The sequence below is a fragment of the Scyliorhinus canicula genome, chromosome 15 (genome assembly GCF_902713615.1).
Source record: "Scyliorhinus canicula chromosome 15, sScyCan1.1, whole genome shotgun sequence".
In the NCBI taxonomy this organism is placed as follows: domain Eukaryota; kingdom Metazoa; phylum Chordata; class Chondrichthyes; order Carcharhiniformes; family Scyliorhinidae; genus Scyliorhinus; species Scyliorhinus canicula.
Window position 1 is genome coordinate 112,707,938 of NC_052160.1, and position 118,162 is coordinate 112,826,099.

The following is a 118,162-nucleotide window of genomic DNA, read 5'->3' on the forward strand; positions in this document are numbered from 1 at the left end:
AGCTTCACCAATCTCTGTGAAGAGACCATATTGAAATAAACTCCTCCCCCCCCCCACTACTGCCGTCAGTGCTTTCCACATGGCGGCTGAAACACCACCCGTGCCATTCAGCTCCACATATCCCCGAATGGCAGCCCCCACCCGCTCACCAAACTCCGCATCTGCCAACAGCACCACATCCAACCTCCACTGCGGACCCTGCCCCCCCCCCCACCCCCCCCCCCCCCCCCCCCCCCCACCCCCGATTCATCTGCAAGTCCATCCAGTGCGGTAAATGGTCCAAAACCACAATTGCTGAGTACTCCAAACCGACCACCCTCACCAACAACGCCCTGTCCAACACAAAATAGTCGATTCAGGAGTGCACCCTATGCACATGGGAAAGAAATGCAAATTGCTTCGCCCTCGCCCTCCCAAAACTCCATGGATCCACTCCCTCCATTCGCTCAATAAACCCTCTCAATTCCCTTGCTACAGTCAACACCCTCCCCGATCGTGGGCTCGATCGATGCAACTTCGGCTCCAGAACCGTGTTAAAATCATCTCCCCCTCCATTACCAACCGTTAATCAATTATCAATTGCAAGTCCAACACCGGGATCTTCCCCAACACCCGCCTAATAAACTTGACATTGTCCCAGTTTGGGACATGAACATTCACCAACACCACTGGCATGCTGTCCAATTTCCCACTCACCATAACAGACCTACTCCCGGAGTCCGCCACTATGCTCCCCATTTCAAAAGCTACCCGTTTATTTATCAAGACCGCCACCTCCCTCATCTTCAAATCCAGCCACAAAAGGAAGCCCTGCCATACGCATCCTTTCCTGAGCCTAGTCTGACCCCCGATCTTCAGGTGCGTTTCCTCTAAACATGCCACATCTGCCTTTAAACTCCTCAAATGCGTGAGTTTAAACAGTCTTGACGGTCCATTCAACCCTCTCACACCTTGTCTCCCTCCCCTCCCTCCTCTGGTCAACCATAGCCCCTCCTGATCCAGCCTCCAGCCTGCGTCCTTCACCCCTCAGGTCCACCCTCGATGTTCAGCGTCATCAATCACCCCTAATACCACATTTCAAAACCCCCCTTTCAGCAGCCCCCCTCTACAAAACAACAATCCCAACTCTGTCAACACTCTAACCACCTGCTCCCCCCCCCCCCCCCCCACCCCGCTGCGCTTCCATGAACTAACCTGCCCAGCTAAACTGGCAGCCCCCTGCCCATGGCACCTAGCATCCTACGCCCCACTGATTCCCCTTCCCCACCCCTCGCACCATTACTCTCCTGCCGCAAACAACAACATCAACATTCAAACATTCAAAGACTGAAAGAGACAAGAGCAACCCCCACCCCACAGAAAAATAAAGGACAATGGGCCCCAGCGAGAAAAAAAACCCACCTCCTCCAAAGTTCAATGCTGTCCTTCTCCTGCCAGTCTATTGTCTCTCACAAACTCCATCCCTTCCTCCGGCGTCCCAAAATAGTATTCTTGACCATTGTAGGTGACCCAGAGGCGAACTGGGTATAGCATCCCAAACTTCACCCCCTTCTTAAAGAGGGCAGCCTTCAATTTGTTAAAGCCCACTCTCCTCTTGGCCAGCTCCACACCCACATCCTGGTATATTCGAAGTTCGCTGCCCTCCCAGGTACACCGCCTCGTCTGCTTGGCCCACTTCTGGATCCACTCCTTGTCCAGAAACTGGTGCAACTGCACCGCCATCACCCTCAGTGGCTTGTTGCCCCACGGTTTCCTCATCAACGCCCTGTGTGCCCGGTCCACCTTCAGCGGCCGTTCGAAGACCGTCTCTCCCAGCAGTGTCTCTAACATCTTGGCCATATTCAAGCCTGCATCTGGTCTCTCAATACCCACTGGCAACCCCGCGATCTTCATGTTCTGTCTCCAGGAGCCGTTCTCCAGATCCTCCACCTTCTCCTGAAGATGCTTCTCGCATCGCCCCACCTCGGCCGCCAATGAAGCAAGCTGCTCTTCATGCACCTCAACCATCCCCTCCACCTTCTGCATTGCCTGACTTTGTGACTCCAACCTCATCTCCATGTGGTCAATTCCCGCCTTAATCGGATCCACCGTCCTCGCTCGGTCTTCCAGAAACTCCTTCCTCTGCTGGGTGAACTTCTCATTCAAGAAGTCCACCAGCTGTTCCATAGACCACTGAGATGGCCTTGCAGGTCCCTTCCCCTCCGCCATCTTCCCCTGTATCGCAGGAAAAGTTTCTCGCTCCAACTGTTCCTTTCGCCTAAAACCACTTCTGGTCCACGATTCCATCCATTGGTGGAGCAATCTCTTCCTCCACCACTCCGGCACCTTTTTCTGTTAATCAGGGAAAAGTACCAAAAACTGTGCCACCAACGGGAGCTACCAAACTATCAAATGTGCAACCACTCACGCCATGTCTGCCACCGGAAGTCCCCAGTGTAGTGCCCTTGTCAATGTTTAGTTGTTCTCAATTTCCCCTTTGTTCCTCCAGGATCCGACTCTGGCTGAGGCAGATATCCACAGACACTAACTGACTTAGTTGTTGACTGCCCCTTTAAGGTGGGCTTTGTAATTGTTATGTTTGGAAATTAGGTCCAGAATTGGGATCGAAGATGGAGTGGGCAATTTAGGGGTTAACAGACTAAGGGTAAACCTACTTGCACTGAGTCAGAGGTATGTGCCCACACTTGGCCTGAGTTACATTGTCCCATTCCGTCTTAAACTCGTTACTGGAGATAGACAGTATGCCCCAGTTCAGCCGGGAGGATTCATTCAAAATCCATTGTCCTCTGCGACACTCTGATCTGGCCAGCTATGAGTCCATTCCAGAGTCTGATGGCTTCTTTTGTCCATAAATTGGAGGTTAATTGCACATTCATAGCATGGCACTGAACTTTTGTGTAAACGGGAGGGGGCAATCAAAAACCCAGATGGGGCAGCATGGTGGTACAGTGGGTTAGCCCTGCTGCCTCACGGAGCTGAGGTTTTGTCATAATATACACCAGTATATCATGGTGCAGACACACACTGATGAACACACACAGGGACCAATCAACATGTACAAACACCGCAGCCAATCACCAGTTAGAATACACACACTATAAAAGCAGAGGGCACCACGGTTCCCGCTCATTCTGGCTGCTGCCTCTGAGTGTAACAAGAACTCATCCAGCCCAGCACAGACTTACAACACATGCTGAGAGAATCAACTGGTTCGGACAAGGCTTAGGTCTCTAGTTTAAGTTAGCATCATTTAGACCACAGTCATTGTGTGTTAGTTAGTTAGAAATAGTTAATAAAATTGAGTTGAACCTTCATCAGTGTTGGAAGTGTCTGTTCATCTCTCAAGTCTGCACTAGCCAACACTTCAGGTCCCAGGTTCGATCCCGGCTCTGGGTCACTGTCCATGTGGAGTTTGCACATTCTCCCCGTGTTTGCATGGGTTTCGGCCCCACAACCCAAAGATGTGCAAGCTAGGTGGATTGGCCACGCTAAATTGCCCCTTAATTGGAAAAAATGCATCGGGTACTCTAAATTTATTTTTAAAAAGCCCAGATAGTGATAATGAGTTCACGTCTGAACACCCTAGGACAGAATCATTGTTTAAGGGGCTGGGCAGAGCTCAGGGAGAGCAAAGAATCCTGTTCGAACAGGTGGGGGCAGAAGGATTTGGAAAGCAAGAGAGAGAAGTCAGGAAAAGCTGCCACCAAAACAGGCTTTCAGAAAGGGGCCTGGAAGAGCTTTACTACCAGCAGGAATATGTTCTGTAAAATTGCAGCGGAGGCAGTGGCACAGTGACTGGACTAGCAAACCAGAAACCTAGAGTAATGTTCTGGGGACCCAGGTTCAAATCCCAACACAGCAGATGGTGAAATTTGAATTCAATGAAAAACAAAATCTGGATTTTTTTTGGGCAACATGGTAGCACAAGTGGATAGCACTGTGACTTCACAGCGCCAGGGTGCCAGGTTTGATTCCCTGCTGGGTCACTGTTTGTGCGGAGTCTGCAAGTTCTCCCCATGTCTGTGTGGGTTTCCTCCGCGTGCTCTGGTTTCCTCCCACAGTCCAAAGGCATGCAGCTTAGGTGGATTGGCCATGATAAATTGCCCTTAGTGACCAAAAGGATTAGGAGGGGTTCTTGGGTTAACGGGATAGGGTGGAAGTAAGGGCTTAAGTGGGTCAGTGCAGACTCGATGGGTCGGATGGCTTCCTTCTTCACTGTATGTTCTATGTGCTAAATGCAAGTATTAAGTTTACCTGGCTGTTTACGTGGAGCATAGATCTGTATGTCATGTTGTGTGCTGTTTAATGGGAAATTGTGTATTGGGGTTAAAAGATACATGTAATCTGTTTGGGTTAGATTTGAAGTTTAAGGGCAGCACGGTGGATCAGTGGTTAGCACTGCTGCCTCACGGCACCTAGGTTCCCGGTTCGATCCCGGCTCTGGGTCACTATCCGTGTGGAGTTTGCACATTCTCCCTGTGTTTGCGTGGGTTTTTTCCCTCACAACCCAAAAATGTACAGGGTAGGTGAATTGGCCACGCTAAAGTGCCCCTTAATTGGAAAAAATGAGCTGGGTACTCTAAATTGATTTTAAAAAGGTTTGAAGTTTAAAAGCTTAAATATTGTTTTTGTTTTGTTTTAATACTTTTATTTGTAGAAATACCCAAGCCCTATTTTTTATGCAATTACACCTGGAGTGAAATGATCTTTCTGCACAATCTTAAAAAGTTCAGTTTACTCTGGTCCGGTATCTTAGCCACTGCTGGGATCTGACCAGGTGTCCGCAACAAATAAATAATTTCAACAATTCTGGCAGTTGCATTTTAAAAATAAAGTGCCATTATTTGCCAAAAACTACGTTCCACTGCAGTGCGCTTGTTGATTGCCTTTGTTGGTTTTATGTCTCGCTTTTTGAGTGTTTTTGTTTATTTCTATGCAGCCCCTATGTTCTATCTGTGGGTTAACAGCAGCAGTCTGTAAACCACAATTTTGCAGATACGTATCTTGCTCAATGTACTTTTTCTCTCTCTCTCCCTCCCTCTCTCTCTCTCTCTCACTACTTATTTTGAAGGAAGAAGAAGATGACTTGAGAAAAGGTGATATGCTTAAAATGACACCCATGTTTATCTAGCTATCTGCACCTGGTCACCTCCGAGGAGAACTGCCTTCACTTGGCAGGCAATCAAGGAATTGTGTAATCTCTACAAGCCAGAGTTTCCGGCAAGAATTATGAGCAGGGTGGCTCTTCCGTTTTTATACTGTATTTGGCTCTTGGATGAGGTCCTGAGTGGAGAAAGGCACAGTCCATAAAATGGGTAATGTGTGACCTTTCGGAGCCTTCACATGCCAAAGCCTTTGATTATTCGCTGTGATAATACCACATAATGACTTTGTCTTCAAATGCACAAGCAAACCGTGCAAAAGAGGTGACAGACTTTCCTTCTATTTTTACTGCACTCCTGAATCTTGTTCCGATGCTAGAAGATGCTGATGAAAATGAGCAATTAGTTAACATTAATAAGTATTTAGGATATTGCAGCTATATTTCAAATATTTGGATGAGAACTGGCTTTACAATGTGCCCCATGAAGTTGTAGAAGTGTGTTGCAGCCTGCACAATGTTGCTGTGGACAGCACTCTTAGTAATAGCTTGAAGGAGAAAACAGCAGTACGTCTGAAAAAGCAGCGACAACCACAGATTGCAGATTAGCCCCCCAAAAGAGGGGGCTGGGCTCAGAAGGGTCTCACTGCTTGGTGCCTCTGCTGTGCTCTGCAATTGACCACAATTTTCACTTGAATACGTTTAAAGTGGGGAACTGTTGATCACCTTATTTTTGCAATGACCACAATTCAGTTTGGGAGGAAAAGTATGTTTGTTTTCAGGATAATGAAAGGTGACAAGTTGAATGATCAAAAATGGATGATTCAGTCAACATATTATGTTTCAGTAAAACGAATGTACTTCAGCGTATGTAGCTTATGAATGTAATTGACTTTAAGAGAGCATGTCCCATCGACCAAAACATTTTCCTCAGGCATTCATGTTCTTCTTCTATTGAACCAAATTAAAGTTTGGTTTTACCAAAGATTCTGCCTTGCTTTTTCTTCTATTTTTTTTCAGCCAAGATCGTACTTGAGCATCAATCTAGATTTCACAACACAAAAGTTATTGCACGTTATAAAAAACAACATAGTGAGTGATGCATTTGGAGAGTGTATAAGGCTTGTTGGAAAATATGAAAAGCATTAGCAAATTTGTTGAATAATCTGAGAAAAATGTCTCACACATTTGACTTCAGTTTCTGTTGCCACAGCATTGATTTGGTTTGACCTTGTGAATTGGCAAAGATCATGGTGTATTATTATTACGACCAAGTTAGGAGGGGTAAAATGACTCCTCTTTTTGTCCCAGTCCTGAGTTAGTTGTAACACCAAGTTTGAATTTAAAAAGGGAGGTGATATTGCCAATTCAATATATGTACTTAACTGTGCATAGCTCAGCGTTAAAAACAAGCTAGCCAGGTCCCTTACATTAACAAGTAAAGAGTTAGTTTTATTAGGTAAAGATGCAGTAGATATGAACAAAATGTTTTAAAATGTAAAAATATTTTATCCGACTTCCTATGAATGAAAAAAACATGCATGATAGAAATATAGCATGACAGAGTATCAGATCTTAAAACTTGGCCAAGTAAAAACTATAGTTGAATAGAAAATAATAATGATTCTCCAGATGCTTGTTTATAGCTGAAGGGTCACTGCTGGTAAAGGGGTTTCTCACCAGAGCAGTCACTCTGCAGTATGGGCTGATTGATTCTCTTTTCTCGTGGAGATGGTGGTGTTCAGTTGGAATTCTCTTTTTAAGAATGCCTAGTTGCACCAATGAAATCTTCTGATGAGTTTTCAAACCATAAATAGCTCAGCTTATATGGAAGAGGTTTCAGACGAAAGATTGGGGGCCCCCATGGATGTGTGTGAGACATCATCATAACAATTATCCATTCTAATCCTTCTCAATCTGTTGGCTTCCCACGGCTGTTGCCCCTTCTATCCCTAGGGTGGTCTACCTATATATTTTACAATCAAGATCTCGATCGTGTAACCTCTGAGATTTCCGTAAATGGTGTGTCTCCAAAAACTGCTTGTGACCTTTGACAATGCAACCTAGTAGCTGCTGTAAGCTCGTGTCCTGAACTTAAGTGACCACTTAAGGGCCTCAATTGGGGTGAAGATGGTCTTCCTGTCCAAGGCCCTGTCTGCCCCAGTGCAAAATCGCAACAGGGAACGCAGAAGGAATCTCATCCATGCAGTTTCACACTCCCTGCTCCCTACCTCAATGTTCATGTGTGAGTGGTTGTGCATGCATGAGTAGGTATATGTGTAAAACTCACTATCATAAAAATGATCCATTCTAACACTTCTGAATCTGACAGCTTCCCAAGGCATGGTTGACCATGCCCTCTTCATCAAAATGTCTCTTTTTCTTCCTGCTACTGTACATTTTACCTCAGCTACCCCTCAAGGATCTATTCTTAGCCTCCTTCTTTTCTTCATTTACCTTCTCCCTTTTAGTTCCACATCGATAGAAATCGAAGCAGCTTCTAGATGCATGCTGTCAACATCATGTCTACCTCGCCGCACTTTCTTGTGACCTTTATTTTCAGGCTGCTGAATGGGAAGACGGTGGCATAATGGTAATGTCACTGGACTAGTAATCCAGCATCCCAGACTAATGCTCTGGTGACATGAGTTCCAACCCCACCACGGCAGCTGGTGGAATTTAAATTCAATTAATAAATCAAGAATTAAAAACTAATCTCAGTAATGGTTACCATGAAATATCACTGATTGTTATTAAAACCCATCTGGTTTACTAATTCTCTTTCGGGAAGGAAATCTGCCATCTTTGCCTGGTCTGGTCTACATGTGACTCCAGACCCACAACAATGTGGTTGACTCTTAAATACATCTGAAGTTACATAGCAAGCCACTCATTTTAAGGGTAATTAGGGTGGGCATAAATATGTCATTGCCAGCGGGACACCCACATTCTATGAAAGAATAAAGAAAAAATGTATTCAGTCTTGATGAGCCACAACATCCTCTAATGTGGACACCAATGTCTTTGCCCTGTCTCAAAAACTCTTTTCTTTGTCACCAAGTCATTTCCCACTCAGGTTGAAAAAAAATCCTCATTATCTCATTTAATCCCGAGCAATACTTCTGATGCCATATTCTGGCAATTACAAAACACACCTCATTCAACTTCATAATATAACTTGCCTCCACCCCTGCATTAGCTCATCTACTTAAGCTCGTCTGTGCCTTTGTCATCTCCAGTCTTGTGGACAAGGGAGGAGAAATAAACTGAAACCCCCAATTCCCTTACCATTACTTCCCGTAATCAATGTTGTTTTGGAGGGACAGATTGGTGTTTGGTTCTTAGACATCAGAGTGTGTGTGATCAATTTAGAAAAAGCAGCAGCAAGCTTTTGTGCGTTTAAATAATAAGGGCTGGTTATTTATACATTGATCCCAAAAATCTAGATACCACATCAATCACTCTCACGCACACAAGAAAGCAGTTAAACAAAATAATACACTTTTACAAGTTGTAAACAAAAGAATAGTTCATGGTTCAAGTGTCTAGCCTGTTGCAGGAAAAAAGCCTTTGCAGATCTGGTGAATAAGTCTTTTCAACTCTTGTAGTTTAGATGAATTCAGATAGCTGGAGTTGGATATCAGGAATTTTGTAGGATCCCCTAAAAGGGCTTTAACGTCACCCTCGGGGGTGATTAATGGTGGTGGGGGGGGGGAGTCCGAGTGTGGGCGTGTCCTGTGCGGGGCTCAGTCTGGATGTTTAAAGTATTTATGCTGAAGTTAGAAGTGGTTTTATTTTTTTCAAACTCTTTCAGTGTAGCTATTGATGTAACATAGATGACAAGAAAGACAGTGTGCGATAAAGAGGCATGTTCCTCTTTGTGCCAAGAAGGTGACAAAAGGGCATGGCATTCTTGCACATAGTCACCAGGGAGACAAATCAATGGAAACAGCCAGAGGCCTGAGGTATGGCATCAGGTCAGGAGGTTGAAGCAGTGCTACAAGCACCAGGTAGGAGTAGGAGAAGGTTGCCAACCAGCTTTACCGCTCTGGAAAAGGTGTACCACCATTGGAGAGCATGCCTCAACACGATGGAGAACCAGTGCCAAAGGCACTTGAGGTTAAACCAAAAAGTGGTGAGTGACAAATCTCATGAACCACATTCTATCGACACCCATCCCCTGCCAATGATAGTAAAGATGGCTGTGGCTCTAAATTTTTATGCACCTGGTTCCTTCCAGGGTTCGGCAGGAGACCCATCAGGAATGTCTGTCAGCAGGGCATCAAGTCAATAATTGATGCCCTGGCTAAGAACTCCACTGATGTTATCTGCAAGAGTATCTGAAAACTCCAGATGATAACTTGACACACTGTTCTTAGTGGTGCATTTTTGTTTGGAATAGTATGAGCAACCATGTACAACCCAGTGAGGAACAAGTCCTGTCTTTGTGTAAACAATGAATAATGAATATTTATTAAAGTAAAAGAAAAAACACAAAATCGGACGACTCTGCCATTCATTTCAAGTGGTAGCAGCCATTTGTCCTCATCAACTGCATTTATTTTAAATGGAGCATAAGTTTGCATTGTGTTTCGTTTTGGAGAATTTTTTGATGTCTCCACAAATTCTTCTTCTTTGTTATTATGCCAACAAACAATGATATTTCATCACTGCTGACTGATCTGGGGTTGAGCTAAGAGTAACAATTCTGAGCAAAGTGATTTTTTTCCCTTTGCATCTGGAACAAAACTTGCCAAATGCTGGACATTGCCTTAATTTGTGCATTTGACCACACCTTTTACACAGAAATACTTCATCCTGATCTTTATCTGTTTGTTGGTGTGCGACGAGCTGCAAGAACTTTCCTGCCTTTCCTCAGACGTTTCCTGCCATTTTGGAAAAAGGGCAAGTGGAGTGTTTTCCTCCAAGAAGATGCCGCCATTGCTGAGAAACATTTCAGAATGCTGTACTGCTAGCTTGTGAGCCTGACAAATCTTGGTGTTCCAAAGACAGCTCCAATTCCCTCAGCAATCCTTCCTTCAGTTTATTTACATTCACACCAAACACAATTTGGTCCCAAATCATGAAAGTTTCCACTGCAGAAAAATTACAGGTTTTAGCTTTTTAGCTTCAAATCAATGATGAAATTATCTATGGACATCTGTAAACTTGATTGAAACACTTAGCGTTCATAACTTTCATTCTTTCTGGGGCTGCAATGTGCATAAAATCTTCTAATTACTTTGTTAACATTTTTACTATCTTTATCGTTTGCAAATTTAAATGTATTAAACACAGCAATTGCTTTGGGCCCTGCCGCTGTTAGGAGCTTCGCTAGCTTCGGCAAAATCTGATTGTTCTTCTAAATTTGCTGCAGTAAGAAACAGATAAAATTGTTGTTTAAATACACGCCAGTTGCTGTCCACATTACCATGAAATCTGAGACTCATTTGTGGATTCAAGGAATCCATTCTTGCAGTCTGCAAAATCTTAAACTCTCTGTGGACCTCGTGGGAGGCTTGTTTTTTTTCTCATTGTTTAAGACGATCCTGCCTGGTACGATGTGATGTTCATGCCGGGTGGCCTGATTTATATTACAAGAACACTTGTATCTAAAGGTATAAATGATTTATTAACATTAATTGTCGGTAAACTATATACAAAACAACAGATGATTAACAGTAATATCAAGCACAAGCAAACTCTGTCCAGTTTTCTCCAGCCAGTCTGAGGGGTCCCCTGTCTCCAACATTCACTTATGTACTAGTGAGACTCCCAGTGGTCAGTCGGTAATTACAACACAACCATGATATCACTACATTGATGTGTTGCATGCTGCACACATCATGCAGCAAAGTGGGTTACAACTCAAAGACAACAATGCCACATATCTGTATCTGATGATCTATTTAATGTTCTGGAGGACCTTGAGATGATTGCTATCACTAAGGAGGTAGTGATGGGCAAGCTAATGAGCTAAAGGTAGACAAGTCTCTTGGCCCTGATGGAATGCACCCCAGAGTGCTAAAAGAGATGGCTAGGGAAATTGCAAATGCACTAGTGATAATTTACCAAAATTCACTAGACTCTGGGGTGGTCCCAAAGGATTGGAAATTGGCAAACGTGACACCACTGTTTACAAGAGGAGGTAGGCAGAAAGCGGGTAATTATAGGCCAGTGAGCTTAACTTTGGTAGTAGGGAAGATGCTGGAATCTATCATCAAGGAAGAAATAGCGAGGCATCTGGATGGAAATTGTCCCATTGGGCAGACTTAGCATGGGTTCACGTAGCATGCCTAACTAATTTAGTGGAATTTTTTGAGGACATTGCCAGTGCGGTAGATAATGGGGAGCCAATGGATGTGGTATATCTGGATTTCGAGAAAGACTTTGACAAGGTGCCACACAAAAGGTTGCTGCATAAGATAAAGATGCATGGCATTAAGGGTAAAGTAGTAGCATGGATAGAGGATTGGTTAATTAATAGAAAGCAAAGAGTGGGGATTAATGGGTGTTTCTCTGGTTGGCAATCAGTAGCTAGTGGTGTCCCTCAGGGATCAATGTTGGGCCCACAATTGTTCACAACTTACATAGATGATTTGGAGTTGGGGACCAAGTGTAATGTGTCCAAGTTTGCAGACGACACTAAGATGAGTGGTAAAGCAAAAAGTGCAGAGGATACCGAATGTCTGCAGAGGGATTTGGATTGGTTAAGTGAATGGGCTAGGGTCTCTGGCAGATGAAATACAATGTTGACAAATGTGAGGTTATCCATTTTGGTAGGAATAACAGCAAAAGGGATTATTATTTAAATGATAAAATATTAAAACATGCTGCTGTGGAGAGAGACTTGGGTGTGCTAGTGCATGAGTCGCAAAAAGTTGATTTACAGGTGCAACAGGTGATTAAGAAGGCAAATTTAATTTTGTCCTTCATTGCTAGAGGGATGGAGTTCAAGACTAGGGAGTTTATGCTGCAATTGTATAAAGTGTTAGTGAGGCCACACCTGGAGTATTGTGTTCAGTTTTGGTTTCCTGACCTGAGAAAGGATGTACTGGGCTGGAGAGTGTGCAAAGAAGATTTACTAGGTTAATCTCAGAGCTGAAGTGGTTGGATTATGAGGAGAGGTTCAGTAGACTGGGACTGTACTTGTTGGAATTTAGAAGGATAAGGGGGGATCTTATAGAAACATAAAATTATGAAGGGAATAGATAGGGTAGATGCAGGCAGGTTGTTTCCACTGGCGGGTGAAAGCAGAACTAGGGGGCATAGCCTCAAAATAAGGGGAAGTAGATTTAGGACTGAGTTTAGGAAGAAATTCTTCATCCAAAAGGTTGTGAATCTATGGAATTCCTTGCCCAGTGAAGCAGTTGAGGCTCCTTCATTGAATGTTTTTAAGATAGAGATAGATAGTTTTTTGAAGAATAAAGGGATTAAGGGTTACATAGAACATAGAACATTACAGCGCAGTACGGGCCCTTTGGCCCTCGATGTTGCGCCAACCTGTGAAACCATCTGAAGCCTATCTGACCTACACTATTCCATTTTCATCCATATGTCTATCCAGTGACCACTTAAATGCCCTTAAAGTTGACGAGTCTACTACTGTTGCAAGCAGGGCGTTCCACACCCCTACTACTCTCTGAGTAAAGAAACTGCCTCTGACATCTGTCCTATATCTACTACCCCTCAATTTAAAGCTATGTCCCCTCGTGTTGGTCATCACCATCCGAGGAAAGAGACTCTCACTGTCCACTCTATCTAACCCTCTGACTATCTTATATGTCTCTATTAAGTCACCTCTCACCCTTCTCCTCTCTAACGAAAACAACCTCAAGTCCCTGAGCCTTTCCTCGTAAGACCTTTCCTCCATACCAGGCAACATCCTAGTAAATCTCCTCTGAACCCTTTCCAAAGCTTCCACATTCTTCCTATAATGTGGTGACCAGAACTGCACGCAGTACTCCAGGAGCGGCCGCACCAGAGTTATGTACAGCTGCAGCATGACTTTGTGGCTCCGAAACTCAATCCCCCTACTGATAAAGGCTAGCACACCATATGCCTTCTTAACAGCCCTATTAACCTGGGTGGCAACTTTCAGGGATTTATGTACCTGGATGCCGAGACCTCTCTGTTCATCTACACTACCAAGAATCTTGCCATTAGCCCAGTACTCTGCCCTCCTGTTACTCCTTCCAAAGTGAACCACCTCACACTTTTCCGCATTAAACTCCATCTTCCAACTCTCAGCCCAGCTCTGCAGGGTATCTATGTCCCTCTGTATCCTATAACATCCTTCAGCACTATCTACAACTCCACCGACCTTCGTGTCATCTGCAAATTTACTAACCCATCCTTCTACACCCTCTTCCAGGTCATTTATAAAAATGACAAACAGCAGTGGCCCCAAAACAGATCCTTGCGGTACACCACTAGTAACTGATCAACCACAACCCTCTGCCTTCTTTCAGCTAGCCAATTACTGATCCAAACCGCTAAATCACCTTCAATCCCATACTTCCTTATTTTCTGCAATAGCCTACCTTGTGGAACCTTATCAAACGCCTTTACTGAAATCCATATACACCACATCAACCGCTTTACCCTCATCCACCTGTTTGGTCACCTTCTCAAAAAACTCAATAAGGTTTGTGAGGCATGACCTACCCTTCACAAAACCGTGTTGACTATCGCTAATCAACTTGTTCTTTTCAAGATGATTATAAACCCTATCTCTTATAACCTTTTCCAACATTTTACCCACAACCGAAGTAAGGCTCACATGTCTATAATTACCAGGGTTGTCTCTACTCCCCTTCTTGAACAAGGGTACAACATTTGCTATCCTCCACTCTTCTGGCACTATTCCTGTTGACAAAGATGACATAAAGATCAAGGACAAAGGCTCTGCAATCTCCTCCCTGGCTTCCCAGAGAATCCTAGGATAAATCCCATCTGGCCCAGGGGACTTATCTATTTTTACACTTTCCAAAATTGCTAACACCTCCTCCTTGTGAACCTCAATTCAATCTAGCCTGGTCGACTGAACCTGAGTATTCTCCTCGACAACATTGTCTTTCTCCAGTGTAAACACTGACGAAAAATATCCATTTAACGCTTCCCCTATCTCCTCTGATTCCACACACAACTTTCCACTACTATCCTTGATTGGCCCTAATCTTACTCTAGTCATTCTTTTGTTCCTGATATACCTATAGAAAGCCTTAGGGTTTTCCTTGATCCTATCCGCCAACGACTTTTCGTGTCCTCTCCTCGCTCTTCTTAACTCTCCCTTTAGGTCCTTCCTGGCTAACTTGTAACTCTCAAGTGCCCTAACTGAGCCTTCATGTATAATCCTAACATAAGCCTTCTTCTTCCTCTTGACAAGTGCTTCAACTTCCTTAGTAAACCACGGTTCCCTTGCTCGACAACTTCCTCCCTGCCTGACGGGTGCATACTTATCAAGGACACGCAGTAGCTGTTCCTTGAAAAAGCTCCACATTTCGATTGTACCCATCCCCTGCAGTTTCCTTCCCCATCCTATACATTCTAAATCTTGCCGAATAGCACCATAATTGCATTTCCCCCAGCTATAATTCTTGCCTTGCGGTATATACCTATCCCTGCCCATTGCTAAAGTAAACATAACCGAATTGTGATCACTATCACCAAAGTGCTCACTTACATCTAAATCTAATACCTGGCCGGGTTCATTACCCAGTACCAAATACAATGTGGCCTCGCTCCTTGTTGGCCTGTCTACATACTGTGTCAGAAAACCCTCCTGCACACACTGCACAAAAACTGACCCATCTATTGTACTCGAACTATAGTATTTCCAGTCAATATTGGAAAGTTAAAGTCCCCCATAATACTTTCCTTGATTAACAATGCCACACCCCCCCTCTTTTACCATCTTCTCTGTTCTTACAGAAACATCTAAATCCTGAAACCTGCAACAACCATTCCTGTCCCTGCTTTACCCATGTCTCCGAAATCGCCACAACATCGAGATCCCAGGTACCAACCCATGCTGCAAGCTCACCCACCTTATTCCTGGCGTTGAAGTAGACACACTTCAAACCAGCGTCTTGCTTGCCAGTGCCCTCTTTCGAACTTTTAACCCTATCCCTGACCTCACTACTCTCAACATACTGTACACTGGGACTACAATTTAGGTTCCCATCCCCTTGCTGAATTAGTTTAAACCCCCCCCCCCCCCCCCCCCCCCCCCCGAAGAGCACTAGCAAATCTCCCCCCGAGGATCTTGGTACCCCTCTGGTTCAGGTGAAGACCATCCTGTTTGTAGAGGTCCCACCTACCCCAGAATGAGCCCCAATTATCCAGGAAACCTAAACCCTCCCTCCTGCACCATCCCTGTAGCCAGGTGTTCAACTCCTCTCTCTCCTTATTTCTCACTTTGCTAGCACGTGTTACGGGTAACAACCCAGAGATATCAACTCTGTTTGTTCTAGCTCTCAGCTTCCACCCTAGCTCCCTGAATTTCTGTCTCAAATCCCCATCTATCTTCCTACCTATGTCGTTGGTACCTATGTGGACCACGACCTGGGGGCTGCTCCCCCTCCCCCTTAAGGATCCCAAAAACACGATCAGAGACATCACGAACCCTGGCACCTGGGAGGCAACAAACCAACCGTGAGTCTCTTTCGTTCCCACAGAACCTCCTGTCTGTTCCCCTAACTATGGAGTCCCCAATGACAAGTGCTCTGTTCCTCTTCTCCCTTCCCTTCTGAGCAACAGGGACAGACTCTGTGCCAGAGACCTGTGCCCCATTGCTTACCCCTGGTAAGTCGTCCCCCGCAGTATCCAAAACGGTATACTTGTTATAGAGGGGAACAACCACAGGGGATCCCTGCACTGCCTGCCGGTTCCCTCTCCCTCCCCTGACGGTAACCCATCTACCTTATTTTATATGAGGTGTGAATACCTCCCTATAACTCCTCTCAATAACCCCCTCCGCCTCCCGAATGATCCAAAGTTCATCCAGCTCCAGCTCCAGGTCCCTAAGGCGGTTCTCGAGGAGCTGGAGTTGGGTGCACTTCCTGCAGATGTAGTCAGCAGGGACACTCGAGGTGACCCTTTCCTCCCACATTCTGCAGGAGGCTTTATCCCTATAATTCTGTCCTAGCCTCCATTCCCACTGAACTAACTTCCCAACTACTGAAAACTAAAAACAAAAAAACAAAAAACTTGTGAGTTTAGCAATCCGACGGACAGAACTTTTTTTTTTGGTTAGAGGAGGAGGATGGGTGGGAGACACTATGTAAGTAGTGTTGTGGGTAAAGCTGTCACTCGAGAACAGCCCCTTCACAAACCACCTTCAACTTACGCTGACCGTACTGCATGTATGCAAATCTCCCTGGAACAGCCAATCAGAAGCTCTGCTCTGCTGCCCTCTGCTGGATGCTTGCTTTCACTCGACCTCCTCGGGTCACTTGCGCAGGTACACCTTCAACTTACGCTGACCGCACTGCACGTATGCAAATCTCCCCGGAACAGCCAATCAGAAGCTCTGCTCTGCTGCCCTCTGCTGGATGCTTGCCTTCACTCAACCTCCTCGGGTCACTTGCGCAGGTACACCTTCAACTTACGCTGACCGCACTGCACGTATGCAAATCTCCCCAGAACAGTCAATCAGAAGCTCTGCTCTGCTGCCCTCTGCTGGATGCTTGCCTTCACTCAACCTCCTCGGGTCACTTGCGCAGGTACACCTTCAACTTACGCTGACCGCACTGCACGTATGTAAATCTCCCCGGAACAGCCAATCAGAAGCTGGTGTTTGGGCCGGAAAGTGGAGCTGAGTCCACAAAAGATCAGCCATGGTCTCATTGAATGGCGGAGCAGGCTCAAGGGGCCCGATGGCCTACTCCTGCTCCTAGTTCTTATGTTCTTATGTTCTCCGCTAATTGACTCCCAAGGCTCCACTCTCCTTTCCACTGGAACGTCATCGTGACTTTCCTCCCTCCCCTGAAGGGACTGTGCACAGATGTCTCTGACTTTGATACCCATTTCATACTGATGCGCTGCCCTTCAGCCATGCCACTGACGCTGCACGTATTTTAAATCCCTCCGAAGTGCTGGTATCTGAGTTGATGGAGTGTGGGCTAGCCTGATGACTCTGCCTCCTCGAGCATTTCTTCCTCTTCTTGATGCCCGATAAATGAAAACCCTGAAGGGGTGGAGGGTGTTGTGGGGGCTGGTGATGAGGGAGTAGACCTGAGACCTGAGTGAAACACAAAATAAGTTATTTATTTTATAGCCCTTTACATTATAAAAGCATGCTCCGATGCATGAGTTTGTCTTTACCATGTTCATGCTGCGCTTAGGATGTCATTAAACTCCTCTTTACACTATCTCATAGCACATTCCTTTGTGCTTGTGAACTGACACCATTGCCATCAAGTTCCAGGCAGCCAGATATCTGGATTGTTAATTTTCATCCCCCTTCATGCTTCAATGAATCTCAAGTAGCCAGCTTTGTACCTAACTGCAATGTTTATACCAATCTAGCTATGATTGACCAGTCATCAGCACATCAAAAGCAGTTAAGTTCTTCCTGCTGAGAAAAAGAGGATGTGAAAGCACTCAATTCCTAGATGTTTAGAAACATTATGGTTCAATAGGTTCAAAGCAAGCTACTTGAGATGCATTCAAGCGTGAAGGGAGATGAAAATAAACAATCCAAACACCTGTCTGTCTGGAATCTGTCAATTACAGGCTACTAAAAGCTATTTCTCTTTGAAGTTAATGGAAGTCTTGCAGATCTAAGGAACTGAGGAGTTCAAAGTCTTCTGATGTGGTTTTGTTTTTTTTATTAAGTTTTCTAGATATCTGCCTGAGGCAGCAAGTGAGGCACAGGTGGGTAAAAAAGCAGGGCTTTTTTTGCTGTTTCACCTGGATTTCTCTTTAGTTTCCAGGCAGGAATGATTGAATGGGGCCAGTGGGGTGGGGGGGGGGGGTCCCTGTGGGGTCCCTGTGGAGGGTTACCTGCCAGAGGGGCTGACTGCTATGAGGGGTTCCCTAGTATGTGGGGGTCTCTGTTGGGGAGTGGTGGGAGGGGAGGTTGGCAGGATTTGCATTGTGGGGGTAAAGGGTCTTCTGATAGATTTTGGGGGTACCTACCTTAAATATTTACCCCCTTAGCCTACTGCGAGGTCCACTGCGTCAGGACCATGCTGGCAAATATTTGCACCAATCCACGCCCGCGTGAATCCTGGCTCAGTGACCTGAAGCATTACAAAGGCATGGAGAATCCAGTGCCCAGCCCATTAATAGGATGCAAATGGATCATTTTAACCCATTTGCATCCTCCCGTTGGCGGGGGGCACGGACCTTGATGCCGCCGCCAGCAGGGGGCCAGAGCATCACAAATGGATCAACGCTGGGTGACGATCTCTTTTTCTCTCCCAAAAGGGATTCTCCACTACCAGAGGCAGTGGTGGAGAGTCCAGCCCACAGTATTTTCGCCTTCACTGTTTCATGTGGTAGCGAATTCCACAGGCTTACCACACTCTGGGTGACAACATTTCTCCTCAACTCAACCCTAAATAATTGACTCTTTATCCTTAGATTAGGACCTCTGGTTCTAAACACCCGCACCATTAGGAACATCCTTCCCGCATCTATTCTGGTCTAGTCCTGTTAAAATTTTATAGGTTTCTATGAAATTCTCCTGAACTCCAGTGAATATAATCCCTTTTTAAAAATAATTTAGAGTACCCAATTTTTTTTCCAATTAAGGGGCAATTTAGCGTAGCCAATCCACCTATCCTGCACATCTTTTGGGGGCGAAACCCACGCAGGCACAGGGAGAATGTGCAAACCCCACAGTGACCAAGGGCCAGGATTTGAACCCAGGTCCTCAGCGCTGTAGGCAACAATGCTAACCACTGTGCCACCGTGCTGCCCGCGAATATAATCCTAACCATTTCAATCTCCCCTTGTACGCCAGTACCACTATCACTGGTAAACCTTCTCTGCAGTCCCTCTATAGCAAGAACATCCTTCTTCAGATAAGGAGCAAAATAATATTCCAGGTGTGGTCTCACCAAGGCCCTGTATAATTGTCTAAACCTAAGGCGGCACGGTGGCACAGTGGTTAGCACTGCTGCCTTATGGCGCCAAAGTCCCGGGTTCGATCCCAGCACCCCGTCACTGTCCATGTGGATCTTTTTGTTTCGTGTGGAGTTTGCACATTCTCCCCGTGTCTGTGTGTGTCTCTACCTCACAACCCAAAGATGTGCAGGATAGGTGAGTTGGCCATGCTAAATTGCCCGATAAAAGGCAAACAACATTTTAATCGCAACCTAGCCTTAAGAAATTACAGGGAGTGTTCTTTTGATATGCTGAATCATTTCTTATTAACTTTTGCACAAGAAATTTGCATAAAAACATATTTTTTTCCCCTTCAAAGGGCTATGAAAACATACTGACATTTAATGAAGGTGCTACTATTTTGAGCATAATAAAACATAAGCAACAGAAACTATGAAGAAAAAAAATCACTTTATGCCCCAGACGCTTGCAGGGATAAAGGATACATCATGAGCACATAATAAGGCTCATAAATTAGATGTTCTTCTTGAGGAATGTACAACACAAGGAATGGTGATGACTCAGCTGTACAATTGGGAAATAGCTTGTAATTAGTTGTTGACGAAGCACAGTGCACAGCCAAACTGCTCTTTAAAATGTACAGGCATAACATTCCGAGTGCATTCTGTAGAGGCACTCCTATAGCTTTGACCAATTGCCTCATGGGGATTCTGTTTCGGGCTATTAGATGTGGCAAATGATTTGAATGACGTAGACATGGAAACCACAGCTCCGAAATAGGCAAATTGGCTCAACTAGTCCTTGGCAAAGTTGGTGCTCTATGCAAGTCTGCTTCATCTCACCCTAGCAGCATAACCTATTATTTTCTCCTCATGTTTATCTAACCTCCCTTTAAATATATATATTGATACCTTTATCTGTCTTTACAATGTAAAAATGGATTATCTGAATTATCATGCACCAGCTTAATTAGGCAGCACGGTAGCACATGTGGCTAGCACTGTGGCTTCACAGCGCCAGGGTCCCAGGTTTGATTCCCTGCTGGGTCACTGTCTGTGCGGAGTCTGCACGTTGTCTGCGTGGGTTTCCTCCGGGTGCTCCTATTTCCTCCCACAGTCCAATGACATGCAGGTTAGGTGGATTGGCCATGGTAAATTGCCCTTAGTGTCCAAAATGGTTAGGAGAGGTTATTGGTTTACGGGGATAGGGTGGAAGTGAGGGCTTAAGTGGGTCGGTGCAGACTCGATGGGCCGAATAGCCTCTTTCTGCACTGTATGATCTATGCATGACAAATTATATATAAGTATCCCTTTACTGAGCTACCAACTGGTTGAGTAGTCAGTTGCAAAATATTTACAGTAAAAATAGTGTACAAAGCTAACTAACATAGGTCTTTATATAATATACAGATACGCATTTCATTTCAGGTTGATGAAGGTATGTTTTCTTGGAAGAAGCAATTAAAATAAGCCATTTGACATTAAACTTGCCACATTTTGCTGATTATTGCATCATTGCTTTTCAGGAAGCTGTGATTTCTTGGGTTCCACCAATCGGACAAGAAAATAATGAAGCTTGCATACGCCAGGCAACCATTTTTTAAACGTGGTGAGTTTTAATGAAAGGCTTACCTGAAAATGTGAAGCTGAAGAAAAGGTGTGGCAGTTTAAGGCTGCATTTCTATTGTAGCTGCTGGCTATGGTCTGCAGCTTGCTCCTAGAATCTGTTTCTGCACCTCATTGTTATAAAATCTTAGTGCTTTATTCAGAGAAATATTAGAGTGCAATAGGTCGGGGGAGACAAAAATATTCAAATGGTGGCAAATAATTTGCTGTTACTCATTTGGTTCGCAATCTGTCACAGATGTGTTTTGGAATCGCTCTGCTCAAAATACATTGGAGTTTGTTATATAGGGACAAATTGGAATGGAAATGTATATTTTTCATGGAAGGCATTCTCTGTAGAATTATTTGAGAGCAACAAATTTGACAAGAAATAGGCCAAAAGTAGAGAAAAATAAAATAGACCAAAAAAGGGATGTTTGCAGTAAATAGAGTATGCACCATATTCCCACTTTTTTTTAATAGCAATTTGATTGCAATGTGTTGGAAATACTGCCATCCTGGGAAATTAATTGAAGTAAGAAGATCCATGACTACAATCTATTTATAAGAAGCTATTTGTATTCATTGGTAAACTGTAATATAACTAAATGAGTCTAAAATCATTAAACTATTTTTAAAAGGTTGAGATTGTTCAAATTAAATGCTATGATGTAACGGGATTTCTGAACGTGTGATGGGATGGATTGGGGTGTAAATACAATCCTCCACCTAACGATAGGCTTCAGCTTTAAGCTGAAACTGAGTCCCAATCTGAGCTGTGCACAGGTACTTAATGGTCGTGTGGCAGTGCGACCCTTTTCCCCTGGTGTCTTTTGCCATGTATATAGAACCTGTACATAGTTATTGTGTAAAATGTTATCAAGGACTTAAGGGGGAGGGATGTGGTAGCACGGCCCCTTTAAGAGGGGCGGCCTGGCAGACCATGTGACCATCTCGGGCCCGTGAAACCCGACCAATAGTGGGTTTGTGCGAGGCCCTGGGAGCAGGAGCCTGGATAGTGTGGACCCTGGAGCCGAAGAGACAAGATCCATCCTATTGCTTTGTGTGCCTGTATTGTTACCAACATTTGCCTTTCATCTATAAAACCCTTGTGACTGCTGGAAGCCTCTAGTGTGTTTCTCAAGCCACAACAGGAGGTTAGGCATATCTCCTGAGAGAGGAAAGTATTCACAACTGTACAGCCAGTAAGGACAGACTGGAAGAAGCTCATACCTCCAACTGCAGAAGGTGCCTGGATTGGCAGAACAAAGGGAGAGATTAGGGGCGTGATTGTCCGCTCCCGCGCGCCATCAGGAAGGCCGTCGTGAACTCGCCCGAGTTTCACGACGGCGTCGGAGGCCGTTCCTCACACCCTATTCACCCCCCCCCCAGGAGGGCTAGGAGCGGCGTTGTGAGAAACTCGGCCGCCGGGCCTTGACGCTTGCGTCAAAGCGGTGAGCCGAGAATGACGCGACCGCGGCGCCTAAGTGACGTCATGCGCAGGTTGGCCAGCTCCAACCCGCGCATGCGTGGTTGCCATCTTCCCCTCCGCCGCCCCGCAAGACGTGACGGCTTGATCTTGCGGGGCGGCGGAGGGGAAAGAGTGCGTCCCTTGGAGACGCCGGCCCCACGATCGGTGGGCACCGATCGAGGGCCAGTCCCCTCCCGAGCATGGCCGTGGTGCTCACTCCCCTCTCCGCCCCCCACAAGCCACAAATGAAGCTTTGGCACCATGTTCACGACGGCAACGACCAGGTGTGTTTGCCGCTGGCGTGAACAGGTCGGGAACGTCAGGCCGCTCGGCCCATCCGGGCCGGAGAATCGCCTGTCGGCGTGAAAAACGGCGAGCGGCGATTCTCAGAGCAGGGTGGTGGGGGAATCGCGGGGGTTGCCAGGGCGGCGTGTCGTGATTCTCCCGGCCCTCCTGCAATTCTCCCACCCGGCGTGGGGAGCGGAGAATCGCGCCCTAGATATCTTTATGGTAAAATAGATTTTCTGTGATCTGCCATGTAATGTCAGATAGTATTGACTAATGCTTAAAAAAATCTTCAGTGGGGGTGGCACGGTGACACAGTGGTTGGCACTCCTGCCTCACGGCACTGAGGACCCAGGTTCGATCCCGGCCCTGGGTCACTGTCCGTGTGGAGTTTGTACATTCTCCCCATGTCTGCATAGGTTTCACCCCCACAACCCAAAGACGTGCAGGGTAGGTGAATTGCCCACACTAAATTGCCCTTTAATTGGGAAAACAAAGTGGGTACTCTAAACCTATTTTTAAAAAAATCTTCAGCTAACTGAATCAATTTGGGAAACTATTTGCGAACCAATGCAAATAATTGCATTGGGGACATAGCACGAGGGGACATAGCCTTAAATTGAGGGGTAATAGATATAGGACAGAGGTCAGAGGTGGGTTTTTTACGCAAAGAGTGGTGGGGCCGTGGAATGCCCTACCTGCAACAGTAGTGAACTCGCCAACATTGAGGGCATTTAAAAATTTATTGGATAAGCATATGGATGATAAGGGCATAGTGTAGGTTAGATGGCCTTTAGTTTTTTTTCCATGTCGGTGCAACATCGAGGGCCGAAGGGCCTGTACTGCGCTGTATCGTTCTATATCTATATTTCTATATCTATAAATCTACTAGCCTGGATTTCTCCTCAGTTGCGTTGGTTTCTTTGGCATAATTCGAGTGAAATCTTCATAACTGGGACAAAAGATTGTGGAATTTTAAGTGCAAATTTGGTTTAGTTCAAATAGATTTTCTTCAATTTTTTGGACTTGTTTTAAAAATGTCACACTATAATAATAATCATCGCTTATTGTCACGAGTAGGCTTCAATGAAGTTACTGTGAAAAGCCCCTAGTCACTACATTCCGGCGCCTGTTCGGGGAGGCTGGTATGGGAATTGAACCTGCGCTGCTGTCATTGTTCTGTACCTACCCTGAACATCTTTTGGGGTGTGGGGGCGAAACCCACGCAAACACGTGATTTAGCCCACTGTGCTAAACCAGCCCCTAGAGGTAGGCCCTGTCCACCAAACTAACCATGGCATCATCACCATTGGGAGTTTTCATTCATTGACATGATTTGCAGGCCTTTTATTTGAAGCTCCAAAAATGACACTGGATCTTTTGGGAACACTGAGAAGCAAATTTTTAAAACTGTTGATATTTTTAAAATTCACGAAGAGGCTGACTACTATACTCCAATATAATAGCATATAATTACGCGCAGTGCTGGGTTCTTCCGATGTGGGAAAAAACCCAACATTATATATATAGTTAAAAACTTAATCCTTATTATTATTTTTTATTTTTAAAATGGACTCTTTCTCCAGATCAAAATAATTCTCTTCTCAGTTTCTGAAGTATCATACCTCCTTACGCCTAGGTAGCTACTAACCTTGGACAGTTCAGGCGAATTTCAAAGAGAGGTACAGAAATGTGATTTTCATTTGATCAGTCAACTTTGCTAGTGGAGTCAGTGGTTTAACTGAAATAATGGCTTCCCAAATGGCAGACCCTCAGCATTATCAGTCCTGAATAAAAAGCAGAACCCAGATGTTGGATAAACATCCCTTTTGAAGTTATGCTGGAGGAGAAAGTTCACATGACCAAGACTCTGGCCTTTCGACCACATGGTGGGGAGTCAGGAGAGGAGAATTGGCAGTTAGTTCCATGGTACTGAGTGGAATGTGGCTCATAGAAACCCCAGGTGCCATTAATAGGTTTGTGCTCTTATGAATTCGGGCTCGGGAATTGGGAAACCCAGGGGAAGTATTAGTTCCTTTAGCTGGAGCTCACGGATGTCCTGGAGCTGGGATTGCTCCATGATGCTCAAGAGGTTGAGGCTCTGAAAAATGCCCTGGAGTAGTTGACAGAAGCTGTGCTAGTTTGATGAGGCAGAAAGCCCAAAGGCAATGTCAGATCAGTGGAGCAGATGTACAGTTGACATCTCTATGAAGGGCAGTTGTTGGCAGCAGCATACCTCAAGAGCTGAAATTGTGCCTCTGTTTAGATGCTGGAATGTAATTTGGCCAACACAGAGGGGTGCAGTCTTGGTGGTATGTTCACAATGGCATAGTGGTAGCGACATTGGACTGTAATCCCAGAGGCCCAGGCTAATGTGCTGCGAACATGGGTTTGAATCACACCACAGCAGCTGGTGAAATTTAAATTCAATTAGGAAATATGGAACATAAAGCCCATCTCAGTAATGATGACCATGAAAATGTTACTGATTGTTATAAAAACCCATTTGGTTTGCTGATGTCCGTTAGCAAAGGAAATCTGCCGTACTTATCTGGTCTGGCCGACATGTGACTCCAGACCCACAGCAATGTGGTTGATTCTTAGCTGCCCTTTGCAATGGCCTAGTAAGCCAACGTTTAAGGACAATTAGGAATGGGCAACAATTGCTGGCACCCACATTGTATTAAAAACTCACTTGGTTTTGCAAATTACTCAATTTTTGAATACTGTAACTGTTACAAAATCTATCCAATGACACTGTCCATCTTGTAAAGTAGTGAGAAATATACTGAAGCCTTTAAATAAAAGACCGTATTGTCTGTCCTATGTCTTAGTATATCCAGTATATAGCTACATCCAAGTCCAGTCCTGCGTCAGCTGAAAACGAATTGTAAATAGTATCACTACAGTGCAGAAGGAGGCCATTCAGCCCATTGAGTCTGCACCAATCCTGCATCCAGCCGAGGCCCACCCCTCACTCTATCCCCATAACTCAGCAGCCCCACCGAACCTTTTTGGACAGTAAGGGACAGATTAGCATGTCTAATCCACCTAACCTGCACTTCTTTGGAATGTGGGAGGATACCGGAGCACCCGGAGGAAACCCACACAGACACGGGGAGAATGTGCAAACTCCACACAGTAACCAAAGGCCAGAATTGAAGTCGGGTTCCTGGCGCTGTAAGGCAGCAGTGCTAACCATTGAGCCGCCATGCCGCCCGTGAGTAGAATATTAACATCAAGCCAGAAGATTTTTCACATTTGGAGCACTAAATATGGACATAGCCAATCAGTCCATCACCAGTGTTGTCATAACTACCCCTCAAGCAGCATGTTTTTCTGCGGCGCACCATTCACTGATGGCGGGTTTTTCTCTTCCCGCCGCTTGATCATAGATCATAGAATTTACAGTGCAGAAGGAGGCCTTTCGGCCCATCGAGTCTGCACCGGCTCCTGGAAAGAGCACCTTACCCAAGGTCAACACCTCCACCCTATCCCTATAACCCATTAACCCCACCCAACACTAAGGGCAATTTTGGACACTAAGGGCAATTTATCTTGGCCAATCCACCTAACCTACACGTCTTTGGACTGTGGGAGAACGTGCAGACTCCGCACAGACAGTGACCCAAGCCGGAATCGAACCTGGGACCCTGGAGCTGTGAAGCAATTGTGCTATCCACAATGCTACCGTGCTGCCAATGGGATTTCCACAGAAGCCACCCTACTCTGGGAAACCCATGGGTGAGGATGTGCTGCCTGCGGGAAATGATAATGCCAAAGGCCGGAGAATTCTGGCCATAATCTACTCAGACACCTTTAGCTCAAGTCTGAAGAACTGCTGAACTGTCAGAATTGCACTTTTCATTGAAGATGCCATACCAAGGCCCCATTTGATGATTTAAGTGAATTGGAAACATTTTTCATTTCATTGGTGTTCATGAGCCATTTTGAATACATTGGATGCCAACATTTTCTACATGACCACAGTGACCATCTTTCAAGACAATTCATTGTTTATGAAGAGCCTTGAGATGTTCTGGGATCACCCCAGTGGGATTCTCCATTCCCACTACAGTGAATGCAAATTTGGCTGAGCGCCAAATTATCCGTCCTCGCTGGCAGTATTAACAAAGTGGACTCGCAACGGAAAACCCCAACCATTATTTAGGTAAATTCTGTTATTGCCTTTCCTCAGTTATACAGCTTTGACTCATTCTTGGGTTCCTCCATGACCGCAGAAAAATTCCTAGTTTCCTACCAAAAAATACAAAAACAGGAATTTTCCCACTGTTGTGTTGTCACTTTCTTAATTCTATTAGGATCCTAGACCAGATACCCAAATTTTGTTATGATCCAGTTAGAGACCAGTAACTTTTTGCTTCAAGGAGGCAAGATTTGCAATGCCGGTTATTTACTGAGAGAATAAAGCCAGACGATGCCACAGATTCAAACAAACAGAAGAAATGTTACTATACAAGAGTCAACAAAACAAACAGGCAATAATATTTAGCTTATACTCTAACATTTAAAATTAACATGAGGTGACCATGAATTAACAGGCAAACCATGGTTGAATATACCATAAACTGCACCTTAAATGGTATGTACAACCAAGGGAGGTCCCTCATTTTTTTCGGTAATCTACCCAGTAGCAGTGATCACCGTGAGAAAGAAATACATCTTTAAAACACCCCTTTCTCATGAGGAATTTTGCCTCCTCGCCTGCAAAGAATTACTTTGCCCAATAACTATAGTCATCGGGTTTGTAAATTTAAAAACAATTATTTTTTATTAATAACAATAACTACGTGTAAGCAGACAGAAAATACAACTGGTTAATTATTATATAGTTCCAACCCCTCCCCCCCCCCTTTAACTTGCCCCCATCCACTATACACACACAGACACACAAGACAGACAAACACGCAAACACAGAGGAGAAAGAGGGATGTAAAGAAAAATAATACGAAAAGTAAAAATGATAAAAGTTTCAGATGGACGTCTTCCAGTAAACCTTTCTTCAGTCTAGGCCTTCAGTTGGAGGTTTTTGCTTATTGTCTGCAATGGGTTTTACAGTATCATTCAAAACTTGTGTGCCAATTCAGAAGGCAGCAGGTAGGCAGCATTTCTGGTGAGAGAGAGACAGACAGACCGATTCTTCTCTCATCATCCAGGACCTGACTGATCCTTCCTGGGTCCTCTGAAAAACCTCCCACCCAGGTAGGACCCATTCATTAACCGTGGCCAGGCAGATTATGGTCTTTGGCTAATTCATTGGTCGCCAACCAACCAATCGAATCATATATCCTTCCTTGGTCTGCTGCAATGTCCAGTGAAGCCCAGCGCATACTGGAGGAAAAGCATCTCAGACGGCAGTCCCGCCCTTATGACAGCTGCCGTATTATCTGGCGCCATTTTTCAGGCGGGGACAGGGTTCACACCACGCCAATGGGGGCTGTTGCAGCGCCCCCCACCCCCCCCCCCCCCCTCCCCCCCCCCGGCAATTCTCTGGTCCCCGAAGGGCTGAGCGGCCGTCGGTTTCTGGCCAGTCCCACCGCCATGGATTAGACATGGTCTCACACGGTGGAACCTGGCTCCGTAAGTCGGCTGGTGCAGTCCCCGGGGGGGAGGGGGGGGGGGGGCATGGGAGGCGCGGGGGATCCGACCCCACGGTGGCCTGGCCTGCGATCGGGGCGGGCCTGTACCTTGGGGGCACTTCTTCCTTCTGCGCCAGCCATGGAAGACACGCACCTGCGTATGCGCCAGAGTACGCCAGCGGTTCTGCGCATGTGCAGGATCGCGCTGGCCCTCTGGCACATGCGCAGACTCGCGCAGTCACTTCGGTGCCAACTGACATGGCGCCAACCCCTCCAGTGGCATCCACCTAGCCCCCCGGAAGTGCGGAGAATTCCACTACTTCTGGTCGGCCTGACGCCGGAGTGGTTCGCACCATTTTTGACGGCGGCATCGGGCCAGTGCGCCGATTGCGGGGACTCCCGCTGCTCATCTTCTGATTACATTATAGCCTTCCGGACTTAACATTGAATTCAACAACCTCCCCCCACCCCACCCCATTTGGGCCATCTGTTCCTTCTTCCTAATTGCCCTTTGGTACACTGCTTACATCTGTTCTGCCATTAACACTTTCTAATATCATTATGTGCCACTATCAGCACCCTTATTAGCCTTGATCACCTGATTGACCAGCTATTGGACCATTACAGAGTCTGATGGCCTCTTTGTCTGTCAATCGGAGATTAGTTGCATATCAATACAGTAGCATGGCTCTGTTCTTTATATAAGAGTGAGAAATTAAGCAGCCAAGATAACGCTGGTGGGGTTCAAGTCTCGGCAGCCCAGGAGAGAGTCTTTGTTTTAGGGGCGGGGCAGAGCTCAGAAAGAGTGAGAAGGAATTCTGGTTTGAGTAGGTACTGAAAAATGATTTGGGCAGCCACCGAGTGAGGTCATGAAAGTTGCGAAAGCTTTGGAAATCAACCAGCGAGGTCATGAAAGTTGCCACCAAGGCAGTCTTTCGAAAAGGGTTCTGAATGAATGTCCTGACGGAAGAAAATTGCTTTGTAAATGCAGGTATTGCCTTTTTCTATCGACGTAAATGGCATGAGAGCTGCATGTTCTGTAAAGTACTGTTTAATGGGAACGACTATGTTAAGGTTAAGAAGCTACATATAATCTGTTAATATTAGAATTAAGTTTAAAAGTTTAAATATTATTTTATTTTATTTTCTTTTAATAAAGTTTGCTTATAAAACAACCAAGCGCTACTTTTTATATTATCACTCGAGGAATTAATCAATCTTTCCTCACCGTCTTAAAACTTTAAAAGTTATGAATCATAGAATCCCTACCATGCAGAGGGAAGTTAATCACCCCATCGAGTCTTCACTGACTATCTGAAAGAGCACCCCAAATAGGCCCATTCCCCCCACCTAATCCCCACAAACCCACCCAACCTGCACATCCCTGGACACTAAGGGACAATTTAGCATGGCCAGTCCAACTAACCTGCACATCTTTGGGCTGTAGGATAAAACCGGAGAACCTAGAGGACACACACACACTGCACACAATCAATCATCCAAGGCCAGAATTGAATCCAGGACCCTGGCATTATGAGGCAGCAATGCTAACTACTGTGCCACCGTGTCACCCTGTATCTGGTCCAGTCTCTAAACCACTGTTGAGAGCTGACCAGGTGTCCATAACATTGTACATGATTATAACATGAGAAATTGGAAATAATATTGGAAACAAGCTAATAAAACAACTTAATCTAACTTGTGAAAGGTGTTTTACAATTTTTTAAAACTCAAGTAGCATTTAACTTAAATCCGAAGTCGTTGGCCAAAATGGTCCGGCTATTTCCATTGGTGGTATTTTCCCGTCTCGCCGATGGCGATCCCTGTCGTGGGTTCCTGGCAATGAGACTGTGAACAACGTGAAACCCTGTTGATAGCAGCAAGACGAGAAAAACTCGCCCACTGTGTTGTACAGGTAAATCCACGTTTGGCAAACTATCATTACAATTAGCCATGAAATCACTGGGGTATTAGGACCGGGAATAAAATATAGATTTAACCTTTACCAGTTGGCTTAGTGGCTGTCACATCTGACCATGTTGGATTATGCCCTGGCTAATACCCAATTAAATTGACCAAATGAACTGCAGGATTGTATTCTGTTGTGGTTGAAGATATCAATTAGAAAGTCACAAATAACCAAAATGATGAAAGAATTGGCAGAAGTGAAGGTGTGGCAAAAGGTTTACTATACAATTGAGAAGTAATATAGTGTTTTCAATCAAAAAAGTGCTGAAGTTTGACATAAATCAATCAATTTATTATTGAAAACTACAAGTTTCACCTTTTCAATCACTACATGGTACAAGTTTTGAAGAGGCACAGTTCATATTGATAAACACAATAATTCTTGGCTAAGACATCTGGCCATCTTCTGCAGCATCTGCTATCTTTGTTCTTCTCAAGGATTCCTTGACCTTGACGAACTCTGGCACATTCTCCTCTTCTTCCAATTTTTGCTGTTCCTGTTCATACTTTTAAAGAAAAGTGAAACCATTTTTTATTAGAAATGTTATTTCATAAGCCCATAAAACTAAATTATGAAACACTTTAAAACAACATTAGTATGCATAAAAGGTGTGCATAAACTCAAGCTCATACAAATTTCTACTAACCACATCCTTACTGTTACCGAAATCCTGATTACTCCTGTACTTGTGGACCAGCAACGCATTGGTTTTAAAATTCTCATCCTTGTTTATAAACTCGTCCATGGCCTCGCCTTGCCTTGCCCTATCTCTGTAACCTGCACCAGCTGTATACTCCTCCAAGTATACGCTGCGCTCCTCCAATTCTGGCCTTTTACATAGAATTACGTAATCACTACAGTGCAGCAGGAGGCCATTCAGCCCATCGACTCTGCACCGACCCACTGAAAGAGCACATAGGCCCATGCCCCCACCCCATCCCCATAACCCGATAACCCCAAATAACCTTTTGGACACTAAGGGGCAATTCAGCACGACCAATGCACATCTTTGAACTGTGGGAGGAAACCGGAGCACCCAGAGGAAATCCACGCAGACACGGGGAGAAAGTGCATACTCCACACAGACAGTGACCCAAGGCTGGAATTGAACCAGTGTCCCTGGTGATGTGAGGCAGCATTGGCACAATGGCGATCATTGTTCCACCCTCATGTCCCTGATTCTTTTCGCTCTACACTGCTGTGGAATTACCTCCCTTAACCTCTCGACCTCTCTTTTCTCCTTTAAGTCACGCTTTAAACCCCGTTTTTTGACCATATAATTATCACCTGTCCTAACATGACTCCATGTGACTTGGTGTCAAATTAAGGACTCCTGTGATATGCCATGGGACATTTTATTATGTTAAAAGTCCTATATATATGAAAGCTGTTAGGGCGGCACGGGTCACAGTGGTTAGCACTGCTGCCTCACAGCACCAAGGACCCAGGTTTGATCCCGGCTCCGGGCCACTGTCCATGTGGCGTTTGCACCTTCTCCGCACATCTGCGTGGGCCTCACCCGCTCAGCCCAAAAAGATGTGCAGGATAGGTGGATTGGCCATACTAAATTGGCACTTAATTGGAAAGAAAATAATTGGGTACTCTAAATTCATTTTAAGAAAAGAAATAAATGAAAGTGTTGTGATATAATAAATATTGCTTGCTTCATTGGGCAGATTTTTCTATTAAAGATGTTAGGCAACTGCCAGAAACAGATGGTTATGGTCTCACCCAAACTGTTGTTTTCAGATGAGATGATTTACCTAACTTGCACCATACACTTGTTTGTGCAAATAAAAATCCACCACATTTCTAACCTAAAGCCAAAACATGTCATCAGCAGGCAGCACGGTGGCACAGTGGGTAGCACTGCTGCTTCATGGCGCAGTGATCCCAGGTTCGATCCCGGCTCTGTCCGTGTGGAGTTGCACATACTCCCTGTGTTTGTGTGGGTTTCGCTGCCACAACCCAAAGATGTGCAGATAGGTGGATTGGCCACGCTAAATTGCCCCTTAATTAGAAAAAAAATTGGGTACTCTAAATCTATTTTTTAAAATAAAAAAACAAATCATCACTTTTCTCAACTTGGTAATGATTTAGAAAAGTCCTCTAGAGTATGCATGATCAGATGGTCAAACGCTGCCCCCTCCTTCCCCTACCCCAGGAGTAAGGTGTAACTTGACTTGAAGCTCTATTTGCTGCATTGAAATGAAATAAATATGCAATCTTTGATAAAGATAGGAACAGTAGATATTTCTGCTGCTTGAGCATATTTGGCCATGCTATCAGATCCTCTATTAGATTTGTGCACAAAACGTGCACGTGGTACTCCAAGATTCCATTAATTTTCTACCTGTACACTAGCTGTGTTTTGTGCACATAAACGCCTAATAATCCCTTTGTTCCTTAACAGCTGCTAATTTCTCCCCATTAATAATATATTTGGATTTGTTTTTCTCAGCCCACTTCGACACATTAGATTCCATCTTCCATTGTTTTGTCCACTCATTTAATGTATTACGACATTTGACTCCGAGCTACAACACCAATTTGCATTTGTACAAGGCACAAACATGGAAAATATCTCACGATGCTTCCGAGGATCATTATCAAAGCAAATTTGATACGGCTGGAGACCAATATAAGAAAGTGATCAGAGGTCATCCACCTTGTGATTGACACAATGGGAGTGAGTGAGACCATAACATCATAAGAATTAGGAGCAGGAGCAGGTAATTCAGCCCCTCAAGCCTGCTCCGCCATTCAATATGATCATGGCTGATCTCCTCTTGGACTCAGTTCCACTTTCCTGCCCGTTCTCCAGAACCCTTCAACTAATCAAAAATATGCCAATTTCCTCCTTAAATCTACTCAATATCCCGGCATCTACCGGACTCTGGGGGAGTAAATTCCACAGATCCACCACCCTTTGAGACAAGTAATTTCTTCTTATCTTTTTTTTCAATCCGCTACGCCATATCCTAAAACTATGACTACTCGTTCTAGATTTCCCCACAAGAGGAAGCATCTGCTCTATGTCTACTTGTCAATACCTTCTATCATCTATATATCTCAATTAGATCGCCTCTTATCCTTCTAAATGTGAGTACAGGCCTAAACTGCTAAATCTCTATAAGACAAACCCCTCGAGCGGGATTCTCCATTTCAGAAACTAAGGACTGGATTCTCTGATTTTGAGGCTATGTCCAGAACATGGGCTAGATTCTCCGGTCGCCGACGCTGAAATCGCTTTCGGCGACAGGCTGGAGAATCCAAATTCCCAACAAAATCGGGGGCGGCACTGCTTTCATGATGCTCCGCCCCCTCCAAAGCAGCGTGAGGCCCGCCTCCTGATGCTGCACCCCCGACTGGCCGAGTTCCCGATGGCGTGGGTCTCTCATGGTCTCACCCGTCGGGAACTCAGTGTGGCGGCTGCGATCTCAGTCCAGCACCGCCACAGTCGGGGGGAAGGCTGAGTCGCGGGTAGGAGGGCATTATTCGGGGCTGGGGCACTGTGGTGGGGCGGTCCAGGGGCAACGAGCCAGTCGAAGTTGGGGACTATTTTGCGGGCCGGGTCCACAAGCGGCCTCCGCCATGAAGCACGGCGCTGCCGCTGCAGGCCGCCGCTGTGCGCATGCGCGACCACAGACCCGGCGATTCTCCAGGCTGTATCAGCAGTTAGAGCCGGGTGCTCTACGCTGCCTTCCGCTAGCCCCCAGCAAAATGGGGAATCGGTGGCCGTTTTGTGCCAGTTTTCCCCACCGTTCCCACGCCGAGGTGGGGACATAGTCTCCAAATTGGAGAATCCAGCTTCATTAGTCTAGTCTTACGAACAAAAAGTCGACGGCGCCTCCATACCGATGCTCCGCCCGGTGGGGGGCGAGCAGCCGCGCCACGTAAAGCCTCCCCAGCTTTACCTGCAGATATGGATAGAGAATTGCCGGGTACGTGGCCATGCATACGCCCAGCGACGGTCACACTGTACAACATGGCGCCGGCTGGCACAGACCCGGCTTGCCCCCCTTTAACCCCCCTCCCTCGCCACTCCGGACCACCCTCCACCAGTCCCCCCAGCCCCCGCCGAAGCCCCACCCCGGCCAGCAGAACGCCCCCTCCGGACTGTGGTGGCGCTGGTACAGACCGCAGCCGCCATGCGAGGTCCCCAAACACTGAGAGCACAGGCGACCAATGGAATCAGTGATGGAGCCATCAATTCACGAGACACATGCTTTAAGATATGAACAGTGGTTTTAATCTACTTACGACAGAGCCAGCCTGTTACCCGTTGAACTCTCAATGAACTCCAGGCTGGCTCTGGACATGGTTATTTATACAGCAGTCAAAGGGGAGGAGTCGTGGGCGGAGCCAAGGGTGGAGCCCTGTACAAACTCCTGAGCATTCCCAGAGCTACTCCCCCCTAGTGGTCGGATAATGCAACTGCGCTTACAATGGTATTGGTAAATACAGTGTGAATTACTACGTTACAGTCACCACAATCAGGAAGTCAGCCCATTGGGGGTGGAGCATCAGGGGAGGGCCTTCAGGCGATGTCCTGGTGCAATACAGCTCTAGCCAAGAACATAAGGCTGGATTCTCCGATTTGAAGACTAAATGCTGACGCTGGCGTGGGAACAGTGGCGATTTACTCCAGGAAAAATGGCGCAAAAGCTGCACCGATCCTCCGTCTTGTGGGGGGCTAGCAGCCACGCAGGCTAAAGCCCCTGGCTTTACCTATGGATATGTTCGGAGAATTGGCGGGTCCATGGCTGCGCATGCGCACGTCGACGGCCTGCAGCGGCCGCGCCGTGCAACATGGCACCTACCACGCCTGGACCCAGTCCGCCACATACTGTCCCCTGTCCCCCAGTAACCCCCCTCACATTCCTGGACCACCCCCTATCAGTGCCCCAGCTCCCCGCCGGTGGAATGCCCCCCCCCCCCCCCCCCCAACTGTGGTGGCGCTGGACTCAGTCTACAGCTACCACGCTGGATTCACGGAAAAAAAGGATAAGTGTTCCACGCCATCGGCATCTCAGCCCATCGGGGGCGGAGCATCAGGGGAGGGCCTCAGGTTACGTCCTGAGGTCAACCCGACGGTGTGCAGTGTACTCATCAAGTACGCTGTTTTCGAGGCGGGGGGAGCATCGCAAAAGCGACGCCACCCCTGATTTCGGTGCAAACGGGGATTCTCCGGCCGATCCCAAACAGAGAATCCCGCCCGTGTTTTTTTGACCTCCTTCGTTCCTGATCAAAGTTCGAATTGTTTATCGCAAAGCATACAGCTTCTGAGGATTTAGAGAAAGAGTGAGAAATAAAGAGAGAGGGGCAGACAGGAAAAAAAGGTGCAGATTGATTCAAATCTTAACGTTGTTATCAAACAAATATACCTCAGTTTTAACTGTGTTTTGGGAACCCTCCAATTCTGGAACAAACTATGGCAGCAATTTGGCCTGACCAAAATATCAGACAAAGCTCCCATCTGTAACAGCCATAGGTTCACACCAGCGCTGACTGACGCCACCTTCTAAAAGTGGGGACTGAATGGAGGGACACTGACAGTCAAGGACCCATACACGGACGGCAGGATCGCAACACTGGACGAACTGAAAGAGAAATTCCAGCTAGCCAGGGAGAACGAGCTAAGGTACCTGCAACTCAAAACCTTCCTACGAGAGGAGACAAGGATGTACCCACAACTGCCACGACAGACGTTACTGGAAGAGTTACTGAACACAAGCATCCAAGATAAAGTGAACTGTAGCGACATTTATGACCGACTGGTAGAAGCCCTTTCTGTACTGGACGCAACAAGAAAGTAATGGGAGGAAGACCTGGGGATTGAAATAGGGTGGGGACTCTGGAATGAAGCACTGCATAGGGTCAACTCCACCTCCACGTGCGCAAGGCTCAGCCTAACGCAACTTAAAGTGGTACATAGAGCCCACTTAACAAGAACCCGTTATGAGTAGGTTCTTCCCAGAAGTGGAGAATAGATGTGAACGGTGCCAAGGAGGCCCGGCCAACCACGGCCACATGTTTGGGTCTTGCCCAGACTTGCAGGGTACTGGACAGCCTTCTTCGAGGCAAAGTCCAAAGTGGTGGGGGTGAGGGTGGAGCCATGCCCGAAAGTGGCGGTCTTCGGGGTTTCAGACCAGTCAGATCTATTCCTGGGGAGGAGGGCAGACGCCCTTGCCTTTGCCTCCCTGATCGCCCGCCGTAGAATGCTGTTCAGCTGGCGGTCAGCAGCATCACCCAAAGCTGCAGACTGGCTGTCCGACCTCTCGGTTTCAAATTCCTAGTGGTGCACATCTCCAAAATTCTGTCCTGGTCCACCCACGTCGACACTACACCAAGAAAGCACAACAGCACCTATACTTCCTCGGGAAACTAAGGAAATTCAGCATGTCCACATTAACCCTCACCAACTTTTACAGATGCACCATAGAAAGCATCCTATCTGGCTGCATCACAGCCTGGTATGGCAACTGCTCGGTCCAGGACCGCAAGAAACTTCAGAGAGTCGTGAACACCGCCCAGTCCATCACATTAACCTGCCTCCCATCCATTGAGTCCATCTACACCTCCCGCTGCCTGGGGAAAGGAGGCAGCATAGTTGAAGACCCCTCCCACCTGGCTTACTCACTCTTACAACTTCTTCCATCGGGCAGGAGATACAAAAGTCTGAGAACAGACTCAAAAACAGCTTCTTCCCCGTTGTTACCAGATTCCAAAATGACCCTCTTATGGACTGACCTCATTAACACAACACCCTGTATGCTTCACCCGATGCCGGTGCTTATGTAGTTACATTGTATATCTTGTGTTGCCCTATTATGTATTTTCTTTTATTCCCTTTTCTTCCCATGTACTTAATGATCTGTGGAGTTGCTCGCAGAAAAATACTTTTCACTGTACCTCAGTACAAGTGACAATAAACAAATCAAATCCAAATCCAATCCAATCCAGAACCTCTCCAAATGGGGAAAATCGAATTTGCCATCCGAGGGTCAGAAGACGGCTTCCACAGAATGTGGGAGCCAACGGCAATGTGTCCAAGTTTGCAGCCGACACTAAGATGAGTGGTAAAGCAAAAAGTGCAGAGGATACCGGAAGTCTGCAGAGAGATTTGGATAGGTTAAGTGAATGGGCTAAGGTCTGGCAGATGGAATATAATGTTGACAAATGTGAGGTTATCCATTTTGGTAGGAATAACAGCAAAAGGGTTTATAATTTAAATGATAAAATAGCAAAACATGCTGCTGTGCAGAGAGACCTGGGTGTGCTAGTGCATGAGTCGCAAAAAGTTGGTTTACAGGTGCAACAGGTGATTAAGAAGGCGAATGGAATTTTGTCCTTCATTGCTAGAGGGATGGTGTTTAAGACTAGGGAGGTTATGCTGCAATTGTATAAGGTGTTAGTGAGGCCACACCTGGAGTATTGTGTTCAGTTTTGGTCTCCTTACCTGAGAAAGGACGTACTGGTGCTGGAGGGCGTGCAGAGGAGATTCACTAGGTTAATCCCAGAGCTGATGGGGTTTGATTACGAGGAGAGGTTCAGTAGACTGGGACTGTACTCATTGGAATTTAGAAGGATGAGGGGGGGAATCTTTTGGAAACATATAAAATTATGAAGGGAATAGATAGGATAGATGTGGGCAGGTTGTTTCCACTGGCAGGTGAAAGCAGAGCTAGGAGGCATAGCCTCAAAATAAGGGGAAGTAGATTTAGGACTGAGTTTAGGAGGAACTTCTTCACCCAAAGGGTTGTGAATCTATGGAATTCCTTGCCCAGTGAAGGAGTTGAGGCTCCATCATTAAATGTTTTTAATATAGATATAGATAGTTTTTTGAAGAATAAAGGGATTAAGGGTTATGGTGTTCGGGCCGGAAAGTGGAGCTGAGTCCACAAAAGATCAGCCATGATCTCATTGAATGGCGGAGCAGGCTCGAGGGGCCAGATGGCCTACTCCTCCTCCTAGTTCTTATGTTCTTATGTTAATTGTTCCAGGACCTGTTTGTGGCCAACGAACAAGCAGAAGAATAGCTATGTAGCCAAGAATCAGGGGAAAGTAGCCAAGGCATGAGAGAGAGGGACAGACCGGGGTGGGGACAGCTAAACCTAACAGGAAAGAAAGGCAAACCACAGGAGGGGGGGAGGGGGGATGAGGTCAGAAGGGGAAGGTGGGGGGGGGGGGAAGAGTGAAGAGACAGGGAACAATAGAGGAGAACCAGAGAGGTGGGGAGGGGGGGGGGGGGGAGAGAGAGGCAAGTGAATGATAGCCAGAAGGAGGGCAAGGGAAACGATAACAAACTTGGCATCTACAGGAACAGAGAGCAAGGAAAATCCAGGCGAAAGACGGGACGAACGGCTGAAGTGGAGGGGAACGCGAGACGACAACGGCAGTGAAATCCGTCCTGGAGGAACAAGTGACAACACCAACACCAGACCCATTCGCCAATCCCTGGGGGGGGGGGGGGGGGGGGGCGGCCTTAAGGGCGGTCAGAGGAGCGATTGGGCCGGACAGATTGGCAGGGCCTAGTTTCTTTGTGTGGGTCTGGGGTTCAGGTCCTCCATGGCGCCCGGCGAGGCCACTGGAGGCCGCCCCCGGCGCATGCACTGATTCGGAACCGGAAGTGCGGGAGCCCATATCCACAGCCAAAGCTGTGTAAAGCACTCTGGGTCCCTGCTAGCCCCCTGAATGTAAGTGAATTGGGTTGTATTTTTTCCAGGAAACCAGGGAGTGCAACGCTTGCGTTTTTCCGATGACGTGGGGACATAGCCCCATTTTTGGAGAATCCAGCCTCTGGTTTTTAATACTGTTCATTTATCTTAGACATTTTTATCCTGTGGTTTATAGCCTGAGTTACTCTCTGTGTTCCCTCTACCACCAATTACATCACCATAGGACTCCGAGGTCAGACAACGGCTTCCACAGAACATGGGAGCCATTCACCCAATTGTTCCGGGACCTATTTGTGGCCAACGAACATGCAGAAGAATAGCTAGGTAGCCAAGAATCAGCACATGAAATATGAGCACATGATTTACATATAAACCAGCACCAGTTTATGTTCAATGCTTGGGCAAGTAACAAATAATATTTAATTTTGTAGAACGCAAGACTCATTAATGGTAATAATCTTTGATGCAGAGCTCGATTGCAAAGCAGTCACTTGATAAGAGGCTTTTAAAATCTCACTTCATCTTTTACATTCCTTTCTGTAGCTAAAATAAAGCACTCTTGATACTCATTTACCACAGAACAAAACACTTTGCTTTATTGATAGTGTGTGGTTTGGTGTTTTAGTCATCGTATTTTGAGTAAACAGTTAACCAACAATACCTCCAACAAAATGCATTTGAGTTATTTAGTGCTTTTAATTGAGAAAATATCCCAAGGAAATCCAGACATGGATTCAGAGGTGAACTATAGAAGGTTACAGTTAAAGAAATGAGTGATACTGTGGAGGGATTTAAACAGATTTAAAGGAATGTAACCTTTAAAAGTTGAGCCTTTCATGTGGAATTGAAGCCAACAAAGGTTATCAAGGGTGCGGATTTCGGCAAGTAAGGCATGATTTAGGAGGGGGTGCATGCAGTAGAGTTTTGAAAAATGGAAGATGGTTGGTTGGACAGGAGAGCAATTCAAGTTATTATATCTGGACGTAACAAAGAAGTATGAAAATTTTAGGCTATTGTAAGGGTGCAGGCAGGTGGTGTTACAGTAGTGAAAGTGAACTGCATTAATGATCATGGAATATGGAATCAGAAACTCATTTCGATGGGAAATGGGATGCCAAGAATGCAAACAGTCTGGATCAGCCAGAGAGAATGGAGTTGGTGGAAAGGGTACAGAATTTATAAAAGGTGTTGGCTTCAGTCTTTTAGTTTTCTTTATGCTTTGCTGGAAGAAGTTACAGCCCATTGAAGAGTGGATAGTGTGCAAGCATCCTTAGGTAGCTGGGGGTCATTAGTGTTTATGTCTGTGTGGGTGTGTGTATGTGTGTGTAAGCCAGTTCATGCCTGCAGATGATTTTTATTCCAAAAGGCAGACTATAGATGAGAAAGAGGAGGTAGTTAAGAATGGAATTTTGATGATTCCTCAGAGGTGGTAAAGGGGTTGAGAAGAAAAGCTATTGTTATGAATGGAAAGAGGTCGATTTTGGACAGAATTGCCGATTTTCTGAATATCTATATCTGTGTGCATCATCACTAAAGCAGGAAAGAGATTTTTCACATACCTGCAATCTAAATTTAAATAGGTGATGAATTAGCCAACCGATTTTTTCCTTAACAGATTCGCTCAGTGACTTAAAAAACAAATATATTTGAAACTAAAGGGAGATGTATCTTTATTAGAGGTAAGAATTCTCAGCGGGTACTCGTAGGTTACATAGATTACATAGAGTACTCATAGGATTTACATAGAAATTTGTATCAAATCCTTCTTTTCTTTGAGAAAGCTCAGCAGAAAGTAGGATATATTTCCTGCTACAAAATTTAGGAGCACTTAAAAATATACGTAGAATTTTGAGGCAAATTCTGAGGTGCAGGAATTCCCCAAGGCAGTGACACTTGTTAATAAGGTTTGAAAGCCAGGGAGATTGATGACTACTTGGAGGAATGCAGCGAGAATCAAACCCATGGGACTACAGGAGATTTCACTGCACACAGAAGAAAAAGAAGATGCAGTAGCCATAGACGATTTGATAATCAAGGGACTAATAAGCAGATATTTCTGTAGTCAAATGGTACTTTGCCTCCCAGGCACCAGGGCGAAGGATATCAACAAAAGGGTGCAGGCTATTCTCTGAGGGAGTAACCAAGAAGTCAAGATCCCTATTGGAACTAATGACATTGCTGGAAAATGTATTGAGGCGCTTCAGCAAGAGTTTGAAGAGTTAAGAAAAGGATTTAAAAACAGGACCTCAAAAGTAGTCATCTCAGGATTTCTCCCAATGTCATGCACTAAGGAGAAATGCACGAATGAGTTAAAAGGGCTCAGACATTGTAAGCTATGACAGTGCAAATGGTTTATTGCCAAAATCTCAGCCATGACATTAAATCACAGCCTCTCATATCTGACACATTATTTCAATGCTAAAATTGATTGCTTCCTTGTCTTACTGTCATCAAAATGGCTCATTCCAGGATTAGTGCTGTGACATTTACAAAGATAATCTTCTTCACGGTATCATTAACAAAAAAAACAACTAAACCATGGGCGGTATTTAATGAAGGTGACGGGAGTCACACCCATCAGCTGAGGAGCCGGGGAGGAGGACTACATTGCCTCCTTTGGTGGATGATCACAGCATTAAATGTCGGTCAGAAGCAGCTTGATATAGAAATCCTGGGGCTGAGGGCCTGCCGGCTGGGAGCTGCCAGCCAGTCAGAGGCTTCATTGATCAACAACGCCAGAAGGTAGGCAGGGGCTTCTGCCAGCACTACACACACCTGGGGCCAAAGATCGCCATAGATCCAGGTACACGGGAGCAATGGTGGAAGAAGTGCATAGAGTGGGTTCATGGAGGAGGGACAGGGAGTGGGGTAGACAGCAAGGACAGAGGGCAACTCTCAACAGGTCCCTCATCAGGTACAGTGTCTATTTACAAGGAAAGCCCCTAAACACCTATAATAAAACACACCAGGGTTAATCTTTTCAGGCATTGCCAGTCCTCTGGCCGCTGTTGGATGAATACTAGTTGAAAAATGAAATGAAATGAAATGAATTGAAAATCGCTTATTGTCACAAGTTGGCTTCAATGAAGTTACTGTGAAAAGCCCCTAGTCGCCACATTCCGGCGCCTGTCCGGGGAGGCTGGTACGGGTAGTTGTGACGGACTGAACCCTTTAAGTGGACAGTTATTGCTCCCTTCGGGGCCTCAATTGGGGGTGGGCAGAAAGGCTGTTCTTGGGTCTTGCCACCACAAACTTAATTTGGGCAGTTGCGGAAAGTCAGTGGAGTCCCCACCTACAACCTTCCTGCCTGATGATATGCTCGCCTGGCAACACACCCACCACAGGGGAGGGCACTAAATTCTGCCTTTTGTAACTGGATTAGAATGAAATGCACGATCAGTTTTGTAGGCTGCAATATGAACACCACGTATTGAAGAGGAACTGTAGAAAAAAACAGGAATGTGTAATTTTCAAAAGGGAACCGTACCTCTGGTGTAAAACAAAAAAAATTGCATGGTTCATAGTTTATTTTGCAAATTTGCAAACATTGGAAAAACGATAAAAGGGAAAAGAGGTAGGGAAGCATGACTGTGGCTAAATCAGTGTTGGCAAGATGAGATGAATGGCTTCCTTCTGTGCTCTATTATTCTATAGAAGATAATTGGTTGCTCTCGTATGATGCAGTCTTTTTTGTTAACTGAAACAAACCTTATAGAGAAAAATAATTACAGTGAGATGTATTTTATTCTGGATTAAACATACTGAGAGTGCTGAACCACTTTACATAATTCTTTGTGAAGTTGTTTTCATTTCTAGCCACAGAATTTTATCCCAAATCCCCCACGTGCATTGCTTCTGTCTTCCAGATTGTAATCTGATAACATTTTAATGAGGCCCATTGTAAACCAAGCAGCTGAATAATTTTACATGCAATATAGGAGTGAATAGAATACAACTTTCAGGGAAATTTAATCTATTCCCTGTTGCATCTCGTAGCCCCAAAAACGTACACCCCGAAGGCCAAACCTCACCTTACATGTCAGTCTTCGTCAAATTGACTGGCTCGAACTGTAAAAGGGGAATTCTCTGCTTCCCTGATTGGTGGAAACTCCACATCTCTGCCAACTCCTTTCTTTTCCAACTTATCAGCAAGCCAAAAACATATCTGACCATTCTCCAGTTTGGTTAGGAACTGGATTCCTGAACTGCTGATCCAAAACCGCCATTGTTCTTCTGGAACCTTCGCCAACTGTTCAATGATACCAGCTCCCATGGGACTCAGCTGAATGAGGCCATCCCAACAACATACAAACTCATGTAGTCTGTAAAAATCACAACTCTGCCAACCACTTTGTCAAAAGCAGAATAACAGAGTGACAATTCCATTAATTCAGTATGGTCCATATGAGCTCTGAAATCTGTGGTGTTGTTCATGGGGAAAGTATGTGTCTTTGCACATGCACTGTGTATGTGCAACTTTCTCTCATATTTTGACTGCTTATGTCATACTGTCCAATTCTTCCACATTCTGTTGTATTTTTCTTTCCACTTTTGGCTCCCAGTTACTGCTGCCATGGTACAAAGTAATTTTCTTATCATTCCTGTATTGAGATGTCTCCAAGTATTGTCTTTCCCCCTCATCCATATGTCTTACAGATGTAATACCCTTTTATCAATCATGGTCAACATCTTTTTGTGCACCAGTTCACAAGTTTGATTTGATTTATTGTTACTTCACCGAAGTACAGTGAAAAGTATTTTTCTGCGGCCAGTGCATCATTCTTCTATTTTTCCCCTAATTTCTTTGACCCCTTTCTCCGTGCTTTCTATTGCCCTTCCCTTTTACAATTAGTCGGTGAGATCTACTGGCCGTGTTATGCCTGAAGAGCAGCGTGGCACGGCTGGTATATGCCGGTAGATCTCCCTTCTGGGATCTACCTGATTTGCCACGCTTCGCGAGATATAATGCGATCTCGTGAGACATCGTGATGTGAATCCCGCCTATTGAGGCGGGATCACTTACTGGCAAATCTCCACGTTAGAGTGAGACAGCTAGTCTCACTCTAATATGCATTCCCAAGATCTAACCAAGGCATGCTTCTTACCCCCTCACCTTGGAGACCTTGGGTGAGCGCCCTTCAGTACTGGTCTCCACAAATGGGGATCAGATGGAATAGCATGCGTGGGTGTCTCTCAGGGGATCAGAGGCCCCCAGGTGCTTGCCCGATCGGCAGGGTGGCACCCTGCCACTATCAGGGTGCTAAGCTGTCATTTTTATGTGCAATGAGGATCGGAACCAGAGGTGCCTTGTGTAGGTGCGCGGGATTGCAGAGGGTGTAGGGGGTGCCAAAGACCCCCTTATAGGGCTTGGGCGTTGTACCGGGTGGTCGGGAGATTGGGATGCCATTTAAAAATGGCGTCCCGTTCTCGCCCTGCACTGAGGAGTTTGGGCGAGCAGAGCTTGGCAGTACAGAAAACTGAACTAAATCTTCCTTGGCCGCGCATTCCCTGCTGAGTAACCTGACCTAGCCAAATGGTTGTTCAATAAAATGTGTTTCCCGACGCTCCAAGCGCCAGGAAACACTCGGCTAATCGCGCACTATGGCACTCTGTTCCCATTTGGATAGATCCTGCCCAGTGTATGCTTTTGACTTGAAATTAAGCTTTGGCTACCATATGTATGCATGAATCTTCTTTGTCCTCGATTTCATGCCTCCATTGACATAGCAGCAAAACATTCACATTAGCACATGAGTTACGGGCCTAATTAAACGTCAGTAATGTTCAACCGGATACATTTAGTCTTGAAAGGGTGCGGCAGGGTGTATGCAGTTGATTGAGAAAAGAAGCTGAGCAGCTGCACTTGGGCAGGAGTATAGAGGAGATGTTGAGTCAGGCAGACAGGGAACAAGCTTGGGCCTGGCCCGGTGGGAGAAAATTATCAAAGGAATGTAAAACCAAATTAAAACAAAGAATGTTTTTTTTTGTTTATTTAAATGAGGAAGTGGGGCTTACAGTGGCTACTTAGTTACATGGCATGGGGTCAATGAGCAGTGTTGAAGGCAAACAAAAAAACAAACAATTATACGGACGGAGAACTTTCAAAAGAGATATCTTATAGATCCATAATGTCAAGTTCAGGCATAACTAATTGGGAACCCAGATGTGTTTAATTGCATTAAATGAAAATAAGTCATAGACACACCTTCATTAAACATGTTGGGCTGGATGTTCGGGGAAGAGCTGAAGATCAAGTTTGGAAACTTCCTCCCCCATCAGACCTATCTCCTTTAAAATAGCCCAGAGGCCATATTTTCATGGGAAATCAAGGATGAGATGGAATTGGACCCTCTGCTGCTAGAGTAGTTCCAATATGGCAATGGAGGCAGGCAGATGACCAGGCTGAAAGGCTACGAACCCTTAATCCATTTACTGGCAATTTAGTGCAATTTAATGACGAATGTCAGGTCCTCAAACCCTCATTGTCCTTACCCCCTCCTAGTTCCCTATGCACCCTCCAGCCAAGCATTCATAATGAGCTCAGCTGTCATAACACGCCATTCCAGTGAGCATACAGTAGAGCCTATTGAAATTACAAAATAGATGTTTACATTTTTCCTAAGCTACATCAGCTGTCTGACAGCTACTAATGTTTTCTTTCCACATTTCATTGGCTCTAGATATTTAAATTACTTCAAGATTATTGCAATGGAGATCCCAAGCAGTGTTTTTTTTAATTTTGAATGCACAAGAGCACTTTCTGAATGGGAAAAGACTCTATTGCATCTCAACACTTACACAATGTTGATCCATGTAATTAATGGTCAGTTTACCTTTGCAGGACAGAGTCGCTTAATTAAACGCTAAAATGAAAACACATCTACCTTACAATACAGCGCCTAATATTGAAGCTGGAAACATGTTTTCTTTGTATTTCAAAACTGGTCAATGGAGGAATTCCAGGAGCAAGTGACTGTTTGGTTTTGGTTCCCCACTTGAGACTGGGTTTCCTCTGTGTTTCCTGCCTCCTCTGAGAGGCCATGAATCACGTATGCTTACCAAAAGAGTTCAGCTCCATAAAAATTGCAGAGGTATTGAACTACCACCCTCACAATGGAGTTGGCAAGTGGTGTGAGTGTTCTATATGGGCTGGCCTCCCACACCCTTATTGCACGTCGGTGAAAATAGCCAGAAACAGGAATGGGAGCAGGAATTGCTGCATTGGGTCCCACCCGCCATTTTAAAGAGTTGCTGAGTCAAGCCGAATTGGTGAAAATCCAGGTCATTATCTCAGTTGTTACATTTGCTTAATGAAGGAATGTGAGGGTACAGCTTTTGCTTTGAGCACAATCAGGAATGGGCCCTCGAATTTGTGCTCTTAGGTTTTGCTTCAAACTTCCATTAAAAACTCATTTGTATAACAGCAAATACAAAATTTCACAGTGCACCGCCAGAAAGTTAAATATTGCTTTTTATGTAAAAGACTTTTATGGTGTGCTTGTCATTGTGACTGGGGCATGGCCAGCTTTATGGATGGGGTCTGATTTTCGAACCAAATTGGAAATATTGTAGAAAACACGACATAAGTGATTTTGGATATTACCTCACATTTAAAACGCCACGATCTATCGATTAAGCTGATTCGCTCGGATTGCTGTCAATGGAAGCAAGAGGAATCTTGACCATGTGAACCTTTACTTCATTGTGTATTTGTTGGTAAATTGGTAAGACAAAAAGCAGAGAGTAAGAGTCACCCCCTCCCCCCCCGCACCCATTTTTCTTACTGCTTTACTGGTTAGTGAGTGACGATAGTTGTTAGTTAAGTGACCATACACAAGTGAAGTACAATTATCTGTTTTGTGTAAGGGCACGCAAGATGTTTCCTATTCCTACCGGAGTTCTTGCACGTGTCTAAAACTGTGTCAACCTAGCTACAATAGTGGTTGTCAGTGATTTCTGTTGGACAACAGTGTTGTAAAACTGTGGTAGTTGATGTCGGATTAATGATATGAGATTTTGTGAGATGGTAAAAATGGGTAAAGCGCACCTGTTGCAGTTTCTGGTATCTTTTCTTCAGTTCCTCTTCAAAATCTGTTCTTGGTTGCTCAGCTTTCTCCTGTTCTCTTAGCAAGTCGTATTTTCTTTGTATCATCACCCGTTCAAGTTCGGGCTTGTTCTGCAACAGAAAACCCCTAAGAGAGGAAAAAGGAAGAGGTTGTCTAATTCTGAACTGTCTTTCAAGGGTTCTTTTCTCAGTCAATGGCCCCTTAAAGATCAAAGTTGAATTTTTAAATTCAGGCTGAAGTTAAAAATGAAAAGTCGTGTTTTCTTTATTTTGTTAACGACTTTTACTTGGCATAGCAATAATATAGAGTGAATACATGTTTCATGCTCACCGTGCAGTACAGTGCATTAAGAAAGCTCTTGCATGTTATTAATTAATTTTGCTCTTCATAGATGATTCACCAATATGAAGGTAGAGTCACACCCAGTTGCACCAGATGATTGTTTAGATAAGGACTGTTGTTATGCATTTAATCACTCCATTCCAGTGCCATCATGTTTCCAAGGGATGCTTTTACGGTAACTCAATTTCTATTCTTGATTTGCAACTCCATTTTGCAAGAATTATATTATTTATATAGATCAGTGATGGCCGTTGGCACATTTGACAGGCAAGGAACAGCTATGAATGCCCTTGCAAATCATCATATTACCATGGCAATGGGTCCTTCCTGTGGGATTGCATCACCAACCTTAAATCTTAATCTAACTGAATTTTTCAGCGGTTGTTTGCTTTTAAACCTTCAAATGCGTATCTGACTTTTAAAAAGCACCCAAAACTTTGTCCAACAAAAACTTAACCAATGGCTCATCGGATTGTTTTGCTAAATTTTGCTACTTCGAACTCTCTAAACTACAGTGACAATTACAGATAAGTGAACACTTGTTTTCCAAATTTTGGAAGTTAGTTGGAGCATAATATTGCTACAGCTAACATTTACACCAGCGGCTACATGCTGGATATTTTGCATTATATTAAAAATCATTGCTTGGTATATTTTCCTATATCCCAATATTGAGGGGATATTCGATGAGATGATTATGAATTGAAATAAGACCATAAGACCACAAGACATAGGAGCCGAATTAGGCCACTCGGCCCATCGCGTCTGCTCTGCCATTCAATCATGGCTGATATTTTCTCATCCCCATTCTCCTGCCTTCTCCCCATATTAATCAAAAACCTATCTATCTCTGTCTTAAAGACACTCAGTGATTTGGTCTCTACAGCCTTCTGCAGCAAAGAGATCCACAGATTCACCACCCCTCTGGCTGATTTCCTAAGCATTTCCCCATTTAGAAAATAGTCTATGGCTAAATTCCTCCTTCCACAGTGCATAACCTCACACTTTTCTACATTGTCTTTCATTTGCCACTTCATTGCCCACTCTCCTAGCTTTTCCAAATACTTCTGCAGCCCCCCTTGCTTCCTCAATACTACCTGTCCCTCTACTGATCTTTGTATCATCTGCAAACTTAGCAACAGTGCCTTCAGTTCCTTCTTCCAGATCATCAATGTATATCGTGAAAAGTTGTGGTCCCAGCACAGACCCTCGAGACACACCACTAGTCACCGGCTGACATCCTGAAAAATACCCCTTTATCCCCATTCTCTGCCTTCTGCCAGTCAGCCAATCCTCTATCCATGGCAGGATCTTACCCTTAACATCATGGGCTTTTAATTTATTTAACAGTCTCCTATGTGGCACCTTGTCAAAGGCTTTCTAGAAATCTAAATAAATCACGTCCACTGGTTCTCCTTTATCTAACTTCCTTGTTACCTCCTCAAAGAACTCTAACAGATTTGTCAGGTACGTCCACTCTTTGACGAAGCCATGCTGACTCAGTCCTATTTTACCATGCACTTCCAAGTACTTCGCAATCTCATCTTTAATAACAGACTCTAAAATCTTACCAATGACCAAAGTCAGGCTAACTGGCCTATAATTTCCCATCTTCTGCCTCCCTCCCTTCTTAAACAGTGGCGTTACATTAGCCACTTTCCAGTCCTCTGGGACCCTTCCTGCATCCAGTGTTTCCTGAAAGATCATCACCAATGCCTCCACAATTTCCTCAGCTATCTCTTTTAGGACCCTGGGGTGTTGCCCATCCAGTCCAGGCAACTTATGCAACTTCAGACCTTTCCGTTTCCCCAGAACCTTCTCCTTAGTAATGGTCACTGCACTCACCTCTGCCCCCAGGTTCTCCTGGAGCGCTCTGTTTAAACACATAGAAACAACATTGCTGCTATTTCAGTTCTATTTGACACCCAGTCACAACCTTGATCCATGCACTCACTTTAATTGGCTCTGCCCTGGTAGCCTATTTCCTGAGAGGTTTTAACCTCTGCCTGACCAGCGAGGAGTAATGGGCAGTTGGGAATTAGTTACAAATGAATAAATTTGCCATTGCTCGAAGGTCACGAGATCTGTTGTCAGGCTACAAGCAACCAAGCTGCTGCCAACTGCAACTGTTTCTGTACTTATGGGCCCATATATGATTCTCGTTCAGGTAGATATGGTGATTATCCTTTTAAGGGCAACACAGCAGAGTAAGGGTCACCTGGCTTGGGGGACAGCTTAGAATGCATAAGGGATAATCACCCCAGCGTGGAGTCTTCTCTTAGGCGGTAAACATGTCGGTGACTAGATGCAGCCGTGTGGCTGCTGCACAGTTCTTCTTATTAATAAATGCTTCTGTGTTTCTAATGAAGTCTGTGAAAGTACATCTGGCGATGAGGATAAAATTATCAAGTCACTGCCTCTGGCCTGACACCTGTGAGTATCCTGTTTAATCAAAATGTGAAACCAAAATACTCACCCGAATGGGTGAATAGACCCATTTGAGATATTGCCAGACCCTGAGAGACAGGCGCAGAACAAACCTGAATTGACTAGTACAGTCAAAAGTTTAGAAACATATAAAATCAAGAGAAAAAACCCTGAGAAGCAAAAGCTGTGCTTTTAAAAAAAGTCACTTAAGTTAAAAAGTAACAGAGTTTATGCAAAGTTTCTTTTTGAGGAAGAAGTAGCAGTGCTTTGAGTAAAAGAAATTGCACCAAGGAGCTGCAGTGAGATGTCCAGAAGCATGGAAAAATAAAGAGGCTGAAACTGACAAGCTCCCAATAGGAGCAGAGACTGCAGGGGTTCCATGGCAGCAATCCCAGCAATGATGGGCTTCAATCAAGCAGAGGAGTGCTCACGCTGTTTGAAAAAAGAAGTTATCAATTTTTTTTAATGGCCTCTTGGACCTCGAGAGCACATGACTCTGCGTGAAATTGACAAAAAGACTGCCACATCGGAAGAAAAAAGGGAGCGGGGTTCTCCTTAGCCCGATGCCGAAATCAGGAACATTGATTGGGCGGAGACTGGCTCTCGACTCCGGAATTGGGGTAGGCGCCGGTTTTGACCCTGGTTCGCAATGCTCTACCCACTCCAAATCGGCATCACCGGGTTGCACGCCGCGCGCAGTCGCAATGTCGTTGGCGCATCATCAGCTGGCCCACCTGTGAAGCTCTCCGATGGGCCGAGATCCCGATGGCACGGTCCCAGCGGTATTGCGTCTGGCGTTCTGGCATGCAGACAGTGTCCAGCTCCGCCATACACCGCCGAGGTCCGTGCCGCTGGCCGGGGGGGGGGGGGGGGGGGGGGGGTTATGCGAGGGCTGGGAGGAATGGTGGGTGGTGGCCAGAGATTAGGCTGTGGGGTCGGGTGGGTGGGTATGTGGTCCAGCGTGGCCAGCATCATGTTTTCCTGCGTGACCGGTGCGTGTGTGGGGGGGGGGGGTAGATGTGTGCGGCTTGTCAGCCCTGCGCATGCTTGGCCCAGGACCCGGCAATTCTTCGACCATTGTTGCGCGTTCTGCAGGCATTTCACGCGGCACTGGTGCTAGCCCTCACCAGTACTGGAATCGGTGAGGGTTTCGCGCCCATTTTCCCATCAGGAAACACCATGAATCCTCTGTTGGTGTCAGCACTTACCCTCAGGAATGGAGAATCCAGCCGAGGGACTCTCCCAACAGCCAAATGAGAAAAAAAAACTTGCAGAGATCGCCAAAAGGGCTTTCTTTCAGTAAAAGTAAAATGTTAAAAGTTCAAAGAAGAGCAGCCAGGTTCACACCAAAACTTCAAAAGAGTGGGTAAAATAGAGAAAACCGACAGTTGCTGACAACTCAGTGAAAAAGAAAGGATGACAGTCTCAAAGTGGCAGCCAAAAGAAGGAACAAACGGCTATAGATAGAAACATTGGAGAAGACCCCAGCCAGAGGATAACTCTCAAAAAACAGTGACAGACCTGACCAACGATGAAGCCAAAAGGGTTTCGTTGAATTTAAGACGAGTCGAAATGAAGGCTCCATTTGTGAAATGTATATGTCCAGTACGAACATGATAGATTCACGCTTGAAATTAAAGACTAAAGAAATCTAAAGAAAACTATGAATTATTAAAGATAACGAGGAATCAGCAAAAAAAATTCAAACTCTAGAGAAGACATTAAAACAAGATGAAATGACTGACATTAAACTTGAAAAAAAGTTTCAAAAATTTACAAAACGAAGTTAAGAAGGAAGAGAAATTAATGAGACAATTGGAGAATAAGGTGAACTCCATGAGAGAGCAACTAGAAAAATAGAATAGCCCAGTGAGGAATTGAATTGGGAGAATAAGAGCTTGAAGAATTAAGCTTGACAATGAAAAATTAACTGAAGGAGGTGAAATTGACAGCAGAGTCAGTAATTCAGACAGAGAAAGAAACTGAACTTACGTGCCAGAACAAGAATGCTGAAATGATCACGTGGATGGAAAAGGACAAGAACCAATATAATAAAGTGGTTGATGAAAAAGATGCTGAATTAAAATGCTGGGAAGAGAATAAAGTTTATCACATGTCCTAATCATTATAAACAGAGAACTGCAACCATTTCTTCACACGTGGCAGACCAAGATTGTGAGAAAAACGGGCAAGACCATATTTGGAATTATAACATAGTTAAAGCTTACTAATAAAAGTATTCATGTTTAAGAACACAAGTCTCAATATAGCATCAATGAGTCGTTGGCACTGCAACAATAAAAACAAGAACATATTAATAATCATATGAAACCACGGTAGTGGATCAAGTTGTATCCCCAGAATCATTGTTTCGGAGACCAGACTCCTGCCGTACCAAGTAGACATGCAGGGAAGATTATTCGTAAAAAGTTGGATCACTTGAGGAACAGAGTCACTCCAGCAGTCTGTGTTGCCACCAGGAAATGTTTCCCTTAAACGGCAAAGTACCCGATCGACCTGCAATAGGCATAACTGATGTCTCCATGGAAGCATGCCGCAATGAACTGCCTGTGCCAGAAGAGTTACCGGTTTTTGCAGTTGCTGTTAATGTTGATCCTGTGGCAGCATCTCAGTCTACAGAATTAAGCTGCTCCAGAAGATACAGAAAAACCCGTCCAAAGACTCAATTTATGATTGTCCAACTCATGTACATAATGGTTAGTTAGAGTTTAGGACTGAGTAACGTAGTTTCTGAAGATTGTATAAAAGAGTAAAGGAGGGAGGGGTGATGTGATGTGTGGTGATTGTCCCTTTAAGAGCAACACAGCAGAGTAGGACGTCACCTGACTTGGAAGACCAATTGGGTGCCGAGTAGGTGATCATCTCAAGGGGTGGAGTCCTCTCTTAGGCAGTAGACATATAGGGGACTAGGTGCAGCCATGTGGCTGCTGTACTGCTGTCAGTTCTTCTTATTGATAAATCTGTTTGTATTTCTAATGAAGTCTGTAAAAGTGCATCATTAAAGCAGAAGAGAATCAGGCCTGATCATACTTGTTGTGGTCCAATCTTTCAGGTCTAATGATGGATGGCTAAACTGGAGTCTGCCAAATACACTCAAGTCTAATCACTGGGGTTTGAGAGTGAAGACCCCATATCCGAAGCGTATCACCTCTCAAATCAATTAGCATCTTTCTTGGAATTCACAGTGACAATCTTTAAATAGACACTTCTTGACTGTAGTTTGGCTTTATCTAAACCCTGACACATGAAATGATCCAAGTGCTTTACAAGCCAGAGAAGATATTAGGCAAACTGACTAAAAGATGGTCAGGTCAGGGCACCTAGATTGCTGAAGCAATGGGCATCAGTGGAGGAGTCAAGGGAGGGGGAAGGTTGCACAAGGTATCAAAGTCAGAAAATAAAGTTCTGGGGGCTTTGAAGGGCTGGAAGATGTTAGTGGTCGAGAGAACAGGATTAATTGTCTCATGAAGAGAATTAAACGTGAGGATGACAATTTTAAATTGCAAGCCTATTGGGGGGCAGGGGACAATTGTGCATCTTTGAGGACAGGGTGCTACGTGAGCTGAGATAAGGAGAATAGTATTGAATGAGCTGAAATTTACATTGTTGGAGAATGGAAGGCTGACCAGGAGAGTATTAGAATAGTTGAGTCTGGAAGTGACATGGATGAAAGTTTGAGCAGCAAATGGACAGAGGAAGAGCAAATGTGGACAATGTTCCAGAAGTGGAAGTAAGCAATATTTGTAAAGGGAGAGGATATATTATATTGGACAGACACAAGCAATTTGACTGAACAGTTTATGCAATGTTTATTCTCTGTATGTGCAGATTAGGTGGAATGGCCATGCTAAAAAAAAAAATCCCTTTAGTGTCCAGGGATGTGGAAGTTAGGTGGTATTACAGGGCTAGACTGGGGGAGTGAGCCTGAGTACGGTGCTCTTTCAGAGGGTTGGGGCAGACTTGGTGGACCGAATGGTCACCTTCTGCACTGTAGGGATTCTATGGTACACTGTCCAACTTTGTGTCACCAAACATTTAGGAAATTATATTTCTGTCTCTGGAATCCAAATTGTTAAAACGAGTTGTTAGGAAGAGAGGTCCCAGCAGTGAACCCCCCCCCCCCCCCCACTCTCCCCCCCCCCCCAGGCCTTAATCCTTAGCTCTTCACTTTAGTCGTGTATTTACTGTGCAAAAGCTTACTGTAGGCTTTTTGATAACCCAAATATGCTACATCTACTGTGTTACCCTCACTGACGTTTTCTGATACTCCTTCAAAGAATTCAATAAGATTGGTTAAGCATGGACAATAATATTAGGCCCTGGGAGGTGTCAAAACAAGGCCAATGGTCCCCCACATCAAAAGGTGAAAGTGAAATTGGATAGACCATGCATTGCGAAATTCACGGATCAACATTACACTGTAAGCTTTCACATGGAGCCCACAAGGAAAGAGAAAGCAAGGTACACCAAGGAACACATGGAGGCGGGATACAGAAAAGGAGATGAGAGCCGAGGGCTATGCATGGCAACAACTGCAGAGTTTGGCCCAAGACACGACTAGATGGAGAGAATTTGTCCATGGCCTATGCTCTGTCGAGGAGTGAAAAGGCTAAGAAGAAGCATGCCCTTTCCTTTTGAAATCTTTGTGTTTCCAATTTGAGGATGTGTTTCTATTTCAACTTTTGAATAAGTATTCTATTATCTTTGCTACCACTGACCTTACCTAATTGGTCTATAGTTCCCTGGACTTGTCCCACTCCCTCTTTAAAAATAGGGTTAGAATTAGCTATCTACCAGTCCCTTGTGCTATTCATTTTTTCTGATTAATTGTTATATGTGACCATGCCTCTGATTTTCTTCTGTAACTTCTGTTAATATATGTGGACGCCATCCCTCCAGACCAGAGCTTTTATTCTGCTCTACGTTTGATTATTTTATCAATTATTGTCCTCCTTTCTAACTCTTTTTGTTGATTTCTTCTAACATCATGTCCACTGTTAGTCTCCCTAATGGTGGGGTGGTCTGGAGGATAAGAGGGGTGGCCGGATGTAGTCAGGAAGTCCAGTGAGGAGTCAGGGAGGCAGTAGTTAGAACTGGTTTAAATCATGTTATCCTATCCTGGGGAACTATTCCGATAAATAAATCGGAACCATCCGATGTCTCCCAACTCAGAGTTTCGCAGGACTCCTGATGCAGGGAATTGCCCAACACAAGTGGAACCTTTCCAGGAGATTCTATGGAGTCCTGTTGTTGGGATTTTGGGGGTGTCCCCCAGCACATCTTTAGGTGTACGACCCCCAGGAGACCAGTAGATCTGGGATAAGGTTGTGATAAGTCTGGTTTAATCTGTAACAATGACCGGAGAAGGAGATGAAGTCAATGTTAATTGTATAGAATTTGTGGCAATGGCACTGCTAGCTCTGATTAACTGGGGACGGGTAACTTTACACCAAAAGTAAAGTTTACAACTTCTATGAGGAGGTTTGTTTTGAAAATCATTCTACTGCTCACCTTTTGTGGCTGAACACTAATTCACGATGGAGTTCGAGATAACTCTTAGAATCTTTCACAGGATTATTCAACTTTTTGGGTCGAATGAGCTCAGTATTGCCATCTGGCTGAGTTACATCAGCTTTCTTTAACACCTCCTCGTTACCAGCCCAGGCATATCCTGCAATAGAAAAACAATTTTATGCAGACATAAAAAGCATTTAAAATTGAACATTGGCTGTTTTGTATATTTTGCTAAAATCATTAACAATGATGGAAGTCTGAACAGGAATTATCATGAAACTGTTACAGTTTGTGTATAAATATTAGGCGGGATTTACAGGTTGTTTATGCTGCTGGGAAATTCCGGTCCTACACCAGGGCACGGGTTTCCCAGTGACCAGGGGTGCTGTCAATGGCAAATCCCGATGACAACGGTGGGACCGGTAGATCCTGCTGGTGGGCTGCCTCCACTTCCAAAAAACACTTGGCGGGGTAGTCACTAAATCCTGCCCATTATTTTATCAGAATTAGTTTGAGTGGACCAATAAATATGGTTAACATCAGATGAGGAGGGGGTCAAATGGCTCCCATCACTCCCATTAGCACAGGGCTAAATCGCTGGCTTTGAAAGCAGACCAAGCAAGCCAGCAGCACGGTTCGATTCCTGTAACAGTCTCCCCGAACAGGTGCCGGAATGTGGTGACTAGGGGCTTTTCACAGTAACTTCATTTGAAGCCTACTCGTGACAATAAGTGATTTTCATTTTTCATTCCTCATTTGACTGCAGCAAGTTTTTTGTTTGAGAAGGGTATACTTTGCAATTCAATGAGTACTTAACTTCTCACATGAAGAGATCATTAAATAATCAATTGACCAGGTTTTCTAGAGTTTAACAAAGAAAAATCTGATCTAAGTTAAATAATAAACTGCACCCCTTTCTCTCTCACACACACAAATACAAAGACAGAGTTGTGGAGGATAGGCTGGCCAATTGAGAGTTCATTAAAAATCAAAAAGGAATGTACAGTTTGTAGTCTGGTGATTCAGCCGACTTCCGATTTTCCTTTGATTGTCCCAATGTTTCTGACTCGAAGGTGGAGCCCACTGATTTGATTGTTCTTCTGGAGATGGGTTGAATCTCTTTTAAGCCATCTCACTTTGCAGCAGAAGTGTCCCTGGAGGCCCACAGTCAACCAACAGGAATCAAAGCTTTCCAGGTGAATTGGACATTCTGAATTCTCCCTCAGTGTACCTGAACAGGCACTGGAATGTGGCAACTAGGGGCTTTTCACAGTAATTTCATTGCAGTGTTAATGTCAGCCTACTTGTGACAATACAGATTCTTATTATTAGCTGGGCTGACAGGAGGGACCACACGTGGGACTTCTCTCTAAGCTACTTGTCCTCAGTTCCACTGAGAAAACAGGTGCTTATAATATGCAAAGTGTTAGCTTGTCATGTGACCTTCCTTTTCCAACTGCCAAGGGAATCCAAGATGTGGAGATGCTAGCGTTGGACTGGGGTGAGCACAGTAAGAAGTCTTACAACACCAGGTTAAAGTTCAACATGTTTGTTTCAAACACTAGCTTTCGGAGCGCTGCTCCTTCCTCAGGTGAATGAATCCAAATAAGGCCATTGTTCATGCAAGGCAAGGGTCACTTGATTAACTCATATCTGGAATTCTATCTTAGTCAGGATCCCATTGTCCAAGTGATGAGTGTTAATGGTCCATCTCCAATAGTTGAATACGTAAGGTAATTGCCAAAGGTGCCTTGTTTTTTTAAAATTTAGAGTACCCAATTATTATTTTTCCAATTAAGGGGCAATTTAGCGTGGCCAATTCACCTAATCTGCACATCTTTGGGTTGTGGGGCTGAAACCCACGCAGGCACGGGGAGAATGTTCAAACTCCACACGGACAGTGACCCAGGGCCGGGATTCAAACCCGGGTCCTCAGCGCCGTAGGCAGCAATGCTAACCACTGTGCCACCGTGCCGCCCTCAAAGGTGCCTTGTTAATGAGACAGGAATTGTGAGTTCATTACACATCCCTAAAATCATTGTCTTTGATGGGTTTTTCAGACAGAATGTTTCCATTCCACTGAATTGGAATGTGGAACATATAGTAATTCAAATTGGGCTAGTCATCATTGACTGTGATCTCAAGTCACCCTTAATCTGTGTGCTTTTAAAAAAAGTTTGTTTTTAAAATTTTAATTTGTTTCCAGCCGGTGGATTAAAAATCATGATTTGACATAAAGCACCTCTTAGTGACAATATTTAAAATGAAAATTCTTTTACTGATTTTGTTATGGAAGGAATTAATAAACATTAAACATTATCTAACCAAAGAGTTTCAGAAGTGGAATATTTATGAGAACATTTTGAGCAAATTTACAAAGAAAAATGCATCACTTAAAGAGAGAAGAATTGACACAGCCCACTAATTCATGAAAGGTCCTTTAAATGCTAAAACCAAATTATTTTTTTGATGGTGGGAGTTGAGGGTTAAATCATGGTAGGGGGCACCAAGAGAACAAGCCTGCTCTTTTTCAAACAGCAGCATAGAGTATTTGCTTTCCACTTGAACAAAAACAAGTGACCTCACTCCAAAAGATGTCACCTTACCATGCTGACAGCATTGGGGAGTCATCCTAAGTTAATATAATAATAATAATATTATAGTTGCTTATTGTCACAAGTAGGCTTCAATGAAGTTACTGTGGAAAGCCCCTAGTCGCCACATTCCGTTGCCAGGGAGATCAGTAAGCCTGTAAGATACATACTCAATTCTCTCATAATGTATTCACCAATACTGTCATGATGAAGACATAGCATTCAACCCACACAAAGAAGGATTGACATATGGAAAGCAAAGAAGTTGCAGGTGCTGGAAATCTGAAACAGTGAATGAATATTCTGGATACACGTAGCAGGTCAGGCAACATCTGTACAAGAAAGTTATCATTTCAGCAGTGGACGTATTGTCCAAACTGAAAGATATTACCGATGATTGGCATTTAAGGAGAGCCAGAACAATGGAGGGGGAAAGCAACACACACATGGATATACAAATGTTCCCGAATATTGGCCGGTAGCAGGTGGTAAACGCGGTGTCAGCAACTCTCTCCGCCATATTGTTCTGGACATAGAGAAAAAAAAGCGGGTCCCATGACATCATGCTGGCTGGGTGGGCTCTGATTAACCCTGTACCACTAACAACTTAATTATTTGAAGATCAATGTACCTTTTTAAAAGACCCCCCCAGTGCACAAAAGTCCACTTGTAACTGTTTCTGCGCCCACCCCCCTCCCGCCCTGCCCCTGCCACCAGCATATAACCTCTTCCTGGCACTGTCATAACCTCGCCCCCTGAACGATGTACTCACCCTCTGGGAGGTTTGCTCACCAGGTGCACGCCTTGAGAAAACAGTTAGATTTCACCCTGATCTTCCCTCATGCCGACGCTGATGTACATCAATTGGATGCTAGACACGATGAAGATCCAAACTGTGGCTTTAATCAGCTAGTTGTTAGCCCAGTGGTCGACTACAGAAAAAGACCAACTGTCGGGAAACCTGGGTACTTATACCCCGCCTCGGAGGTGGGGTCTACTAGCCGCTCGACCAATTGGTCACATGACTAGTCCCAGCCAATCAGACGAGAGGCACATGACCAGCCAGAGCCAATGGGAAACCAATGGCAGTGCTCCCACTCATATCACCACAGACGCAAATGGACTTTCTTAAAGGGATGATTCAGATGTAGAGGCCTGATAATGATTTAGAAAAAAAAAAATTTAGAATATCCAATTTTTTTTTTCCCAATTAAGGGCAATTTAGCACAGCCACTACACCTACCCTGCACATCTTTGGGTGTGGGGGTGCGAACCATGCACACACGGCGAGAATATGTAAACTCCACACAGTTAGTGTCCCAGGGCCAGGATTGAACCTGGGTCCTCGGTGTTGTGAGGCAGTAGTGCTAACCACTGCGCCACCATGCTGTCCTGGAGATTGATAGTGATACACCAATGTATGGATATAATGTTCCGGATGTTGAACGTTCGGGAACTCATTATGAAACTGGGGGTGGGGTGGGGACAATCACGTCACACTTTTCTGCTGACGTCAAATGCACTTTGGACATCTCTCAGGATTTTCCACTCCCAATGCCAAACCCACCCGCCAAAAACAGGAGTGGACAATCCTGGCCAATGACTTAAAAATGCCATAATGCTGAACAGGAAATGGTTGAATGGTACAAATGATATTAACAAAGAAAATAGTAAGTATAATGAGAAAAACAAAATAAACAAACAAGACCCAGCATGTGTATAAATGCTTTAGGGATTTGGGAGGTAGGCAGGTTAATTTCAACTTCATTAACCCCACCTCACTTAGCTAGTATGTCTGTTTTCTCTCCTTCCTCTCATCCTGTAACTTTTTAAATGATGTCCTTTGGCTGTACCCTAGTGCCAAAACCTGAAATGTTAACTTCTCTCTTAGTCATAGAGTCATAGAGTTTTACAGCACAGCAAAAGACCCTTCGGCCCATCGTGGCTGTGCCGGCCATCAAGCACCTTCTAATCCCATTTGCCAGAATTTGTTCCATGGCATTGCATGTTACGGTGTTTCATGTGCTCATCGAAATGCGTTTTAAATGCTGTGCCTTTCCACAGGCACCGTCTGATCTTTTGAGTGTTTCCAGTATTTTTCATTTTTGTTCAAATATAAGAGGGGCTGGATTCTCCGTCGGCGGAATGCGCTGTTTTGCTGACAGCCTGGGGGTTTCCCGACACCATGGGGCTGCCCCACAATGGGAAACCCCATTGACCAGCCGGCGTAATGGAGTATCCCGCCGGCGGGGTGAAACAGAAATGTGGCGCGGCGGGACGGAGAATCCAGCCCGAGATTTTTGTTTGGGAAGAGTAATAAAGTGTACCTTCACAATATTTTCTTTCACGAATTGTTGACTTTTGTGTGTGTTACAGCTGCTGAGCAAAACCAAACAGAACTGGAATTGCTCCTCAGAGGTATTGGCAGGGGTCAAATTGGACTGTGGAGAATCTGTATTGTTCACCTAACACTAGAAAATGGGCTCTAAAATTCACACATTGAATGTGCTCAAGACTGAAGTTTATAGATTTTTGATTTATCAGGGTATCCAGGGACATGGGGATTTGGAAGGAAAATGAAGTTGAGCGAGACCAGCCATGATGGTACTGAATGGTAGTGCAGGTTTGACAAGCTGCTGCTCTTATTCCCAACAATATTATAGGAATAACACAGAATGGCAGCCTGGAGTGTTATTTAACAGGATCATGAACTGCTTAACAAGTTAGTCGATAAATTATTTATTTTGCTTGTGGCACAAATGTATATGTTTTTGTAGCTTTTTAATAATAACTGATTTAATAATCACTTATTGTCACAAGTACGCTTCAATTCAGTTACTGTGAAAAGCCCCCAGTCGCCACATTCCGGCGCCTGTTCGGGGAGGCTGGTATGGGCTTTCCTATGCATGTTATTGCTCGTTCTGGGTGAGTGTGCTTAACACTCAATTTGGCTCTGTTTCTTTACTTAGCTCTGGAGTCGCCAGGTATCATTAAGATACCGCCACAAGTTTCAAGGTTAAGTTCAAAGCAATAAAACCATACACCAATTAGTAAGTTCAAACAACTGAGTTTATTACAATACAATTATAATCCTACCCATGCACACGCTAAGAGGATTAAATTATTCCTACCGCTAAATAAACCAATACTTATCTCGAAGGAACTGCCGGATCAGGGGACAAGGCCTCTTGCTCTGCTCTGGTCTGCAGACTTCAGGTTGGTATGGGTTAAAAAGGGGTCAGGAGTGTCTATCGCTGGTAGCGATCGTTGTGAGACACTTACTTGCTGGTGGCTGCTGTCCCAAACCTCTCCTCTCTCTCGTTCAAGGGCTTCTTGGCAAAAGCTGGTTGAGATGCTGGTCCAGAGAGGAGGGCTGGTTTAAGAAGAGAGGAGGGCTGGACAAGAAGAATGAACTAAGTGTGGGACCTGTCTTTTATAGGTCCCAGGGATCCGCGCCCCTTTGGGCGGACCCCTTTACCTGCTCGGAATCGATTGGGTCTCTTCCCAATCGATATGTTTGAATCCCCCCAATACTGAGGCTGTTCCTTGGCTACTGGGTGGGCTTTTAGGTGCTTTGTTTTCGGACCCCGCTGGTGCCGGGGTGTCTGGTTTCCCATACACTTACTTCCCCATTTGTGTCCATTGTCCCTGGGATCATTCCATTACTATGTTAACTATCCTGGAGATTGCCTCATTAGTATGCGGAATGTTCGTTTCGGTGCTGTCTGCTCTCTTAGCAGACAGAATCCACATTTGCTTGGTGCAGCCTGCTAGTGCTGCAAACATTGTCCCTTTTAACCTGTATGCTTTGCGTTCCTCCATTTTGTATTTAGGGAATGGCCAACTTTGGTGGCTACACTCCCTCCTTGTGATCCTCATGAGAAATCATGAAGGATCACCCAAGTACGGTGTATTTGGGTCACCTGACCTCAGCGAGTTCCATGGCTTCTATCCTTTCCTCAACTATGGCAAAAAAAAATTTAACTAACAATTTCTGATTGGCGCTATGTCAAAGGGGACCTGCATTACCAATTGGAATCGGGAACCTCTAACTATCTCAATAAACTACTCTCATCTCATATTTAAACATTCTACAACATTGTAAACCCTTACTCATTCATACAACAGCATCTTTACATTTCATCTTCTGACTCGGCAGTCGAGCACAGAACATTATAATACATCCACAAAAGTCTTTATTTACAGATCGTATCAAAATTAAATCCTTTATTACACATCAAGGGGTTGGGGGGATTGGTGGAATCCGAAAATAGGGGATTGTACTCTGTACACTGTTGAGGCATGGGAGCGGTGGGCTCTCCTTCTCCATTTCCTCATCCTGAGGGTCTGGACTATAATACATAGGACTGCAATCACCAAAAGTGATTCTATTACATACGACAAGGAGTACCATGTCAGAACTTTGGTACACCAGGTCAGGGTACTGTTACCATTGACTGGGCTGGGGGTGGTAGCCAACGTTGTACTGTGGGAAAGGGGGTCCGCGTCCACGCGCAACCACACAGATGCCACAATAGCTAAAAACATAGCAATTGGAGTGCTCTTCATCTTCTCTGTCTCTTCTCTTCTTTTCTCTTTTTCTTTTTTCCTGGGATCTTGCTGTGCTGTTGCTTCGGTTCCTTTCCGAACGTCCGAAAGCTAAGGGATCAAGCATATTATCTGTCAGTGTTCAGCTTAATATCTTGACTTTAAGTATATCTGTCCTCTTGTTCCAATTTTCCCTTTATGATGGTTACCTCCATGTGACTCCCTCATTTTTTTTTTTCAAAAGCGGATTTAGGACCAGACATATACTTATCTACTAAACCAGTGCGAGCCGTCTCGCCGAGTGTTGCAATTTACCATCCCCAAAATGTTCCTGGATGTAAATAGCATATGGAGTGGCGGCCGAAGGGCTACCTTAAACAAAATGAAACCAAGCTTTAGAAATGAAAAGTCGAATGAGTTGCGTGTGAGCCGCGACGGGTAAGAATTGAATGGGATCCCCGGGTAGGGCGTGCTGTGCTGTACCCGAGCTTAGCTGACCAAAGGGGTGGTCCTCAGACAGGCGGGTCCCCAATGCCGTTTCTCCACTGCCTGAGCAACCTGAAATGAATGGGCAAGAATGTAGTCATAGTGGAATTGCAGCCTCTATTACCGGAATAGAGGGGCACCTAAAAAAAGGGAGGAGCCAAGATGCTCCTAGTGAAACGTTGAGCTGGGCTCCAGACATTTCAGCTGAGTCAAGTTCTCAGAAATATCTGTGGACAAACTAACATGCATGTGAGGTGGTCACAAGCTTTTCGGCTGAAAAGCAAGTGGCCAATCTCCAAATCAAACATTTAACAAACATACAAACAAACATAAGTGCAGGTTCCATCAGAAAGGACAGCGCTTCGCTCAAGCGGTTCCTCTTTTTACATCATCTGGACAACTCACTTCTCTTCATTCTCTGCGAACAGGGTCGCAAAGGGGTTGCCGTGTCGTGAGTCAGACATCAAGTCGTCCTCTTCTCCCGGATCCCATACCCTTGTATGGATCAGGCATGCAATTTTCGCATTGTGTGACCGGGGGTCACTCTCATCGTTGCGGACAAGTCTCCAAGAATTGTCCCTGTGCCAAATCGTGGGGTCTAAAATTGAAGGAGCGTTGTCGGGGTCGTCAGTGTTGGGTGGTGGGTTTGGGTGTGGGTCTGGATTATTAATATAGGTGATCTCCATGGGGTCACTGGAGTCGGGGTCGAAGTCGGTGGAGTGGGGGCTGTAGGGTGGAGTGCTGTGGCTGTCCTCAGTCTCACAGTCACTGTCACTGTCTCTGCTGTGGCAGCTTGTGGGCGTTCCGGGGCATGGTCTGGAGTCAGTGGGCGGAGTCGAGGTCGAGTCCGATGAGGAACTGGTCTGTGAGGGGGAGGGTGGAAATATGTCTCTTGTGGACGGAGCGAGGTGTTCTGCTGCGTCTAGCAGGACATGGTGCGAGTGGTTGGACTGTGTTCCATAAGCCTTTAATTGGTTAATGTGGAACCACGCAGTCTTACCGTTGGGGTACTTTATCCTATATACCGAGGGGCTGATTTTGTCCGAAATTGAGTACGGGCCGGAAAATTTTGGTGCCAAAAACGTGCTGGGGTTATAAACAGATAGCATAACCTGTTGCCCAACCTGAAATTCTGTGATATGGACATTTTTGTTGAAACAGGCCCTGCTCTGTTTCCTCCTTTTACCCGATTTTACTGCGGCTGCTAACTGAGCAGACCTTACAGTCTCAACTAGTTGTTTAACTGCTTTCTCGTGTGTGAGGGCCGTCACTTCTGGGCTGGTCATGTCGAGTCCTAAAAGGAATTCTGATCCTTTCATAGGGCGTCCGGTCATGAGTGTGTGTGGGGTGAAACCTGTAGATGATGAAACAGTATTTCGTATGAACATTAGTGCGAATGGGAGCACTGAATCCCAAGTCGAATTGTTCTCCTGTACCATCTTCCTAAGGGTCGATTTTAGAGTCCGATTCATGCGTTCTACTATCCCGCTTGACTGGGGGTGATACGCAATGTGAAAGTTCTGTTTTATTCCGAATATGGTCAGGACGTTCTTCATGACCCGTCCTGTAAAATGAGATCCCTGATCTGATTCTATACTTCTGGGGAGTCCCCATCTCGTAAAGATGTGGTGGGTCAGGATCTTTGCAGCTGTCTTTGCTGTGTTGGTGCGTGAAGGGAATGCCTCTACCCATTTGGTCAAGGTGTCTATGACCACCAGAACATATTTATAGCCATTCCTGCAAGGGGGCAATGGACCTATGAAATCGATCTGGAGGTTTGTCCAGGAGCCATTAACGGGGCGAGTGTGGCTGTGTTGTGCCTTCTTTGAATACCTCTCCGGGTTATTCTGTGCACAAATTAAACAGTTCTCTATGTAGTGGGTAACATCTTGTCTTAAGTTGGGCCACCAACAGAGTTGTCTAAGGTGTGTTGTGGTAGGGTCGATCCCTTGGTGTCCATGACTATCATGGAATAAGGCAATCATTTGATTTCTGTCCTGTTCAGGAACCACATACAATTTATCTTTTATGATCACACCCTCATGTGTGGTCAAAGCGTGTTTGAATCTATCGTACTGGGCCACAAAGTTTCCTTTAAAAATCTCCAGGAGATTTTCGTCCTGCTTCTGTGCCTGTACTAAATCTTCTATCTCTGTCTGTGAGACCTGAACTGAACTCACAGGGGCGCTAGCTGGTGCGCTAGCTGGGGGTGTCCAAAAGTGACCTCGCCTGGAACCTGCTTTAACCAGTGCGTCGGCTTTTACCTTTCCAGGGAGGGATGCCCTATGGTGACTTCTAACTTTAATAATACCATATGTCCTATCCTTTGCATTCTCTAGGATATGGCAGAGTAATGGGGCTGATGGAAGGGGCTTCCCGTCTGCGGAGACAAAACCTCTTGTCCTCCACAGGGGTAGAAAATCTGTCAGGATGTTACAAACATATAAACTGTCCGAGTATATATCTGCGGGGCTGGGGAACGAATCTTGGTGGACCACTATGTATGCAATGGCCGTGAGCTCTGCTGCCTGCGCGCCTAAGTGACCTGGTAGTTTTGGAGATATCTCCTCTAAAGCACGTCCCTGCGCATCTTCCACATAAATCCCACATCCAGTGATGCATTCTCCATCTAAAACTGTGGATGAACCGTCCACATATATTTTCAATGGGGCACACGTGTCTGTGTGCTGGGGGCTCTGGCTTGAATTCCCTATCTTCCTGGGGGGGCGTCTTGGCAATGAATGGTCCTGTGTTGTGTAGTGGTGCTACTATCTCGCATTCATGGGGTTGTCCTGGATACTGTAGGTTGTCTGCTAAAAATGTGTGTGTTTTGGTCTGTTTAACTGTTATGTCCCGTCCTTGTAACAGTAGTGTCCACCTAGCTGCTCTTATCTGGCTCACTGAACCGTCCTTCAGTCGACCGTCTAAAAGTAACTGTGTGGGGGTGTGCTCGGTCAAAATGGTGATGGGATTGAGTCCGGTAATGTACGAGAAGTACTGAACTGCCCAAAATACTGCTAATAGGTGCCTCTCGCAGGCTTAAAATCCTTGTTCTACGGGGTCTAAAAGTCTGGAGGCATAAGCCACCGGTCGTAGCTGCTTGTGCTGTTCCTGAAGGAGCACGGTCGAGAGGGTCAGATCGGTGCTAGCTACCTCTATTGCATAGGGGGAGAGTTGGTCTGGATCTTGTAGCGCGGGTGCTGCGCTGAGGGCTTTCTTCAACTCTTCCACAGCCTCTGTATGCTTTCTTAAGGAGGTCTGAGAGTGGGGCTGCCTTGGTCGCAAAACCATCAATATGGTTCCGACAATACCCAACCAGTCCTAAAAACGACCGGAGGGCTGAAACATTCTGGGGAAGGGGCAATTTGACGATCGAGTCAATTCTTTTGAACTCTATCTCGCGTTTGCCGTGTGTGATGACCGTACCCAAATACATCACTTGATTCTCCAATATCTGGGCCTTTCTGGGGTTAACTTTACATCCAATGTCTTGTAAAATTTCCAGGAGCTCGGCCAGAAGCATGATGTGCTCTGCCTTGGTGTCTGTCTGCAGTAATAGGTTGTCCACATACTGTACCAGACATTCGGGTCGGGAAAATTTTGCTAATCCATTTGCCAGCTGTCGGTGGAAAATGGAGGGTGAATTGTGGAATCCTTGTGGGAGGCATGTCCACGTATACTGCTGTCCTTTAAATGTGAAGGCAAATTTGTACTGGCACGCCTTTGCCAATGGGATTGACCAGAAGCCGTTGCTAATGTCCAATACCGTGAAATATTTGGAGTGGAGTCCCTGTTTGAGCATGGTCTCGGGACTTGTTGCTACAATGGGGGCTACTGCTGGGGTTACTTTGTTGAGTTCCCGATAATCAATGGTCAGACACCATGATCCGTCGGGCTTCCTCACTGGCCAAATAGGTGCATTATTAGTTGAGGCTACTGTCCTAAGTACACCCTGCTCTAATAAGCTCTCTATAACTTTTCCAATTTCTCCCTCTGCTTCTAGGGGAAATCGGTACTGTCTCTGTGGTCTCGGGTCAGGTCCAGTAACTTGAACTTGTCCAGTCATTCTGCCGCAGTCGTGCCAGTGACTGGCAAATGCTGTCCTGTGTCTGTTCAAAACTGCCCTAACCTGTTTGTCCGTGCTAAGCGTGGTCGGGTCAAAACAATAGTCGCCTACTGCGCTAATCTTGTTTACATACTCTCCTACTGTGAGAGTTGCGGGTGCTCTGTCAGATTTTGCCATTCTCCAGACACATTGATTGACTGGATCGAACGACAGGCTGTGGGCATTCATAAAGTCAATGCCCAGTACGTGTTCTGCTGTGTGGGGCAGATTAACTAAAACAACGGGGTGTCTGGTGGAGATGTTCCCTAGTTGGATGCATACAGGGGCTGTAATGTTTCCCTGCTGTGAGTGACCTGTAAATCCGTTGAGTGTAACTGAAGCTCTAGTGGGCCACATGTCTGCCTGTGCTGTAGTGGAGGAATTAATGGTAGTGCGGGACCCTCCTGTGTCCCAAAGTAATTCTATGGGCTTCCCTCTAATTTTTGCTGTGACCACCGGTCTTCCGGATCGGTCCCAGAGGGTGTCACAGACCCAAGTGGGGGAGCCTGAACACCGTCAGTCCGTTCCGTCCACATTGGTCTCTCCTGACTGCGTCTCTATACTGTGTATTGGCTTTGCCTTGTTCCTGGTCAGAGTGCCTGTCTGCTGGCCTCTCTGAGATTTCTGCGGGCCGTTGCATTCCCTAGCAAAATGCCTTAACTGTCCGCAGTTATAACATTCCTGCGACTTCTGTGGGGGGCTGTTCTTTCCTTCGTTTACCCATGCGGGGTTTTGGTGCGCTCTTACTGCCTGTATATCTGCTGCAGCCTGAGCTTCTTCTGGGGTCTTTACTTTAACCTTGCCTTGGACGGATTGTTCCCAAGCGCGGGACAATCTTTTCAAAACCCATTTTTCATTATGGGCCTCTTCTAAGGGGTCATAACTGGAGCAGACATTCTGTCCTGCATCTGTGGCATGGGAGATTATTGTGCGGGTCCATTTAACCATATTATCGCGGGTTAAATGTGCGCGGTCTATATCGCCAAAAACGGCAGTGAAATGAATCCACAGCCTTCCTGCGAATGCTGTGGGATGCTCTGTCCTCTTCTGCCTACACTTATTTAGGCCTTCGACTGGGTCTCCTCTATTGTACCCTATCGCGTCTAAAATAGATGTATGCATTTCCTCTAGTCTGCCTCCCCCAACGTTCTGTGGGTCGGGGAGGGCTGCTACAACCGATGAGTCTAAACTCAGAACTGTGAGCTTCACTTGCTCTCGTTCATCCAGGCCGTACATGGTAGCCTGTTGCTTCACTCTTGCGAAAAATTGGTGGGGTCTGCAGTGGGGAGGAACGGGGTGATTTTCTCACACGCGTCCCTTAGTTGTGTTACGGTTAAGGAGGTGATGTAGGTGACCTCGGGTGTGCCTTCTGTGGTTGCCTTTCTTTGGGTGGTGACTGGGTTCATAGGTGCAGGTGCTATCTGATCTGTGGGGGGTTGAGGCGTTTTCATTTTCTGTTGCGCTGCTGGCACACATGTTCCCTGAACATAGCGCTGCGTGGTTTCGCTTAATTCCTGCCAATCTGGGGCATTTTCCTCATCTAACTGGGTTCCAAATGTCTCTTGGAACCCATTCTGCACAGAAAGCAGAGATTGCAGCTGCACAATCTGCTTCCTACATTTAGCGTGATCCACTGTGCTTTGCCTTTGCTCAGTGGTGGCAGCATGGAGTGCTCTTAAAGCTGCCTTTAGGTCAGAGCATTGCCTTTGCAGTGCCTCTACCTGCTTCTCTGAATTTTCCCTGATCAGAACTGCGCGCTGCACATCCTGATAGGCTTTCTCATATTGGGCTTGGGAACTGCTCAGATGGGCTAGACAAGACTGATGTGCCCTCTTGGCATCATCCACCTCTCTATTCTTCTCTGCCAACTTCCTTCTTAATTCTAGGTTCTCCTTTTCGATGTCCCTGACATCCACTTTGCTCATCCTATTCCTCTCTTCTAATTCTTTGCGGAGCGTCCGAACAACCTCCTCTGTGCCTCACAATTGTGCCAAGCAGGACACAATTGCCATCGGCTTGCGTGCTTTACTTAAACTCTTTTTATGAATTTGAGATAGGTTCTCCCACCAAGTATGTCCTATACTCCCGGGACCTGTCTCCTCATTCAAACAAAACTCACTCCAAAGGGGCCATCCTTTCCCTTTGAGGTATTTTCTGAGTTCCAGCTCCCAGACGGGACACTGGCCTACTCTGCTACTGTTGGTCGCTGCGACCACAAACTGCTCTGGGTTCATGAGGCGTTCCATTGCCTGCATGGCCATTTCCTCTTTTTCTATGCTCTCTTTAATTTGGAACGGGGATAATAAGGTAATGCTTTTAAATACGGGTGCGGCTTTCGCTATGTTCCGATTATAAAAATCCCGACAGTTTGTTGCAACAAAAATCTCTCAGTTTAACCTTACAACCCGTTAGTTACGCATGCAAAAACACACTTCCGAATTATGACTATTGATTTGAACTCCTTGAACACTTGTGGTTTTTCCTTTTCCCAACTGGATTTCCAATTCAAATTTCTGGGTTCTCTCGGAGTGGGGGGGGGGGGGGCACTTCTAATCGAGTCCCGTCTAGGAGTCGCCACTAAATGTTGCTCGTTCTGGGTGAGTGTGCTTAACACTCAATTTGGCTCTGTTTCTTTACTTAGCTCTGGAGTCGCCAGGTATCGTTAAGATACCACCACAAGTTCCAAGGTTAAGTTCAAAGCAATAAAACCATACACCAATTAGTAAGTTCAAACAACTGAGTTTATTATAATACAATTATAATCCTACCCATGCACACGCTAAGAGGATTAAACTATTCCTACCGCTAAATAAACCAATACTTATCTCGAAGGAACTGCCGGATCAGGGGACAAGGCCTCTTGCTCTGCTCTGGTCTGCAGACTTCAGGTTGGTACGGGTTAAAAAGGGGTCAGGAGTGTCTATCTCTGGTAGCGATCGTTGTGAGACACTTACTTGCGGGCGGCTGCTGTCCCAAACCTCTCCTTTCTCTCGTTCAAGGTCTTCTTGGCAAAAGCTGGTCGAGATGCTGGTCCAGAGAGGAGGGTTGGTTTAAGGAGAGAGGAGGGCTGGACAAGAAGAACGAACTAAGTGTGGGACCTGTCTTTTATAGGTCCCAGGGATCCGCGCCCCTTTGGGCGGACCCCTTTACCTGCTCGGAATCGATTGGGTCTCTTCCCAATCAATATGTTTGAATCCCCCCAATACTGAGGCTGTTCCTTGGCTACTGGGCGGGCTTTCAGGTGCTTTGTTTTCGGACCCCGCTGGTGCCGGGGTGTCTGGTTTCCCATACACTGTTGCAGTTACTTCCCCATTTGTGTCCATTGTCCCTGGGATCGTTCCATTACTATGTTAACTATCCCGGAGATTACCTCATTAGTATACGGAATGTTCGTTTCGGTGCTGTTTGCTCTCTTTGCAGACAGAATCCACATTTGCTTGGTGCAGCCTACTGGGGCTGCAAACATTGTCCATTTTAACCTGTATGCTTTGCGTTCCTCCATTTTGTATTTAGGGAATGGCCAACTTCGGTGGCTACACTGTCTAAATTTAAATTGGATACAAGGAATGATTTAGCTGGTGTTGAACTATTTTTCTGTGCTGAAATAAGTTGGGTTGGATTCTATGATTCTGCGGCTATGCGCCAATGCCAGCGTGGGATCTGTGGCGCATTTTACGATGCTAAAATCGGCGCCGAACCCTCACCGATTCCAGCACCGGTGAGGGGCTAGCAACGGCGCAGGGTAAAACCCTCGGTTCCCACGCCAAAAACGGCCAGAGAATGGCTGGGTCCTTGGCCGTGCATGTGCATGCCGACAATCTGCAGAGGTTATGCCATACAACACGGCGCCGGCCGTGCCCGGACCTACCCTGCCAAATACGGCCCCGCAGGATAACCCCTGGCCACCACCCACCAGTCCCCCCCGCCCTCATGGAAGCCCCCCACCCAGCGGCTCAGCTCCCGTCCGATTGAGGTGGCGCTGGACACAGTTTGCAGCCATAATACTGGGTTCCCAACCGCACAGACCACACGTCAAACGGACAGTTGGGAACTCAGCCCATCGGGAGCGGAGTATCGGGGGAGGGTCTTCCGATCACACGCCAATGCCGTTCCAATGGCATGCGGCGCACGATGTGATGATTCCGGTTTCGAGGGGGCGTAGACTCGAAAACCGGCGTCAAATCGGTGCTGCTCCCTATTTGGGCATCGGAAAGGATTCTCTGCCCGATCACCGATTACGATATCAGCGTCACCGAACGGACAATCTCACCTGTTGTTTTTAAATATGGGTGGCCTGGGAGTGTTTCCTCTCGGCATTGAGCAAATCTGCATGTTAGAGTGTGACAGCTAGTCTCACTTTAATATGCAGTTCCGCTGATCTATCCGAGGCATTGGGATCTAACCGCTTTGTCTCAGAGATGCTGGACAAGTGCTGTTCAGTGCTGGTCCCCACAAAGGGAACCAGGCAGAATTACACTTGTGGGGGTCTCCCATGGGATTAGAGGCTCCCAGGTGCTTGCCCTCTGGGTAGGGTGGTACCTCTGTGCCATCTTTTTACTGCCAGCCTGGCACTCTGGAAGTGGACCTGCTCAGGTGGCACTGGCAATGGGGTACCAGGCTGGCAGTTTTCCCACAGTGGGGATTGGGCCCATGGGTGTCGTGCGTGTGTGAGGTGGGGTACAGAGGGGCTTAAGGAACCCTTTTGGTGAGTTGGGGCTTTGGGAGGAGGGCTTCGGGTGTCGGGTCGTCGTGAGGTCGGACGCCATTTAAAAATGGGAGCCGATTTCTTCCTGCAGTATGGAATTCCGATGAGCAGAGTTCCTCAGTGCAGGAAACAGGACAAAGTGAGGCCTCGGCAGGGAGTCCCCACTGAAGCCCCAAAATGAACCAGAGCCCCGATAGATAGTGTGCTGTTTCTCAGCACTGCGAGCTGGGAAACACCTGGTTAAACGCGCTTGCTACAGGACTTTGTTCCAATTTGGTTAGATGGCACCTGCCATTTGAATCTAAACTCACTTACCTTGACTAAGTGTGTCAGAACATTAACCTTCTTCCTGCACCACCTACATTTCCTTGAAGTAACTGTCCTTACACTGATCTCTGCTGGTACCTCTTCCCACTAACTCTTGAGCATGTGTTGGGAGTTTCTGCTAACCCCTACCAATACTGGATGTCTCTCCTCTCTATGTCTTGCACCATATCCTATAGTGCTTTGGCAGAAAGCTTTGGTGCTCATCTAACATGTTCAGCCATTCCTCAAAGCATCACATTTGAGTTCAGTTTTCAGAAAACCATTTCTTGCAACCAAAATACCCATCCCTTTGAAGAATGCAAGTTGCCTTTGGTGAGCACTGGCCATTTGCATATCAGGCCCTCTGGTAATGTATTGCAGCTTATAAATAGCAGAGGATGCCAACACCAATCAATTAAAATAAAAGGTAGCATGAATTTAGTGTATACAATACATCACGATTAGTAAACACAGGTTAATCACAGACTGTGAACTCCACACTCAATTTTAACCCATTAACACTCAGTTATTCAATTTAAACCCCATAATATTCTATATTTTGTAATGAAATGTTCCAAGGCACTACAGGGACAATATAAAATAAAATATGCCACGGAGCAACATTAGGAGATATTCGGTCAAAAAACCAAAAGCTGGATCAAAAATGTAGGAGGAAAGAGTGGTAGAGAGGCAGAGAGATGCAGGGAGGGAATTACAGAGCTTAGCGCCGAAATAGCTGAAGTCACAGCCACCAGCACTGGTGCAATTAAAATTAGGATGCTCAGGAGACCAGAATTTAATGATCACAGCTATCTCATAGCTGTGATGTTCCCTGCTTTGTTTTACCTGACTGGCTTGGATGCGTAGTGTTGAACAAAGAACATCAAGCTTTGTTAACTAACAAAACTAATTTATTAACAATACTAAATACGATTTGTGCGTATTCCTAAAGTATAAGGTTACTAAATTAAACTATCTCACTGCAGAACTCTCAAATATATTCTATCTCACAACTAAACACCATCTCCCAGAATCCCAGGAGTCATATGATATTTATATGACTGTTCTTGATCCCCATCTGGTGGTGAGAAGTATTTTTTTTTAATTTAGAGTACCCATTTTTTTATTCTTCCCAATTAAGAGGCAATTTAGTCATGGCCAATCCAAATAACCTGCACATCTTTGGGTTGTGAGGGTGAAACCCACGCAGACACGGGGAGAATGTGCAAACTCCACACGGACAGTGACCCAAAGCTGGGATTTAAACCTGGGTCCTTCTTTTAAAGATGTTTGAAGATTGCTGCAAACATATATACATAGTAAGAGCATTGTACGTTCTATACATGGGAATAATTACTGGTATTGTACAGCAGTTAACAATTTTTTTTAACTTTTTACAGTTCACAAATTGAGCATGTACTCAGTATTCACTGTGGTAATGTGGTACATAACCAACTAGTCATCAGTTCAATCGATCAGGTTTTCGATTGATTCTGCTGTTGAACCACCTGAAGTGGTCTTTTTCTTGTGCTTGTGGTGTTGATTTGTTGTCTCCTTTGCCCAAAAAAACGGTTTGCTCCCCGTCCTTTGAGCAAGTACTAACACTGCCAATTTGTTGAAATGATGCTTTTTCCTGCTCCTTTTCTTCCTGGCATTAGCACCATTATATGTAAACGTGGTATGATCTACACACACATCTGTCTGTGTTATATCGAATGGGAGATGTTTTCCAAACAATGTCCTGCAGTCCCTTGCTCGTTTGCTATCTGGATTGCTTTCCATACTGCATGGTTTGTCAAGTATAATATGCTGAAAATCGTACCCTTATGCAAATTCTGTTGCTCTATAATTACTCTTTGTGTGCTCAAGATCAGTTCCCTTTGGCTTATGTGATTCACCTTTGAGCTTTTTAATATCAGTTCCCTTTGGCTTATCTGATGTATCTTTGCTATCTTGTGCTTCTCACCTGGAGTCAACTTCTCCAAGATGTCTTCAGTTTCCTGTTGGCTGTTCACAATTGATGTGCCCCCAGCTGATTTGTTCACTGTTTCACTCTCATTGTCAACCTCTGCACAGTCCAGCTGAGAACTGTCATTCTCACCGTTGTCCTGTACAGCTTATATGCTACTTGTGATCACATCATCACTACTGCCAAATAAACTAAATAGACCTTCAGAGTCTTCCTCTTCTGGCTCATCGCCTGATTCTTCACTTGGATCCGATTTCGTACCTGTAGGCAATTCAAATTGTTTATCGGTTCCGCCAATCTGTTTTGGAACTGTCCAATAATCCTGATTGTGAACAGTTGTGACTGGTTTAATTTTTTTAGCTACGGAAATTGACTGTGGAATTTTATGTACTTTTTCTACTGTGTTATTAACGAAAGAATCGTCGAACTCGAATACATTTTCAAAGTCTAATTCATCTTCCCCAGTGCTCGGTTTACGCACTGCATTATCCTGCTTTATGCTGCATACTTCTTGTACAGCTCTTCATTGAGATTTCATCCCTGTTCTGCACTGCGAGGGAAAATGCTGAAGTTTGCTGCACTCCGCGCAGCCTTTGTGAAGACTGGCCATTTTCTCCTTGGTGGGCATTGCCACAACGCGTGCACGTCATGACGCTCATGACATCATGCGTATGTGCAAAACGGTTGACTTCTGGAGTGTGTTGTTTTTTCGAGTGCGCCTGAGCAAAATGGCCACCGTCTGGATCACGTTGATTTTTCAGCTGCACCACAGCATCAATGACATCAGCCATGATGTGCACGTTCGCACCACTTTCGCACCATTACTTGTATGTCTTCCTGAAATGTGGCTGTTAATTGTTCACCTGATGCTTGATGTGATGATCTGAAATGGCGAAGGTGGGAGTGAGCGACCCACTCTGTAACCCCGTCAACAAATGTAAAATCCAGCCCTGTGTATATCTAACATTGTGCACCATATACTTGGTCACACATTTACCGTTGTGCGGTTTGAAATACCGATAATATTCTAATAATGTATTTAATAAAAAACATAATTATTTGCCACGCAACATTGAACCTTTAGTCATGATTAAGCTATTCGATTTCAAAACTGTTTCTGTCTTGGGGCATTTTAGCTTATGTCTACAATTGAACTCCCTCATCCCTGTAATTAATTTGATTTTGGCATCCGACCAATTCACAGGAAAATAAGTTAGTAGCTAATACAATAAGAAATACAAAAAAAATATGTTTACTTCAATTTACTTCAATCTACATAACCGGTCCTTTCATGTCGTCTCGCATGAGATAAAGACTCAGTTTTCCAGGTGAAAGTAATTTTAAATTGCACTATTTTTGTACTTTAGTTCTGATCATGCCTCTCCCCCTGTGCTCAGTGACCTCCACTGCTTCCCAGTCAAGCTACATCTAGATTTTAAATTTCTCATAATTATTTTCAAATTTTTCCAGGATCTCGCCTCTTCCCTATCTTTGTCATCTCCTCCAAACCCGCAAACCTTCTGAGTTATCTTCCTCATCTAATTATGACAACACACCTCTCCCTCTCTTTAATATCCTCCAGCCCCACACCCCACTTTGAAACAATATGTATATTGTATGGGGGACAAAGGGTTAACAATTTCATGTTAATATTTCTCACTGCCAGATGGGGTCAAGAGCAGTCATATAAATATCATGTGACCCACAGGATTCTGGGAGAAGGTGTTTAGGCGTGAGTTAGAACAGTTGTGTATTTGAGAGGGCTGCAGTTAGAGATAGCATAGTTTAATTTAGTAACCTTATACTTTAGGAATATGTACAAATCGTATTTAGTATTGTTAATAAATTAGTTTTGTTAGTTAACAAAGCTTGATGTTCTTTGTTAAACACTACGCATCCAAGCCATCCAGGTAAAGCAAAACAGGGAGCATCACATAGTGCCAGGAGTGGTTCATAAAGTAGAATAGTAGGGTTTAGGGAGAAAGAAAAAAATCTCCGTTCGAAGGAAGATTAAAAATAAATCTCAACCAGACCCAGATTGCAACAATCAATAGCGTCGGAAAAAAAAGTACACAGTCGAAGCTTCATGGAAGGTCTGCAGACTCCAAAGCCATTCAGGGTAAAGTAGATGTCAACTGGAAAATTTTTGAACAACAGTTTGAGCTTTACCTCTCAGCCTTGGACCTCGCGCAGCCAGTGATCAGCGAAAGATAGCGCTGTTCCTTGCAATGGCTGGACCGCAAGCTTTAGAAATAAAGAACCCATTCCATTATGAGAATGAGGTTGAGAAAAAGAAATATGACAAAGTCATAAAAATGTGTGACAGACACTGTGAGCTGCAAATTAATGAGCCATTGAAACGATATATGTTTCGAAAAAGAGTTCAAAAAGCAGGATGTCATGTAGCAGAGGGATTATACCACAAACAGAAAGTCAGTCGTGACTACAAATTTAAAGTCCCCCTGCTCTCGGATTCTATGGGCGGGATTCTCCCAACGGGCGGCTAAGTGCCGACGCCGGAGTAAAAACGAGAGGCCTCCGCTGCCCCAGCTGCCGATCCCGGCCTGAACTCCGCACATGAGCAGTTGGGACGGCGCCAACTAGTGCATGCGCAGTGGCCTTCTTCCCCGCGGCGGACCCGACGCCAAATGGCACAGGGCTACAGGAGCCGGCGTGGAGGAAAGGAGGCCGGGGGGGCACAGAGGCCGGCCCGCCGATTGGTGGGCCCTGATCGCAGGCCAGGCCACTACGGAGGCCCCCTCACCCCCGGTTTCGGACCCCGCCACTGGCCGTCCCCAGACTCTTCAAGGCCGAGGTCCCGCCGGCTCAGAGGATGTGAGAACGGCGCCGGCGGAACTCGGCTTTTTGATACCGGCCGCTCGGCCCATCCGGGCTGGGGAATCGATGCGCCGGCCCGGGGCCAGAGAGTCGCCGCAAACCCCGACCAGCGCCGCGCCGACCAGCGCCGCGGCGATGCGCCGATTCTCCGCACTGCAGAGAATTGCGTCCCAGCGGCGTGGCGCGATTTGCATGGCGCCACACCAATTCTTCGACCCGGCGGGGGGTTGGAAATTTCCGCCCTATGTTTATTTGTTATGAAGAGCTCAAAAAAGTAAATAAATGTCTAATTCTAAGGTCTCAGAACAGTTTACTTTGAAAACAATTTTAAAAATTACAAAAAAGTTTTCTTCAGTCTGTACTTCTAAAGTGTCAAAATGTCCATATTTGATGCCAGGGCTTTTCGAGATAGAATTTTTAAATTCTGTCACGCAAAAATTTAAAGGCTGTAACTGGGCTCTCAGAGTTAAACCCAGACCTTAGAATTAAACAGTCCTAACTTTTAAAGTCTCTCTCCATAATAGAGGTTCCTGGTAAACCTCCTCCATACACGTTCTAAGGCCTTTCGATCTTTCCTGGAGTGCAATACCAGTATTGTTTGCAATATTCCTGCTGAGGCCTAATTAGTGATTTATAAAGTTCTAGAAATACCGCTTTGAGTGGGCAGAGCAAGAGTACTAGTTTTCTTTTCTCCTCTCCTCTTCCTCCAATCCAGGGGCTCTGAGTCTAATTAAAGGCATACGACCATTGATCATGGAAATCTGTGAACTCAACAACGTATCATGATTAAATTTAGAATCTTTCTGGTCTGTACGATACTGTCACTTTGTGAATAAACTCACCAATTTGGAGACACATGTACATTCACTGTGGGTTGGATTTTAACTGTTGTTTTTGTATGTGAGACCAATCACAGATGAGCCCCCAGTTTTGTTACGAGCAGGTGAAAAGGAATAAACAGGCTCCCCTTTATTCCAGCCTCCTCAGTTGGTCACAACAAAGGATTGTTTAAAATCCTTTCCCTGTGGAGACCTTTTCCAAATCCAAGTCTATTTACTTCTTATAAGGAGCCAATTTAATCAGGCTTTCTGGAGTCAAAGGAAGAGTAAGTTTATTAATTACTAAACCTTGAGGAAAGAAAATAAAGACACGACACACTCACAGACACACCACACACACACAGACACAGATACACACACAAGTCAGAAATGAAAAGGTAAAAGTCCAAGTAAAAGTTTTAAAAATATGTAGAAATCAGTCCTTGGCTTGTCCGTGAGGTTTAAACAGTGGTACTATGTGGCCATTAAATTGGCTGATTTCTTGACTTTGGCAGATTTGCAGCCTTGACAAGACACATGTTGGGCTTGTTCCAGATTGAGAGATGACCTGGGTGTGCATGCAGGATTAATTTATGATACTGTTCTGTTCCTTTCTGCTTGTGCCTCGAGACAGAGAGAGTGATGGCCTGTTGTTTTTCTGCTTCTCACAGATCGTTAGTCAGCTTTTAACACATTTTCCCTGTGTATTCCTGGCCATGCCTTGCATTCATCTCAGAATCTTTTACACATTTTGAGAGAGAAATCCACATAATATAGGAGCTTTCGAATGTCTGATGATATGTATAAAACAGTCTCCATTGTCCTCACAAACCCAGGAGATTAGTCCTGCCTTTTGCATTTTCCATACTGCTCTTTGTTTGAAGTGGGCCTTGACACCTCCTTGGGTGCGAAATCCCAGTTCCTCGCAGGAAAGTCTGCCAGTAGATACCACATAGGAATATTCCAGAAAGTGGTCACTTTGCAGTATCGGCCACCTTTTAGTCAGTGTCTTTACTTATTTCTTTAATAAAACACAGATTTCCTTAAAAAGTTCAATGTGCCCATAGGTAGTTTGGGAAGCTTTAACACACTTTAACGACCTTGGAACAAAGAAAAATAAGGGGGAATGTAATAGTGGTTTCCAAGATGATGAGGGGTTTTAAGAGAGTAGATAGAGAAAGGTTGTTCCCTCTGCTTTACCCCAGTGGTTAAGTAGTACACTGGCATTCAATGTCAGCATTCACAAATAACCAGCTGGAGGAAGTGCTGTAAGATATCAATGCACCAGAAACCATTAAAGATTATTACATTCAGGAAAGACGAGGAAACTGTAATTTGCAAAAGTACAGGATCAACAAAAACAAAGTTGAACATATTCCTGGGCAGGATTGAAATCTCACAAAAAAATCACTAATATGTTCCACGCTACCTAGATTCATACAAGAATCTGAATCAAATAATTCTAAATATTTTTTCTTTACAGAAACATATTTACTATGAAATTAAATCACCACAATTACACAAATACTTGTGCTTGGCATAACTACAGTTTGGTAGGGACCTGCTCCGAGGCATCTACTATCATCATAACTATTCAATACTGGAACATTCGTAACTTGCCAATTGTTTTTCTGAGGATCGCTGACTCTTCAAGTCATTTCATCAGTGGGATGTTCTAATCCCTTTGCAATGTTCCTGTCAGAACACTAAACCAACATTGTCAGCATCAGCTTAAGAGCTAGTGTGTAACTACATTCCACCTTTAATTATAGTTAACACACTTGCATCTTATTGAAACTGTTCACTTTCTCTTAATCCCCAGATAAAATTCAGCCTTCAAGACAGATTTCTCATTTACTCCACAGATTAACAAATTCTATTCCACATTGTTTTCAACCAGAACCAAGACCTCGCTTTTAAATCATCAAGAACTCTTCATGAGATATTGATCCTATGTTTCACAGATAGAGTTGTCACTGACATGCCTCTACATCCACAGCAATGTTTATAAATGATTGCCTTCAGGGCCGGCTCAAGGTACCGGCAACTCAGGCAGTCGCCCGGGGCGCCATGTGCTAGGGGGCGCCATCAACGAGTGCGTGACCGGCGTCAGAGACCTGCCGACAGAGAGACCGGCCCGCCGATCGGTGAGTCCCGATCATATACCAGGTCACTCCGCCCCCGACCCGACCCCCCCGCCCCCGACCCGACCCCCCCCGCCCCCGACCCGACCCCCCCGCCCCAACCCGACACCCCCCGACCCCGACCCGACCCCCCCGACCCCGACCCCCCCGACCCCGACCCGACCCCCCCCGACCCCGACCCGACCTCCCCCACCCCCGACCCGACCCCCCCTGCCCCCGACCCCCCTCGCCCCCGACCCGACCCCCCAGCCCCCCGACCCCCCTCGCCCCCGACCCGACCCCCCAGCCCCCCGACCCCCCCGCCCCCCGCCCCGACCCCCGACCCGCCCTGCCCCCGCCCCCGACCCGACCCGACCCCCCCCGACCCGACCCCCCCCGACCCCCCCCCCCAACCTGACCCCCCCGACCCACCCCGACCCGACCCCCCCCGACCCGTCCCGACCCGACCCGACCCCCCCGACCCGACCCGACCCCCCGACCCGACCCGACCCCCCCGACCCCCCCCGACCCGACCCCCCCGACCCGACCCGACCCCCCCCGACCCGACCCGACCCCCCCGACCCAACCCCCCCGACCCGACCCGACCCCCCCCGACCCGACCCGACCCCCCCGACCCGACCCCCCCCCCGACCCGACCCGACCCCCCCCCGACCCGACCCGAACCCCCCCCGACCCGACCCGACCCCCCCGACCCGACCCGACCCGACCCGACCCCCCCCGACCGGACCCGACCCCCCCGACCCGACCCGGCCCCCCCCGACCTGACCCCCCCCGACCTGACCCCCCGTGACCAAACCCGACCCCCCCGACCCGACCCCCCCAACCCGACCCGACCCCCCCCCGACCCGACCCGACCCCCCCCGACCCCCCCCCCCCAGACCCCCGCCCCGACCCGACCCGACCCCCCCCCCCCGAAGGGCGCCGAAGTTCAGCTTGCCCGGGGCGCAGCAACCCTAGGGCCGGCGCTGATTGCCTTACAATTTTATTAAGTTTGGTTTATATGCCAGGTCCTGTAAGAGCTTTTCTAATAATGTCCCACAAATGAATGTTAAATAATTGAGGCCAAACTACATTATGAATATTATGACCCACGACTGTCAGTGTAATTCAATAGCATTAAAATCCATTTCAAAAGTTGTTGATTTTTAAAATGGTTACATAAGAACATAGGAACTGGGAGTTCCTATGGAACTTCCTGGGAGTAGGCAATTCAACCCTTCGGGCCTGTTCCACCATTCATTATATTAAATTCTCAGACCAGAAACCAACAGTTATTAGGATACCTAATACCAATAAACCCCAATATTTTACTTAACTTGTAATTCTGTGAGGAAAGGATACTTCGCTCCAGGAGTGATTCCACACACAAATCGGGATATGGTATATTAAAGCAGAGTTTTATTACTAACACAGTATTACTAACTTTAACATAAAGAAAATAGCTTACAATTATCAGTTAAACAACATTTAACAATGAAATAAAACACTAATTCCTAACTGCCATCTTTTATTTCCACTAAAGCAAAACCTATCTCAGGTCAAAATCCACTTTTGAATACAGATAGCAGACACAGGAATACTTGCCACAAAGAGATGTCTTTATAAACTGCTTTGAGAGAGAGAGAAATCCTTCAGGAACCAGCTTGCAAATTCTTGCCCGTGTCAAACTACTGTTTAACCTGCCAGCCTTTTCAGAAGTTGCTGTTCTGTTCACAGGCAGAATCGTTTCAACTAAACTGTTTTGAGAGAAACTGCTGGTTTGTCCACAGGCAAATCTTTAACTGAACTCCAAAACCCAACACCTGACTGCTTCAGCCCCTGCTTCCTCCCATTAACTACATCATCGTACTAAAGCTAAACAAATGTCTCAAATGATCTATCCCCCAGGGAACCTTCTATATACAAATAAAATTACAATAGCCCAACTTTTAGGATGCTTTAATCATCACTTTTGTAGCCAAAGTACCTGTCTTTTAAACTAGGCCTTTAAAAAAAAATTATTGCAACAGTCAGATGCACATTACCCCAGACATTTAACCCTTACTGCACCAAACGTATATAATACAATATATATATGAAATTCATACATGCATCACATATATGATCATGGCTGATCTCATCTCAGCCTCAACTCCACTTCTCTGCCCATTCCCCATAACCTTTCAACCCTTTACTAATTAAAAGTCTGTCTATCTCCTCCTTAAATTTACTCAAAGTCAGGTGTGAAATGAGGCGCTTCGCAGGGTGAACTCCAAGTCCTCGTGCATACGACTTCTCTTGATCCAATTTCAGGTACTATTTAGGGTGCACCTGACCAAGTCCAGAATGAGTCACTTTGTTTGCAGGGGTGCACGACAGGTGCGAGCGCTGTTCAGGAGATCCAGCAAATCCAGCACACAGGTCTTGTCCCGTGGGTTTTTGGGTCTCATTCTTGAGCAGTATGTCCGCGATTCTCAGACTCGTCAGAACTGTAGACGGGCATGGGGCCGATGTCCTAGCCTTCGCCTTGCTGATTGCCTCCAGAGTTGGGTATTGCTTTGGTGGAGGTCTCCATCTCTACCCAGTGCCACAGTGTGGTTGGGGGACCTGATAAAATTCCTATACCTCAAAAAAGTTAAGTACTCTGTGAGGGGAGCAATCAAGGAATTCTATCGGAGGTGGTAGCCTTTACTCTTTATTTCAAGGAACTGGGCGCTGTTAGTTGTTAAGGGGGGTGGGAGAAGAGTTACCTTTTGTGAGGGACTGTTTTATGTTTTTGTTTTTATGGTTGGTGTATGTAAATTTGTTTATTTTGTGTTATTTTATATTGTATAAATTGAAAAATGCTAATAAAAGGATACATATTTTTTAATTTACTCAAAGTCCTCTGGCTGGGCTCTCGGGTAGTGAATTCCACAGATTTAAGACCGTTTGAGAGAAGTAATTTCTCCTCATCACTGTTTTAAATCTGCTACCCCTTAACCTAATCCTATGACCTCTCGTTCCGGATTGCTCCACAAGAAGAAGCAAACGCTCCACATCTTCTTTGTCAATACATTTAGCATAGAATTTACAGTGCAGAAGGAGGCTATTTGACCCATTGAGACTGCACCGGCCCTTGGAAAGAGCACTCCACCCAAGCCCACACCTCCACCCTATCCCAGTGACCCTACCTAACCTTTTTGAATACTAAGGAAAATTTACCATGGCCAATCCACCTAACCTGCACATGTTTGGACTGTGGGTGGAAACCGGAGCACCCGGAGAAAACCCACGCAGACACGGGGAGAACGTGCAGACTCAGCACAGACAGTGACCCAAGCCCGGGATCGAACCTGGGACACTGGAGCTGTGAAGCAACAGTGCTAACCACTGTGGTACCATCCCTCCCTATCATCTTATATACCTCAATTAGATCTCCTCTCATTCTTCTAAATTCAAGCACAGAGAGGCCTAAACTGCTCAATCTAGCTTCATGGCAAGCCCCTCATAGAAACATGGAAAATAAGAGCATGTGGAGTTCATTCAGCCCTTCGAGCCTGCTCTGACATTCACTATGATCATGGTTAATCATCCAACTCAATAGCCTAACCCCGCTTTCCCTTCATATCCTTTGAGCCCCTTCACCCTAAGTGGTATATTTAACTGCTTCTTGAAAACATGCAATGTTTTGGACTCAACTACTTCCTGTGGTAATGAATTCTTTAGGCCAACCACTCTCTGGGTGAAGAAATTGCTCCTCACCTCTGTCCTAAATAGTCTACCCCGTATCCTCAGACTGTGACCCCTGGTTCTGGACCCAACCACCATCGGGAACATCCTTCCTGTCTCGTCCTGTTAGGATTTTGTAGGTTGCTATGAGACTCCCCCTCTCATTCTTCTGAACTCCAGCGGATACAATCCTAACCCAAATCAGTCTCGCCTCAAACGCCAGTCCCGCCATCCCAGGAATCAGTCTGGTAAATCTTCCCCATACTCCCTCTGGAGCAAAAAACACCCTTCTTCAGATACGGAGACCAAAACTGCACACAATATTCCAGGAATGGAATCAATCTAGTGAACCTCCTCCAAACTGCCTCTAATGCAACTCCAGCCCTCATAAGGGGACCAAGACTGTAGACAGTACTCACCAATGCCTTGTAGAGTAGTAGCAACACGTCCCTACTTTTATACTTTATTTCTTTAGCTATAAATGCCAAAATTCCATTTTCCTTCCTTATTATCTGCTGTACCTGCATACCGATTTTCTGCGATTCACACACGAGGACACCCAGATCCCTCTGCACCGAAGCACTCCGAAGTTTCTCTCCATTTAGAAATAAGTTGCCTTTCCATTTTTATGACCAAAATGGATAACCTCACACTTATCCATGTTAATCTACATCTGCCAAGGACTGAACCTTGTGGCACCCCATTAGTTACATCTTGCCAACCAGAAAGAGACCCTGTGCCAGTCTTCTACCCCAGCTGATAAATTACCCCAAACTCCATGTGATCTAACCTTGTGTTAACGTTTTGTGCGGCAGCTTATCAAATGCCTTATGGAAGTCCAGATATACTGGGCGGGATTCTGCTTGTTAGAATCCGTTATTAAAGAAGTAATAACATAAATTTGGAAAGTCAAAACGCAATCCATCTGTGTCAGCAAGAATAAATCGTGTTTGGCTAACTTGCTAGAGTTCTTCGAATATATAACAAGCCAAGTGATAATTGGGATCCTGTAGATATATCCGGGAAAATACGCCGCAAGCCTTGGCGGGAACCACTCCGGCGTCGAGCCACCCCAAAGTTGCGGAATCCTCCGCACCTTCGGGGACTAGGACTGCGCCGGAGTGGTTTGCGCCTCGCTGGCTGACGGGAAGAGGTTTGGCGCCACGCCAACTGGCGCCGAAGGGCCTCTGCCGGCCGGCGCGGATTGGCGCATGGACGGGAGCTCCAGCATCTGCTGACATCATCCCCGCGCATGCGCAGGGGGGTTCATCTCCGCATCGGCCATCGCGGATCGGTACAAGGCTGACGCGGAGGAATAGAGTGCCCCCACTGCACAGACCTACCCGCAGATCGGTGGGCCCCGATCGCGGGCCAGGCCACCGTGGGGGCATCCCCTGGGGCCAGATCACCCCGCACCCCCCCGCGAGGACCCCTGGAGGCCGCCCACGGAGCTGGGTCCCGCCGGTAGGGACCAACCTTGATTTACGCCGGCGGGACCCTCGTTAAACGGACAGGACTTTGGCCCATTGCGGCCCGGAGAATTCAGGCGGCCCCGGGGCGCATTGTGTCGCGCCTGACCCGCCATTCTCCGAGGCGGACAGCACGATTCATGCTGGCGTGATTTTTGGGGGGCCGGAGAATTCAGAGGACGACAGGGGTGGGATTCATGCCAACCCCCCGGCGATTCTCTGACCCGGTGGGGGGTGTAGGAGAATCCCACCCACTATATCTACAGGATCCCAATTATCACTTGGCTTGTTATATATTCGAAGAACTCTAGCAAGTTAGCCAAACACGATTTATTCTTGCTGACACAGATGGATTGCGTTTAGACTTTCCAAATTTATGTTATTACTTCTTTAATAATGGATTCTAACAATTTCCCAACGACAGATGTCAAACTTACTCCACATATATATACCAGAATTATATGAGTAACCTTTGTATTCTCACTATTCTAATCTCCAACAAACCCTGGTACTGCAATTTTGTTTGTCTTTACTGACAGTACAATGGACATCATTGCACGCCAGAAGGAAGAGGATCTCAGCATTCCCATTTATTGTCAAGTCCACATTGGAGAGTGCAAACTGCAGGATAGATGTATACCTTATGTTATATAATTTGTTGATGAGAGGATATAATTGAAACCATCAGCTCATGTTAAACTGTCAATGTAGTGTAAATTGTAAGGGAATGAAATTTGCTCTTTTAAAAACTAGGGTGGCAGCACAGTGGCGCAGTGGGTTAACCCTGCTGCCTCACGGCGCTAAGGTCCCAGGTTCGATCCCGGTTCTGGGTCACTGTCCATGTGGCGTTTGCACATTTTCCCCGTGTTTGTGTGGGTTTCATCCCCACAACCCAAAAGATGTGCAGGCTAGGTGGATTGGTCACACTAAAACTGCCCCTTAATTGTTAAAAATGAATTGGGTACTCGAAAAAAAAATATTTTTAAATAGGGTTTGGGTATCCAAGTTATGTTGAAATATTTTAGATATTCCACTTAAAAATGTATTTCCTTGTGTAAACCCCTCCACCGAGGTCTTTGAAGGCCCTTGAGCTTTTGGTATCTTCCCCCACCAGGTCTTTGAAACCCCACCTAGGGCCCCTTATTGATTCTGACCCTCTGAACTGACCAATCTCATTCGCTAGTTCTCTGATGATCCTCAGGCTTTGAGCCGCAGGATCCATTCAGTTTCCACCTAAGACTGCAGGTTTGGGTGCCACATGATCAACACGCAAGCCTGCAATCATCCCACTCCATCCCATCAATGGCTACTCCACCCCCATCCCCAGGAATTGATCTCCAGCCCAGCTACCCCCAAGCTTGAAAGAACCATGTCATGCAGCCTCTATCAAACCTCTCCCCTCCCAAATGTCCACTGGTCTGTCAATCAGGTTGACTTCCAGCTGAGGAACCGTTCGGTGACATCACATGCACGCTGCTATTGCCTTACCAAACCCTATCCCTCCCCATTCCCCACCAACCACAATAATAAAATCCAACCCTATGTTACACTTGTCAGTTTCCTGTATTTTTCACCTAGGTTTTTCATTAAGTGATCTCAAAAATAAGTTATCTTTGAAAAGTTTTTGTAAATTCACCCTAGAGGTATTCTATGTGGCCTTACCATTGTTATTTTTGGCTCGTCTTTAGATATGTTTGGGCAGCACGGTAGCATGGTGGTTAGCATAAATGCTTCACAGCTCCAGGGTCCCAGGTTCGATTCCCGGCTGGGTCACTGTCTGTGCGGAGTCTGCACGTCCTCCCCGTGTGTGCGTGGGTTTCCTCCGGGTGCTCCGGTTTCCTCCCACAGTCCAAAGATGTGCGGGTTAGGTGGATTGGCCATGCTAAATTGCCCGTAGTGTCCTAAAAAGTAAGGTAATGGGGGGGGGGGGGGTTGTTGGGTGACGGGTATAGGGTGGATACGTGGGTTTGAGTAGGGTGATCATTGCTCAGCACAACATCGAGGGCTGAAGGGCCTGTTCTGTGCTGTACTGTTCTATGTTCTATGTTCTATGTTCTATGTTTGTTCTGCCTCATGCCTTTTCAGACTCATCTTGTCCCTATGACCCATCCCTTTGCCTCTATTTCCATCAAACTGCTGACTGCCCAACTTCACTTCCTAGCTCCAATATTAGCTGATGGTCCTCTAGCAGCAGTTGATGTTTGTTTTAGTGTGCATCCCTGGGATCAGCCCGTAGAGCAGAGATAGGATGACGCTTGACAAAGCCACTATATCTCCTTCCAGACCAACTTTGCAAAGGCATATTCCAGAATGAAGTGGATGATGGCCTCTTCCCCACCACAACTGCTTTATGGCAATGTGCACAGGCGGTGAGACTGGTTGTGCAGGAAGGATCTGATGGTGAGGACTCTCCTCACCACTTGTTAAGATAGTTTGGGAGGGCAGCACGGTGGTGCAGTGGTTAGCACTGCTGCCTCACGATGCCGAGGTCCCAGTTTCAATCCTCGCTCTGGTTCACTGTCCGTGTGGAGTTTGCACATTCTCCCCATGTTTGCATGGGTTTCGCCCCCCACAACCCAAAGACGTGTAGGGTAGCTGGATTGGTCACTGTCATGTGAGAGTCCCTTTTTAAAAAGTATGTTTTATCAAATGGCTGCAGTGATGTCGTTGTGTGGGTGGAGCTGGGCTCTGCTCTGCTTTTTATTTTCGTTTTGAGCTAAAGGCTCTTGTTTGGCTCTGTGTTTTAGTTTCGCTTTCAGTTGAACAACTGCATTCAAACCAAGCAGATGTATACTGGTGTCTCTCTGTATGTTAAACAAGGTATTTAGATCACTTGATAATTTAAAAGTGACAATGGTTCTCTGTAGAGAATTCAAACCTACTGTTTGTTAAAAAGTGTTTTGGCTTATGGATGTTGTTAGGAAAGTTGCTAAGGGTTACTTATAGAGAACTGTATCTTTTCTGGGGGGGTTATCAGTGTTGGTAGTTGGTAAGATGTTTACTGTGGGTTTATAAAATGTTAACTGGATTCATAGAATAAACATTGTTTTTGTTTTAAAAATACTTTTAGTTCCCTGTTGCATCACACCTGTAAAGTGGGCCCTTGTGCTCCCCATAACCAAAATCTATTAAAAATTGTGAATCAGGTGAACTCCATTAAATACTTGTTCTCTAAACCCTGGCCCATAATACCACGCTAAATTGACCGTTAATTTCGAAAGAAATAATTGGATTACTCTAAATTTAGTTTTAGAAAGATAGTTCTTGGGACTTGAAATTCTGGCAATGAGGCATGCTACCAAAATACTTTGATGGTCTGTTTAGGGAATCATCTGAAAGGATCCATCATCCCTTTTACCCGCAGAACCTCAAGGATGTGTGTGGATCTGTGCGGATAAGTGCCCGATAGATATGTGGTAAAATGTGTTTTTCTGCACAGACTTTTCCACAAGGGATAGGCACTGTCCACTTGAATGGAATATTCCTTGGAAATGTAGAGTTGGTGGCGTAGTGGTAATGTCACTGGACTAGTAATCCAAAGGCCCAGGTTAATGCTCTCAGGACATGGGTGCAAATCCCACCGTGGCTTATGGTGGAATTTAAATTTAATTGATAAATCTGGAATATAAAATTTGTCTCAGTAATGGTGACCATGAAATTATCATTAATTGTTGTAAAAACCCATCTGGTGACTTCCGGTGGGGCTATGAAGGAGTATGTCGCATATTTGGTGGCTCCCGCTCTTGTCGGACTTTTGGACCTTTACCCCCAATTTTCTACCGGACCTGAATTGTAAACCTGATGACAGAGGCAATTGTGCACTGAATTCCCACATCGGTGCATGTTGAGAAGGACTCCAGTGCTCGTAAAGGCAGAAACAGAAAGACAGAGAAGGCTTGGGCTGAAGCTGCAGCAGGAGACAGCATGGCGGAGGACCGGACCTCTGGTTTGTCGACCGAGCGGTCAACGGAGCAGCTGCTGCAAGTTATTCAGGAAAGCTTTGCTTAGCAGAAACGGGACAGTTTGGACCCGATAAAAGTGTCAATTGAGCGACTGGTGCTTAGATTGGATGCCAAAGATCGGACGATCCAGAAAGTAGAGAAGGCGCTGGCTGAGCAGGAGGAACATCAAACTGCGGTGGAGTTGGAGGTGGAGAAGCTGAGAGACCAGCAGAAAAGGCTCCTGGAGAACATGGAGGACCAAGAGAATAGATCCCGCCAGCAGAACTTGAGAATCATTGGTCTCCCGGAGGGGTCCGGAGGGGTCCAAAGGAGCGGACGCTGGGGCATACATAGCAGATATGTTTGAGAAGCTGCTGGGGCAGGGGACATTCTCCCAACCCTTGGAAGTGGACAGGGTTCACAGAGCGCTTGCGAGGAAGCCACGAATGGGAGACACCCCTCCCCCGAAGGCAATGGTGGTGAGATTCCACACGTACTTGGATAAGGAGCGCATTCTACAGTGGGCCAATTAGACACGGAGCTGTAGGTGGAACACTGCGGGTCTACCAAGACCCGAGTGTGGAGGTGGTCAGGAGAAAAAGGTGAAGTTCGGACTGTTGTTATCGGCCCGTCTCTGGGTCACGCACGAGGAACAGCACTTTTATTTTGAGTCGTCTGAGATTTCACAAAAAGGAAAGGGCTGGTGGTGGACTGAGAACTTTTGAACTTTGCTGCAACGTTCTTGTTTTGTTTTTTTTTGTTTCTCTGTTCTTTTTTTTAAAAAGTTTCTTGTTTTGTGGAAGCTGTTTGTAATGCCTTTTGCATTGATTTGGGACCAGCGATAGAGCTGAGTGAGTTAAGGTTTTCATTTGCACTGTTGGGGGATGGAGGTGTGCTTGTTTAGATCTTGGTGTTTTTCTGTTGGGCAATTGTGTCGGGGTTTTGGAATTACTGATTTTAGTCTGCACGTTGAAGTGAGCAGGTTAATTGATTACCTCGAGCATACAATTTCCCAGATTAGTTTGTCCACGAGGCTCAAAGAAGCATCAACTTCCCAGGCATTCGGCCGTTTGGCTAAGATGAGAGAGAGGTCAGGTGGAGTGCCTGGATCTGATATGTCTTGTGGGGACCATGAATTGGATTCAATTTGAATTGGTTTTTGGAGCAGGCAAGGAGCTGGATTAGGGGTTTGCCCCTGTAAACACTCTGAGCTCTGGCTTTGTAACTCTGATAAAGTAATTTAAAAAAAGAAATCAGCAGCACTCCAAATCATGATAACTAATTTGTCCCTACAAATTTGCATATAAAGTATTCTGAAGGTATAAAGTTGGAGAAATTAGAATTAAATATCTATGTTAGCAAAGGTGTAAATACAAATTGATCTGGGAGGGCAACATTTTACTTTAAAAGAAACCTGGCAATGTTCTGAGGCTGGACCTCACTATAGTAAACACAGAAGATGGTTAACGGCCCACACTTGGAAACAGGAAGTTTGATTTACTTGTGATTTTTGATGGGGCAAATTTGAATTGAAATGGATCTTGTGAGTGAACCCTCTGTCTGTAGCTCTGTTTCAAATGTTTATTGCATGTGATTGAAACCCACATTGAGAGTACATTTAGCTCTTTGACTTATCCTTCTTGGGGCAATGTAGCAAATGTGAAAGTTCATTTCCTATCAAGTGTTAAGAACCGTTATAATTATGGAGATGTGCGGATCACTGAGTAAATCCATTTCCTGAGTCAACACATTGTTTGTTGTGATGGCTTTCAGATGTTCAAAGAGACTCCTTCTACATCAAAGCAAGAAAAAACAGACTAGGAATAGTTCTGCAGCCTTCAGTAACGATACCATTTGTATTTCAATTTGGAATGTAGATGGGAGCTCCAAAAATATTTCTTATAATAACCAGCAGATTCTAATTCCTGAAAAGAACTGCAATGATTCAGCTTGTTTTCCCATTTACTTTTAAATATCTCAGATGTTATGCATGTTTGGTTATTGTTCTGCATTAGTATTCAAGTGCCTTCTTGTTTCTGTATATTACTTGCTCTGTAAATAAATTAACCTGTGTACATTGGTGTGTTACTTTTCAGAGGTTGTCGCAGAGTAACCATTGTCCAGAGAATGATACACCATTAATTGTTAAACCTCAGCCCAGTCACACTGTGAAGACTAAATATACAAGTTTCAGTTCAAAAGGGATTTGTGGAAATTAACATCTGGCTGTGACCATCAAGGCTGGGGGAAGGGGTGTAAGTGAATGCTCTATCATGTTGACTAAAGTGGGATAACTATCACCCAATGATCAAACAGACTGCTTAATGTTTAAATTAACCGAAAATACCCGTCAACAAATGTCACCAACGCAAAGAAAATGAATAGGGAGTTTGAAATGGTTAGTCCACTTCCAAAGGAAAGCATTACGGACACGAAGCTGAAATGCATCACAAAAAGGAACATTGCAGAAATGATACTGAACCAAAGGGACAACTGATGATAAAGTAAAAGAAGCCCAAAGCACAATAGTGCAAGCACCAAAGCAGGAAGAAAATCACTGTACCATCAAATTAGCAGGGAGTGGCTGCATGACTGGAAATATAATGATTCTCTGCCTTTTGGCAAAGATCAAGTGACAGATCAAACCCAAAATTAGGTGCAGTGCCTTTTCTTGACAGCTTGTATCTAGTATATCTCTCATGTGGGGACTATGAATTGGATTTGATTTGAATCTGAATTGTTTTGTTGAGCAAGCAAAGAGATGGATTAAGGGCTTGCACCGTCAACTCTGTGCATTGGCTTTCTAACTTTAAGAACAAAATTAAATTTAAGTTTAAAAAAAGACTATAAAGATAATGAATGAGGTGCCACATGATTTGACCCATGATACTGAAAAATACTAACTTGAAGGAATTGTTAAAATGGATTTTAAGGGCATTTTGAGATGCTGGCATGCAATTAAAGATAGGAGCAGATAGGAGCATCAGCGGCTGCTGACGTCATCCCTCCGCATGCGCGGGGGGGGGGGTTCACCTACGCGTCGGCCATCACGGAGGCTGACACGGCCGACGCGTAGGAAGAGAGTGTCCCCCATGGCACAGGCCCACCCGCGGATCGGTGGGCCCCGATCGCAGGCCAGGCCACCATGGGGGCATGCCCCGGGGCCAGATCATCCAGCTCCACCCCTCCAGGACCCCGGAGCCCGCCCACACCACCAGGTCTCGCCGGTAAGGGACCTAGTCTGATCCATGCGGGCAAGACTGGCAAAGAACCAGCGGGACTTCGGACCATAGCGGGCCGGAGAATCGCCAGGGGGGCCGCTGCAAGTGGCCACCGACCGGCGCGGCGCGATTTCCACCCCCGTCGAATCTCCAGTGCCGGAGAATTCGGCGGACGGCGGGGCAGGATTCACGCCGCGCCCCCCCCCCCCCCCCCCCCCCCCCCCCCGGCGATTCTCTGACCCGGCGGGGGGTTGGAGAATCCCGCCCCAGATCTTGTGTTGTTGGTGTCAATTTATTCCACATACTAGCCATCTAACCAACTGAGCTAACCAACTCGCATCACCTCAATGATCAGTTATATCGTTCATTTTCATGTGGCGAAACAATGAACAGTGCAGATTATGATGTGACATATTAAGAGCAGCAGGATCCTCAGCAGCATGGATACTCACAAGACGGTCAATGGACCACTTAAGGGCCCAAATAAGGGCTATTTCCCACTCCCATGGTATTTTGCCACATCGGGAGGGCCTGCTGCCACATTCGATACAGCCAGGTGAACTCAGATAAACTTTGGCAGCTTTTCAGCGGGTTCCTAGGGAGAGGGGGAGTGATGGTTGTTGGCGGGAGGGGAGGGGAGTGCTGGTTGTTGAGGGGGAGTGATGGATTTTGGGTGAAGGGGGAGTGATGGTTGTTGGCGGAAGGGAAGGAGAAGTGGTGGTTGTTGCGCGGGGGAGTGATAGATTTTGGGGAAGGGGGAGTGGTGGTTGTTGGCGGGGGGGGGAGGAAGTACCTCCTTTATGATAATTCCATGGCAATGGCCACCTCTGTGGCCAAGATGCCATCACCGAAATGTGAACCCCAGCCAACCACCAACCCTGATTACCGGACCTGTCCGCTTTGCAGTCCCTTGCGTAAAGAAAACTTACCTGCCCTTCAAGAGTGCCTCAGCTTTGAAACACCCTTTCACTCAAGCTGCAACCTCTGCAGCGTCCGTTACCAGCAGTGGTGCTGATGAACGGCAGGCCCCTTCATTGGGTCAGCTGCTCTCAGATATGGCTGGTCATCTTTGATTAATGGTCATCCCAATACTGGCCTGTTAATTGGTTGTCACTGGTAAAATACCACCTCTGGTTCCACTGGATGGTTCCCACTTTCTGCCTCAAGAAGTGATTTCAGCCCCTAGCAATATAAATGAAAAATGTATACAAGTGGGGTTTTGTGGACACAATTTAATATCTATTGTTGCATGTTATTTTTATTTTTTTTTAAATTTAGATTACCCAATTATTTTTTCCAATTAAGGGGCAATTTAGTGTGGCCAATCCACCTACTCTGCACATTTTGGGTTGTGGGGGTGAAGCCCACGCAGACACGGGGAGAATGTGCAAACTCCACACGGACAGTGACCCAGAGCTGGGGTCGAACCTGGGACCTCAGCGTCGTGTGGCAGCTGTGCTAACCACTAGGCCACCATGCTGCCCTCATCGTTGCATGTTAAAAGGAAATCCAGGAGTATGGTTACTCACCTAACAAAACGGGATTTTTTTTTCCCCAAAAGTAGTTACCTCCTTTATGATTTCTGCATGGCAATGGCCACCTCTGTAGCCAAGTTGCTATCACCGAAATGTGAACTCCAGCCAACCATCAACCCTGATTACCGGGCCTGTCAAAGACCTCAACACAATTATATGGCATTTTGTGTTCCTGTGAGTGCCATAAACGAGTAGGTGGGGAAACATAGATCCCACACTGGTTGGCGGAGATTGTACAGCCAAACAAATCACATTGGGATGGTTGCAGGGGTGAGGGGAGTGTCCACGAACCTGTGAGAAATGTTTGTATAAAATATCATGAGTTTTTAAAAATCAAATCACTTACAAGTGTGGGCTTTGCAGGGAACAAAAGTCCCTTTTCCCTCTTTCATTGCTGAGGCCAATTGTGGCACCTCTTGTGGTTCCTCACCCACAGATACAGCTGACTTCAGCCGCTAATGCCAACACTGAACAGGCACTGGACCTATGATTCGGATGGTTTCCACAGTTCGCTATCATACTGGGTATAAACTTACCCCAGAGCAATCATAGGAACACATTGTTTAGTTTTGTCCTGAATTTTAATCATATTTAATTATATTTATTTTTATCTAGGCCAACATTGCTTCATGGCTCCTCTGTTTCTTACCAGATAAACATATCATAAAAAACAAATGCCCTTAGATTAATCAGCAGGCTGTCACTGGCGGTGGCTAAACTCATCCAACTTCACAATGATCAAACAATCTAGCAAGCCACGACATTTTACAGCTCAGCAATGATCAGGAAACCACTTTTAACTGATCAAGATTAAATCTTTGTTTATTACAATCTCAGAATTGCTTACAAAGTCTGTCACTTCTGATCAAGTTATGAGCAAGATTTTCTTTCACTGAAGGCTATATCTAGTCACATCACTTTATTCCTCCCCCTCCACATCCTTCCACATTTTTCCATTCTCACTTTCTTCAGCATCAACCTCTGGAAAAACCCTCCTCAAACTCTAATTTCAAGCTCCATTGGCTCTCCATTCACCATGATACTTCTACAGCTGTTGATTAGCTTGTTCCCATCATAGTTGTTCCCTTTGAAATGGCCCCAATATGAACTCCCTCAAGTTCAAGAAGTGCAGATTTTGTGAGCATCTGTTTCACAACTCTCTTAGTCACCCACCAATCATAGGACACGTCGAGCCCACATCCTGACATCACTCCTCTCCTGAAACTGCCATGACTTCAGGATCAACATAGAGAGTAGTGATAACCCCTGGTTTTCTAACACCTCAAATTCTCAGAGATCTGTTCTTGTTCTCTTATTCATCTACTTGCAGTTTCTTGGTCTCAGTGATCTATATTGGCTTCCGGACACTTGATCATAGAATTTACAGTGCAGAAAGAGGCCAGTCGGCCCATCGAGTCTGCACCGGCTCCTGGAAAGAGCACCCTACCCAAGGTTAACACCTCCACCCTATCCCCATAACCCAGTAACACCACCCAACACTAAGGGCAATTTTGGACACTAAGGGCAATTTATCATGTCCAATCCACCTAATTTGCACATCTTTGGACTGTGGGAGGAAACCGGAGCACCCGGAGGAAACCCACGCACACACGGGGAGGATGTGCAGACTCAGCACAGACAGTGACCCAAGCCGGAATCGAACCTGGGACCCTGGAGCTGTGAAGCGATTATGCTATCCAAAATGCTACCGTACTGCCTACTTGTTGCCTCTAATTTAAAATGTCCTCTTTTATGGCCCTCTCCGTCCCAACCTCTGTGACCTGTTCCAGCTCAACAAACTTTCAAAACTCTCTATTGATCTGACTCTTGCCTCTTGTGCATTCCGTCATCACTTGTGGCCCAGGGGATCATTCTAACCTGAACTACCTAGACACTTTGCCAGTGTCCGCGGGGCACATCTGCAGCTGGACCCAAAGAGACCCGATTCTTTCAAAGGTTATTGGCATGGCTTGAAAGTGACAATGTTAGAAAGGCAGGTCACTTTTAAGAGTAAACGCCAAGGTCATGCTTTGGAGTAAATTGAGAGCCAGTGATGCTTATTGACTCATGTACTATTCTATGTTCTATCACCAGAATGACAGGGATTGGGATAGCTTGATTTTGGTTTCGGACAATGCTCGGCACAACTATGTTCTATGTTAAACGAATGATGCAGTCTGACTGGCGATATGAGAACTCTGAACAACTGAGGCCCTTCATCAAGACAAGTTGACATGTGAAGTCAGTGGGATTCTGTGGGGATCATGGGTGGTCATCTCCCCCTAGCCAACACCTTCCTATAACAGTGTCCACCCAAGGCAGACAAAGGTGAAGATGCTGGAGTGCAGCTACGTCTGGTGGTTAGGCATAGATAAACCTATTGAAGAACTAGTACAACAGTGCTACCCTTGCCAAACACAGCAATCTTTGCCATCTTTCACCACCCATCACCCCTGGGAATGGCCAGGTCATTTGACCAGGGTCCACATTTATTATGCAGGCCTGTTTCTGGGCAAGGAGTTTGTTGGCACTGGTAGATGTCCACTCCAAACAACGGCAAACAACGGGAAACTCCATTGACAGCGGTGGGGCCAGAAGATCCGACTGCCGGCCAATGATGGGCCACCTGCGCTGCTGTGAAACATGCCGCGAGGGTGCATGGAAATTCCGGCCCAATATATGGTGCTGGGAAGAAGCACAGCACAGGTTTTTTGAGAAAATCAAAGAGATGTTGGTGTCAACTGATATTTCAGCTCACCGTGATCCAGAACTACCCACTCTCATTGCGACATGTGCATTTTCTGCAGGATTGCAAGCTGTATTCTCAGATGCAGATGGATGGAAAGCGTAGACCAGTTTACTAAACATCACATTCACTGACAGAGACTGAATAGGGGAATGCAGTTATAGAGAAAGAGGCATTATCTGCTATGTAGACACGTGAAAGGTTTGCAGATTATGTTCTTGATCTCCACTTTTGCAGAGAGACAGATCACAAGCCCTTAGTGACACTATTAATTCTAAGAAGTCAGCAAAAATGCCTTCATGGGGGACAATGAGGTCTGAAGCAGACATATAATGTTCCGGGAAAGCAGCAAATCACAGGAGGCAATATCCCAGTGGCATGGCCTAGAATGGTTATGTATCCCTTGTTGAAGAGGTAGATATCTTTACATCGACAACAACCATAACTCTACCAGCAGCAACTCAGCGACTGACTGAAGTCAGAGATACAGAGAAATTTTGAGGAAGACTGTGCTCAGGTCTGAGTGTATTGTGTCAAAGGATGTTAGCATACATTCCAAACAATCCCATTCTCAGACAGTAATATGAACAGAGATGACTCCTCAGTGTAGTTGATGATTTACTCTTCAATGACGAGAGAATGGTTATTCTGAGAGTTCTGATAATAGACATATATCAATGATTGATACAAGGACATTTGGGCATCACAAAATGTTGAGCTAGAGCCAGATACTCTGTTTGGTGACCAGGCCTCTGAAAATCATTAGAAGAGATGATATCAACTTGTATTATTTGTGTTATTGATCGTCAGGAGACAAGAGAACTATTGATAAAACCTTCCCGGTTTGGGTGACTGTGCGGAGTCTGCACGTTCTCCCCGTGTCTGAGTGGGTTTCCTCTGGGTGCTGACAGACATGTTGTTAGGTGAATTAGATATTCTGAATTCTCCCTCAGTGTACCCGAACAGGCGCCAGAGTGTAGCGACCAGGAGATTTTCACAGTAACTTCATTGCAGTGTTAATGTAAGCCTACTTGTGATACTAATAGCGATTATTATTATTATTCCTTTCCATCAATACCATGGAAAGTCTTGCGATGGATTTTTTAAACACAGAGGTAAAATATTCTCGATCATTGTAGACTACTTCTCCAGATGGATAAAAGTCAAGTAACTGCAGGGTCACACTTCTCAAGAAATGGTTACATTGCTGAAGCATATATTTGCCACACATGGAATGCTCTTGGGTAGGGGCAGATGACTTAATGCATCCACGTTAGCAATTTGCGTCCCAGGCCAGTGCTGAAAAACACAGTTGTAAACCGGCAACAGCAGGTTATCAACGCTGCACTCTCGCTGAGGCTATGGGCGGTATCAGTTTATCTCCCCTTAACAGGCCCAGTAATGGCTTGTGGTCAGTCATTATGTTGAATCATCGACTGTACACATACTGGTGGAATTTCTTCACATCAAATATAACTGCGAAGCCCTCCTTCTCAACCTGGGCATAGTTTTGTTCTGCTTCAGAAGGGTCCTTGAGGCAAAAGCGTTAGGGCGTTCCGAACTATCTCTCATCTTGTGGGATAAAATACCATAAGGGGGATGCATCACGTGTCAGCACAATTGGTTTTCCTGGATTAAAATGCACCAAGAGGTTTGAAGACTGTAATTATTGCTTCAGGACTCGGAAAGCTTCCGCTTGGGGCTCCCTCCAATGTCACCACTGATTCTTCCTTAACAGCTGGTGTAATGGTACTAATGTTGTGGCTAGATTCAAAATAAACCTTCCATAGTAACTGACCATGCCAAGAAAGGGTTTAAGCTTGCTGACATTTTTGAGTGCAGGGATGTTTCATATGGCCTTGACCTTTTCTTCCTAGGAGTACATACAATCTTGTCACATCAAGGCAAAATCCTAGGTATGTCACTTCTGAGGTTGAAAAGTACATTTTCACATTTTGCGTGGACCCCTGTATCACAAAACCTCTTTAATACTTCCTCTAGGCTTGCCAGGTGTTCTTCTGGTGCAGTGCTGGTGACTGGCACATCATCAAGGTAACCCAACTCTAGTTGTAAGTAGGCATGACTGAGGTCCAATTTTGAATAGGTGAGGTCTCCCGCCCCCTTCACATAGAGGTCCTCAATTTGGAGAATGAGATACCAATCGACCTGGGCATCTTGGTTTATGGTCAGCTTATATTCCCCACAAATCCTTGTCGAACAATCAGGTTTAAGGACAGGAACTATTGCCACCTCTTACTCTGAAAATTTAATTGCTTGACTATACCCAGCTCATCCAATCTCTGTAGCTCTGCTTCAACCTTCTAATGCAATGTTTCTTCAGAACCGGTCTGGCTCTGAAGAACTTAGGTGTCGAATCTGGATTGACATATATCTAGGCTTTTACAGCTTGATTGGCCTCCTGCCCTTTGGAGGCCACTCGAGTATTAGCTATTCTGATCGCCAACTCCCCACCCCCCGGTGTATGTAGAAAGCTTGGCTGTAGTATCCTTCAAACCTAGAGACAGTGCATAAAGTTATTGGAAGACCTGCTCACCCACTATGGTCACGAAGCCCGGGTGTTGACTTCCATTTTAAGGGGTGTACCATTTACTCTTAAAACAATTTCGATCTGAGCTTTTTATTCAATTGGGCTACATTCAACCGATGCAGTGCATGCTCTTCTTCAGAGCTTTTCTCCACTAGGTTCAGTGGCGCTGTGGACTGCTGCTGTCATTTCTTTTGTATTGCCTTGCGTGACAATGCGTTTGAATGTGCCTGCTTTGGTTGCATCGAAGCACATGAACTCCTGAACATGGCAGGTCTTCTGAGGATAGTCCCCTCCCGCAACGATAATAATCTTTATTATAATAATCTTTATTATTGTCACAAGTAGGCTTACATTAACACTGCAATTAAGTTACTGTGAAAATCCCCTAGTCGACACCAAGTTGGGTGCGATGAGGCCAGTAAATCGTGCCCAACATTTCAGGTCAATGTGCATTCACTAGAACATTTCTGATGAAAGGCCACAGACCTGAAATGTTAACTTTGTTTCTTGCAGGGCAGCACGGTGGCCTCGTGGTTAGCACAACCGCCTCACGGCGCTGAGGTCCCAGGTTCGATCCCGGCTCTGGGTCACTGTCCGTGTGGAGTTTGCACGTTCTCCCCGTGTCTGCGTGGGTTTCGCCCCCACAACCCAAAAATGTGCAAAGTAGGTAGATTGGCGACGCTAAATTGCCCCTTAATTGGAAAAAAATAATTGGCTAATCTAAATTTTAAAAAAAACTTTGTTTCTTGCTCCACAGATATTGCCAGATCTTCTGAGTATTTCCAGCATTTTCTGCGTCTATTATTAGTTCTTTTTTTTTTCCTCAGCCATGTGCTGTGTGAAAACTGACAGCTGCATTTCCTTATGTCACAATTACGCATCAGGTTGAGGTTAATTGGCTATTTTGGAATATTTTGAGGTCATGCAAAATTTCCTATCAGTGCAGTTTTCCCTGGATTTGTCGCCCTCCAGATGCCACAATCTCTCAAAACATTTTAGTCGAGGAATTGGTTTTATCCGTCAGAAAACATTGTCTGAAACAAGCCCCCCCAAAGGTGTCTGCCGGATACTCACACCAAATTGGGCTTCTGGTCATGTGGGCGCAACAGTGGTTAGCACTTCTGCCTCACAGTGCCGGGAACCTGGGTTCGATTCGAGCCTTGGGTTACTGCGTCAAGTTTGCACGTTCTCCCTGTGTCTGCGTGGGTTTCCTCTGGGTGCTCTTGTTTCCTCCCCCAATCCAAAGATGTGCAGGTCAGGTGGATTGGCCATGCTAAATTGTCCCTTAGTGTCCAAAGATGTGCAGGGTAGGTGGGGTAACGGGGATAGAGCGGGGGAGTGGGCCTAGATAGGGTGCTCTTTCAGAGTGTCAGTGCAGACTCGATGGGCCAAACAGCCTCCTTCGACGCTATTGATTCTAATATAAACTGTGGACATCAATCGGGCATTCAACTGCAGCTCACCAGTTGGGGTCCTATATAATTTGTCTGTCTTTAATACACAGCTGAGTCACAGCAAGAAGAGGAAAACAGGAGGGGGAAGAGAAGTGGAGGGGATGAGATCCCAGCAGGAGTGGCTCGACTCCTGGTTCCTCATTAATGTAAGTACGAAAAGAGTCCTTACTTTTTCATCAGCAGCTTCTACCAGCTGCTTTAATGATTGCCAATGCATTGCGGAGCATATTCCATCCAATGTGTTAGACCCCCGATTAACGCATTCAAGGAGTTGAACAATTGTTTTTGACAGGTGCTCGGGATACTTGAAAATCATTGGCTGTTGATTCCCAAGACATCCAGACAAGTGAGTGCCTCTAACGTTAATTTTCTTCCTGTTGAACAGATTGACAGGAGCCACGTTTCCCACCTTTGCTACGGATGCAAAGCAACCATAAAAAAAGAGAAAATCAGACCTTTCATTCCGTAGTCTGCCCTGACATCGAAAATTCAAAATTGGTTTCATCTGAGAAACTGATGAGCAACTACAATTACATGGATTCTCATACGAAGCATTTGAATTGTGATTTTGAAGAAGTAGCAATCAAATTGGGAACTAAACTCAAAGCTGTGCTCCAAACACCAGAATACTACTGAGCAGAGCTAATCAAGACCTGCTGTTAATTCAAATGAATATAGATCGTCTGCCAATCTACATACAAACAACAGATTGTTTGAAACAGTGAATGGTGTTTCAATACTGTTTCTCGGATGGACACAGTAGCACCACTACCTTTTCTTTTGGCATTTCACTATCGCCTCTTTTGTCTTTTAATCTCTCCTACCTTCCACACATCACTACCATTCCCATTTGTCCTCTTCTCCCCTCTTTGCTTTCCTTGCCTGGCTTATCAACTGTTACTCTAACCAATTCTTGTTCTGACGAAAGATCATAAATCTGAAAGTTTGACTCTGTTTCTCCCTCCACGCATGTTGCCTGACCTGCTGAACATTTTCAGAATTTCCGTTTTGTATTTCAGCATCTGCAATACTTTGCTCTCAAGTTTCAGTGGAATATGCTTCATTGAAACTGCTTGGGACAACTTCCCAAATTACAGTACAGGAGGAAATGGGCCAGCCATGGCTCAGTTGGTAGGGCTCATGCCTCTGTATCAGGTGGTTGTGAATTCATGTCTGCTATCACAAAATCTAGGTTGACGCTCCAATGCAATACTGAATGTTGGAGGTGCCATCTCCTGGATGAGATAGTAAAGCAAGGCCCTATCTGCTCTCTCTGTTAAAAAGAAATCCGTGAGACTAGTTTGAGGAGAACCAGTTGAGTACTCCTCATTGTCTTGACCAATATTCATCCTTTATTGAAAGGTAGATTAACTGGTCCATATCACATTGCAGATTGATTCAAACTGACTGTGGTGTTTCTTACATTGCACTACTGTCTACACTTGAAAAAGCCTTTGGGACATCCTGAGATTGTAAAAGATGCTATGTTAGTGCAAGTCCTTCTTTCTGTATAAGGAAGGAAACAAAAATATCAAGACTGGGCTGGTGAATATAGATCTTTATTAGCCTAAATTTGGTTTATAACAATATAACTTATTGAAAATCATGTTTGACAAGATCGTATATTGAATTCCTGGTGTTTGGTGGATATTTTAGTCCCAATTGGAAGTGGAGTACAAATGTATGAAGTTTGGTTTGGAAGCCAAACTTTCTGCAAACAAATTGTTACTTACCTGATCTGGCCCCACCTTGCACACCTTTGCACCCAGCCTGTGGTAGTTGGCAAATGGAAAAGGGAACAATTAATCAGAGTGATTAAAATACTTCTAAATATTAGAATTTCTGCTCATAATGTCTAAACTTTGCCAAGCCAGTGGAAAATATCATCGAACTTTAAATGTAGATTACATTGAGTTACAGTCATTTGCACAATAATTAAATCTGTTTGATGAAACATTGCCCCTGGCGTCGGCCCACCCACAAAATTGGCTTCACGTCCAGATTGAAATAATGAGCATGGCAAGTTTTAATTTATATCGCCATTTTGAACTATTCAAGGATGCTGTTCAAATTAAGCATGGATTGTTTTGGCGATAGTTGATGCATTGGTATTAATTTTCCAAAATTCACTAAATTCAGGGAAGGTGCCATTAGATTGGAAAATAGCAATTGTAACTCCTTTATTCAAAAAGGGAGGGAGACAGGAGGGAGACAGGAAGCGGGAAACTACAGGTAATTTAGCCTAAGATCTGTCTTAGGAAAATGTTGGGAGTTATTATTAGAGTTAGGCATTTAGAAAAATTCAAGACAGTCAGGCAGCGTCAACATGGTTTTGTGAGGAGGAAATTGTGCTAACTAGTTTATTACAGTTTTTTGAAGGAGTCACGTGCGCTTTGCATAAAGGAGAACTGGTGAGTGTTAAGTGAGTGGGGTCAGACCTGGCCAATGGAGTATAATGTTGGAAAGTGTGGAATTGTCTATTTTGGCAGGAAGAATAAAAAACTAAGCATTATCAAAATGGTAAGAGATTGTCGGGCGGTGCAGTGGTTGGCACTGCTGCCTATGCCGCTGAGGACCCTGGTTCTATCCCGGCCCTGGTCACTGTCTGTGTGGAGTTTGCCAATTCTCCCCGTGTCTGCATGAGTTTCACCCCCACCATCCAAAGATGTGCATGGTAGCTGGATTGGCCACACTAAATTGTGCCTTAATTGGAAAATAAATAATAATAATTGTGTACTCATGGGCGGCACGTGGCACAGTGGTTAGCATTGCTGCCTATGGCGCTGAGGACCCAGGTTCGAATCCCGGCCCCGGGTCACTATCCGTGTGGAGTTTGCACATTCTTCCCGTGTCTGCGTGGGTTTCACCCCCACAACCTAAAGATGTGCAGCGTAGGTGGATTGGCTACGCTAAATTGTCCCTTAATTGGAAAGAAAAGTAATTGGGTACGTTAAATTTAAAAAAAATAAAAATATATAATTGGGTACTCTAAATTTTTTTTAATTTAAAAAAAGATTGCAAAGTTCTGAGATTCAGAGAGATGTGTGTCCTTGTGCATGAATCACAAATGAAGGTAGAGCAAGTCATTAAGAAAGCTAATAGAATGTTATCGCTTATTGTGAGGGGAATTGATCACAAAAGTAGGGAAGTTATGCTTCAGTTGCACATTGGTGAGATCACATCTGGAGTACTGTGTACAGTATTGGTCACCTTATTTAAGGAACTATTTAATGCATTGGAAACCACTGAGAAACTAATATTTTACGAGGAGAGGTTGGACAGGCTTGGTTTGTGTCTGCTGGAGTTTAGAAGAGTAAGAGACAATTTGATTGAAACATATAAAACCTTGGGGGATCTTGATAGGGTGGATGTGGATAGGGGGGCGGAATTCTCCGGTCTCCCACGCCAAAATCACGTTCGGCGATTGGGCGGAGAATCCCTGTTTCCGACGAAATCGGGCGCGACGCCGCTTTCGCGATTCTCCGCCCCCTCCAATGCGGCGTACTGTAGGAGTACGCTGCACACCGTGTCGACGGCCTCAGGCCGTTGCCTGAGGCCCATCGCCCCCCGCCTCCTCCCCCCCCCCCCCCCTCCCCCAACCCCTGACCGGTCAATTTCCCAACGGTGTCAGTCGCGTGTGGTATTTATTTTTCAGGAACCTGCTTGGTGGCTGCGGACTCAGGCCAGAACCGCCACAGTCGGGGAGAGCCGATCGGTGGGCAGGGGGGTCTTTGGCAGGGGCTGGGAGCACTTTTGGGAGGTGGTCCGGGGCTCGCGATCTGACCAAAGGTGCGGTCAGTGCCATGTTGCACCATGGGGTGAAAAGGGGAAAAACTTGTACAAACTATAGTTATGTGTTGGGGAGTTTGCTCCCCGAATTGTTTATGTTTTGTAAACTTTCATATAAGTTCGGAATAAAATACAATTAAAAAAAAGAATAAAACTAATATTTATGGAAGAGATTTTCCATGCATAACCCACATCCTACCATGCCTTGGCTCAGTTTGTTGGACCACTAACATGTTTTGCCACCTGCCTCCATTGCAATTCATTATTTTAAGATTTGAACCAGGATACATAAAGAACCAGATTGTGTAGCGAGTACTGTCATCAATCTGTTCTCCGGCGATACCAAAAATAGATACAACCCCCACATTCCCTTGTGACATTTCTGCTTTTACCAGTTTGATACTGCTAAATAATTTTTCAAATTACCCAAAAAGGATTTCTTAATAAGAATTGTACAGCAGCCACATGGATACAGCTAGCTCCCAAAATGTCTCTGCCTATGAGCCTTTCTCGCCATGGGGAATTCCACAACTGGTCACCCAAGCCATGTGACCCTCACAGGGCTGTGGTGCCCTTAAATGGATAATCATCACAATACATGATTGGTAAATTGAGTATTGTAAGTTGATGAATTTCAGCATACAAGATAAAGCACCCAGGTACAGCAAATGTTTTGGAAGGCAAATAGCATAGTTGCCTTCATTGCAAGGGGATTGGAGGACAAGAATAAGCATGTATTGATATGATTGTTTGTGATTTTGTTGACCATATTGGGCGACAGAATGTCAGCAACCTCTGTAGTACCATCTGCTGGTCAAAACCTGTAACTACTTCATCACTACATTCTCAATCAAAATGATTTTTTTTAAAAACTTGTTTATAGGATGCATCCCTAATTGCCCTTGAGAGATGAGGACAAGCTGCCTTTTGTATCCTTACTCTTCATGTGGGGAATGTACAATCATAGTGCTGTTTGGTAGGGAGCTCCAGGATTTTGACCCATCGATAATAAATGATTGCCGATATTTCCAAGTCATGAAGTTGTACGACTTGCAGGAGAACTTTCAGGCTGCGGTATTCCTGTGCGGTTGCCACCATTGTTATTCAAGGTAGTAGAGGTCAGGGGTTGGGGGTACTTTCAAAGAAGCCTTGGGAAGTTGCTACAGTGCATCTTGTAAACAGTAAGCACTACAGGCACAGGTGCAGTGTGGGGTGCCAGTCAAGCAGGCTGATCTATCCTGGATGCTATTGAGCTCCTTGCGTGTTGTTCAACCTGCACTTATCCAAGAAAGCGGGGATTGTTTCAAAACACTCCTGACTTGTGCCTTGTAGAACAAGGCAGTGTTAATGTAAGCCTACTTGTGACAATAAAAGATTACTTAATTATTTTACATGTATTTGTAGGTGCCATTCACAAGTTTCTTCCTCAGAAAATGTGTTGATCAGTCAGAGTCAAACCACCTGGTTTGAATTTTCAAAAAACGCTTGGCAGTTAACTATCAGTCACCATTAACTGGTGCCATAGCAATGCCTCTATCAATCAGAGTCCACTTGCCAACTAATCAGCACTCTCCTCCCATACAATATAAAGTTGTTTCTCCTGACATTGGTATTCTTGTGATTGTGCTGATGAGTGGAAGACATAAAGCTTCAGCAAAACAGATTTTTTTTCATAAACCTCAAATTTCCAGTCATTGATTTTTATGGCAGGAAAAGTGTGGATGCCATGAGTCAGGAGATCTGCTTTCCTGGCCAGCTCTCCAATCTGTACCTTCAGTCAAGCGAGATCCAGCTCTGGGAGAAAAGTCCCATATTTTCAGTTTATAAATCTATATTATCTAACATAAAACATGGTCAGCACTGCAATCAACTGCCATTGTCACCAAAAAGAAGAAAAATTCCAGAGTAGGAAAAAGGAGAGAATAGAGAGAAAAGTGAAAAGAATTAGAGAAATAGTAGCAAAAGAAGTAAGAAAGGTAAGGAAAAAGAAAAGAGACAGTATGAAAACAGCAAAATAAAAACAAAGATGAACATAAAGGAGAATTTAAAAAAACAAATTCCTCATTGGTAAAATAGATTTAGCCTGACTTTGCAAAATTTCCCCGAAACCTCACTTTTCTCAATAAGAATGTCAGATTAAAATGGTACATTTTTTTGATGTTTCTGACTGCGCAATGGTGAAAAAGTTGCAAATTAGCCTGGAAATAATGGGCGGGATTGTCCGACCCCCCCCCCCCCCCCCCGCCGGGTCGGAGAATCGCTGGGGAGCGGCGTGAATCCCGCCCCCACCGGCCGCCGAACTCTCTGGCACCGGAGATTCGGCGGGGGCGGCAATCGCGCCACGCCGGTCGGCGGACCCCCTCCCCCCAGCGATTCTCTGGCCCGCGATAGGCAGAAGTCTCGCTGCTGTAATGCCGGTCCCGCCGGCGTGAATTAAACAACCTCCCTTACCGGCGGGACCAGACGGCACGGGCAGGCTCCGGGGTCCTGGGGGGGGGGGGGGGGGGGGGGGGGCGGCGATCTGGCCATTATTTAAAATTATTTATTCAAATCCAGATAGATTTCTTTCATAAGATCATATTTGAAGGTACAGTATATGAATAATTTGAGACATGACTTATGATAAGTGTAGCATGTTTGGGAGGAACAAAACTTTTCACTGCTGCAGGTTTCCCATGCCGCAAATTTGGATTTGTTGTAGACTAATTGATAGAGATTAATTGCCAATTCCATTATTATTATAACATGCATTCAACTGAATAGTAGAAGGTGAACTGAATGAAACTTGTTGTTTAAAATTGTTCAGCATTTCCTATAGTTCCATGTAAGGCAGCCAACTGGGAGCCCGCCAGGGAAATCCTCACATAATGTTTCCAGACAATGCCATCTGGGCACTTTTAAAACATGCCTTCTTGCTTCCATGGCATTAGTTTACATCTAAAATCCAAGTGGTATGAGCCCATCTCCTAGAAACACATTCATGTTTTCTCAATTCATATTTCTGCTTGATATTATTGTTATATTATTATTATATTAATATACATTTGAAACCCTCTGTGCATTCACACAAGATTGACAGTACAAGCAACAGTATGCACCGGTAGCAGCCTTATCCCTCAGCTATAATCCATGGCCACCATGATGATATCTGTTTAAATTTCTAATTAGATTTTAACTGTGGATCCGTCAGCCTACAAAATCTGAACTAATTACCTGAATGGATTTCTATCAGGTTGAACTTTAGTTAAGAATAACAGCAGATATTTCTTGAGATTAATTGATCATCGTAAAGCAGTTTTCCCTCCTAATCAATGTAATTGGAATATACAGTAACATCATTTCCACAATGAGTCCAGTGTATTATTTAATTTATAGCCACTATATTGCTTCATATTTGGTGAGGAGCTCTATGATTTGTCACCGAGACTGAGATTTTCAGATCAGCAGCCTCTATCACATATCGTCTTTAACCTAGCCCAAGTTAAAGTTCCTCTGAGACTCCCCATGCCCCAGCTCTGAACTTGAAATGAAATGAAAATGAAAATTGCTTATTGTCACAAGTAGGTTTCAAAGGAAGTTACTGTGAAAAGTCCCTAGTCGCCATATTCCAGCGCCTGTTCGGGGAGGCTGGTACGGGAATTGAACCGTGCTGCTGGCCTGCATGGTCTGCTTTAAATCCAGCTATTTAGCCCAGTGTGCTAAACCAGCCCTTGTTTCCTTCTCCAGTTTCTCTCCTGTCCGAGCTGATCTTGTCCATGAAACCCATCCCCTACTTTCTAAACCCTATACCCACTAAACTGCTGTCCACCCAACTTCCCTCCATGGCTGCCATGTTAGCCGGCATTGGTACTCCCTCCACAGGTTCTGTTCCTATTTCTTACAAATTTGCCATCATCACCTGTCTCCTCAAAAAAAAATTTAAAATTCTTCTTGCCTTGAGACCGAAGTAAAATTTGAAACCTCAATATGTGTTGAATGTGCAATGGCCATTGGGAATTCCAATCCAAGGGCAGCATGGTGGCGCAGTGGTTAGCACTGCTGCCTCACAGCGCCAATCACACCAAACACGCCAGGTTCAATCCCGGCTCTGGGTCACTGTCCGTGTGGAGAACATAGAACATAGAACAGTACAGCACAGAATAGGCCCTTCGGCCCTCGATGTTGTGCCGAGCAATGATCACCCTACTCAAACCCACGTATCCACCCTATACCCGTAACCCAACAACTCCCCCCTTAACCTTACTATTAGGACACTACAGGCAATTCAGCATGGCCAATCCACCTAACCCGCACATCTTTGGACTGTGGGAGGAAACCGGAGCACCCGGAGGAAACCCACGCACACACGGGGAGGACGTGCAGACTCCACACAGACAGTGACCCAGCCGGGAATCGAACCTGGGACCCTGGAGCTGTGAAGCATTTATGCTAACCACCATGCTACCGTGCTGCCCGTGCTGCTGGAGGTTGGACATTCTGCCCGTGTTTGCGTGGGTTTCACCCCCACAACCCAAAGATGTGCAGGGTAGATGGATTGGACATGCTGTATTGCCCCTTCATTTGAAAAAATGAATTGGATACTCTAAACTTATTAAAAAAAAGAAAAAGATATACTCAATCCAAAGTAAACTGAGACAAATGTTTTTTTCATCACCTTCTGTTAATTGGTAATGCAACTAAAAGCTTTAGCCTTTTGATAACAGTTCCAACTTCCCCCGTCCTTGTAAATGACCACCCATCTCCAACCTTTCCTTCCTCTCCAAAGTCCTTGAGCATGTCATTGCCCAAATTAGTACCCATCTTTCACAGAATTCCATGTTTGAATTCCTCTAATTGGGCTCCTACCCTATCAGAATACCAAAATGGCTCTGATCTTTGATCATAGATCATAGAATTTACAGTGCAGAAGGAGGCCATTCGACCCATCGAGTCTGCACCGGCTCCTGGAAAGAGCACCCTACCCAAGGTTAACACCTCCACCCTCTCCCCATAACCCAGTAACCCCACCCAACACTAAGGGCAATTTTGGACACTAAGGGCAATTTATCATGTCCAATCCACCTAACCTGCACATCTTTGGACTGTGGGAGGAAACCGGAGCACCCGGAGGAAACCCACGCACACACGGGGAGAATGTGCAGACTCCGCACAGACAGTGACCCAGCCGGGAATCGAACCTGGGACCCTGGAGCTGTGAAGCCATTGTGCTATCCACAATGCTACCGTGCTGCAAAGTCACAAATGACACCCTAATTGGATGTGATAAAGGAAAACTGTTCCTTCCTCTCCCTTCTTGACTGTCCGCAACCTTTGATATGGTTAATTGCACCATCTTCCTCTAACCCTCTCCGCCATCATCTAGCTTCAATTGTCCCATTCTTATTGTAGTCAGAGAATCACTATCAATGGCTTGTCTTCCTGCTCCCATTCAGTTACTTCTGTTGTCCCCCAAGGATCTAACCTAGGCCCACTTTTATTTCTCATCTATGTCTGTCTTCTTGGCAACATTATCTGATAACATGCCAGGTTCATGTGTATGCTGACAACCCTTAGCTCTGCCTCACCAACCCTTCCACTGTCCCTAAATTGTTAGACTGCTTCTCTGACATCCAGTATTGGATAAGCAAGAAATTCTTTCAATTAAACATTGGGAAGACTGAAACCATTGTCTTCGGCCCTTGCCACATGCACTCATCTCTTGTCATTGATTCCATCCCTCTCTGTGGAAACTGTCTTGAGTCTGAGGCAGAGTATTTGCAGCCTTGGTGTCATATTTGATCCCGAGATGAGTCGTCCGTCACATATCAGCCACTAAGACTGCTTATTTCCATAGCATCATCATTCTCCCACCCTGCCTGCACTGTTCTGCTTTTGAAATCCTCCTTCATGCTTTTACCTCCAGACTTGACTACTCAAAGCATTCCTGGCCAGCCTCCAAATTGCATCAACTTGACATCAACCAAAACACTGCTGCCCACACCCTAACTTGCACCAAATCCCATTCACCCATCACCCCTGTGTTCACTGACCTATATTGTTAAGCAAAACCTCCATTTTAAAAATTCTCATCTCTGTTTGCAAATCCCTCCATATCCTGTCTTGCCCATCTCTGTAATCTCCTCCAACCCTGTGCTCTTTTAATCTCAGCCCCTTGAGCATCCCCAGTTTTAATTTCTCCATCATTGGTGGCTGTCCCTTCAGTATCGAGACCTTAGGAGTTCCCTTCCTAAATTGCTCCACCTCTCTACCTCGTTTTCAATTTTCAAGATGCCCCTGCATCTTTGACCAAGCTTTTGGTCATCTGCTCATAGATCGCCCAATGTGGCTTAGTGTCATGTATTGTTTTATAATGCCTCTGCGAAATGCCTGGGAACTCTTTGTTACAAAAAAGGTACTACATAAATACAAATTGTTGTTATCTCCCCATGTATACCCTGCTAAGTATGGTGCAAAACACTGGGTCTGCTATAAGAGCAACGTCAAAGCGCTGGAATGCCTCCACCTAAGACACTTGAGATCCATCATAAAAATTTGATGGCAGGACAGAATAATAAACAACAAGGTGCTTCATCATGCTGGATTCAACAGCATGGAGACCATCCTCCGGAAAATTCAACTTAAATGGGCAACTTAAATGGTCAAGTCATGTCTCCCGCATCCTCAAGTAGATCTTCAATGGGGAACAGTCTCAGGGAAAATTACATCAAAGTAATCAGTACAAGCAATAAAATGACACCCTAAAATACTCTTACAAATTTCTGTATTGCAGACCACCTTCCTTGGGAAAACATTGCAGTCAACCAGGCCACATGGAGACAGGCACTGAAATGTGGTTCAGTATGCTTCGAGGACAATCTACGGCAAGCTCACAACATCCAATGTGCTCAGAGGAAGGGCAGCGATGGCACAGCTGCAGAAGGTCACACAACTCACAAGCACCAACAACGACAGTATGAATTGCCAGCTCTGCGGGTGTCCAACTGATTTTTCAGTCACAAGAGGACTCAAACATAAAGACAATAGTTAACGAACAGTTAATTTTCAGTTTCTGGTTGAATGTAGGTCAAAGCACCATGAAAATGTAAGGGAAAAGCAAGTCATTTTAACCATAAATATTTCATTAATGTACATATATATTATGGGGGGCATGTAATGCTGACAGGACCAGAGAATCCCGTCGTCAGTGAATGGCCGGAAATTTTCGACCTATTCATACAATATACAGTTAATATATATATATTCCATACATATATAGAGAAAGAAGACAAAAGTGTTGTATTAGTCTCAACTATATAACATATTATTGATAGATAACTATATAACAGTAAAATAATCATTGTCACAGTATTTGTTCGTAGCATGCTCCATGTGCGTAACTTACATTTTTGCCTTGAGATCCTCCCATAGCTTAGAGTGAACAGGTTGATTTTAAGACCTGTAGTTTTACTCCTTTTTGTTTTATACAGAATCTTACATAGAAAAAATTAAGTTTCATTTTCTGCCAAGTTTATCCAGTATTTAGCTGTCCATAATCTTGTAAATTGTCATGACCCATATGGCAAAAACGTGAATCAGTATTATCTGAAAGTAGTCCCAGAATCGACAACAATTGGTAGAAAATAAAAGCAGTTTCTTCATCCAAAGTAAAGTGAACCAAGCTATTCAGTTTTACACAATGAACTTGTCGTCTTTCAGTGATATGGATCAGATTTCACATTGAAGGTGCCTGCGTATGATCAAGATCTATTGTTAGACAGTCATGTAATGACTGTAATCGGATTAGCTTGTCCACATTATTCCATAGTAGATCTGTTCCAAGCAGTGGGTGCACAAGCATATTGGAATTATGTTAATTGTTCATGGCAGTTCAAGACATCACCATGGTGCACTGAAGCAATCAACTGTAAAACTCTCGCAGCTTAGCCCCTAGCTCATGGTGGCTCTGGATTAGTACTATACAAATATTCAGTCACTGAACACTCAATAGTATAACGATGAAGAGACCACATAACTGGATCTTGTCGTCATTTAACTCATTTAAACTTGTTTTTGAACAAGTATTTATTAATTCCATGAACATCCTGAAAAAAAGTTATGGAAACACTACCTTTGAGGGAAAGATTACTCACATTGCAATTTTCCTGTTAAAGCAAAATTTTAAATATTTCACTGACATGTTGCAAACCAATAAAACAGTGCCTTCCAATAGTGGCTTCAATTTACATTGTCAACCACCTTTTGAAATTACAGTTTTCATCTGCTTAGGTTTAGATTAATTACTTACCTTTTTTCAAGACAGTGCAGATTTCATTTCAATGGTAACATTCTGTGACTTATTTATCATTCTAAGCCAAAAGGCAAACATTAGGTAGTTATTTTCCAAATATACATGGTTGTTAATGCACTGAATTTAAAGTATATAAAACATATTATCCCTGAAGGCAGTGAGTGAAATGTGTTATATGAAGCCAAACTAAAGCAAATGGTCCCACATTGGATCACCAGTCCATGGTAAATTAATCTCAGCTAGGGTAGCAGGTAAAGTATTACAGGTACAAGTGACCTTATTATTTCTGGTCAGTCAGCCGATCAGCCAGTTATCGGTCCTGATTGCTACTAAATGACCTCTCGTGGAATGTGTGACCTCTCGTGGAATGTGTAAATGTGTAGGTGTTAGGCAAGGACAGTGTGGCATAGACTGTCAACATGTAGGATGCACCAGAGGGCTGTCAGCACCAAGTAAGAGTCAATGCTCAGCATTCTATATATCAACATTGATTCCATCCTGAAAAAAGTCTTTGAGCATTGTTCCCATTGCTGGTGATGATTGAGCTGTAGTTCTTTAATACTTATCTCAGTTATTTTTGGATATTGGGTTTACTCAAACCACAAATGAGACCACTACCCTTTTATAAAATAAAGAGACACATCAACTGTCTGACAACTGATTCAGGGAATAAGACACATTTGTAAAGTTACTCTTCTTATGTAGGCATGTTATAAAATGATAGGCACACTGTAAAACATTATTGCAAAAAAATTAGAAACATGTGAAATATTTTCATCCCCAACCAGCCCGTGCCTGCAAAACTTAAACCGACCAACATTAGATGTAATTCCGTGATTGGACAACATTGGCTAAACAATCCTCAGTGTGCTAGGAATTACACTGATGACCAACTTAAGGTTGTCAATCAGGCTCACAGTGTGGTGCATTTGCTTGTACTGGAAGCTACTATATTATTTGCAGACAAAAAGAACGTGTACACCAGTTGCACCTGTTTCGGCGAAACAATATACGTGACAGCCTTTTGCTGATTTATTCTCCAGGGCAATGCCCTGACCAGGCTCAAGCTGCCTGGTTTAAATTTCAAACAATGGTGCACCCTCCAGGATAGCACCTCTACAAATCAGAGTCCACTTGCCAATCAAACAGCATTCCTTTCTCATACGGTATAAATTTGTGTTTTCCCCTTATACTTGACATTCTTTCAGTGTCCTGATGAGTGCAAGATGAAAAACTTTGACGTGTCTCTTCTTTCAGCTGTACTCAAATTCTGTACTACCAAACACTTTTTGATAAAATATTAGTGGAGTGAAAGCTTCAGATTTTTTTATCCAAAGTACTGCAGCATAAAGCTGGAAAAAGAAGCTGTATACTATTTGTACAGGCAGGTTTACACAGGTCGTGATGAGAATGTGGAACTCACTGCCACATGGAGTTATTGAAGCAGATAGTGTTGATGCATTTAAGGTGAAGCTTGAAGCAGACACAAGGGACAAGGAAATAGATTGATATGAGGGGTAGGTTGGAAATAGGTAATTAAGAGTGGGAAAAGACTTACGTGCCATAGATGTTGAGGCAGTTGACTTATGTACTGTAGATTCTATGCAATCCATGTAATTCTGTGTAAAGCCCCAATCTTGTACGGCAATACATTACTGTTGGAGCCTCACAGGTCACAAGTGAATTGCAAATGTGGGTGCTTCACCTCTTCATCTAATTTTGGGCAGAAAAAGAAGCTGCACAACTGAAGAAGATTGAGACAAGATTGTGGGTTACCAGGTCGACTGCAGCAGGGATGTTGTGAAAGTTGAGGGCTCAGAAGAAAAGGGAGTTGGGAGAGCTTTGATTAAATTGGATGAATGTTGAGGATTATGATATAGGTGGGTATGGGAGACCAGTGTGATTTAAAAATGCTCTCTCCAGCAGTCCTTCAAAGTGAGGAGGACACTTGTCACTGAATACAGCTCATGGCAAAAGTTTGTGCATGGAGACTTTTACCATGGGGCGGCTGTTGTGCTGCAGCTACCACACAGTTCTGGCTGACCAGTAAACACACTTGCTCTTACCCCCTGCCATGGGTATATTGGAAGGATTTACAGGTTGATAATCAACTTATTCGGCCACATTATGAACCATGGCCATCAAGTCTTGAAGTGGGACTCGAACTCCAGAATTTCTGGCTCAGAAGTAGGGATGCTGCCCACCGCTCCACAAGGCTCCCTTGATTTCAAATACAGAGGAGCCATGAACAGCAGCAAATTCCAGAGGGTGAGAGTGAATGGGAGGGTTTACATGAAGGGTAAGATTGATCTAGGACAGGAAGGGAAGTGAACAGAATAGAAGTTTGAGGAATTTACTGCCAATTGAAATCAGCAAGCAAAAGGAATTGCTCAATGCAGAGGTTAATGGAAGGAAGTAGGGAGTTGCTGGTGAGGAAGTAGGTATGAGACTTGAGATGACAGGAGTTGAGTTTGAATGACAAGTGTGAAAGATGGAAGAGACTAGATCAAGTACATCAATAGTTAATGTATGTCACTGATGATGGACACTAACAGTTGAATATTCTGCCAGTCTTTACTTTTATTAGTACTAATCAAACTACAAATTGGGAGTCAAAAGCAAGCACGAAATTTTAACTTGAGGCACGTGACATTCCCGTACCAGCCTCCCCGGACAGGCGCCGGAATGTGGCGACTAGGGGCTTTTCACAGTAACTTCATTGAAGCCTACTCATGACAATAAGCGATTTTCATTTTCATTTCATTTTCAGCCTGACCTCCAGAATGAACATCTGAGCTAGTGCAACAGAGGAACATTTTAAAAATGTTATTCCTTTCTCAAAGTTATAAAGCCAATGTCCGTTGTGGATGGGGGGGGGGGGGAGGGAGGGGGGGGCAGGCTCCTTGCTTGAGCCAAAAACTAATTCAAATTTAAACTGAATTCAATTCATGGTCCCCACAAAAGGAACATACGAGATCCAAACTGACAAGAACAGGCATTACACCTGATCCTGGGCTTGATCCTAGGGTTGATCTTAGCCTGAAGGCCGAGAAGCTCTAGTGTAACAGAGGAACTCAAAACTAAACAAGCATTTTGTTAGGTCTGAACTCAAGATCCAACAAAACAAGCTACAGGAACAACATTCTAGTCACACTTTCAACCGATTGTGTATGGGTGGTATAATTCATCCTCATATGGCAGCAAACATCAGAAAATGTCAGACTCACATCCTGAATCCCGGAGCAATAGTGACACAGGCATGCATCTTACTACGACTCCAGACCAGACCCCAAAAATGGCTTGGATACTGGACACAAACATCAATATTTAATTTTAATTTTATAAGACTGTGAGGAAAGTATACCTCGCTCCAGGAGTGATGTCATGCAAAATAGGAATATGGTATATTCAAACAAACTTTATTACTAACACGGTATTAAAATATCTTTAACACCACACAAGAGAATAGCTTACAATTACCCCTTTAACAATGCTAATCAATATAGTGACACAATAACACTTAACTGCTATCTTTATTTCTACTCAAACAACAGAACCATCTCAGAACTCAATCCACTTTTAAATACAGTTAGCAGACCCAAGCATACTTGCTCAAGTTATGTTTATTGAGACTGTTTTAAGAGATAGATCTGAATCCTGTCAGAACAATGCAGGATCTCTAGCTGAAGTTTTCAGAAACTGTCTACCTGGTTTGACTTCCAGCTTCCAACTGCAAAAATGCGTGATAATCTCGCTCGTCCCATTAGTCACATCATCATACCAGTTGGACACAAAGGTCTCTAATTAAATACTCCTCGGGGAACCCTCATAATCCAAACAAAAACATCCATTAGTCCAAGCATTTGTGATGTGTTATTTGCACCTCTGGCTCCCAAAACCTTTCAACCAGGATTATTTTAAAACATGACTGTAGCAGTCACATGCTAATCCAGGTTTTTAACCTTGACTGAACCAAATGCAGATAATGCAATATATCCAAAGTTCCTACATTCATCACAAACTCAACCTTTTGTTGACCAGGACTCTTGCTATTGGGTTTGTATGGGTCTGGGAGACCTGGGAGCTTTAACACATCCATTTGCCCCTATTCCATGCCAACACCAACGGAAAACAGCAGCTGGTCAGTGGGCAAAAGAACAATGTCAAGAGGCAGAAGGACAGCATCATGGGCTGAAGACATAGGCCAGGATTCTACGAGCCTCAGCGGCAAAATCGAGCTCAGCGCGTGGGTGGAGAATGGGGCGTCAGACCCGCAATCGGGTCCGACGCCTTCCCGCGATTCTCCGCCGGCCGGAAAATCGCCGCCAGTCGCGCGCGGTCGACGCGGCGCTGGTTGGGGGCCATTGAAAGAGACCCCTGCGGCGATTCTCAGCCATCAGCTGGCTGAGTTTCTGCTGCCCTGGTTCCCTCATGGTTCCACCCGACGGGGGCATAGAGTAGCCGCTGCAGACCCAGTCTGCAGCCGCCCTGGTGGGGGACGGGGGGATCCGTCACCGGAGGGGGGGCCTCCAAGACGGACAGGCTCACGATTAGGGGCCACCGATCGGTGGCCGTGTGTGATCTAGGAGGGGCCTATATTGTTGGGGCTGGCTTGCTGTGTGGGTCCACCATGTTGCGCGGACCCGTGCGCATGCGCGGACCCGCAGCCAGAAGTGCAGGGCCCCGTATCGGCAGCCGGAGCTGCTTGGGCTACTCCGGGGCCCTGGAAGTCCCCTTCAAAACGAAGAATCATTCTGGACTTTCTCCAGGAAAGTCCAGAGTGATTCACGCCCGTTTTCTCGTGGCCCTGGGGACATCGCCCCATTTTCAGAGAATTCCGCCCATAATTTCCAACAGTCATGCGAATTGATCTAAAACCAAGAGGAAGTAGGGGAGAGCAAGTGGCAGGGGTGGTCTAAATTTTCTTCATGGCGTCTGAAGGAGCTTTCCTGTTTCTTGTGGCCCATAGGAAAGTGAAAAAACACAATTTTCTTTTCTAACCTTAACACTGAACTTTTAACGGGGAGCACGGTGACACAGTGGTTAGCACTGCTGCCTTGTGGCGCCGAAGTCCCATGCTCGATCCCTGCCCTGGGTCACTGTCTGTGTGGACTTTGCATATTCTCCCTGGGTTTGCATGGTTTTACCCCCACAACCCAAAGATGTGCAGGTTAGGTGTATTGGCCACGCTAAATTGCCCCTTAGTGTCCAGGGGTGTGGTTACAGGGACAGGACAGGGGAGTTTGTCTCCATAGGGTGCTCCATCAGTGGGTCGGTGCAGATTCAATGGGTCAAATGGCCTCCTGCTGCACTGTAGGGATTCTATGATTCTACGATTTAGATTTCCGGCATCTGTTTTTTAACCATTACTCCATAGGATGACTTTCGTTCAAGCAAGTCTGAGAGAGATGTTCCCTCTCTAGCCTTCTAAAACAAACTTTTGGCAGCACTGTGAGAGGTTTCTTCTCTCTCACAATTGATCTCCAACTTCCCATAATTATCTAAACTAAAACTTAAAAGCTTTTCTACCTTACATGGCCCAGTTGCTAAGCAATGCCAACATGCTTATGCCTTTTCTTGATTCCTTATGCCTTAGCCCTCTCTAAACACAATAGAAACAGTTGCAACTTAACCAACCGCTACACGTACAAACAAACACCTTTGTTCGCCGTGAATCTAACTATAGGTTTTACTCTCACAGGCACAGAAACATTAAATTAAACACAATTAAACTATACCTTATTTCTAATATTTACCAATACAAATCTAATTCCATAAAACTACCTCTGTTTTCCTAACACTTGGTACTTCA

At 45.2% G+C, this 118,162-nt stretch overlaps 1 protein-coding gene and 1 long non-coding RNA gene across 2 annotated transcripts; one reads left to right on the plus strand and one right to left on the minus strand.

The window, feature by feature from the left end:
• Positions 1 to 5,073: 5,073 nt before the first annotated feature.
• On the plus strand, positions 5,074 to 111,465 carry LOC119978138. The gene is made up of 4 exons (XR_005463395.1): positions 5,074 to 5,426; positions 20,703 to 20,785; positions 100,325 to 100,420; positions 110,833 to 111,465. It is a non-coding gene; the product is annotated as an uncharacterized LOC119978138 (long non-coding RNA).
• On the minus strand, positions 30,376 to 111,582 carry LOC119978137 (protein FAM107B-like). Its single transcript, XM_038819563.1, has 5 exons — positions 111,445 to 111,582; positions 102,008 to 102,044; positions 55,155 to 55,314; positions 46,835 to 46,979; positions 30,376 to 30,611 (listed from the first exon to the last, which is right to left on the minus strand). Exons 1-5 carry the CDS (start codon positions 111,466 to 111,468, stop codon positions 30,492 to 30,494), a joined length of 486 nt encoding a protein of 161 aa, XP_038675491.1. The 5' UTR covers positions 111,469 to 111,582; the 3' UTR covers positions 30,376 to 30,491.
• Between the last annotated feature and the right edge of the window lie 6,580 nt (positions 111,583 to 118,162).

Coding starts and splice junctions, on each gene's coding strand:
- LOC119978137 (XM_038819563.1), bottom strand. CDS start 111,468: ATGGGAGGATCTCAAGGCAAAAAT. Junction 46,980..55,154: donor TTAGTGTTCAGCCACAAAAG/GTGAGCAGTAGA, acceptor TTCCTCTCTTAG/GGGTTTTCTGTTGCAGAACA. Junction 30,612..46,834: donor GATACCAGAAACTGCAACAG/GTGCGCTTTACC, acceptor TTTCTTTAAAAG/TATGAACAGGAACAGCAAAA.